The sequence below is a fragment of the Aotus nancymaae genome, unplaced genomic scaffold (assembly GCF_030222135.1).
Source record: "Aotus nancymaae isolate 86718 unplaced genomic scaffold, 86718_ANA_hifiasm-v0.15.2.pri h1tg000014l, whole genome shotgun sequence".
NCBI classification, from domain to species: domain Eukaryota; kingdom Metazoa; phylum Chordata; class Mammalia; order Primates; family Aotidae; genus Aotus; species Aotus nancymaae.
In genome coordinates, this window is record NW_026988425.1 from 10630128 (window position 1) to 10774306 (window position 144179).

Genomic DNA, 144179 nt, shown 5'->3' on the forward strand with positions numbered 1-144179 from the left:
TGCTTCTTGGTGATGGTAGGGGAGAGCTCAGGGCTTGTGGTCCACGGGCAGCAGCTGAATGAGTCAGGGGCACTGGATGCTCCTTTTGAGAACACCTCCAGCCTTGGATCATTCCAGTAACACTTGTAAACATTATGAAGGAATTTCTCAGTGAAAACATTCAAGAGGCTACACTTTGTGCTGGGGCCACGTGAGCCCAGACTGCGGTGGGCGGCCTGAGGGAGCCAGAGGCACACACACACCGCTGACCTCGCAGGGGGCCCTTGGAGGGCCCTTAGAAACCAGCACCTTCCTGCCCTTCCTGGCTCCGCCAACCCTTACCTGGGGCCTGGCTTCTCTCCACCTCCTCATTGCTCCTGAACACAATCTTGATCAGCATTGATCCAACCATCCCTTTCCGGAATCTTCTCTTTGTGCCAACTGCAAAACTCTGTACCTCTCTAGCACCCTTTGTCCCTGCTGGGACACTTGTTCTCGTGATCCCAGTCATGCCTCTCATTTACTGAGTGTTTGTATTAACCAGGAGGTTAGCGTGTGTAACTTCTTTTCATGCTCACAAAATTCTGAGTGCAGAGGCTCCATCGGGTAGGTGGAGACTGGGGTCCAGAGAGAGGAGTCTCTCGTTCCAGTAAGGCTGAGGTTTGAGCCTGGGCAGGGGTGACTCCTGAGCCTGGGCTTGCCCCAGTGCAGTGCCGTCCCCCCTCGTCCTTCCTCAAGCCTGCCATTCACCACCTGGCACTAGGTGCCCAAGGCTCTGTCTTTCCCGGCTCTACACAGCAGAGGACAGCTTGTCCCCCAGCTGTCGTCCCTAATCCAGGGGCAGCAGCTAAGCAGAGCTTCTCGATCCCCGTGGGGGTTTTAAGTCGGCATTTGTCCTCCTCGCAGGTCTCCTTTCTCCATGTTTTGTGCTTTCTGTTTAAGCTCACCCTTTCCTGGTCCTGACAGCTATCATCTAATCACCCCTGGATGCGCTGCTTCCCAGAGTTCAGCACCAGGTTCATAGTCGCTGGGGTCTCAGCTCCACACTGACCCTTCCAGGTCTTCTCAGTTCCTTCACTTTCCTCAAATGGCTCCTTGCCATCCTGACCAGCTCCCCTGAGTTTCTCTGACTGTCCGTCTCTCTTGCCTCTCTCATACTCCCGAGCTGCCCTCTCCATGGTATCTGTCCCTTCTGGGCTGGCGGGTGATAAGGTTTGTTTGATAATTGAGCCTTTATAGTGACACCGCCTGTGTTCAAGTCCCAAGTCTTCCAAGCCTCAGTTTCCTCATCTTGTAAACGGGTATGATGATATAGAGACCCACCTCCTGGGGTAGGTGGTGCACGTCCATGGCTCAGCACAGGAACGCACGCCTGGCACGGGAGCACCTGGTGTGAGTCAGCCATCCCCGTCCCCTGGGCTCGGCCCTGGGCTTGGTGATTCTGGGCACTGTGAGAAGCACTCTTGGTCCTCCCGCCCATGGCCGCGCTCTGGCCCTGATGCTGATCCCCATGCTTCACTGCAGGCAGCCTCTACCTCTTCCAAGCTCCCCTGGTCATGGCTAGAGAAAGTCCTAACACTGGATGCATCAATTGCACTACAGATCCACGCCCCTCTGTCTCAGCTCAGTCTGTCCAGGCTCAGCAATTTTTTGAATCATCTGTTAGTGGCCTCGAGCCTCCAGTATCCTGATCTTCTCAGAGCCCTACTCTGCAGAAAGTTTCTCACGGGTTTGCTGAGAAGGCTGACTGTGCATCTGCAGTGGGCACTCTCTGCTGTGCTCTTCCCAACCTCAGTGTGACTTTCCCGCGTCCACACTGACTTCTGTCCCTCTCACCTCCCCTCAAGGGTGACCTTCTTGCTCTGGCTTATGAACTCACCCTCCCCGCTGCCCTAGAACCTCTGGTGTCAATGAACATCGTGCAGCTTTCCTTTCTCATGCCTTCAATCACTCTGGGGCCACTCCCCACAAGCATGTTCAAGCCTGCCTTTAGCTCTGGCTAAAAACAACCTTTCTTCTTCAAACCTACCTTCCCCTGCCAGTGAGGGTCTTACCTAAGCTTCCTGTTCTAGGCAAACGTTTCCATTCCTAATTTTGTACAATCTGGCTTCCATCTCTCCACTTACCAGAGGCCCCTGCTTTAGGGCCTCAGGGTGACGGAATCCAGGCACCTGCCTGTCACTCCCTGTGTCCCATCTGCCAGAGCTCCCTGGCACTTGTGACCTTGCGTGTGCCGGCGTGCCTCTCCAACCCTCCCTCACCCAGCACCTCTGCACTCATACCTTTGGTGTGCTTCCCAAGGGCCAGGTCTCCACGGCCTCTCCGTCACTGACTCCTGGCCTCTATCAGCAGCTCCATGCAGATGGATCCCAGATGGCTCTCCAGCCCTGGCAGCCCTCCAAGCTTCAGTCTCACCTTATCAAAGCCCTGCACAGTAGCTCTGCTTGGAGGCCATGTGGGCACACTGGACTCTGCCCGCAGTAGTCTCTTGATTCCCACAGTAATTCCTCCTCCATTCGTGCTGGCTTTTCTTAACCCCTTCCCCAACTTCCTGGCCATCCAGCCTTGAAACCGAAGCATGCTCTTGCCCCCCTTGGCCCCCTTGCACTTCACATCAAACCACAGTCTGTGTTTTCTGTTATTTAGTCCCAAGACCATGGTGGGGTGAGGCGTGATGTGCTGTGGGGTTAGAATGACCTGGATTCAAGCCTCAGTTCTGCCATTTGCTAACAGTGTCTTTAAAGGACACATCTTTATTGAGATATATTTCCCATATCACACAGTTCGTCTAAAGTGTACCATTCAATGGCTTTTAAAAAGCATGTTCGTGGGTATGTGCAAGCATTCATACGGTTGATTTTAGAATCTTTCATCACCTCAACAAGAGACTCTGTGCCCTTTGGCCATCGCCTTTCTACCCCTCTGCCCGCCGCCAGCCCCAAGCAAGCAGCGTCTCTCTAGATTTCTCTGTTCTGGACATCTCCTACGAATGGCATCACACACGTGATCTTTGGTGACTGGCTTCTTTCACTTAGCATGATGTTTTCAAAGTCCATCCATGCTGTAGTGTGTATCAGTCCTTCATTCCTTCTCATGGCTGAACAGTACTCCACTGTGTGGCTACGCGTTTTGTTCGTCCGTTCTTCAGTGGATGGACTTCTGTGGTGTTTCCTCCTTTTGGCTATTATGAGTAACGCTGCTGTAGCATTTGTTTACAAGTTTTTGCATGGACATATTGCACTTTTCTTGGGTGTGTATACCTAGGAGTGGATTGCTGGGTCATACGACAACCCTAGGTTTAATTGTTTGAGGAACACCCGACTGTTTTCCCAAGTAGCTGCACCATTTTACACTCCCAACAGCATTGTACGAGTTCCAGTTTCTCTGCCTCCCTGTCAACACCCTTGTGTCACTGACTTTTTGGTTCTAGCCATCTTGGTGAAGTGGTATTTCATTGTGGCTTTGACCTGCAGCTCCCTGGTGACTAGAACAATTGAGCATCTTTTCTTGTGGTTACTGGCCATCTATCTTCCTTGCTAAAAGTGGCTTTGCACTGGACCCCGAACTTCAGTCGTTCCTCCTGTAAAGTGGTACAGCCACCATCCATGGAGCACAGTGGCAACACCGTGGCTCTCTGGGCCGAGGACACATGCGACTGCTAGTGGCCCCTCAGCCAGTGGACCCAGGGCAGACAGCCTCCGCAGCCGGAGACCCCGACCCTTCACGTCTCTGCTTCCAGTCTTTTTTCTGTACTTGCTGCAGCCAGGCTTGGGCTGCTGCATGGCCAGAGATGCTGAGTCATGAAACCTGCAGCAGGTGAAGGATCCTCCCCAGCAAGGTTTTTGCAGAAAAGCGATGTATTAAATGAACTGTTCTTCAAATGGTGTGAGCTGGGAGTGAGGTTTCTGGCTCTTCAGCGCATGGTTGATGTTCTTGGGTGAACGATGTTCCCCCAAAAGATATGTTGAAGTCCTAAATCCCAGTGCCTGTGAATGTGGTCTTATTTGGAAACAGAGTCTCTGCAGAGGTAACTGTGAAGACGAGTCATATTGGAATAGGTGGACGCTCATCTAATGGTTGGTGTCCCCAGAAAACGAGGGAGAGTCGGACACAAATACACAGACAGGGATGGCCATGTGACAGCACAGTCAGAGACCAGAGTGAGGCTGCTCACAAGCCAAGGAACGCCAAGGACGGCCACAGCTGCCAGGAGCTGGGAGAGGCCAGGAAGGATCCTCCCACTGAGCCTGCGGAGGGAGCGTGGCCGGCCGGGCCAATACGATTTCAAACCTCTCCAGAACTGCCAAAGAATATATTCTGGCTGTATGAAGCCACCCAGTTTGTGGCTTAATTTGTGACTTTGTGAAGGCAGCCGTGGAAAACTGGCACAGGACAATGACATTGATAATGATGTGGAGAGCCTGGGGGTGGTTCTGTTCCATGCTTGTTGGATACTTGGCATTTCTGGCCACCACCATGTATCAGAGAATGGACTCTCTGCTCAATGATAGAAAATGAGTTAAGGGCCTGGTTCCTGTCCTCAGCTTAGCATGGAAGACAGGAGGCAGGAATACAAGCAGCAGCTTCAGAGGCAGCACTAGGCCAGGCCAGGGTTGTTGGAGGTGTAGACTCCAGCCACGCCCAAGCTTGGCCTGTGAGTGTGGCCCCTGGTGCTCCCTCACGAATACGGCCCTGGGTGAGAAAACCTCGGGCCCCTCCCATTCAAATTCCAACTTGATTCTGGACTGCCAGGGTAACAGTTGTGATCATTTTCTCATCAGGGTTACAGCAGACCTGATTAAGGCAAACATCTTGTACATCAGAGGCTGTTCACTGTCACCCCTGGGCTTACTATTGATCATTCTCTCTTAAATCTGTTCCCAAAGGGCCTACCTGGCACAGGCCAGCTGCTGGGTCCAGGTAATGCGTTTTAATGTATGGTATTAAGCTTTTCCATTTTATGACATTTTAACTAGATAATTAGACTTGAGTAAGCAGGTGTCCAAGAGTTTGACTTTTGTGTCTGAAAATAAGTTTCAAAAATATCCATCATGTATGCGTGTTTGCATTTCTACTGAAACCATCTGACAACCCTGGTAAAATGTAAAAGGGAATCTCTGATCTATAAGAAAGAACAAAGCTGGAGAGAAATGCAGGAGCTTTATTAGAAACAATTAAAATTCTTCAAGTTAACAATTGATAAACTCATTTAGGCAAACAATCTGGATGTAATGATCTAAAGCCCACGGATGCATCCCAGATCCAGCTAACAGTACACAAAGAAATGCACCTCTGGAAAGAACAGCCCTCCCTTAGCACTAAGGACGCGTCTGGATTTCTGCAGCGGCAGGGGCAGGGGTCTGCAGGGGCTGACCTGGTGTTGCGGGAGTGTGGCATCCCCTCTGGGTGCTGGCTCCAAAAGGCAGGCGGAAGGTGCCTGCCGGGGTGTTCCACAGCAGCGCTGCCGACCAAGCCTGGGTCTCTAAAAGCCACCCTCAGTATATGCCAACTGATGAGGAAATAGGCGGCAACAGTGCCTTGAAGGGTATGCGCCGGCTTCCCTTAAGATGAGACAGGAAACCAAACGCTGCCTTTCAAGTGTGAGGCTGTACCATGCTCCCTCAAGGAGGAGGGGCCGCTGGGTCTGACCAGGTCTGTGAGGCCGTGCCATGCTCCCTCAAGGAGGAGGGGCCACTGGGTCTGACCAGGTCTGTGAGGCTGTGCCATGCTCCCTCAAGGAGGAGGGGCCGCTGGGTCTGACCAGGTCTGTGAGGCTGTGCCATGCTTCCTCACAGAGGAAGGGCCGCTAGGTCTGACCAGGTCTGCCTCTGCCCTCACCAGCTGGCAGATGTAAACTGGAGAATGGTACCAGAAAGGCTGCTGGTTGGCACGGCACACGGCTCACGGCACAGCTGCTGACCTGCAGCAGATCCGCTGAGGGTGAGCAGGACAGTCGGGCCCTCCACAAGCACTGGAGTTTTGTCTAAGTGAGCCCTCTTGCTTTTCGGAGATGCTACTGCTACCAGCCAGTGAGCAGACTAGGACACCTCTAGACAGGAAATTCATCTAAAAATCGGAGGACCACCTGACGTGCCCGAGTGACGACGGGCCCGGGCAGCTGTGCACACGGGCGGGAGGCATTTAGGGCAGTTAGACTCACCAGTGAATAGGTTTTTCTAGCACAAATGGAATGTGGTATTCCATGTCCCTAGGGAGACAAAGGCCAGGTTTTTTAACTGGTCTTTCCAAGCTTCCGACTCTCTGGCTCACGTGTTCCAGAATGAGCTGGAAGTCTATTCCTCGACCCTGGGCTGTGGGCACTTCCAGAACTCTGAAGCGGCTCAGGAGGTGATTCCGAAAGGCCAGCCTTGCTTCAACTCCTGGTTGAAGAGCCCGTCTGGACTGAGGCGATGCTGGGCCTGCCACGCTGAGACCTCATTCCAGAAGGCCTCCCTCGGAGCCACCTGCCTCCAGCCTCATTTTTTGGTATGCTGCCTCCTGGAATTGAGGGGCTATTTCTAAGACGTATGCTTTCGGCTTTTCTTGTGTGTGCCTCGTCAGCCTGCACAGGATCCCCCATCTCAAGGGAGGGAAATTTGGCATTATTCCCCGCCTCTAAGGGCCTGAGGGGCCACCCAAATGAATTCCCTCATTTCTTCCTCTCCCGTGGCTGTTGAGATTTTATCGTCCTAATGCTAAAAAGCATCCAATGACTGAGCTTTTCTCTTAACGTTAATCTGATCCTCTCAAATTTGTGCCTTCTTGTTTTGAAGATCACAGACAAGGCTGTCAGGTGACTGCTGAAATGGAACTAAAGCTACAGTTTTCCTCAGATCTTGGCAAGTTCTGCTAATGGCACCTCCGGGGGCACAATAATCCTCAAATGACATCCAACCAGACTCCCCGTAAACAAGGTTTGGGCTGGAGTCGTCTCTAGCTTCAAACATGGAAATATAAGGCAAAGGACAGGGCACCTCATTTTGCCTTAGATTTCCCAGCAGAGGGGGATTTGGGAGAAAGTGCTGGTTCTCGCTGTCGGGGAAATGCCAGGTGCAGCAGAGCTGGGGCCGCGGGAGAGGCTGGTGGGGTCCAGGCTCACTTGCGTGGCTGCTGGATGTGCTGGGTTCTCGGGGAAGAATGCTTGTCCATGGAGGCATGCGGCTTCTGGTGAGCCACCTGCGCGGCCGCTGGGGGGAAGTCTTTGTCACCCTGTCAGGATACACGGAAAGCACAGGCTGATCAACAGGAAGCACGGAGTTCGTGCGTGAGGAGGGCCCAGGCCAGTGTCCCTGCAGGAAGCAGGGGGTTCATGCATGAGGAGGGCCCAGGCCAGCGTCCTCGCAGGAAGCAGGGGGTTTGTGCGTGAGGAGGGCCCAGGCCAGCGTCCCCGCAGGAAGCACGAGGTTCATGGGTGAAGAAGCCCCAGGCCAGTGCCCACCAGAGTCCTTGCAGGATGGGTGGGGACTGTGAATGGGTAAAGGTAGAAGCCTGTCCCCTGTGGGTGGTGGGGGTCCTGGGCCATCAGAACCAAGGAATGGCAGTTGGCACTGAGGCCCACACCCCAGCAGGGCGGCAAGAATACTCACTGGCTCTGCCCCATGTCATGAGACACAGGAACACGCGCCTCTCTCAGAACTGACTTGGGTTCTGGGGGCTTTCTTCTGCTAGATCTGTACTTGAGACTATTTAAATTGGGGGAAGGACAGAGCTAAATCCAGGATCTTAAATTCGGATGTGCTGCCGCAGCTGTGAGCCAAGCCTGAGACACTGGCCGGGAAGGAAACGCACAGGGCGGCTGTGAGACACAGCCAGTTTCTGCCTGCCCAGTCTCAGGAGGGACCAGCTATTTTCCAGAGGGATCAATGGGCTTCTGTGCCAACGTGGGTGTGACCAGGGTGAGCCCCGCATGGGCAGGCTGGAGCCACACTTCTCTGGCTGGCAGGTTGGCTGGCTATGGTCACAGCTCCACCAGCAGTGGGCTGTCCCCAACACTGGCACTTTCTTCAGGCATCCTCTGTAAGTTCATCATCTCAGTGAACATCCTGAGAGAAGTGGCCCTGTGGACGGCAATACTGTGGGGGCTCACTGGCGGGAGGTCTGCACTCAAGTCACATCGTTGGGTCTCACCAGAGGGCAGCTCTGGAAAGGTAAAGGATGTGACCCAAGCCGTGAGTCCGGCCTGCGGTCTGCAAGAGCACCCTTCAGAGAAATATGGCAATGAAGAGAGCCACGGCCACAGATGAGAGAAGCAGTGCTGCTAGGTTACTCTAGGTAGAGTTTAACAAAAGCAGAAGGAACCCGGAGACCCCATGCTGCCATGCAAAGGCCTCAAGCTCACCCCAGACACCCCCAGACTTACCCGGGCAATGACCCCAGAGATGAACACAGTTGGTTTAGGGGGACTGGAAAACAAGAAGGGAAAAGGCAGATTTCACAAAACAGCCCACAAAAGGAGACACTGTGGAAGACAATGTGCATGTGGATGAGCCAGGCTGGCGGGCGTGGAGGCGGGATGGGGAGTGAACCTCTTCCTCTGTGTTATTTGTTGCGATGACCACACTACTGGGCTCGGGAGCTTCCTTCTCCTGAGGCTAGTTCAGCCCCAAGTACGAGAGAGAAAGAGACTACAGTCAACTGCAAGTGAATTGCCTACAAGCACTTTGTGTGTGTGTGTGTGCACGCGCGCGTGTGTTTTAAAAGACAGGGTCTCTGTTACCCGCTGGAGTGCAGTGGCATGATCTTATCTCACAGCAGCCTCTACCTCCTGGACTCAAGTGATCCTCCTGCCTCAGTCTCCCAAGTAGCTGGGACAACAGGCATGCATCACCACACCTGGCTAATTTTTTCATTTTTGTAGAGACAGGGTCTTGCTGTGTTGCTCAGGCTAGTCTCAAACTCTCGGCCCAAGCCATCCTTCCACCTTGGCCTCCCAAAGTGCTAGCATTACGGGCATGAGACACCGTGCCCAGCCTATTTTTGTTTTTGGTTAAATGAACACATTTTAACTATGGGCAAGCCCGACTGTTTTGATTTAATGAGATTGTGAAACAGGCGCCTCCCTGATGCAGGGCAGAAGTAGCTTTACATGGTGTGGACTTGGAGACACTCTCACTGCCTCCTCAACCCTGGGCTTCCCCTTCCGGCATCCTCACAGGGGAGATTCTGGACCCAACACAAACCTCCTGGCCCCATTAATCCCCGAGCATTACAAATATAAGGTTCTTGGGAAACCTGTCACCTCTTGACATGTTAACTCACACTGAGCTCATCCAAACTGGAGTATTGAGGAAATGCATATAGTACCAAAGCAATAGAGCTCAGTGTGAAAAAACAGGCTCAAATCTCTGGCAGGTCTACCACCTGCAAATACGAGCTGCTAACATGGGGCTCTCCCTCCAGGCTTTCCTTCTATACATAGATGTACGTGCTTGTCTATTAATTGTTTTCTTACAAAAATGGTCATCTGCCTTCTGAACTAAGAGTATGGTAAGCATTACTCCATGTTCTTATATACTCTTCTGTGTATTTATTTTTGATAGCTACATGTACCATAATTTAAAAACAACAGGACACGGTTTGAGGTGGTGGACAAGGTGTGTTTACTTCCAAAATGCCTCCACCAAGAGGTACGGACACTCAAGAGCAGGAGGTGAATACAAGTCAGCAGCGGGGACACTCACGGAGGTGGGTGGAAAGGAAGCATCTCCCTCTTGGCTCAGTTATGCTTAAGGCCAGGCCTGCTGGGCAGATGGGGTGGAATTTATCCCCTGGGCTCCCCAGCCTGCCTCTTCCCAGCTTGGTTTCTCCTCTGCTGCTGGTGGTCTTTTTAAGAAATCCACTTGTCTTAGCTTTGTTTTGCTGCAGGCAAAAGTCCCAGCATTCAGGAAGTTTGCTGACTATTTACTTTCCCAAAGAATTTACCAAAAACACCTGAAATTCCCCCAGGTAATTTCTGTCACTTCATGAGATTAAGAAACTTCAAGTTTTACTAAGCAGCACAGAGATGCACCATATGTTACCTTGGTTTTAGTTACTGTTTGTTGTGTGGCTAGTCAGGTTGGATTTTTTTCCCCTTCCTTTACGTATATGATTTAGCTATAAGATTAATAGCTGGCCAGAGACGAGTAAATTCAACTCAAGTTTAAGCCCCTGCCCCATGTGGTTTAACTGAATTCATTTGGATTCTTTTTTTTTTTTTTAACAAGATGGGGTTTCACCATGATGGCCAGGCTGGTCTTGAACTCCTGACCTCAGGGGATCCACCCACCTCGGCCTCCCAAAGTGCTAGGATTACAGGTGTTGAGCCACCGCACCTGGCTCATTTGGATTCTTAAAGCACATCCTGTTGTGATGCCTGATACCACCCACAGGTGAGAACCTCCAGGGATTCAGGGCCAAGGGGTTTGCCTCCAAAGCTCGGGAAGTGTGGTCTGAATTCTAACATTTTATAAAAGATTTGGAAAGTGTAAGGCCGGTTGCTTCACCGGGAGCTCGGACGCACACCCCCCCACTTTTTTCCGAAAGCTCGGACATGCTCAGGCATGTTCCCTTCTCCCTTTCTCGCACAGCCTGGCTTTCCCTTAAAGAAGCCGGTATGCAAGCAGGGTCTTGTGATTCTAGCCAATAGTAGCCAAGTTTTTCTAGTCAATAGCAGCTGAGTCTTTCTAGTCAATAGCAGCCGAGTAATTCTAACCAATAGCAGCCAAGGCCTGTGTGCAAACAAAGGGTTGTAACCTTACCCAATAGTAGTCCTGCTCTCCCATAACCAATCGAGCTCCTTCACTCCCTATAAAACCCCACGTCTGAGAGGAGTCCATGCGACTTCTCTGGTCCCTCCTGTCGGACCGCAGAACCTTGCCCGGGAACCTGAATAAATTCCTTCATATTGGATCTTCTTGTGTTGGCCTCAGTTTCTTCCTTTTAAACTCGGCAAGAACCCAAGAACAAACCTTACAGAAAGGAATACAGAAATGGTAGCACGAAGTTTCTTAAAGTCCTTTGGAATGTTCTTTTAAACATCCAGGAACAGCCTGAGGCAGGGATGGCCCACTCTGGTAACAAATCATATAGTATCATCCTCCGACAAAGCACAGTCGTCTTTCCGTATCAGGAGCACACAGTGGTTTCCATCGTAACCTATGTCGAGGCTCTGAAAGGCAGAAGTACAGGAGATCCCCCTACTCCAGAAGCCTGATAAGAATGTCACCCACAGAGAGTCAATCTAGTAAGAATAGATGCATAATGAAGGAATTTAGCTCCCCCACAGAAGTGAGCACTACAAGGTGGCTGAGGAAGCTTGAATAATTATATGCACATATAGATAAATATCCTCCCCACTACACACACACACACACACACACAAACACACACAAACACACACACAAACACACACACACACCTTGTTTTATGGCATCTGCTCTATTGCATTTCACAGGTACCGTGTTTCTTTAAGAATTGAAGGCTTGTGGCAACTGTCCATGAGCAAGTCTATAGATGCCCATCATTATTATTATACCTGTTACGGTGATGCGTGCTCACTGATCTTTGATGCAGCTACTGTAATTGTTTTGGGGCACCATGAGGCGTGCCCATATAAGATGGTAAACTTAATCAACAGTTGTTGTATGTGTTCTGACAGTTCTACTGACCAGCCATTCCCTGTCTCTCTCCTTCAGGGCTCCCTATTCCCTGAGGCACAACAATATTGAAATTAGGGCAATCAGCAACTCTACAATGGCCTATAAGTGTTTAAATGAAAGGAAGAGTTGCACATGTCTCACTTTTAATCAAAAGCTAGAAATGACTAAGTTTGATGAGGAAGACATGTCTCGGAAGCTCAGACAGGCTGGCCTCTTGCACCAAATAGCCAAGTTGTGAATGCAAAGGAAGAGTTCTTGGAAGAAATTAAAAATGCTACTCCAGTGAGCACTGGAGTGAGTGACAAGGAAGTAAAAGAGAATTATGGTTGATATGGAGAAACTCTGAGTGGTCTGACAGAAGACCAAACAAGCCACAACGTTCCCTTAAGCCAAAGTCTAATCAAGATCAAGGACCTAACTCTCTTTAGTTCTATGAAGGCTAAGAGAGGTAAGGAGGCTGCAGAAGAAAAGCTGGAAACTAGCAGAGGTTGGTTCATGAGGTTTAAGGAAAGAAGCCATCTCCAGAACATAGAAGTGCAAGGCGAAGCAGCAACTGCTGATGGAGAAGCTACAGCAAGTTCTCCAGAAGATCTAGCTAAGATCAAGATCTAGCTTAGTGGCTACACTAAGCAACAGATTTTCAATGTTGACAAAATAGCCTTTTACTGGAAAAAGATGTTGTCTAGGATTTTCACAGTTAGAGAGGAGAAGTCAATGACTGGTTTCAAAGCTTCCAAGGATAGGCTGACTCTTATTAGGGACTAATGCAGCTGATGACTTTAATTTGAAGCCAATGCTCATTTACCATTCCAAACATCCTAGGGCCCTTAGATTAGGTAACATCTATGCCATCTGTGCTCTATAAATGAAATGACAGAGCCTGGATGACTGTACATTAATTTACAGCAAGGTTTACTGATTATTTTAAGCCCACCGTTGAGACCTACTGCTCAGAAAAAGAAGACTGCTTTCAAAACATTACTGCTGACTTATAAGGCTCCTGGTCACCCAACACCAAGTATACAAGGAGATTAATGTTGTTTTCAGATCTGTTAAGACAACACTCATTCTGCAACCCATGGATCGAGGAGTAATTTCGACTTTCCAGTCTTACTATTTATGAAATAAGCAATTCCACTGGGTGGATTTGGGCGAAAACCTTCTGGAAAGAATTCACCATTACAGATACCACTAAGAACGTTCATGATTCATGGGAGGACGTCAATGTATCAATATTAACAGGAGTTTGGAAGAAGCTGATTCCAACCCTCATGGGTGATTTTGAAGGGGTTCAAGACTTCACTGGAGGAAGTAACTGCAGATGTGAAAGTAGCAAGAGAACTAGGATTAGAAGTGAAGCCTGAAGACAGAACTGAATGGCTGCAATCTCGTGATCAAATTCCTTAGGGATGAGGAGTTGATTCTCAAGGATGAGCAAAGAAAGTAGTTTCTTGAGCTGGAATCTACATCTGGTGAAGATGCTGTAAACACTGTTGAAATAACAACAAAGGATATAGAATATTACATAAACTTAGTTGATAAAGCAGTGGCAGGGTTTGAGATGATTGACTCCATTTTTGAAAGAAGTTCTACCATGGGTAAACTCTATCAAGAAGCATCATATACTGCAGAGAAATCGTTCCTGAAAGGAAGAGTTGATCTATGTGGCAAACTTCATTGTTGTCTTTTTTTTTTTTTGAGAGAGGGTCTCACTCTGTTGCCCAAGCTGGAGTGCAGTGGTATAATCTCTGCTCACTGCAAACTCCGCCTCTCAGGTTCAAGCAATTCTCATGTCTTAGCCTCCAGAGTAGCTGGGATTACAGGCACACACCATCACGCCTGGCTAATTTTTGTATTTTTAGTAGAGACGGGGTTTCGCCATGTTTGCCAGGCTGGTCTTGACCTCCTGGCCTCAAGTGATCCACCTGCCTCGACCTCCTGAAGTGCTGGGATTGCAGGCATGAGCCACCACACCCGGTCTGTTGTCTTATTTTAAGAAACTGCCACAGCCATTCCAATCTTCAGCAACCACCACCCCAATCCGCTGGTACCCATCAACACTGAGGCAAGACCATTCACCAGTAAAAAGATTAGAACTCACTGAAGGTTCAGATGATCATTAACATTTTTTAGCAATACAAAAATTTTAAATTAAGGTATGCACATTGGCTTTTTTTTAAGACATAATACTACTGTACACTTAATAGGCCAGAGTGGAGTGTAAACATAACTTTTATATGAATTGGGAAACCAAAAAGTTTATGGGACTCACTTTATCAGAATATTTGCTTTATTATGGTGGTCTGGAGCAGACCCTGTAATATCTCTGAGGTCTGCCTGTACATATTCATTATTGAAAAGCAGACAAGCAAAAAAAATTAAAATCACTTCTAATTCTGTATTACTGCATGTGTGTATTTACAAAGATTGATGCACGCAGAGAACTACCATCCCATCACAACTGCTGACTGGCCATGGAGGCTCTCAGGGCTAAAGGAGATCCCAGCAATGAGGGTGGTCTACGCTGTGAGTAGATCCCAGCAATGAGGGTCTATGCTGTGAGTAGGCTGCCCTTTGCAGAGGTGGAGTGGAACTCCAGGACACAGAGGTGCCGTCCAGCAGCAGGGCACCAGCCCGGAGAGGCCTGTGTTGGGTGCTCCTGACAGGCTCCTTAGTTGAGCCCAGTCCCACTCTGTAGCAGCTACCAGGCGAGGCTCTTGGGGACCTGGCTATCCAGAGTCTGTCTCCAGCACTGCTCCCTGTGTGCACTGAGGACCACTGTCTGGACCCCAGGGGCCTGCCACAATCCTGCCCTTCCTCTCTGCCCTCAGTGGTCCTCAGAGGTGATACTCACATGCCAGCTATCTCCATTGCCCCACGTCCTCCGGGTGTCTCCTGCACTGATCACGAGAGGGTGGGATTCTTTGCCTCGAGTATGTCCCAAGGGAAATGTGTGTGAACGGTGATGATATGAGGTCATGACAGCTCTGCTCTAGCCTGAATCCTGGAATACGTACAAGGAAGCAGAGGCCTAGAACCCAGCCTCAGACTCCCAGGGCATGCTGGTTCCTTTCCTAAACCCACATTTAGCACCTCACTCCCAAGCGGGCCGCTCAAGGACACTGTCCCATTGCAACTGCTGAATGACCGTGGAGACCCTGGGGGCTAAAGGAGACCCCAGCAGTAAGAACGACTCTCCCCCTAGTCCCAGCTCATTCCAGGAGTGTCCAGGGCCGTAGCTGCAGGCTGCAGATTCTCAGTCCACGGGAGGCATTCACAGATGGGGCTGTCCTTGTGAAACCCCTCATCTCACAGAGATCACTCCTTTCTGGGGAGTCATTACTGAATCTGCTGAGCTTTAGTGGCTTGCTGGATTCTTGTCATGAGGGCAGAGCATGTCAATGGAACGCATGCGGGGCTCAGCATAAGAAATGTGCCTCTGCCAACCTTGGGTGGTGGGGGGTAAGGTTAGGCCCCCGGGCATGGCGATGAGCCAGGTGCTGGTGTGCTCTGTGCTACATCCTATACAGAGCTGCTAGTCATTCTGCTGATGTGGTGCTGGTGACTTGGCTGAGTGACTGTGAGACTGAGGGCCTGGCGCTGCAGTCAAAGGGACTCAGGATGGAAAGGCTGTGAACTTGCCCCTGTGCACACCCTGAGGCTGACTCTGAGCTGAGGAGCAGGGGCAGGGAATGTGACTCAGTGGCGAGTTTAGGTCAGAGCAGTCTTTTAGGGCACAGCCAAAACAGTGTGCATTCTACCCGGTTACCTTAGGGAAGAGCAACATGAAGATCTTAGAGACTTCATCCTGTCCTGCTGCTCTCCAGCACCCCCATCTGTTTGGGACCGGTAAGAAATAAGGCCCTGAAGGAAATAGCCCTGTGTATCCAGCACTTACATAGGTGAGGTCCTTGCTTTAAGAGTGCACTTTTTACACAATATTCAAGAATTGTGTTGCGTGAGAAAGTCTTATTGAGCTGCAAGAGGCAACTTGGCGGGAAGCAACAGGACACCAGACAGAGGGTCTCCTTTAGCTCTGGTCAGCTCCAGGGAAACATTCTTCCTAAAGACAGAGTTGAAGCTCTCCCTCCCTTCTAACTTTGCTTTGAAACTCGAGCCAGTTCAGCAACTAATTACAAAAACATTATTCACCATTTTTAACTACACAGTTCAGTGGCATTAAGTATATTCATAATATTATGCTATCATCACCTTTATCTATTTCTAGATCTTTTTCATCATTCTTAACAGAAAGTCTGTCCCGGGTAAGCACTCGCTCCCATTCTCTCCTCCTCCCAGCCCCGGCCATCACCATTCCACCCTGTCTCCACGAGCTGAACTACCCCAGGGATCTCACATAAGTGGGATCGTACAGTACTTGTCTTTTTGTGTCTGGCTTATTCCTTCTAGCATAATATCGTCAAGGGTCATTTATGTTGCAGCATGTGTGAGAATTCCGTTTTGAGGCTGAATAATATTCCACTGTAAGGACAGACCACATTCTTATCCATTCATCTGCTAATGGACACCTGGACTGCTGTGAATAGTGCAGCTATAGATGCAGGGGAGTAAATATCTGCTCGAGTTTCTGCTTTCAGTGATTTTGAGTATAACTCAGAAGTGGAATTGCTGGGTTATATGGTAATTCTGTGTTTAACTTTTTGAGGAATCACCAACCTGTTTTCCACAGCGGCTGTACCATTTCAGATTTCCACCAGCAATGCACATGGGTTCCTATTTCTCCATATCCGTGCCAACACTTGTTTTCTGTTTTGTTTTATTTTGTTCTTTTGGATAAAGGCTCTAATCTAATGGGTGTGAAGAGGTATCTTACTGTCATTTAGATTTAGCAACTAATTTTAAGAGTAAGCTTTTCTGCTGCAAAATTATAAATATCACTCTGTATTGATCATTCATTAAAGGTCTTTATGAACCAAAAGTCCCCTCCAAAAGTTTTCCTCCTCTAAAACTGAAAGGCCGTAACTGGCTCTAAGGACATATGGCAGCTGCCCGTGAAAAGATGGCAAAAGGCAGGCCTCTTCCAAAATGTCTAACAGCGATATGTATTTTTTTCTTTTTTGAGATGGAGCCTTGTTCTGTATCCCAGGATGGAGTGCAGTGGCACAATCTCTGCTCACTGCAACCTCCGCCTCCCAGGCTCAAGCTATTCTCCTGCCTCAGCCTCCCAAGTCACGTGGGATTATAGGCATGCGCCACCATGCCCAGCTAATTTTTGTATTTTTAGTAGAGACGGAGTTTCGCCATGTTGGCCGGGCTGGTCTTGAACTCCTGACCTCAGGTGATCTGCCCGCCTCAGCCTCCCGAAGTGCTGGGATTACAGGCGTGAGCCATGCACCTGGCCCAGCGATATGTATTTTCATGTAACGTGCCCCTTGACAGCGTATGTTGTGTTGCAGGTTTTCATCAAGTTTGGCACAATCCTTTTTTCCAACTATAATTAAGAGTAACTTAAATTGGTAAAGAATTATTTGTTATATTTATTCAGTAAAAAAACTTACTAAACTCTTTGAGATATGGTAGCTTGAAGAAAATTTCACAAATGAGAAACCCCAGTCGAGTCTGGGTGCAAGGCTGTACATGCAAAAACACACCTGTTTGAAATTCCATTAGGCTTCCACGCAAAGTCTAACCTACATTTCTGAAGTCTATAAAGTATGATAGCTGCTTTGAGGATTTATTTAATCTGATGAAAATCATTCTGACAGATGCTGTTTTGAAGATACAACATTATTTTCTCTCAGGAAACACAGACAGTCAAAACTATCATCCCTGCCCTCCCCATATCCTCAGGCCTTTCCAGAAGTTAAAAACCACACTTATTTAAATTTAAAGGAACTGCGAGCCAGGGAGAATAGCCAGGATTAGAATTCAGGTAACACTTCCTATCCACTAGCGGTAACTGCAGCTTTTTCACACCCAGGCTAAGCAGTCACCAGACATTCGTGCTTGTGGGTCTCTACTGTCCATCTGGTAAGGACCATATCAGACTCTTAAAAGGATCCTTTGTCCTTAACAAAAGTTCACTATTATTTATTTCCTAAATTTTCTTTTTCTTTTTTTTTTGAGACGAAGTTGTGTTCTTCTTGCCCAGGCTGGAGTGCAATGGCACGATCTCTGCTCACTGCAACCTCTGCCTCCCGGGTTCAAGTGATTCTCCTGCCTCAGCCTCCCAAGTAGCTGGGATTACAGGCATGCACCACCATGCCTGGCTAATTTTATATTTTTAGTAGAGATGAGGTTTCTCCATGTTGGTCAGGCTGGTCTCAAACTCCCAACCTCAGCTGATCTGCCCGCCTTGGTCTCCTAGAGTGCTGGGATTACAAGCGTGAGCCACTGCACTGGGCCTAAATTTTCTTAATGAAGAAGATTTATACCTTACTGGCACTCCGTGGAAACTGCAGACAGGCAGGATAAAATGCCAGAAACACTCAGTGGGTGAGTGACCCTGTGGAATGCAGGTATCAACCAAGACTGAGTTTGATGGTCTCATTTTTAAGGGAAAGTGGAATGGGCTGAGAAGCTCAAATTCATAGTTTTAAAACTTCCCTAAACTCTAAAACAGCAATTATTTAACTCAATATATTCAAATTACTGCCATCCCAACATGTAATTAATATAAAACCTGAGAAGACTTAGCATTATTTTGTGTTCTAAGGCTTTACACCCTCCCTTATCATTGTGGGGCTCTGACAACGTGCTTTTTGCCCCAGACCTGAGGGGTGTAAAGCGAGGCACGCTGTGAGTTAGGGCTGGACAGGAGGTTCCCTCCCAGGCAGATGCTGCTGCAACCTACACCTTCATCCTTTCAGATGAGAGCTTGAGGGCCCTCAGTGGGGGCAGCCGGGGTGTCTCTCAGGTGGCCCAGATTCTGCCTCCCTGCACTTGGTCCAGCGCCCATCCCTAGTCTAATGCCTCTTCCATAGGAAGGCCCTTCAGTATTGGAAGAAGGCTACCGCAGGCCTCTGGGACATCCCTTTCCCAGGCTCAAAGCCATGATTTTAAATCCCTTCCCTCTCTCAGCTGTTCTCCTGACTGCATTCCAGCGTGGTTTTTATTTTGCCTAGAACCTTATGTTGACACCCTACATGTACCTACTCAGTCCCCACAGGGCACCGAAATTGCCACAATATTTTCTCCAGGTCAGCCAGGAAACGAATCCAGGCTCCCCAAAAGGATCGATTGCTAATAATCTTCAAACAGCATTGCTACTGATAGGCAACTTGTGGACAAACTAATTTGTATCTGTTGCCCTGCTCCAGCCTGGCTCGCCACAGCCAGTTATATGGGGTCTTTTCTCTTCTTCCCTTCACCCTGGGGGAGCTTCTGCACTCCTGGAAAAATGCAGTGCCCTTCTTCCCCCAGAATAGGATTCTGTGCAGCAGGGAAGGGTCCTATGTGCATCTGACTGGTCAGCCTCATCCTTCCCAAGCATCCTGGTAGAAATTAGGGTCAGCTTAAGTTACCACAAAGATGCATTCTGGGATGGGGAGAAACGTGTGTGAGTGCACGTGCGCACACACACACACACATGGTAGTCAGCAAGACTGGGAAGAATCTGGTCAAGTCCCTGATCCTACTGAAAGTAGTCAAAATGGCAGCAAAGGCATTACTGGAGAGTTATATGCAACAGAATCATTTTCATGTTAGTTTTGACCTGGGTTCATGGACATCTACTCAAGTTATCCTCCACAAATGCTGTCTCCCCTTCATGTAAATGTACTCTATCAGTGGGAAGCGTGTAGACATAGGGCAGGGGCACATGGCCTTTAATGAGCCATTGGTTCTCTATTTTCCCTAAAGGACAGAAATGATCTCAGGTGATGAAAGCTACTGTTTAGCAATCACCACTGTACACTATGGGCCAGGTGCTGAATTAGGTGCTTCCCTTAGAATTGCTGTATCTAACACTCTTGGTCCTGTGAGGCAGGAGCTGTCCATTTTACAGATTAGAATGGTAAATCAGAGAGACGGCTGGTCATTTGCCCGAGGGTTGCACAGTGATAAGTGCTGGGAACCAGACTTGGAACAAGGGCCAAATAGGGTGCGTAACTTTGGCCCCAAGCCCAGTCCTCTCATTTTAAAGGGCTTAGCAGCCTCAAGGTTTAGCCTGTCTCCTGTAAATGATTTAGAGACGCAGAGTTTTAAGGTAAGCACTCTAAATGTAACCTGAGAGTCCTTTATTCAACCAGACAGTACAATATATTCAAATCTACCTAAAGATTTACTTTCTGACTTGATAGTGGATTGTTTTTCCTGAAAAATGATCATTTATGTCTCTAGCATATAACTAGCATACAAAGCACTTCCACATAAATCATGAGCTCATCTGAGTTCCTTTGGCAGGTGATGTTCTATTTTATGGAGGAAGAAATGGTGCTTCAGAGAGGCTGGAACCTTGTTTGGGGTTCTGGGGGCGGAACCGAGGAGGAAGCTCTTGGGCTGTGCTCTTCAATTGGGTTGTCTGAGGTCTCCACCATCTCAGATGATTCTGTTCCTGGGTCTTGGGAACAAAATGCAGGGGAGGCTTCAAACCATCCATCAGATCCAGAGGCAGCTGACAGGCCCAGAGACAATTCAGAACTACAGACAGGAGGGAGCATGGCAAATGGACACCAGGAGTGTGGGCTCGGGTGTCGAATGGTCTGGGTTCAAATCCTGACTCTGCCAGGGACCAGCTGGTGAGCTGGTGTTTGACTTTTCTGAGGCTTAGTTTCCTCATCTGTAAAACTGGATAGCAACAGACCCTACCTCCTTAGGTGACTGTATGTATGTGTATACATACACACATGCGTGTGCGCACACACACACATACACACACAAAGCAGAAAGCAACAGATTCTAAACAGGGTTGAAATAGAGTTTCGGAATTTGGCTGCCTGCGGGCTCTGTGCTTTCCTGAGGAGGGAAAGAGGGAAAGAGGCAAAGAGACTGCTTTTCCAGGATAATGAACCTCAAATCAAACCCTCTGTCAGTGCAGGAGAAGAGGCCCCAGGACCTCCCCCACTGTGTGCTGGTGAAAGGTAGTCACAGTGTGTGCTCAGCACGTGTGTAACAGAGAGGACAGTGGGAGGACGGGGCACCCTCGATCAGCTTCTGCCCGCACAAAGTGAATGGGCCCGGGCGCTCTTCTCGGGCACTGATGAAGGGGGTGACTTAGGGCGCAGCTCAGCACACACGCTCATTGCCCAGGAAAAGTGGTCTCCTGTCCACTCTCCTCAGGAAAGCACGGAGCCTGCAGGGCAGCCTGGAAGCAAATTCCAAAGCTCTTGCTTTGACTCTGCTCAGAATCCGTAGCTTTGGGCTTCCAGATTTTATGGGAAATACACTCCCACCTGGGGTGACTTTTTAAACATTTCCTGGTAAGTCCATGGAAAACAAATCCTTTCCTGCCATTTGTAGTTCTTGAAATATCTTCTTGGCTTGGTCTTAATTTATTTGGGATATTAATTTTCTGGACACCAAAATAATAATTAGCATGGCTGGTGAGCAGAGGGAAGCGTCTCCCTCGACTGCACCCAGACATTTCTGGGTAATGTCATTCTTCAGAGTTTGACAGTCCAGGCTGTCTCCTCCTTCAGCCTGGCTTCAGCACTGAGAACATTCCCACAAGATGGCACTGGTGGTCCTCTCAGCCCGCGAAGGCTCCGGCCAGCTCAGCCACCGCCAGGAGAACTGGAAGCTGGCTGGCCACTGTGGCCGAGGGCTGCTGGCACCTGGGGATGAAGGTGCCCCTTTTCCCCAGGAGTGGCTAATTGCCACGTGAGTTTGATTAAAGATATATAAAACTCAGCTCCAGTGCTGTACATACAAATCTAAACCCAAGAGAAAATACCCTGGAACCTAATTCCTTCTAAATTCAGTATATGAAATTCATAATATTTTTCAAAAGGGCACAACCAGAGGTGCTTTTCTAGGGGAGAATGCTTGAGCTCGTGTTCATGGCGGTCTAACAGCACCTTCTTTGCAGTGAGATGGAATCATATGGCTGGGATCAGAGTCTTAAAATCCTGCAGTGAAGAGGCTGGGACAGCAATAACTGCTCTGCCTCCTCCTCAGACCTACTGCTTCCCAGGCACTGTGACTTCAGGACAAAACCTCACCCCAATCTGTTCTTCTGGGTCTGGGCCAGGTCTGGGTCTGTGTGGGAAGGATGCTCTTGTTTGAGGCTTCTGAAATATTCCTCTCCAGGTAGCATTTCACCCACAGATATTTGGTTAGTTGTTGATCCAGATGTCAAAACTTCACAGAGATATATTTTTCTTATATATATAGTATATATATAGAGATATATATAGAGAGAGATATATAGTTAGGAAAGGCTAAAACCCCAAGTTCTGAGTGTGTGGGGTGAACAGGGCTCATCAGTAGATGGCGTGTCCCACACATTCCACACGTAGAGTGGGAGCCACAGACTGGGGGACTGGTTGAAAGAGGCGGGAACCTTCATTTTCTCTGTAGACACGGCTCCAGAAAGCTCCTGTGCGCCCAGCACTCTTCCCATCCCAGACCATCTCAGCATCTGGCGTGTGGCTCTTCCCTTCCCTCTTCCTGCTCTTGCTTATTCTACCTCTTTCCCTGGATGCAAAGTAGGGGAAATAATGACAGGAAATGTTAATTACCCTTCTTATATCTTATGGATTTAATATGAAGTGTGGTCCTGGGCCACTGAGAGTCTCAAAATTCATCACAAATATAGAAGCGACCACATGTGAGGGGCACAGCCCAGGCAGTGCTTCCTGACATGGGCCAGGGAGTAGGGGGTGTGGGGGCCTCAGCCTGGTGCAGAAATCCCAGCCGTTCCTCTGCCATCTCTATAGGAGTCAGAGACGATTCACAACCACAGACAAAAGCAGTGTCACGGCACGTTTGAGGCTTGGGCTTAGGAAACAGATGGTTCTGGGGTGAAATCTCCGTTCAGATGAGCAGCCTCTCAAAGGCTCAGTGTCCATCTGTAAGATGGGAATGATTCCTCTTTTATGGAGTAGGGAGTTTAAATAAGATATTCACTGCTCTTGGAATACGCCTCCACTGACAAGCTCATGTTTAGTGGCGATAAGTAATGAATTAGTTTCCTATGGAAAGAGTCTAGACGTTGCTTTTTGTCTTCTAAAGCATAACATAAGACTTCTTTTCTCTCTCTCTCTCTCTCTCTCTCTCATTTCTTTCAAGACTGGGGACTTTCAGAGTTTCTCAGGGCTTCCTTGGAGAATGCCAGCGTGCCCACCTTGCGTTTCCTCACTCCTTTTTTCTGAGCACTGCATCACGCCATAGCGCAGGGTTTGAGGGCATGACCATGGGAAAAGGCTCCCCCAGCACCAAAGGGTGGGAATCCCTGTCCACTTCTGCTCCCAGCAGCCTGAACGATTCGAACAGTATAAAGCAGCAGAAAGGACTGCTTCCTTTACTTAATGAAATGTTTCACAGAATATAACTTTTAGGAAGAATGTAGGTTATCATTAAAGGCAAGGGACGCATTAAAAAAAAAAAGTGTGCGTGTTTTACTTCATGACAGTGTAGAAGACACTGGGGGCAAGCCTGCCTAGGCTTAGCTCCAAAGCTGTATCGTGGGGAGACCTTGGCTGTAGATGGGCCACCTGTGAAGATGCTAGATCAGGTGGTGGATACGGTCCTTTGCAGTATTCACAAGGGCTCCTGACACTGCCCTAGGGAAGTGCCTGCTCACAGTATTTTATTACAGGGTTAGCTCGTTACAACAGAGAGCTGTGTGGCCGTCCAGCCCGGCCTGAGGACAACTGGTATGATTATTAGTCTGCATAATGATCATTTATTTATTAAAAACTTTACCTGTTGCTTGATTTCAGTATGTAACATTTACCCTTAAAAAGATTCCATCTTTGATTCTGAACACGTCCATGCTTTAGAGTCATTCTTTGGAATTTCAATTATGGGGACGTGCTGGTGACTGCTTAATGCTGATTAGACAGGTGCTTTAAAAATCACTCTATTTATTGTCTATATTTTGAAATACAATCTTCAGGCTCAAGGGTCATGTATTAAAATGGTGTAATTTTTGGAAGGAGGGTGTCCATGGTTCAAAGTACAACATATGTATTTTAAATAGCATAAAACTATGATGGCTCTAAAGGAAAATGATCATGTAAGTAGAAAAAAATCCAATAAGACAACTGTTAGTGGAATTCCTATTAGAAAGAAGTATACACTAATCCAATACAGACACCAAAAAACTCATCTGGTCTGAGTCTACTTCCATCCCCAGAAACACAGGTGGCTGACCTTAAATGGGACCAGCTGTGTCTAGGATGTTTTTGTGTAGAACCCAGCAATAGAGCTAGAGAGACGCCAGAGTTTACTTGCACTGAGGATTCTTTCAGCCACGCATCTCTTAGTCATGGAGCTATGCATCTAGCAAGAATCAAACCATGGCCTGTGAGAATCATGCAGAGGGTGGGCTCAAGTCAGATACACTGCATGATGGACAAGCGCCTTCTGATTCCTCTGTGACTGGATTCCCCAGTAATTACGTCCTCAATCAACCTTTCCTACACATAGCAAGGGAGGGAGTTGGCAAGCTGAGAGCACAGCTACTCGCCAGCCAGCCAGCCAGGATGATGATGTAAGTGTCCTCAGGGGTCTCTGGATCTGCAAACTCACTGTTGCCTGATTGGGAATGCCAGCTCTGGGAACCCTCCTAAGGCCTCTCCTCAGATCATACCAAGCACTTGGGCTTTTTCCAGACTTAGCAGAAAAAAGAGAGCAGGGTCAAGTAGACAGAAAACTAAACCCACAACCAATTCTGCTTACTTTTCAAAATCAGCTAGTGAGTTAGGGTTAACTCATATTCAACCCAACAGCCCTACCTTCACCCACGTTTACAGCAAACACTGCAGAGTGTTAGAATAGCATGGGAGCACAGCAGGGTAGTTGTGGTATAGACTGGTATCAAAGTCCCCTGAAGTTTGGGTTTCGAGAAGTGCACTGTGAGCCACTAATTAAAGTCTTCACTCACTCCCTGATATTGACTATTCATGATGTCCTGATCTCTAGTGACTGGGTCTCTCCTGGGTAAATTAATATTCAGGACCCTAAGGTTTATTGTGTTTTATTTATTAGTTGGTTTCATTCATTTATTCACACACATACTATACATATATATGCAGAGTATCATTCTATCTCTATCTATCTAACTATCATCTGTCTACCTGTCAACAAAAGTTCTCTAAAAAAGGAATTTGGAGTAAAGAGACTATTCCAGTGAACAGTTTGCAAACCAGGGAGACACAGCCTCCAATCTAAAATGAAGGTATGTTCCAAAGAACAAAGGAAGGCTTGGGTTTTAAAGCAAAAATTCCCACCCAGGTTCCCAATTAGGTCTGTTTATTCAAATAAAAGAATGAAATTTGCTTAGTTCTGATTGGCTGATATAGCTGAACCCTGATTGATTGGTTCAGGTGAGCTCTAAAAGTCCCAAAGATAAAAAGGTACAGGTTTGCGGGGGAACTCAGAGTAACTGTATGATCCTAGTCAGCAAATGGCCACTTGGCTCTATTTAAAATCTGGACCCTGTGAGCCACTAAGGATCTATATTGGAAGACTGGCTCTTTCAGTTTCCCATTTATTCACATCTACCCACCTACCTACCTATCTACTTACCTACCTACCTACTTACCTACCTATCTGTGTGTCTCTGGTGTTTGTAAGTGCCAAGCATGCCTGCCAATAAGGAAGCATTTGTACAATCTCTAGAGCACCTCCTACCTTTTCCAGCCTGTCTAGTTGCTGGAGGGACATAGGAGCTTGTCTCCACTTCTCATCACTGTCACCTTCGTCCTCCTTTCTTCTAACAGGCACTTGTATTCACACACTGTATAGGATGCTGGGTTAGGGACTGAGGTGAAGACTGGTCCTAGAGGGACCTTTAAATATCAAGAGGACAACAGGCCACACCTGTGAGGTTTACCAGAAGCTAATGTGAAAGTGGGTCACCATGGTTTTCTGGAAACATGGGCTGTCTCTATTTTGATGTGGCCAGTTTCTGTGGCAACCACATGAGAACTAAGTATGTTCTTACTGACAGTAAGGACTTCCACAAGCTTTATCCTCCATCAGGGACGTGACTGCCCCCAGAGCTGTTCCTGAGGACAGGCAGGGAAGCACAAAATCTCTGTGAACTTGGCAAATAAGCCTTTCCAGAGAGGAATGAAAGGGCAGGAGCAGGACAGAGGGGAAATGCCCAGTGTGTGCTGCACTAGGCCCCAGACCCACGGCTCTCACTCCCACCTGCTTCTTCCAACAGTTCCCTGGGTTGTCCCCTGCCTTGAGGCAGCTTCTTTTGCTTTCCATGAGAACAGCCAGATAACATGCTTTACCACCAGCAAATCTCACCAGTGAAGCCATCCATGTGCCTTGTCATTCACAAAGTGAGGAGGCAGATGCTGGATGATGGACAGAGCAAGCTGTGACCTGGAGCGCTTCTCTGCGAGCTGAGATGCGCCTGGAGGGGTGGCCCATGGCCACGAGCAAGAACAGGGTAACTAGAATGGGGCCCTGGGTGGGTCCCTCTGCAGGCAGGACATGACATGCTTCTAGGGAGCATTAAGGGTCAGTGGAAACTTTCCGTTTAAGACATCAGAAGGGAATTTATTTGCAGTGTCTAACCCTTACTTTGAGGTGGTATGTATGAGTAGCCATCTACATGACAGCCTTCCTTCTTCCACATGGCTGGGCAGGTAGGTCCACCCATCTGACTTCTGAGGCCCACTGAAAAGTGACAGAAAGTGCAAGAACAACACAGGTGCATTTCAGGAGAACTGCCACCACCATCTCTAAGGACAGCTGCAAACCACCCTGCATTAATGAATTCTAATTCTAATTAATGAATCAGAATGCAAACTAAGGTTGGGGACAAAGGAGGAACTGGAGGCTCTTGATTCTCCTTTTCATACCTGTTAGGACCTGTAGGAGGTGGAGTCTTATTAGGGATGGGAGAAGGGGAGGACATTTTCAGTTGAGGCACTGGTTCTAATGGGGGGGGCTCTCACTGGCACTGTGGGGCCCCAGGGCCAGCGTGGATACCTGGGGCATGGTGGTCAGCATGCACGGATCTGTGCTCGCACCGTGCCTGGGCACTTCTATCAGGTAAATATTCACTGAGCAACCACTCGGTGCCTGCCTAGTGCTGGGTGCTGAAGACCCAGCAGCGACCACCCAGATGGGGCCAGCCCTGCTGGGGCATGAGGGTGCTGGGCTCTCTACAGGGTTATGGGACTCAAGGCTGGCCCTTAGTTAGCTTTGCAAACTAACCCAGGGCCCTTGTTTCTCTGGGTCACGTGCTATAGGTAAGATGGCCCTACTCTTTTACATTTTGTTATCTCAAACCAGAATACTGCCTGACCAGTACAAGTCTTTGTGTGGACAGGAGAGAATGTGTGAAACCAGAGCTATCCCAGAAAGTCTGGACAAGTGGTCCCTGCTCTGAATGGCCGGGTGTGAAATGCCTGTGCCTGTGCTGTCCCATGCATCTGAAGAGCAACCTGTCACCTTAGAAACCAGAGGGAAGAAGCCCACAGAGAGGTGAACACCCAGGAGGAAACCATAGCATCTGGCTGGGGCATGTGGGCACTTGGTCAAGACCTGAAGCAATAATTGGCTATGAGGGTTTATTTCCCAAGGAAACAAAGAATGCAGTGTTTAAAGTGAGACTCATCCACAAAGTACCCAGAGAAAAGTCATCTGCCTCTGTGCTGCTTGTTTCATAAAGGCAGGTGAAGATGGAATGGCAGCACTAACTCAGAACACTGATTTAAAACACTTCTTTTAAATCAGTGTCCTCAGCTGTATCACAGAGGACACAAGGCAAAGAAGAGTTCTTTTCAAGCTCAAGATGCAGTCTGCTGCTTTTCCTCAGCATTTACCTCAATAAGGAACCAATATGAATATTTTTAAACACAGCATCTTTATGGTTCAGTAACAGGGCTGAGAGCGAGCCCTAAAACGGTTTTCAAGGATGTAAGTACAAGCATACCATGCACTGCAGTTTCCAATAATGACTGCAATGTCAGATGACACTGTATTTGTCTTCTATCATTTTCTTAAAAAAAGAAAAAAGGTTGAGGGTGCAACCAATCCCCTGCCGTCTCCTCTCTGACCAGTAGAGGGAGAATGAACTTCATTCAGGGCAGCAAAGTAGGCCTCAAGTTATGCCCAGGATGGTGACCATGTTCCTGATTCCCTGGGACAGTCTGGGTTCAGGCATCTGTCCTGGTGTTATTACTAGGAGTGCCTTCTTTCACTTTTAAAGCCTGTCACACTAAATATGCTGTATGGTCACTCTAAGCTGAGACATGGAATTGTGGTATGATCCTCAACTTTTCTGGGGCTCTTGACTTTCATTTCTCATGGAAGAAATGCTCAGATTGCCTGTGCTTGGTTCAACCTTGATACTTGAGCCAGCTGATAAACAGCACCTTCAAGGCTGGCTCATGTTCTCTTTCCATCACTTTCCTGCCCCTCCCCAAGGGCAGGGCTTATACTTTCCTAGCTGTGTTCCCACAAGAACTTCCCATGTATCACAACACGGCTTCAAGCTTCTGCAAGCACGACTCCCCTTCAAGGCCAAGGACCATGGTGGAATTTGTTGTGTGCCCAGCGCCTGGCATATGGTCTGGTACACACACATACTCAACAAACACTGTGAGCACCAAATAACATCACCGATCAGCAACCCTCAGCTTAGCACAATTTGTGGTAGTGGCTAGGGAGTGAATTAACCAGGGTGCTTAGCTGGAACTGTTCGTTGCTCATTTCTTATGTAACTTTCATGCCTTGCTAGCCTCAAAGGCTTGCAAAAGAGTGATTAGAGATAGTGGATTTATTTTTTTTGTGACCCAACAGTCTGGCTGAGCTGGATCTGTCTGCCATGGAGTGGTATCTGGAGTCGCCAAGCAAACGGGCTCTTCCTCTAGCTTTTGCCAGACTGATCTGGAAGATTAGCTTTTCTCACTCTTTAGAGGGAGCTCGGGTTAATAGGTACTTCTTCAGATCTTTTCAAGTCAAACTTGAGAATGGTGATGGAACCATGAATTGAAGCTTAAATGATGAGCAGTTAGCTAGAGGTGGTAAGGAAATGAGGGATGGGGTGTGTCTTATCAAAGACCACATTCAAGAGCCTGAATTAACCAATTTAACAGAAAAAAACCTCTTCTACCTTCTTTATGGCAACTCCTAGCAGCTGCCAACAACAGCTGAATGGCTTTGCAGGATTCCTGCCTAAACCAGAGAAAGACTAAGGATCAAAGGTAGCTCATCTTGTAAAGAAAACATGTCTTTTTTATAAAGTGTGATGCCACTCATGACCAAAAAAACTCAAGCAAAAGGGACAGTAACATGCAAGGCGCTTTCTCAGGAGCCCTGGCGCAGACAGATGTGCAGCCTTACCCTGAGCACAGATGGCCTGGCATACCCTGCGTCCTCAGCTCGAGTCTCAAGTGCCTGAAGGATCTGGGTCTTAAGTTCTCAACTTTGGTCTCTTTACCTAACGCTACCCCACCACTTCTGGGTCTAGTCATCTGCAAGTGAGCATTGGGAAACAGCCTGTTTCTGTTGATTTCCCCTTATCCCCAAGCACCTAGCAGCAGGAACCAGCCTCAGGGCTCAGTGAGGAATGACTCACTGTGGACAGTAGGCCACACCTTACAAAGCAGGTGTGCTCCCAAAATAGGGAGCTTACTTGTTGGGACACAGAAAGATTTTTTTCCCTGTACAAACAATATGGATGATGCTTAGGTCCCTCAACTGGCTCAGAAGACACGTAATCCAAGCATAGGCTATGAAACGCTAGTGTGCTGGGCCATAGGGCTGAGAGCTGGGCCTGGCTGGCTGTGGGCTTCTCCAGAGCAGCTGCAGCCCTGAGCACAGGCCGGGGGTGTCACCGGCTCCCATATGAGCAGGTCTATTTGCTGCGCATCAGGTACTTTAAGCTTAGGAACAACTGTGCGGGATTCTATTTTAGTATTCTGGAAGCATCACTGAGGAAGTAGTCCAGTGAAGCTAGCTCTAAAAAAATTCTTTTCTCTAACAAAAGAAATATACCAAAGGACCCACAGGGATGAATAAATTATTAAACTATTAAGAAGTTGCTATAAATATGCAGTGTTAATTCAATAATTCATAACGAACTGGTACAACAAGATTTTTTAAGGCTCATAAAATACTGCTGGCTTTGGCGGCAGCTCGTGTCCTGGGGTGCATGCCAATTGCTTCTTTACACAGCAGCCGGGTGTGGGGGGCACAGGGAGCCTTCTCTCTGGCTGGCTGCCCAGGGACCCGGGGTAGAGGAGAGCACAGGGCCTATCTGTGGGGATGTACCTTTACGGCCTCTCCAGCCTGGCTGGGGACCAGACACTGGCTTGTCTCTATGGCTTCACAAAAAATGCAACAGCGGTAAGGAGGGGGAGAATTCACAGAACTGCGCCGTGGTGGAGAGGAGCGTCACGAGGGTTGGGCAACCTCTTGCCTGAACCCGGGAACAGGGTGTTCTGCCTGTCAAATACCAGGCCAGCCTGGTGACCTTCATTTCTACAGGTGCCTCTGTACCCCAGAGTTTCCTTTATAGTCACTTATCTCTTCTACCTGGAACCCTTGGGGCTATATAGGTTTCAGAATTCAGGATTTTTCAAGCTTTATAAAGGCAACATGTTATAAAAATCATACATGGTGAACAACTCCGTAGGGGCTTGGGCAGCACCCATATCCAAACCCATTAAGTTTTCTATAGCAAAATGTATGGATTTAGGGACTATAAATAACCTCACATCAGGTCACTTTTTGCCACATGAGTTTCAGCGTGAAAACATGAAGCCCTCTGCAGTTTTCCAAGGGCTCTGGAATGTTTATTTGCTTGTCCTGGCAACAGGGGCACTTTTCGCTCACAGCTTCCTATGCATCTCTGTGCTGCCGCCCAGTCTGCTGCCAAGAAAGGGAAATGGATTAGAAACAGACAAGACAGTAAAACTGTTGGGAGGTAAAAAGATTACTCCTGGATTACATGGAGCTGCCATGGTGAGCTCTATACATTTATCTGTATAGAGTAAAATTGGATTCATTCAATTAAGTGAAACCCTTGGCAAAGCAGAATAGAACAAATGCAATCAGGGAATTTTCCCCAAATTGTATCTTGGCCTTTTCTGGGTTAACAGAACTGAGCACCAACAACTGTCTTCCATTTGTGTGGCCTTTGACTAATTTCAGAGCCCACTGCCTGTGGTCCCTCAGTCCTTCCTGCGCAGTGTACGGGGCTGACAGCCCACAAGCCACACTGACCTCCTTTTCACACAGGTGAGGATGCAGCTTAGAGACAGACAGTGCCTGTGGTCACGGGACTGGGAGGAAGTGGAGCCAGGACAAGCATCTGGGTCCTCAAATTCTCTGGCAAGCTCTGGTCTTCCCACACGTTGCATGCGCAAACCTCAGAACTGTGGCCCAAAATACATTCTGCCTGGCTTTTGTCCTGCAATGCAATTTGAGTAACCTGTGGTCAAGTAAATTCTGGAAACACTACTTCCTGTATCCTCCTCTCAGAGACTGAAATGCTCCTTAATGTACTGGGGCTCTGAGCTGTCTTAAGGAAACCAGATTAACTTCATTTCACCCATTTCCTGAATGCGTTTGAATAAGGAAGCCTTTTGGGCAGAGCTTCCATTAGCATCAACCACTGTGGCCCACGCTACAGAGGGCCGTGAGACATGTACTAAAGGCAGAGTTTCAGCTGTGTTCCGTATTTTATGTAGAGGTGAAGGTGGCTTATACATTTTGGAAAGAGTTGTACCTCAAAGGCTAAAGAGCAACCACAGTGATTGAGCAGGAGGTCCTGGTCCAGGGGATCAATTTCTCCATCCTCTGTCTTTTTCTCCACCACTGGGCCACGTGTTGTTTGGCCACTGGAATGACAAGTCTGTGTAGCTGAAGCCTGGGCTCATTCCACTGCTGTCCGAGAACAAGGCTGTGCATTCGGCCCCAGCATTTCAGCTGCCTTGTCATTTGTGATAAAACAGAAGAAATTCCATGTAGGGCCATGTACCCTCACGGTATGCACTGTATGGGCAAAACCGGGCAGATAACAGGCATTTTTCATGAAGAAAGGAGAACTCAAGTTTGGTCTAAGATGCCCTCTGTCCTCCTGCCATTTTCCTTTCCTACTCAGTATAATCTTTGATGGGGAGAGGAGCAGATGGAGTCATACCTTTGAGTGCTGATTTTCTTTTCTTAGGATTTGATGTATCTATGTGTTGGGAAATTCCAGAAATTATGAAACCCTTGGTTAGGTCAGTGCGCTGGACCAAGTGTGTTTGGTGAGACATTAGTCCCAGGAGCTGTAAAAAAGTGCCATTCCTTTGGGGATGTACTGCCCCGAATCATGTGCGAGCCCTAGAAACACAGCATTTCTCAAACGTGCATCGTTTTAGGCAGATGAGAAAGAAGCCACAGTCACCTCCACCCTCTAGACGGCGAAGAGCTTAGCTCATGTCAGCGTTTGCATCCAACAGTACCACATGGAAAGCATTACACAACAACAGCAGGCAGAGGTGTCCTCATAAACACATTTTGCCTAAATATTCTATATTAACCAGAGCCATCCACTCACAGGGTGTTAGGATGACCTTTAGTTCCGGGTGCTTGACTATAAATGATGGAGATACACCGAGTACTAATGAACATGCTATTAATAATAGCTAGTATTTGTTTCTGACTCTGGGCCCAGAACTACTGTATGCACTGGAGACACATTAACTCATGTAATCTTCACAACAGTCAGCTTAGGTAAGTATCATTAATAATCACAATCTACAGATAAGGACACATGCACAGAGAGGCTGAACAGCCTGCCTAAGGCTACACAGCTAGTAAGAGGAGGAGCTAGGAACCAAACTCACAAACGTGACACCAAAGCCTGGGCTCCTAACTGCAGCTGATGTTTTCAAATCCAAGCCTCAAATGCATTAACGCCTTATGTGGCTTAGGTGCAATCTTGAGAATTTATTCAAATGTTACCTGGTTTGTAAGAAAATCAGAGACGGACTTGTTAAGACAAACTCACTTTACTAATCACTGATGAGGCAGTTGAGATATCTGGAAGAATTTCTTGTCTCTTGTTTATGAGACAAAAATGATGATGGGATTTGATAAGACCACACTTTTATTAACCTAGAAACGGTATTTAAATTTAATACATTACATTGTACCTAATGAAGAGGCCAATGTGTGCGCCTAAATCCTATGCTGTAGGTGGGTGCACTGGCCTGAAGAAAAGGGCTCGGCATTCCAGAAAAGCCCAGAAAACCCGATGCATACTCCGTGCTTCAGGTCCATCTTCATGAACAACGTGAGCCTCCTGTGTCCTCCCCTAATTAGGTAACCTGGTCACGTGCTTCCTCCTTTCTTGATCTGAATTCCCACAACTATAAGAGGGAAGGATGGTAGGCTAAGTTCAATACCCGCACGGAGAAGTCAGAGGGGACTGGCCTTAAAAAGAAGCTATAGGCCTGTCCCCAAGTCAGTTGGCCAGTTTGCAATGTCTGAGGTGGCTGGGGCTCAATGTCAAATGAATAATGGAAAATCAACTGGGCGTTTACATTTAAGCAAAGAGCTATGGAGTGGAAGGTCAAGGGGCTACAGGAGCACAGAGCAAGGGTTTAAACTGGTTTGGAGGGCCAGTGAGATTTCAGCTGATATCTGAAAAGTGTAGCTTAGTCAGCTGAGCAAGTGTTGAGAGGCAGACACGTGGGTGGGCCTGGGAATGGGAGAAATGCCCAGGGGTGGATCCTGCCTTTTCTCAACAGCAGCACAAACTTGAGTAATTTAAAGACTCATGTTCAAAACCCCTTAACAACATGGCTCCAGCACTGAGCTGAGGGCAGGAAAGCTGAGATGCATGGGTGATGTGGTGCATAAACTATGTGGTGCAAAGGCAGTGTGATGTACAGGTGGTGTGATGCACGGGTGCTGTGATGCATGGGTGGTGTGATCTGCAAGCAGTGTGGTGCATGGACAGTGTGATGCACAGGCGCTGTGATGCATGGGTGGTATGATCTGCGAGCAGTGTGGTGCATGGACAGTGTGATGCACAGGTGCTGTGATGCACGGGGCTGTGACACATGGGTGGTGGATTTGCAAGCAGTGTGGTACACAGTGTGGTGCACAGGTGCTATGGTGCAAGGGTGCTCTGATGGATGGGTGGCACTGGAGGAGCATCACCTCTGCTCATCATCCAGTTCTCTTTTAGATTAAATTCTCCATGGATCACATTAATTTGGTGCCTCATCCATGCCATCACTACCTCCAAGTGGCTCTAATTCTTATTTAGGCTTGAAATTCTTAAGAGTGGGATGCTACACTGAAGAGTTGAATCATCCTTTAATATTAAGTACAAAGGAATTCCATGGGCAATACCAACTCGAACATTGCTGCAACTCCAGGCAGATATACTAGCAAGTAGATTATAAAGGGCAGATGCTGTCAAAGCAGAGAAATAACTTGGGAGTATGTAAAGTCAAATGATCACTTTGAGGAGGAAACTTTTAAAACTAATTTATTAATTCTTCTCTACTCTGGAACTGCTTAAAAGGTTTTCTGTCAATGGCTTTACTACATTGTCAGCATGACCCACAATTAAAACCTGGATTATTTTACATTGTGATGCACTGGGCACAAGCGTACACACACACAGACACACACGCACACACAGACACACATATATACACACCCACATACAGACACACACATGCAGACAAACCCATACACACACACTCAGACACACACACATACACAAATACTGACACAAACATGCAAACACACATACATACACATACAGACACACGCAGAGATACACATATACACACAGACACACACGCAAACACACACATATGCAGACACACACATGCATGCACAAATGCGCATACACACATCACACACACACACACACACACACACACACACAGACACATAGCCCTAAACAATTCTGCCCTTGTATCCTGGGATGCACTAATGTTTCCTGCATGGTCCCATCTCATTGTTTAAAAATGTTGATCTCCATCCACTAAGCCGACTTCATGACCCACCAATGGGCTACAGCCTACAGTGTGAAAAGCACGGAGACTCTGAAACCACACTACTAATGATAACAGTTCCCCGTGCTTTCACTTTTCTCTGTTGTCGTAAGCAACGGGGGAAAGTCCTTGTGTGACTGTGCAGGTGGACTCCTACACTGCAGGCCCATATGGGAACGGGTATAAGGCTCTGGACACTGTGAAACGTTCTCAGCACCTCTAACCAGGGCACACGAGCACAGGAGTACAGCTGTGCCTGTTGTTGGGTGAGTGATTTTTCTGACAGAGTAAAACCTTATTTAGTTGGATTCACTAATTTGAAGTTCATGTTCATTGGGTAAAAGGTTATGGGCAAATAAACAAGATAGTAGGAAGAATATTAAAACCAAAAGACCCTAAATCTACAAATAACTGATGTTTATTACAAGTAATCCCCTATGTGCCTTCAGTCACGTCTCCTCTACGAGGAATTCACGTGGCACCTCTGGAGTAGACAAGCATGCGCTACGGCTTGATCATGAAAGTCACATCACCACATATTTTTTAAAATGCACATCTGCCATTCACTATACTTAACATAAATAGCTGAAGTTCTACTGCATGAGGTACGCATTATAAATGTTTAGGTTTGCTATTCAGGATATGTACATGCGTTCCTATAAAAACCCAGGCGAATTACTGGGGAAAGAAGATGAATAGGTCAGGTGCGGTGGCTCACACCTGTAATCCCAGCACTTTGGGAGGCCAAGGCAGGCAGATCACCTGAGGTCAGGAGTTCAAAACCAGCCTGGCCAACATGGTGAAATCCTGTCTCTACTAAAAATACAAAAAATTAGCTGAGTGTGGTGGTGGGTGCCTGTAATCCCAACTACTCGGGAGGCTGAGGCATGAGAATCTCTTGAACCCAGGAGGTGGAAGTTGCAGTGAGCCAAGATTGTGCCCTTGTACTCCAGCCTGGACAACAACAGCGAAACTCCATCTCGAAAACAAAGAAAGATGAATGAATGTCTGTGTGATGCTGCAGCCGTGGAGCTCATACAGCATGATCACCACGTGGTGTGGTGTGCCAGACCTGGATGCAGGACACTCCCAGAGGAGTGAGGTAGGTAAGGGAGCCCACTACATCAACCCCGCACTGGGGAGAGCTTGGAAAGGATTTTCAAGTCCAACCTCATTGCTCAGGTGTGTTCAAAACATTCCACCGCACTGCCCAAAAGGTGCCTCGTGGTCAGATGGGTTTGGCAAATGTCTGGTTAAACAGGCTGTGTGGCTTTCTCTGAGGCAGGGCCTCCCCACCAGGTCACAAGCTAAGGTACATAATGAAATTCCAGGAGAGAATCCTGGAGGCTGCTTGCCTCTGACCACATGGTGGGAAGCCACGAGCAGGCTTGGACTAGGCTGCACAGTGGTGCTCTCACTCTTCGCAAGGGCACTGAAAATGTGGGGAGTGGATCCGAGGCTGACATTTACCCACCTGTAACATGCCCTGGGGATACCCTCAAAGGGAAGAGTGGTGGGCAATGCTGCCCCAAATTTCTCAATGTTTCTCTTGTATTCTTTAGGGCAATGGGTCCAAGTGGGGTCCCAGGACCCGGGGCATCAGCATGGATTCACCCAGGACTGGTCAGAATGCACATTTCTATATACTACATAAGCCTTCCTCAAACATAGGAGCCCAGGGATCTGTGTGTTACTGGCCCCAGGTGCTGCTGGCGCTGCTTGAGGCTGACGGCCAGGCTCTGTCATGAGCGGGCAGTGCCCACATGAAGGGCTGCCTGGGAGGTTCCGTCACCTCCACCTTCAGAAACAAATCAGGGAAAAATCGCTTCCTCAGGAAACAACCCCTCCCCTTCCCTCAGCTCCAAAACAATCCAGCCCCAAAGCCTCAGGGAGAGGCATGCTGGGGCCCTTCTGAGGGCCTGCTCTTGGCCACCAGGCCACACAGAAGCCTTCACAGCCTCGATCACACCAAATCCCCTGGAAAGTCCTGTAAACGGGTATCACAGGCCCACCTCTGAGATGAGAAGTTGAGGCTCAGGGAGTGGCAGTGATCTGACCCAAGCCACAGAAGGGCCCTGGCAGAGGAAGGTTTACTCCTGTCCTCCCTGTGCTCCCCCACTGCACTGAGAGGCCTCCTGGGAAACGTGTTCACAGCTCCAACACAGATAAAACCATGAGGGGCCACAGAAGCCTTTCATGGTGCTTAGGGCCACAGAGGGCGCTGAGTGAGGTCAGGAGGCCCCTGGCATCGGGTCTGGAAGCATGGTGGGATGACGGGTGTGCCCTGGAGGGTACAGAGGAAGGGACAGGGGTCCACACTGATGGAGGGGCTGGTGGGAAGCACAGCGCCAGGGAGGGTGGCCGGAGAAGGTGCCCTGACTGTGGGACATGCCCTGGTTTCTACGGGCAACACAGCAAGCAGGCTGGGAGTGTCCTTCAGCCCTGCACCTGTGCCTGAGTTCCAGTCATCGGGCAACAGGGACACCATGGAGCGAGTGAGAAGCAGGTATGAAAGGGAGGGGCAAATGGAATTGTTTGGGGCAACTGAAGGTATCTTGGGCATCTGCATCAAGCTGCCCAGTTAGCAATAGCAAGCTGAGCCAGGGAAGTGGTGAGGGCTGAGGGTTGTCTGCAGACGCACAGTGTGAAAACCTGTGGCTGAAATGAATTTACCCTGGAGCGTGTTGTGTGAAGACAGAGGGGACAGAGAGAAAAGGCAGTGCAGCTAATAAATAACAACTGAGGGCTTTAATTAAACATCAGTGAATCTAAGACTTGAACTCTTGAAACATGTGAAGCTGTCAAACATGAAATAAATCTGGCCATGGGGTCCACACTTCCATGTTTTGAAATGAGGGCAGAGAAAAGGGTTTTGCTCTTCTGTACACGGCAAGGGGAAGGTGAGCGGAGCAGACCTTGGGATCAGCAGGGCCAAGAGCAGCACACGGCTCCCAGCTGGCAGCTGAAGTCTGCCCACCTGGGGTGGCCTGAGGCTTTTACCTTCATCAGAATTTCATTCAAACTTCGCCCTGATGCCAAGCGATCCAGGTCTGCATTCACCCTCTACGACGTCCAGCCTCGGAGAGGGTGGGACTGGAGACAGAGGTGGTCTCACTGGGGCGTAACTGCCCTGGTTTGAGGAAGGAGCAGTGTTTACAGGATTCTCCTAAGAACTGCCCCCAACACTGGTCCTCTGTGGACACACGTGCACCTGTCTCCTCCAGCGTTTACGCTCTGTGAGAGCCATGACTTCTATGCCCTCTTACTCTTTTGCCATTAAAAATCCTCTGAACTCTGACAGCGCTTCCTCTATTTCCTGGAGTTGGTACTTCTCACCACCCTGCCCTCCAACTGTCTGTCCCCATCTTCCTGATTAGACCTCGGCCACCTCACTCTGGGCAGGATGTCTGTTTACTCTTTCTCAAGAATTGCTGATTCGCTGGCTTTGTTAATCCCAAGTTTGGAACTCAAGACCAAGTTAGGTTTTCATTGAAAAAGGACAAGTGTGTCTAGCATTTGCAAGCACTGCATGGGCACACAGTAATATACTACATAATCCTTTCTCAAACACGGGACCAGGCAGGGCAGGAAGGACTTGAGGCAGGCAACCACTATGTGCCAAGCGAGAGGCTGTTCTGGCTGAACTTCACCCCTGCCCTTCCCAGTAACACACTCATATATTGAAGTCCTAACTCCCAGAAGCTCTGAGTGTAACTCTACTTGGGGACAGGGCCTTTAAAGAGGAGATTATGTTAAAAGAGGTCATCAGGGCGGACCCTCACCCAATACGACTGGTGTCCCTCTAAGTGGAGAGCAGAACACAGACAGGCAGAGGGAAGACCATTTGAGGACACAGGGAAAAGACGGCCATCTACAGGCCAACAAGAGGGGCCTCAGAAGAAGCCAACTCTGCTGACACCTCCATCTTGGACTTCCGGCCTTCAGAACTGTGAGACAGCAAACCCATGCTGCTTCATCCACCCAGTCTGTGGCACTTTGTTAAAGCAACCCCAGCAAACTAACAAGAGGCACACACAGCATGTGCAGAAAGAATTCAGATGGGGCAAGTTCCCAGGGACTGGGGTCATAAGGGAAGATGTTGAAAAAGCAGCTTCAGTTGGGCATGGAAGGACTGGTGTAATTCGGGGTTTGGGGGGATTGGGAGACCCCTCCACATAGGAAGGGCTGCAGAGGTGCGGAGGAAGACTGAGCACTGTGTATTCCGCTGAGTAGATTCTGGTCTCTCAGGTCCTGATTCATGGAAAAGATAGGCAGTGATGTCTGTGAGGAGGGCTGGATAGGGTGGGGGAGACTGGGCAGGGCCTTAAATGACAGGTTACAAAGAGCAGGATCCCAGAAGACCAACATGGCACAGGGGAGAGAGTTCTGGGCCAGGGCAAGGCAAGCCCTGTGGGTCTATAAATTAGCTTTGAAGTTGGAGGGAATGCCCTTAGCTTCTCAGGCTTCTGTTATTCAGTTGCAGAATGGCAATGTTGAAGTCTTTCAGTAGTTATCAACTTCTCCCCCTGGAGCAGTAGATCCCGTTTTAAAACATCAAATCTGAATGGAACCCCAAGATATCAAATATCTAGGTGGGGCTCCTCTTGAAGTTGGGGAGGGAGAAGTCAGAGGTGGACCCAAGGCATCTACTCATTAGTGCAGGCCTCCACATGACACATGCACCTGTGAGCTAGGCTGGAGGAAACCAACCAGCCAACCAACCAATTTGCCCTACAGCTTTTTTTTTTTTTTTTTGAGATGAAGTTTCGCTTAGCATGCCCTCTCAGGGTGAACTCAGAAGTAGCAGCAGTGCCTGTGACTTTTATGCCAATAGAAATCACAGATATTAATAGTTTTATATCACATCCCTGTCGTTGCAGATACCCAGAAATACTGTTGACATTCATGACTACTGCAGAGTGATGCCAGTGATCAGACCTATCAGGAGACCTTGTTATTAAATCTTAAAAAAATAATAATTTAAAGTAATATTTTGATAACTGTAGGTCATTCTTCTTATAGCAAGAAAACAGGTAATACAAATAAACAACAACAGTAAAAATACAAAGAAAATAATTAAAAAGGATTTGAAAATTGAGGAAGCACAGATATGCAGATGTACAGTGATATGATTTGGATCTGCGCCGCCACCAAATCTCACGTTGAACTGTAATCCCTAATGTTGGCGGTTGGGCCTGGTGGGAGGTGACTGGATCATGCGGGTGGATTTCTCATGAGCGGTTTAGCAACATCCCCGTTACTGTTCCCATGGCTGTGAGTCCTCGTGAGATCTGGTGGTTTAAAGCTGTGTAATTCCTCCCTGCTTGCTCTCTCTTGCTCCTGCTCTCACCTTGTGAGACGCCTGCTCCCTCTTTGCCTTCTGCCACGATTGGAAGCTCCCTGAGGCTTCCCCAGAAGCACAAGCTGCCAAGCTTCCTGTTCAGCCTGCAGCATCATGAGCCAATTCAATTACCTCTTTTCTTATAAATTACTCAGTCTCGGGTAACTCTCTAATATTTGCACTGCTATAGTATTAGGACTAATACATATGAATATACAGATATGCAGGCTATAAGGGTCTCCATGTATCCCAGAGTTGTGCCTCAAATGTGACTTTAACTTGCTTGTGCCCAAAGTGCAGGGAGTTATATGGACAGTTGCTGAGTTCCTATTTTTGGAGGAGAGGAGGAGGCCCTAAATGTAAACTGCTGGAGAGGTTAAAGACACAGTAGCCTGATATCTCTTCGGTTTGGTCCTTGGAAGGATGCTGCCGTAATTTGCACTAGGCAGTATTTGTGAATAGGAATGGCAGCCAGATTAAAGGGCCCAGGACAGCAAGGGGAGCAACTTCCCAGCCCATCAGGCTGATGGCCCACCCACCTCCAGGTGCCACTCACTCAGGCAGCCAGGTCTAAACAGCACCTGACCATACCTTGCACTACTCCATCTTGGGGACACAGAATAGAAGCCTGAGCTGCCTGTGGGTTCCCACAGCAACATCTTCTGACCTTGAGAAACGCAGGCAAACTGGCAGTGCCTTGTAGGTCAGTTACCAGGCAGTTCCTGAGGACCCAACAAAGGTACTTCTGAAGAAGCTGGTGGGTCATTTCTACGTATATAGCACCTCTCAATAGGAAAAGAAAAATGCGAAGAAGAATTAACACAATTTTTAGGAAGTGAGTGGGTTAACTAAGGTCTCAAGGAAAACAGAGGTGAGTTTTCTGATGCCATGGAGAGAACGGGCAGGCTGCTGTAGGCAGGAAGGCCGTCAGCCTTGTTTATCATCTGTGCCCCCTGGCCCTGGGAACTCAGCATAGAATTCCAACAAGGAGACAGCACTGAGGTATTTATCGCTTTCTTTGCATATCAGCTTGTCACATGTAACACTTAATTTGATGATCCCAAATTGGACCTGACAGGAAGCCTCCTGATGATACACCATGCCTGGATTTAGCAGAGATAAACACTGATGTTAATTTCCCCAGCAGAGGATGTGAGTATCAACCCAGGGCTGCTTTCATTGATTTCCATTTCACTCAACGTGGGCCCACCTCATATTGGCATTGCTCCCTTTAGCTGATAGCTGTGGCCAATTTTGTAAGTGTGGTGTCCTAGGGTTGCCTGCCAATCATTTCCCATTTCCAAAGTGATGAGAACGTGACAGGGGAAACAGAAATTGAGCCCGTCGGTAAAGAAACAGTAGGCAGAATGAGGCTGGATAAGCCCTGAAACTGTCAGTAAGAAGATAAAATGCGACTAAGAAAAATTGTGATTTACAATGAACTTTTCAGGAACACATCTATTGTGCAAAGTAAACTCCTTTGAAGTCTAGACATCTGTAGGTAGCAAGAAAAAAATAATACTTTTTCTCTGCCTCAACCCCTATACTAACTGTGATGATTAATATTGAGTGTCAACTTGATTGGACTGAAGGAAGCAATATTGATCCTGGTGTGTCCGTCTGTGAGGGTGTTGCCAAAGGAGATTAACATTTGAGTCAGTGTGCCGGGGAAGGCAGACCCACCCTTAATCGGGTGGGTACCATCTAATCAGCCGTCAGCAAATATAAAGCAGGTAGAAAAATGTGAAGCAACAGACTGCCCTAGCCTCCCAGTCTACATCTTTCTCCCGTGGTGGATGCTTCCTGCCCTCCAACATCGGACTCCAAGTTCTTCAGTTTTGAGACTTGGACTAGCTATCCTTGCTCCTCAAGCTGCAGACAGCCTACTGTGGGACCTTGTGATCCTATAAGTTAATACTTAATAAATTCCCCTTTATGTGTATATATCTATCCTATTAGTTCTGTCCCTCTAGGGAACCCTGAAGAATACAGATTTTGGTACCAGGAGTGGTTCTAGAGAACAGAATATTAAGGGTGGGGTTCTTTCACTGGTTTTGGGGTTTCTGGAGTTGGCTACTTAATATGATTAGACCCCAAAATGTTAAGGACTCTACTTCTAATAGTATGGAGAATACTGATAGTCCTAGGCAGAAACTGTTTAGAGAGTTTTGCAAAAATAAATCCATCCGACCCTCCTGATATACCACTTCTGAGAGGCAAGGAGTTTATTGACTTTATATATAATACCTTTGACAATATATGGAGAACCAAGGAACATAATGAAGCTGGTTGGTTGCTTCTAAGCTCGGAGGACAAAGTGATGAAAGAAAATTACGAACTCGGGGACTGTCTCCTGGCTTCAGAAGCAGATACTGAGCCTCAAATCTGCTAAGATTGCCCTGAGTGAGAGTCTCATCTCCCACAGAGAAAGAGCTGAAATTGTGGAAAAACAGACACGAGGTCTTATCATGTGAGTGGCCGACCTGCAATGAAAGGTGCAGGCACAGCCTCTTCAGATGTCTACTGTTAACGTGAGGACATTGATTGGGAAAGAATGGGACCCTGCAACTTGGAATGGGGACATGTGGGAGGGCCCTGATGAAGGTGGGGACACTGAGTTTGTAAACTTAGATAGGCATCCCCTCCTTGACCTATGCTCCCACTAGCCTTTCTACTTTTGTTTGAGAAGATAAACTCTGTGCTGCCTTAGGCAACAGTGATGGCCACCCCTGAGGCAGTTGCCAGGCAAGATAATATTGATTCTCCCCAGAAGCCACCCCAAACACCCCTGCTGGCTTCTAAACCTATAACTAGACTAACATCCCAGTGGGCCCCTAGAGGTGAGGTTGAGAGTGTGACCCATGAAGAGGTGCACTACACTAGAAAAAAACTGCTTCAGTTCTCTAATTTATATAAACAGAAAACTAGAGAACAGGCATGGGAATGGATATTAAGGGTATTGGATAAGAGTGGAAGGAATTGGATCAGGCTGAATTTATTGATTTGGGCCCACTAAGTAGGGACTCTACATTGAATGTTACAGCTCAGAGAGTTAAAAAAGGTTCTAATAGTTTATTTGATTGATTAGCTGAAATATGGACTAAAAGATGGCCCACTGTGAGTGAGCTGGAAATGCCTGATCTTCCTTGGTTTAATGTAGAGGAAGGGATCCAAAGGCTTAGGGAGCCTGGGATGGTGGAGTGGATTAATCACTTTAGACATACTCATCCCAGCTGGGAGCATCCAAAAGATATACCCTGATTAATGCCTTGTAAAATAGATTTGTGAAGGCAGCACCTGTATCTTTGAAGAGCCCTGTAATTGCTCTTCTCTGCAGGTCAGATCTAACAGTGGGACCCACAGTCACTCAACTACAAAATTTAAATACAATGGGAATAGATACCGAGGTGGCAGGGGCCGAGTGGCAGCACTCAACCATCAACGGCAAGGTGGACGCAGCTACCATAATGAACAGCCGAGGCAATGAGGCAGTCAGAATAGTCTGACTTGTGTAGAGCTATGGCACTGCCTAATTAATCACAGTGTTCCCAGAAGTGGAACTGATAGGAAGCTTACTGCACTCCTTAATTTATACAAGCAGAAAACTTCTAGATCAAAGGACAAAAAGACTAATTTGAATTATAGATAGAAAGAGAGAATCACAGCCCCTCAATCAATTTCCAGACTTGAGCCAGTTTACAGACCCAGAACCCCTTGAATGAAGAAGAGGCTGGGTCCTCTTGTGCTTCCACAAGAGGAATCTCACTATATAATCTCACTATATTACCAAAAATTTATGCAGCAAACCTTTCTCCCATCTTTCCCCAAGGAGATCTCTGGTCTTTTACCAGAGTAACTGTGCATTGGGGAAAGGGAAATGATCAGACATTTCGGGGACTACTGGACACTGGCTGTGAGCTGACGTTGATTCCAGGAGACCCAAAACGTCATTGTGGTCCTCCAGTTAAAGTAGGGGCTTATGGAGATCAGGTAATTAATGAAGTTTTAACTCAGGTCTGACTTACAGTGGGTCCCTGGACTCATCCTGGGGTTATTTCCCCAGTGCCAGAATGCATAATTGGCATAGACATACTTAGCAGCTGGCAGAACCCCCACATTGGTGCCCTGACTGGTAGGGTGAGGGCCATTATGGTAGGAAAGGCCAAATGGAAGCCATTAGAGCAGCCTCTAGAAAGGCTGCTATTTACTACTAGAAAAATAGTAAATCAAAAACAGTATCGCATCCTTGGAAGGATTGCAGAGATTAGTGCCACCATCAAGGACTTGAAAGACGCAGGGGTGGTGATTCCCACCACATCCCCATTCAACTCTCCTATCTGGTCTGTGTAGAAGACAGATGGATCTTAAAGAATGACAGTGGATTATTGTAAGCTCAACCAAGTGGTGACTCTAATTGAAGCTGTTGTACCAGATGTAGTTTCATTGCTTGAGCAAATTAACACATCTCCTGGTACCTGGTATGCAGCCATTGACTTGGCAAATGCCTTTTTTCTCCATTTCTGTCCATAAGGCCACCAGAAGCAATTTGCCTTTAGCTGGCAAGACCAGCAATATACCTTTACTATCCTACCTCAGGGGTATATCAACTCTCCAGCTTTGTGATACATCATTTGGAGAGACCTTGATCACCTTTTGCTTCCATAAAATACCACACTGGTCCATTACATTGATGACATTATGCTGATTGGATCCAGTGAGCAAGTAGCAAACACACTGGACTTACTGGTGAAACATTTGCGTGCCAGAGGATGGGAAATAAATCCAACTAAAATTCAGGGAACTTCTACCTCAGTAAAATTTCTAAGGGTCCAGTGGTGTGGGGCCTGTGGAGATATTCCTTCTAAGGTGAAGGATAAGTTGCTGCATTTGGCCCTTCTACAACCAAGAAAGAGGCACAATACCTAGTGGGTCTATTTGGATTTTAGAGACAACACATTTCTCATTTGGGTATGTTACTCCAGCCCATTTATTCAGTGACCCAAAAGGCTGCCAGTTTTGAGTGGGGTCCAGAACAGGAGAAGTCTCTGCAACAGTCCACGCTGCTATGCAAGCTGCTCTGACACTTGGGCCATATGACCCAGCAGATCCAATGGTGCCTGAGTTGTCAGTGGCAGACAGGGGTGCTGGTTAGAGCCTTCAGCAGGATCCTATAGGTGAATCACAGCATAGGCCTCTAGGAGTTTTGAGCCAGGCCCTGCCATCTTCTGCAGGTAACTACTCTCCTTTTGAGAGACAGCTTTTGGCCTGTTACTGGGCTTTGGTGGAAACTAGACTTTTGACTATGGGTCATCAAGTCACCATGTTACCTGAACTGTCAGCTCACCATGAGCTGGGTGCTTTCTGACCCATCTGGCCATAAAGTGGGTCATGCACAGCAGCATTCCATCATCAAATGGAAGTGGTAGGAATATGATTGGGTTTGAGCAGGTCCTGAAGGCACAAGTAAGTTACCTGACCTTCATAAACCCCTCTTCTGGGCATTTGAGCCACTTCTTCATGTAACTTACCCTCATAAGCTGCACTCCTGCTATCCTGCCTTCTCTCCCTGAGTCTGCACCAGTGGCCTCATGGGGAGTTCTCTATGATCAGTTGGCAGAGGTAGAGAAGGTGAGGGCCTGGTTCACAGATGGTTCTGCACGATATGCAGGCACCACCAAAAGTGGACAGCTACAGCCCTTTCTAGAACATCCCTGAAGGACAGTGGTGAAAGGAAATCTTCCCAGTAGGCAGAACTTCCAGCAGTCCACCTGGTTGTACACTTTGCATGGAAGGAGAAATGGCTGGATGTATGATTATATACTGATTCATGGGCTGTAGCCAGTGGTTTGGCTGGATGGTCAGGGACTTGGAAGAAACATGATCAGAAAATTGGTGACAAAGCAATTTGGGGAAGAGGTATGTGGATGGATCTCTCTGAGTGGTCAAAAACTGAAGATATTTGTATACCCTGTGAGTACTAACCAACAGGTGACCTCAGCAGAGGAGGATCTGAATAATCAGTTGAATAGGATGACCTGTTCTGTGGCCACTACTCAGCCTCTTTCCCCAGCCACCCCTGTCATGGCCCAATGGGCCAACGAACAAAGTGGCCATGGTGGCAGGGATGAAGGTTACGCATGGGCTCAGCAACATGGACTTCCACTCGCCAAGGCTGACATGGCTATGGCCACTGCTGAGTGCCCAATTTGCCAGCAGCAGAGACCAACACTGAGCCCTTGATATGGCACCATTCCTCGGGGTGATCAGCCAGCTACCTGGTGACAGGTTGATTATATTGAACCTCTTCCATCATGGAAAGGGCAGAGGTTTGTCCTCACTGGAATAGACACTTACTCCGAATATGGGTTTGCCTATCTAGTACACAATGCTTCTGCCAAGACTATCATACGCAGACCCACAGAATGCCTTATCCACTGTCATGATACTCTACACAGCATTGCCTCTGACCAAGGCACTCACTTTACAGCTAAAGGAGTGTGGCAGTGGGCTCATGCTCATGGAATTCCCTGGTCTTACCAAGTTCTGCATCATCCTGAAGCAGCTGGATTAATAAAACAGTGGAATGTCCTTTTGAAGCCACAACTACAACACCAACTAGGTGACAATACTTTGCAGGGCTGGGGCAGAGTTCTCCAGAGGGCTGCGTATGCTCCGAATCAGCGTACAAGGTATGATACTGTTACTCCCATAGCCAGGACTCATGGGTCCAGGAATCAAGAGGTAGAAGTGAAAGTGGCACCACACACCATTACCCCTAGTGATCCACTGGCAAAATTTTTGCTTCCTGTTCCCACAACATTATGTTCTGCTGGCCTAGAGGTCTTAGTTCCAGAGGGAGGAACGCTCCTACCAGGAGGCACAACACTGATCCCGTTAAACTGGAAGTTAAGACTGCCACCTGGACACTTCGCTCCTCCTACTTTTAAGTCAACAGGCCAAGAAGGGAGTTAACAGTGTTGGCTGGGGTGACTGTCACAGGCCATCAAGATAAAATCAGTCTACTACTCCGCAACAGGGGTAAGGAAGAGTATGCATGGAATATAGAAGATGCATTAGGGCATCTCTTAGTATTACCATGGCCTGTGCTTAAGGTCAATGGGAAACTACAACAGCCCAATTCAGGCAGGACTACCAATGGCCCAGATCCCTCAAGAATGAGAATCAAGGTTTGGTTCACTCCACCAGGGAAAAAACCACGACCTGCTGAGGTGCTTGTACTGAAGACAAAGGGAATACAGAATGGGTAGAAGAAGGTAGTCCTCAATACCAGCTAAGACCATGTGACCAGCTACAGAAATGGGGACTGTAATTGTCATGAGTATTTCCTCCTTCTTTTGTACTGAAGACAAAGGGAATACAGAATGGGTAGAAGAAGGTAGTCATCAATACCAGCTACGACCATGTGACCAGCTATAGAAATGGGGACTGTAATCGTCATGAGTATTTCCTCCTACTTTTGCTGAAAATATGTTTGTACACTTATAAACTTATACTAAGAAAATATCTTTATTTTATTTCCTTTTCCTTTATCATGTGATGTCAGATTTATTGACTTCATATCAGCATTTAAGAATTGTTAACCTAATGTAACAGTATTTGGGTTGGGGATCAGTGCATTTCTGGTTGTACAAAGAATAGTTATTCTATGTTAGACGTAATTATGACTTTATTATGGTCTTTATTTGAAGATTATATATGATCTCAGGAGATGTGTATGGGTTCAAGTTGACAAGGGGTGGACTTGTGGTGGTTAATACTGAGTGTCAACTTGATTGGATTGAAGGATGCAATATTGGTCCTGGGTGCATCTGTAAGGGAGATTAACATTTGAGTCAGTGGACTGGGGAAGGCAGACCCATCCTTAATCGGGTGGGCACCATCTAATCAGCCATCAGCAAATATAAAGCAGGCAGAAAAACGTGAAGCGAGAGACTGGCCTAGCCTCCCAGCCTACATCTTTCTCCGGTGCTGGATGCTTCCTGCCCTTGAACATCGGACTCCCAAGTTCTTCAGTTTTGAGACTTGGACCTGGCTCTTCTTGCTCCTCAAGCTTGCAGGCAGCCTACTGTGGGACTTTGTCATTCTGTAAGTTAATACTTAATAAACCTCTCTCTCTCTCTCCCCCCATATATATATATCCTATCAGTTATATATTATATATACACATAAATATACATACACACACTCATATATCCTATTAGTTCTGTCCCTCTAGAGAACCCTGACAAATATACTAACTCTGAACTTGTTCACAACTACAGGTGGTCAGAAACTGGCTGCTATACCCCACCCACCTGGACCCAGATGCCACAGGATTGTCACCTTGATGAAAGTTATCTGGGGTAAAATGACAACATCTAAGTAACAACATTTTACTCACCAACAGCAACGCCCTTCTCACATCCACCACCCAACGACTGACACTCATGCCAAATCTTTCTTGAAATTACTATTCCCCACCATCCTTTACAAACTGCACTTTGGAAGGAAGGAGCCCACAGAACCGAGTATCAATCACAGAAGCCGCATAGCAAAACATTCAGTGTTCGATGTACCGAAAAATCCTCTTTACACGTCTTTATGCTTCTGGCCACTGCAGCCGCAAAGTCCAGCCATTAGAAGGGACAGCTATCTTTCAGAGTTGTGTCCCTTGATGAAATGTCAATGTCAAAGAAATATAGACAGATATGCCTTATGTATTTGGCCATGCCTCGTCCCTCTTGCCATCACAGTCTCCTCTAAAAGTAAGCAATTAAAAAAGAAAGGCTAAATGTTTAGTCCCCGTAAAACAGTACTTACAATAACAAACTCACACTGATACAAGAGGGAAGATACTGCATTCATAGCCCATCAGGTCAAAAAAAAAATGGAAGCTAAGAGTGATAAAAACCATGGCAATTAATTCAACTCCCTATATATAGTCTAGCCTGTGAATATAATTTGATTTGCACAGGGCCACTCAGCTGGCTATTAGTGCAGCTGGTCAGCTCAGGTCTTCCAGGCTGGTCCTTGAGTTGCAGGGTGATGCCTTGTAAGAACAATTCAGTGGTTACAAAACCTTGGAAATAGTACTTAACTCCTTTAGGTCATCTGAGAAAAACTGCTCTTGTTAAGCTCATTTCACTGGGACATTGGAGGAAGAAATAACAGAGAAGGGATGGAGGCACATACAGAAACAATCATTAAGAAGACACAGGCAAGAAATAAAACAAAACAATTATTGAGCATAACAAAGAAAAGTAAAGAAAAAGACAGCATGCTACAGCCACTAATTAACACATAGCCCTCTCTGAGGAGAGATTCCATTGTAGGCTCCAGGCCAGATACTAAAGCAAAAGAATGTGTGAACCCAAGCTCCTACCTCATTAAAGATCTCTGGTCGGAGTTGGCCCTACATTTTATTACATGCCATTATCTTCACCCTCATTACAATGCTGAGTTGTGACACCTTCTATGTTGACAGAGCTCCTAAGGATACAGAAGGAGACTCGTACATCTTGCTCTGCATCTTAGGGGACTGTTTGTTATTCAAGTGTACTTGTCAGGTGTCTATCTGGAAGATTATTGAAGTGCCAAAATACAAATGGTATATTGTTTTGGTGCAGAAAAAAACATACAGCAAAAAAGTAAACCTGTGGGATGTGTTCAAGGCACCATACAGCAAAAACATTCCATTTCCTTGTGCTACCCTCAAAATGTTATACAATAATTTCTGGTTAAACTCTAAATTAAAACGGTTTAAAAGCACAGCACCTCTAATCCTGTTCAGGCCTGAAATGATTTATAAGTACCTATCCAGGAACTACTCTGCCAGCAAAGGAATGCAGATGGCTCAGTGAGAATTAATCAATCTCTGGAAGGTTCTTGAGGACTGATTTATATTTTCTTATTTTCTCCAGAGTCTAGCAAGTTTCCACCTCTGTAACAGGAACCCCATGAATATGGGACTGCTATTAATTCATGCTGTGCTTTTAGTTCTTTTCAAAGCTTACAGATATTCACATTTTTCTCTCATTTTCTTTTCTCTGTAAATGTCCCATAAGAGAAAAAGACATATGAACAAATCTTGTGCTACAGATGAGGAAACAGTCACCAAAGGTTCGTGATTTACCAGGGGCCACCCAGGAGCAATGGGCCAGCATCCCAGGGCCCATCAGCTTAGGGCTTTCCTAGACAAAATGCTTTACACGCCATTTCAGGTAGGCCAGGGGAGGCTGGCTCTTACGGACTATGTGTACCTAAATTGCTTGATTTAGCAGTCATACATGTGGTCCAACATTTTCAAAAAGAACCAGCACATGAACTAACAGACCAAAGGCTCAGCCTGGTTAGAGTCAAACTAAAGCTGCAGGGGACACATTCCTCCTTTCTGGTTCTGTGTCCCTAAGGGATGAGGGCTCCAGTGACTTGGAGCGCAGAGTGCTGGTGCTCCCCAGGGCCTTTCACCTGGGGACGCAGCCATCTGGACACAGTCAAGCTCTGAAAAACCCAAAAACCGCAAGCGGGTGTAGCTCCCTCCTCCCACCAGGAGGAGAAGGTGGGGGTTCTGCCTCTGTGTGCTGACCTGAGCTTCTTGCTCCCCCTCTCCCCTTCATGCTTCCCTCTGACCCAACACCCCATGGGCTTGGCCTCGCTAAGGCTGGGAAAGGGCTGCGTCTGTTTCAATCTCTGATCAAATTTGGTATCTCTGGCAAAGTGAAAACAAACCTTCCATTCTTCAGCAGTGTTTGTTTTGGGCCCATTGGACACCACCCTTCCCATTTCGGGCTTATTTTTTTTCCACTTATAGTCATCACGAATTTGGTAGAGGTGAGTCATGGTTTTTACCCTGGCTCCAGCTTCCTCTTGTTTATACTTTTCTAGTCTCATTTCCTTTCTTTGCAGCTGCCTTGGGAGCCTCCAATGGCTGGCCTCTGACGTGGTTATTCCGGGTCCCAAAGCCTCCAATCGCTGGCCTCTGACGTGGATATTCCAGGTCCCAAAGCCTCCAATCGCTGGCCTCTGACGTGGATATTCCAGGTCCCAAAGCCTCCAATCGCTGGCCTCTGACGTGGTTATTCCGGGTCCCAAAGCCTCCAATGGCTGGCCTCTGACGTGGTTATTCCGGGTCCCAAAGCCTCCAATGGCTGGCCTCTGACGTGGTTATTCCGGGTCCCAAAGCCTCCAATCACTGGCCTCTGACGTGGATATTCCAGGTCCCAAAGCCTCCAATCGCTGGCTTCTGACGTGGTTATTCCGGGTCCCAAAGTCTCTAATTGTTGGCCTCCGACATGGTTATTCCGGGTCCCAAGCTTGGGCTGTCTCCAGTCCTGAGGTGCGTGGGCTCCTGTATGCAGGGCCGGGGCTTTCTAAGTGGTTGGTGGTGTTCCTGGTTCTGAGGTTCTTGCCCCCAAGATCTGAAGACTCACCAGGGCAGCAGCTGACCTTCAGGTGGAGGCAGGGAGCCTCTGCAGAAGCTGGTACCCTGCAGAGCTGCTCTCACACTGCCATGGTGTCTTGTAAAGCCACAGAGCTTGAGTTGACAATTGGGGTAGGAAGAAAATCACTGAAATTCTTCCACCTTAAATGAGCTTGATGGAAACCAGCACCTAATAATACAACCCTAGTGCTGGAAAGATGTCTCTGAACATAAACATTTGATGTAGGATTTTAGGCGTTTTTCTCAATAATTTCCCCACAACTCTCTGGGAAAAATGACTAGTTAACAGAGCAGAAACGGTGGGCAGGAGACTGGGAGTGTTTGGAGTCATACACATTTGGATTTACATCTTATTGTTCAGTTACTTTGGGAATGACCTTAGCCATGTCATTAGTCTTTCTTAGTAGATTATCTTGGCCATAAAAGAGAGTCCCCTTACCTCGTAGGATGTGAAGACTAAATAAGACTAAGTATGCAAAGCACCTGGTGTAAAGGTAGCTGTGTTTGCTGTTACTTGGCTGTTAGACTTCCTGAATGCTGCTGAACTGCTTAAGTCATACCAGGGACAATCTTTTAAATGTCTTATTCCTCAAGGCCCAATTCAGATGAGCCATAATCATAAACTCAACAGGCCACATGACAGATGCTTTCAAAACAGATTCAAGTCCCATGGGAAAAAAAACGTTCAATTCTGCCTGTTGGACAGTTGTCATGTATACTCTCTTCTGCCCCCCTTCTGGAGTCCTTATAAATATGGTGGTCAGCTAGGAAGTTATCATTACCCACAGTGAAAGAAGAAACTGTTGATGAGCATTGTCTTCCTTTAACACAGTGTTGATACGTTTCTGGAACATGTGCAGGCTTCACATGTGTTGCAGAGACTGGGATGGTGCGTGCGTCTCTGGTAAATGCTGCTCACAGCGTGGTGGGGAACGGGCAGCACCTCTCACTCTGCTCATGAGAAATGCAGTCTCAGGCCCACCCCAGCCCTGCTGAGGCAGAAACTGCATTCTGACCAGATTCCCAGGTGATCCGCAAGCACATTAAAGTTCGGGAGGCTCTGTAGTCATGCAGAGGAGGCAGGCATGTGATGGTAAAGGTGCTGGCTCCAGTCCAGGAGGCTGGGCCAGGTTCTGATGGGTTCTCTTCAGCCCCTGCGACTGCAGCTTAGCTGAGAACAATGGCCAAGTCTTATCATGCTTACCCTCGTTACATACAAAACTGTGAAGGGCCTGAGGTTTTATCCCACTTGTCAGCTAACAAGTTAGCCTGCCACTGTGTGTGCATGTTTGTGAAACGATGTGTGTGTCTCTGTGTGTATGCATGCGTGTGTGTATTCACAACAGAAGGTGCAAGACCTCTGAGTCAGAGAGAGCAGCAAGAACGACATCTTAGCACTAGTTTGCTAAGTGCCAATCCCCATGGTGATGTGACATGGTGAGGGTCTTGTCACCTATGCATGTAGTGCAATCATCATAGAGGAGATACCCCAGAATTAGGGACCTCTGACCTTGTACAGGGCTGCTGGTGACCTTCTCTCTCCACTATTGAGTGGGAGAGACAGAGAGAGAGAGAGAGAGAGAGAGAAAGAGAGAGAGAGAGAGAGAGAGAGAGTGCGACACAGAGACTGAGACTTAGCTTCATCCTGGAATGTAAGCAACCATCTTAGGGGAGCAGAAGGGAGACTTCTGCAAGCTTTATTGTCATAAAATGTCTCCTTACATAAACATTATTAACTTGAATGTAAATGTCTTTGCTCAGAGGACCTGGACTGTGCAGAAACATGAGATGTCTGTGTGAACTGTCTCTCAACGTGCCCATGTGTCAGGAGAATGGGTTGCTGACACACGGCAGTTAATAGTACCTGGCCATTGCCCCAGGGTAGCCTGTAGTCCGAGAAGCACCCAAAATGAAACCAGAATGTCATGAGAGGGGAAGTCTCAGGTACCTGGGGGAACACACAGGGGGTCAGCACGCTCTGATGAAGGCAGGCCTGTCAGGAAAGAGTTCCTGGGCTGACTTCCAAGCTGAGACTTGATGTTTAGATTGGCTGGTTCTGAGTGCTAGGCAGGGAGCCCTGATAGTCGGCCATGAGAGGGTGGTAGGGATGGGGCCTGCTGCCTTGCTCCTAATGCTAAAGGGCTTGGCTTCATTATGAGGCTTTGGACGTGGGAGTCTGGGGAGAAGGAGAAATGCATGTTGATGGTTCTGACTGGGAAAACTCAGTATCCAAGTTATCAGAGCCTAGTAACAAGATGGAAAGGGGAGCAGAGTTTGAGGGAAGAAAATGGCATGCTGTTTAGAGGCAATTCACTGTGTTTCTGGAAATACAAATCGGGATAGCCAATCTATACAGTCATCCCTTGGCAGCCATGGGAGAGTGGTTCTAGGACCCCTGTGGATACCACAATCCCGCAGATGCTCACGTCCCTGATATAAAATAGTGTAGCATTTGCGTATAACCTGCACACATCCTCTCATATACTTTAAATCATCTCCGGTTACTTATAATTCCTAATATGATGTAAATGCTGTGTAAACAGTTGTTACCCTGTATTGTTTAGGGAAGAGTGCCAAGAAAAAAACAGTCTGTACATGTTCAGTACAGATGCAATAATCCATTTTTTTCCTGAATATTTTCAGTTCACAGTTGGTTGACTGCCGTGGGCTGAATGCTCGGATGCGGAACCCACAGATACAAAAGGCTGACTGTCTATGATTAATAGACAAAGAAAAGAACGTGAAGGCAGTTGTAACTTTTTTTTTTTGGATATCAGAAAGCGAAATTTTATTTTTTGTTTTTATTTACTAATAATATTTGTTTACAGATATTTATTTATTTTTGAGATGGAGTCTCACTCTGTCACCCAGGCTGGAGTGCAGTGGTGTGATCTTGGCTCAATGCAACCTCTGCCCCCGGGTTCAAGTGATTCTCCTGCCTCAACCTCCTGAGTAGCTGGGATTACAGGTGCCTGCCATCACGCCTGGTTCATTTTTATATTTTTAGTAGAGACAGAGTTTCACCATCTTGACCAGGCTGGTCTCGAACTCCTGACCTTGTGATCTACCCGCCTTGGCCTCCCAAAGTGCTGGGATTACAGGTGTAAGCCACCATGCCCGGCCTCAAATATTTATTCTTTTGAGAATTATTTGTTCATTTTCTTTTTAATCCATTGGGAATTTGATGTGTTTATTATCGATTTATATGAGCTTTCCAATCATTTTCAGTCTGTATTAGGTTTTTAGCTATCACTGCTACTTTTTAGAAGCCTTAAGTATGAAGTTACTTAAAATGCTGGGGGAAAGATTTAGACTGAGCCCAAAAGATAGGCCAAAAAGACAACAAAGAAGACCTCTGATGGACAGAGACTATGTTCTTTTGCCCTATTTTTCAGACCTTCAGGGAAATTAAATATAAACAGATATATGGAGAAGCTGATTCTGAGTTTAAGAAATTAAAGCAATAAATTTAGAATTTTACTGATTTGTTAATGTTCTTGAGAAAACTTGGCCTTCCAGTAAGTCAAGTAAATAGACATAACCAACAAACTCCTGGGTTCAAATTAATCACAAATTAGCAGAAACATGTCTTGCCTTTAGATACAACTTTTGATCATGACCACAGTACTAGACAGGGGCTGCGGCGCTAACCCATGAGGAAGGTCTGGAGAGATACCCCCATGTGGCACCCTTATGTCAAAGTGTGAGTGAATTGTGGGGAGAGAGGCGGAGGGGAAGAGGAGACAGGTGGAGGAAAAAAGTCAGGGGGAGAGGGCCAGCCAGCCCCATCCCCAGCATCAGCGACATCATTTTTTCTGCTTTTTTCAAAATGAATATTGATGCTCTTTCCCCAACCAGTATAGATTCGCCATATTTCCGCCTATTGAAATTCTTTTTTTTTTTTCTGAGACGGAGTTTCGCTCTTGTTACCCAGGCTGGAGTGCGATGGCGGGATCTCGGCTCACCGCAACTTCCACCTCTTGGTTTCAGGCAATTCTCCTGCCTCAGCCTCCTGAGTAGCTGGGATTACAGGCACGCGCCACCATGCCCAGCTCATTTTTCGTATTTTTAGTAGAGACGGGGTTTCACCATGTTGACCAGGATGGTCTCGATCTCTTGACCTCGTGATCCACCCGCCTCGGCCTCCCAAAGTGCTGGGATTACAGGCGTGAGCCACTGCGCCCGGCCCTTGAAATTCTATGTGCTCTTTTAGGTTCAAAAAGTATCAACTTTCTCATGTTAATTAAACAGCATGTTAACTGACAACATTCATGTTGTTAATTGTCCTAGTTTTCTTCTCAACTTAGAGGACGTATTTAACATTGCAGGATATCAACAACTCTTTTCCTATAAAGAGTGTAGGTTTCGAAAATGTCGAAACAATTCCCTTATGTCCAGTTTCTACTGAGGCCAAGTGTAGCTGAAAAGTTAACCTTAGCTACAGAGGTCATGCTGTGCTGTTCTGTAGGTAGGAACATTAGATAAATGCAATGAATTTGTGCTCTTAAAGTCAAACTTTATACCCAACCAACTTTGAAAATAGGCACCCGTATCAGAACATGCATATTTCTACTCCACCATCTTAGCCTCCCTGCCCTTCATTCCTACCTCCCACGATGCCACGCAGAAAGGTAAACAGCAATTACGTCTCTTAATTTAGATTGGCCAAAATTGCCCTAAATTCCATTATCATCACTATGAAACTACTATAAAGGAATGCTTAACGATGTCATTTATAATCTTTATTCCTGACTTACATAAATTCAAAGTGATCTAGTTAGTGGTTTTGTCAAATTCTTAGAATACCAAAGACATCCCCTTTTCTCCCGTGTTCTCTCTTGGGTATTCCTTCCTAGAATGCCAGGGCAACTACAGCCAACTACATTCTGACTAGCACAGCAAACACTCTTGATCATGCCTAGTTTGCAAAATCCTTAGCCTCAGGCTTGCCCATACAGCTTGAAGCCACGTCCATAGAGATGCTACTCTGGTTCCCCTTAGCAGAAAATTCATCTTTATGGTGACCCCAGGTTAACGGTGGAGCAGACGTGCTCGGACATCCCGGTGCTGCCGGAGCCTACCTGCACAGCTGTGTCCTGGGGCAGCCACTCTAGCATCTGTCTTCATTTCCTCTTTCCACATGCATTCTGCAGAGGGCCTGAGCTACCAATAACGGTGGTTACGAAATTCAATTAGGCTCTCCTCACCGGCAGCTTTCTCAGGAGATAAAGACCCCTTGCCGCCCCTTGCCTTCTGTGCTTTCTTTGCAGCCCTAAGTCTACTTGCCAGAGCACATGTTTAGCTGTCCGTGTGCTCATCGTCTGTTGTTCCCAGTGGTATTCCAGCCCTGTGAGAAGAGGGATTTTGTTTTGCTCACTAACGTGTCCCCGCTGTGTAGAGAATACCTGGCACAGGCGAGGCACTTACACAGACATCAGGGGAATAATGTGCAGGGAGTGGATGCTCGGATGTGCGTGCCAGGGAAAACAGCTAAGGGCTGCTGCTGGAAAAATTATTAGGACACAAACCCTGTCCTGTACAAATCTACTACAAGAGTGGGGGATGGTAAACTTCTAGTAATTTAACCTGTGGTCTCTGGTTAGTTCTGATGGAGCCTGTAGGGATAATCTTTAAAAAGATTTGGCCTTACTTATAAATCACTCAGTGTTTTTGTTCTAAAATGCAGCTGCTACTTATGTCTGTTTCTGGGTTCAAACACACACCCACTGCGGACCAGGTCTGGCCTTAAGATGGGGCTCTATGGAGAGCCCTGGAGGGGGGAATCTTTCTCTATAAAGAGCCCATGGGGGAAGAGAGGAATCTCTCCACGGCTTTGGCTGGTGCCAGTTGTACCTCAGAACCTGGACCTGGATTCTGACCTCTAGCCACCAGCCATATTGGCTTTGGATCCTGAGCCCTGTGCGAGGGCTCCTGAACCTCATTCCCCAGGCTCCAGGTCCTAACATATGGCTCAGCAGTGCTCCCTGCACTTCATTCCTTCTCTGTACAGACCTGGGCCACCTGCTCATCCCCACTGCTCCAGGAGACCTCCCTAGCCTGGCTTCTGCCCAGCCACACTGCCTGTGGTACTGGTCTTTGTACCTGACTTCCCAACCTCTATGGCATTGCAAACTGCACATCTAAGGCAATCTTAGCAATGTCTGACTTAGGGAGAGTCAAGTCATCCAATTCTGGCCAATGAGTTTGCTAGGGGACTTCTGGTGAAGCTTTACTTGCTCCTAAAAAGAGATGAGGCCGGGCGCGGTGGCTCAAGCCTGTAATCCCAGCACTTTGGGAGGCCGAGGCGGGTGGATCACGAGGTCAAGAGATCGAGACCATCCTGGTCAACATGGTGAAACCCCGTCTCTACTAATACAAAAAATCAGCTGGGCACGGTGGCGCGTGCCTGTAATCCCAGCTACTCAGGAGGCTGAGGCAGGAGAATTGCCTGAACCCAGGAGGCGGAGATTGCGGTGAGCCGAGATCGCGCCATTGCGCTCCAGCCTGGGTATCAAGAGCGAAACTCCGTCTCAAAAAAAAAAAAAAAAAAAAAAGAGATGAAAGAGATGCCTGTTTCTTTCTCTCAATGCCACTTGTCTGGGTATAAAGCATGGATACGCTATGGCCAAACTTCTGCCAGCCTGCGGAGGCAGTTACTCCAGGAGGAGGGCAGAGAGGTGGCCCTGGAAGAGCCCAAGGGACCCATCTCTCCTGTCATCAACCCCATCCTGGGACTTCTTCAAGGAGTCAATGTGTCCTTGCTGCCTGAGCTTGGCTACATGAGATGCCTCTCTCAACCCCTGAACGGTCCTGACGTCCCTGAGGAATTCAGTCATGGTCCTCCAGAAAGTCCTTTCACCACAGTGAGCTTCTACTTCCTCAGCGATGACCATGTGCCATGGTTCCCAATTTTCATGCAGAAGGACTTCCTTTTTATTGAGGTAACATTCATAGAACATAAAATCCACCATTTTAACTACGTGAAATTGTATAATTTAGTGGTTTTTAATACATTTGCTATGTTATACAACCAGCATCACCATCTAATTCCAGAACTTTCCTCATCCTCAAAAGCAACCAATACCCATTTAGCAGCCACTCACCATTCCCCCTTTTCTCCTCAGCCCCTGGCAATCAGTCATCTGCTGTCTGTCTCTATGCATTTGCTTATTCTGGTGATTTCATATAAATGGAGTTGTTGAATATGTGGCCTGGTGTCTTGTTTCTTTTACGCAGCACAACATTTTCAAAGTTCCTCCCTGACTGTACCATAAATCAGCCCTTCATTCCTTGTATGAATATACCACGTTGTGTCTCCATTCATCAGCTGATGAATGTCTGGGTTGTTTCAATTTTTTGGCTATTGGGAATAATGATGGGATGAACATTTACGTGCAAGTTTCTGTGTCAGCACTTGTTTCCAGTTCTCTTGAGTGTATACCTAGGAAGAGAATTGCCAGGTCCCATGGAAATGCTGTTCAGCTTTTTGAGTGTCCACCAAACTGCTTACCACAGCAGCAAGGGCCTTGTTATTTGTTTTAGAAATATTCTGATTATGGTCAAAAAACATACATTACAAAATTTACCATCTTAACCATTTTAAGTGTATAGTTTAGTAGTGTTAAGTATATTTACATTGTTGTGAAACAGATCTCCAGAACTTCTTCATCCTGCAAATCTGATACTTAGTACACATTAAACACTAATCCACATTCCCCTTTCCCCCAGTCCCTGGTAACCACCATTCTAACTTTGTGTATCTATGAGCCTGACTACTTTAGATGCCGCATATACAGAGAATCATGCAGCACTTATCCTTTGGTAGCTGGTTTCTTTCACTTGGCATAATGACCTCCAGGTTCCCCTATCCTGTGGCATTTGACAGGATATCCCCCTTTTTTAACGTTGAATGCTATTCCTGTGTGTGTGTGTGTGTGTGTGTGTGTGTGTGCGCGCGCACTATATTTTGTTTATCCATTCATCTGCTGATAGGCATGTGAGTTGCTTCCACCTCTTGGGCACTGTGAGCAGTGCTGCTGTGAACGTGAGAGCACAGACATCTCTTGGTGACCCTGCTGTTTTCAGTTCTCTTGGGTATACGTCCAGGAGAGGATGAGAGCTAATTTTTAACATAGAAAACTTTGTGGGGTGCTACCTGATATTTGTTTCACTTTTGGTATCTAGATCCTTCTGGATCTTTAGCAAAATCTGACATCTTACCTCCTCTCAAGGGCTCCACTCAGGAGCACCTGGATTAAGAGATCCTCGGGTTGTATCCAGCTCTAAATCTGCATTCTATGAGAATCTCTTGAGTAGAACACCACCCTCAATACTCTAGCCCATATTAATTCCACAGTAATGACTACAGTCCTGCCTTAGAGGATGTGCACAATCAAAAATCAAAAATCCAAGTAAACATCCTTCCTAGAGAGAACTGAAGGCCCAACAAAACACGTGAGGATAAAGAATTTTCTTCCCCAACATAGCTATTACCAATTCACCTTTTTCACTAACTGGCAAATAAGAAGTAATCAAGTTAATTAACTATTTTATTTTAGAGTATATCAAAGTCCAAGAAATTATTACTGATTCACCAAGTATTTTCTGAGTGCTATGCCTTCCGAGACAATTTTGAAGTCAACAGGGTTTATTTAGATAAAGAGGACTTAAGAACTTCAGGCTGAGTAATTTTAACCTAATAATAAGGGCTCTCACTTTGATGTGATTATCATTACATATTTCATTCTATAAAATCCAAGCACTGGAGAGCTGATTTAAATTCAGTTCATATGTTTATGTAATAAGAAAACACTCCTGATAAATAGTGCAACCTTTTGAGTCACACCATAAAAACAAAAGAGCTGTCCGTTCCAAGAGGCTGACTCCAGTGCAGACTCACAGAGCAGAGTCTGGAAGGCAGAATTGATGGCCCCATTTCCTTTCTTCCCTCCTTCCATCAGATACAAAGAGCTCTGCCAGTACAGATGGGAGTGTGACAATCTTAGAAGGAGGCTGGGACGTCTGGAGCGGGAGAGAGCAGGAAGGGGCCGTTTGGAAGCTCATAAATCACACCTGGTTTCCACATCCGTTATGCAGCCAGATGTTGTACAAACACTGTCTTAAAGCCTATTACCAGCTGCAACTGGTCCTAGAGGAAAACCTGGTCCCCTTCACTTTCTTTCTCATCCCCCAGTCTGAAGAGTTCGGCCAGGATCTCATGACATATGGGTACCCATATGCTCTGTCCCTCTGTGGCGAGGCTTTGATTCACTGCCTGCCAGCCTCAAGTCTTTCTCTGGTGCCCACCTCCAAGAGAGGAGGAATCAGGCTGGATTCACTAGGAATCCTGACAGTGCTATTACTCTGTGTTCCTAGGGCGATGGCAAAACTGCTTAAAATGCTCATAGTGTCATTTTTACTGCTCGTGCTAAAATACACATATCCACAGGCACTGGGCGAAATGCTTAATTTCCACTATACACAACAACAAAAGTGGTATTGGCCATGATGAATTAATCCATGATTAAGGCAGTCCCTTGTGCTTAAGAAGGCAATTATTTCATTGGGAAAATGAGTTAAACATGAAGACATATTCTATTAACATTTATTTTTTTATCTAAAGAAACAAAATGAATTAAGCTTTGCTGCTATTTATGATGTGTCCCCCAGGCAAACTGGCCCTCACCCGGCCTCCTGGTCCTGAGAGCTCCCGAGGAAGCAGGGGTTGGCCGCCCACAAGCCTCCGTGCCCTTCCCTTGCTTTCAGTGTCCTGAAACACACCCATGACTCCATCTGGTTAACGGGGTAATGAGTTCAATTCTCTAGTTTTATCCTCAATATATCCCCAAGTGCCTCAAACTGTGCTCAGATGTTGTATTTAGAGTGAATTTAAGCCAACTTTTACAAAATGGAAAAGTGGCTTTAGAAATTCCTGAAAAAATAACATCTGGAGGCTGAAGTTAATCCCAATACGAGCACAAGTGAACATAAGCCTGTCGCCATTGGTTTCCATGTTACAAATACCAACGACCTAATCACATCTGACAAGAAGCAGCTCTCCCCGACAAAACCTGAAATTGCCTGGAAGCCCATTAGAAATTTAGATTTACATCCTGAATCATTAACGAGAAATCCCATCTCAAGGGTATCTGGACCTTGAGATTAGCTAATGATAGTACAAAGTCACTAGAAATAGCACGACATTTAAAATATTGCTTATTTCATCTTTATCAAGTATCTTACCATCCATCTTGTCCACGTTTCATAACTGATGTAATGGTAGAATAGTACACATGTATACTTTTAAAATGAATACACATATATGCGAGATGCATGCAGAAAACATTTTTCTTAATTGATGGAGTGTGTGATCAAATTTGGGGCCACACCCCTGTATACAGCATGCCCCTGGTCAGGAAAGCGGGCTGCTGCAGTGCTCAGCCTGGGCAACAGTAAATGCTGAAACAGGGGAAGAGAGAATCATTTGCCATGTAAGCCTTCCAGTTGGTAAATTATCATGCTGTCATTGCTGTTGGGATGCCAGCAGAGCCAGGTACTGCCAGCTGATGCCTAGTGGCATGAGGTGCTGCTTGCTTGTGGTGGGTTGAATTTACATTTCCCCAAGAAACATATGTTGAGCTCCTAGGCTCCAGGACTTAAGGGCATGACCTTATCTGGAAACAGGGTTGCTGCAGATGTACTTAGTTAAGAAGAGGTCATACTGGAGAAGGGGAGGCCCCTAATCCAATAGGACTGGTGTCTGTAAAAAGGGAAGTTTGGTCACAGACAGGCATACAGGGAGAACATCATCCAAAGGTAGCAGAGTGAGGCTGCCACCAGCCAAGAACTACCAGAAGCTGAAAGAGAGGCCTGCCACAGACCTTCCCCAGCGCCTGCAGAGGGAATGTGTTCCTGCCGACACCTTGATCTCAAACTTCTGGCCTCCACAACTGTGAGACGATACATAATGGCAGACTTCGATGCTGTGATCGGGATAGGCTGCAGCCTCTGGAGAGGCAGATGCCAACCCTCCCTGGGCGGCCTCCCTTGCGCAGATGCCATCCTGCATGGCCTTCGTGCACAGTGGGTGCTGCCAGCTGACTCGGCTGCCATCACGGGGCTTGGAGGCTTGTGCTTGCTCTGCAACTTTCTGCTGCCCAAGTTGCCACAAGCAAAATGCTTCCTTTCACCACTGCCTTGCTGGCACATAAATTCTAACACTTAGGCAATGCCCCATTTTGCCTACAGACTTGGTCTCTGAGTCTCAGTCCTACAAACCTGACAGGAAGAGTTGCCTAACAGCATGGGAATCTTCCTGATTCTCCTTTCCAGGGCAGATTGGCTCTTTGTTACTATTTTATATGCTGCCATGAAATCGGGCTTGCTTTTTATTCTGAGTCTTGCTGTGCCTTCTGTACAGCCTCTCCCTGGAAGAGGCATCTGGGTCCACAGGCAGTGACAACCAGTCAGCCCCTCACAGGGGCATTCCATGTCACTCAGGACCCGGCCAGGCTGCGGCTCTGCCTTCAGTCAGGGCAGGGCTCTGTGGCCAACACACTCCAGCACCTGGGTCAGCTGCTGCTGCGAGGTGGTGGGCTCTGCCTGCCAGCATGGGGCACTCACAGTGTTGGAGCTGAGCCAGGTACGGTGGCTCATACCTGTAATCACAGTACTTTGGGAGGCCGAAGTAGGCAATCATCTGAGGTCAGGAGTTTGAGACCAGCCTGGCCAACATGGTGAAACCTCGTCTCTACTAAAAATACAAAAATTAGCTGGGCATGGTGGCATGTGGCCTATAATCCCAGCTATGAGACTGAGGCAGGAGAATCATTTGAACCCAGGAGGTGGAGGTTGCAGTGAGCTGAGATCATGTCACTGTACTCCAGCCTGGGCAACAGAGAGTCCCAGTCTCAAAAAAAAAAAATGGGTCTGAGAGCTGGACGAAGCTCAGCATCCCTGGTCTGCTGAAATCTCCATGCCCATCACAGAGCAAAGGGACATGCTCCTTTTAAAAGGCAGCTTGCAACTAGCCTGGATAGAAAAGGTGACACTGGAACTTAAGGGTGATGTTGACATTGGTTCACCAAACGGCTTAAAGTTCAAACATGCAGATCATGGCTCAAAGATAAAAATTCCCAGGCATACAGGCCTGAGATTTAAGCTGGCACATGGCTGGGCCATCTTTTAACTGAAGTTTAAAATTTTTTATTTATTATCTTAACAATGAACTTGACTGAGAAAACCATTAAAAATTGCCATAGATCACCATTTGGCATCTGTTACGGGTGGGCTGACTTGGCGTCTTCCAAAAAGGGCATGTTGAAATCCTAACTCTCAGTTCTTCAGAATGTGAGCTTATTTGGAAATGGGATCTTTATGGAGGTAATCAGTTATAATGAATTCATCAGGATGGGTCCTAATCCAATATGACCAGTGTCCTTATGAAAAGGGGAAATTTGGACACAAAGACATGCAGAGAGGAAAGACGACGTAAAGAGACACAGAAAGAAACTACGTAAAGGCAGAGGACTGGAGAGATGCATTTACTAGCCAGGGGATGCCAGAGATTGCCAGAAACCTCCAGAAGCTAGGGGAGCAGCGCAGAACAGATGCTTCCCACAGCTCCTAGAAGCAACCAGCCTGCCCATACCTTGCTTTCAACCTTCTGGCCTCCAGAACTGAGATGGCAAACTTGTTATTTTAAGCCGCCAGGTTGTGGTATTTTGTGAAGGCAGCCCTGGGAAATGAATACAGTATCTCTACAGTAGTCACTGCTTCAGGCAAGCATCATCAGTGAATGCTCAAAGTAGCAGGCGAAAGTTTTGATGGGAAACACAATATTCATAGAGTCTCAAAGTATTCCCCCATGAGATATGTATGAATTACAAAGGGTAAAATAGTAAATTGATAGTGGAGAAACTTGGTAGATGCCATCTTAACCAGGAGATGAAAACTGGCATCGCCAGCCATGGGATGGGGAGTGTCATGTGCCTCATCTGATGCACCAACAAGGACGAGATCTTGCTTCTGTGCGGTCCCTGACCTGAAAGCAGGACCCGAATCCAATTGTGGAGGCATATCAGAAAAACTGAACTGAGGGACATCCTATAAAATAAATGACCTATACCCTTTAAACATGTCAAGGTCATGAAAGATTTTAAAAAGCTGGATAACTGTTCTAGGTTAAAGATGACTAAAGAGATGTCACTAAACAAAGGTATTATTCTGGACTGAAATTTAGGGCAGCTGTGGGAAAACTGGTCAAGTCTGAAGAGTCTGTAGATTAGATAACAGTACAGTATCAATGTCAGTTTCCTGATATTGATAATTACACAGTACTTGCTTTTAGTAAACACACACTAAAGTATTCCAGAGTAAAAGGGCCCTTTAGAAGAAAGTTCATATAAATAGACAGATGTAGATTTAGATATATGTAAGGGTAAGAAATGGGAGAAGCAAGTGTGGTAAAATTTTACCATATGGGGAATATGGTGAGGGGTAGATGGGATTTTTAAGTACTTTTTTTTTTTTTGGCAACTTTTCTGTATGTCTGAAATTATTTCAAAATAAAAAGTTTTAAAAATCATCACAGATGTAATAACAGCTATCACTTAATATGTGCCTGAGATGGTTCAGGTGTTCTTATATATTGTCTAATTGACCAGTGAATTATAATCATGAGGCAAATATTATGATTCCCACTAGCACTCTAGGCCTTGCCCAGGACCAAGCAGTGGCCAACCTTGGTTGGAAAGGGATGGGAGAATTGAAAGGCTCTCACCCACAAGGCTCAGCATACACCCAGAGCCTGGTGAAGTCCAAGGGCAGAGCAGGAAAGTAAACACACCTTTGAGGCATTCATATCCTAAGCCACTACAAGTGGGAAAGTCATAATCCTACCTTCAATTATTTTGATGTTTGTCAAGTCTTGAATCTAACTAAAGCAATGACACAGCCCAGGCCCAGTTCAACTATAAATACTAAATTAACTACTACTACTACTACTACACACACACACACACACACACACACACACACACACACAAATGGGTTCAAACAGAAAAGGCATGCTGTTTTCTCGACTGATGTAAATATCATTTACTTCTGGTGTCATTTCTGTCTCTGTCATTCTTTTACACACTAGGTTTTACTTTAATTAAAAATTAAAAGATGCTTGAAGAAGTGATGTGACCCATTGTAAAGAAACAAACAGTTAACAGAATGAGGAATCAAGCCTGGATGCTGGACTCATCAGATGAAGATTTAAAATAACTGTGACAAATATGTGTGAAAAAACAGGAAATTTCAGCAGAGAAATGGAAGCTATATATTTTTAAAAGCCAAATGGAGGTGGAAATGAAAAACAGGATATCTTGTGCCCAAACACTGGGCACAAGAGAAAGGAGTCAGGTTCAAAAGAAATCATCTACACTGAAATAAAAGGGAAAAAAAGAGTCGGCAGCGGAGGGGAGAAAAACAGAGCATCCGAGGCCTGTGACCATATCAAATGGTTTAATATGGGTATAACTGGAGTCTCAAAATAAGAAGAGAAAATGAAGCAAAGAAATTTTTGAAAAGATAATGGCCAACAATTTTTCCAAGCTGATGACACCAAACCATAGATCAAAGACACTCAGTAAATCCCAAGTAAGATAAATACAAAGGAAATCAAACTTGGTGCATCACAAACACACTGTTGAGAAACAAAAATAAAGAGAAAATCTTGAAAGTAACCATAAGTAAACAGAAACATTACCATAACCAAACAGAAAAATGACAAGAATTACAGCTGACTTCCAACTTTACACAATGGAAGCCAGGAAAAAAATGGAATGTCATGTTTAACACATTGAAAGAAAAAACTTTTACCTAGAAATTCAATATATAGTGAAAACATCTTTCAAAAGTAAAAGCAAAACAAAGACATTTTCGGAAAGACAAAACCTAATTCATCTCCAGCAGACATTTACTATCACTCAGTAAGACAATAAAACAGATAGAAACCTAGTGGGGAGAAATAAAGGACACCAGACAGAATGAACATTAGATGTGCATAATGAACCTTTAAAAGATATTTCATATCTGTGTTTCTTTAAACATCTTTAAAAGGCTACTATTAAAATAATAACAATGTAAATGGAAGTTGTAGCCAGTGGTGTGTTGGAGCTGACGTACGCTGACATGGGAGAGGTGACTGTTCACATGTCTTCACAAGTCTGTTTAGTAATGTCATGTTGTTAGTTGAAAATTGGCTGTAGCTGTGTGCAGTGGTCCACGCCTATAATTCCAGCACTTTGGGAGGCTGAGGTGGGAGAATTGTTTGAGCCCAAGAGTTTGAGATCAGCCTGGGAAATGTGGTGAGACCTGTTCTCTACAAAAAAATTTTAAAAATTAGCTAAGCATGGTGGTACACACCTCTAGTCCTAGCTATTCAGGAGGCTGAAGTGGAAGAATTGCTTGAGCCCAGGAGGCTGAGGCTGCAGTGAGCTGGGATCACACCACTGCAATCCAGCCTGGGTGGCAGAGTGAGACCCTGTCCCAGAAAAAGCAGGGGGCTGTGGTAGGAGTATTCACACCACAAAAATAGCAAATGCTACAAATAGGGCTTTTTCTTTTGAGACAGAGTCTCACTCTGTCACCAGGCTCCAGTCTGGAGTCCAGTGTCACAATCTCGGCTCACTGCAAACTCCGCCTCCCGGGTTCAAGCAATTCTCCTGCCTCAGCCTCCCGAGTAGCTGGGACTACAGGCGTGTGACCACCACGCTCAGCTAATTTTTGTATTTTTAGTAGAGATGGGGTTTCACCATGTTGGCCAGGATGGTCTCGATCTCTTGACCTTGTGATCCACCCACCTCGGCCTCCCAAAGTGCTGGGATTACAGGATTGAGCCACCGCGCCCGGCGGCTTTTAAAATTTTTCTTGGAGGGCCAGGAGTTAAGTACTCACCAGCACATTATTTTTTGTAGTATTGGTAGAAGTATATTACAAAACACAAAGTGGGTAAAGTGGAAATTAGAAGTATACTGTTGTAAGTTAAGTTGTTTATGAAGTAGTAGAATAGTTTTTGAGGACAGACTAAGTTAAAACGAGGGTTGGCAAAGCTTTTCTATAAAGGGCAAGATAATAAGTTCAGTCCATCATTACTATTTACATATTCCATTTTTGTAAACTTGCCTACTTGCTAAAATTTATTTGTAACCCCCAAATCAACACACATGGCACCTTCACGGTCATTCACAGACACAGGCAGAGCAGCAAAGACTTTCTGCAGTATTTTTTTGTGTCAATCAACCTGCATTTTCCCAGCTGAGGCTGAAGGTGGCACTCTGCCTTGTTTCCATTTTCATACTGTACACAATGCCCTTCTCATGGCTTCCATGATAAAGACACTCTTTTCATTTTGTTTTGTAATTAATACATATATTGGGGAAGATACTTTGAGACTACACAAATATCCTGTTGACTAAGTAAATATCCTGTTTCTCCTCAAACTTTTACCCATGAATCCTGACACCCATCAGTGGATCCTGTCTGTAACAATCACTGTGCTGTTTGCCTCCTGGTGATATTCTAGTTCCCTCCTTTCTTATACATTAAGTAACTGGAGTTCTTCTATAAAAAAGAGCTATCCATTCTCCTGGTTTATTAATTTAATTGTTTATATCTGTATGGACTCACAGGTATTTATTTTACTGTATGGGTTAAAATCTAATACTATCACTTTATTGCAAATTATTCCAGCTAAGGCCATAAGGAGATCCTTTAGCTGCGCTTCTGTAACATTCTGCCCTGCCCTAAACATTTCTGGAGAACTTCCTTATGTTCTGGCACTATAATGTATTCCAGGCTCATCTAGGATTTGTCCTGGCCTGGAATCAACCACTTCTCCATGGAACCCTGGTTCCTCTGACTGGGGAATGGTGTTTAGACACCACAGTCTGGGCCCTGGGATGCTTATGGCTACATGGGTGTCAGTACTTTAGGTCTTCTCAGTGAACAAAGCTAGGAAATACAGGTATGACACTAACCCTCTCATCCATATTCATTTTTGTATGTCTGTATAGGTATGTTTGTATCTATCATCCATCCATCCATCTATTCAAAACCATATGTTCATACAGATACTTCCAGTTCCCATCCAACAGCACCAAGTTCATTTCAATCATCCCCCTTTCCTATCTGTAACCTCTTTCTCTGACAGTGAGGAATCTGGCTCTCGTGATCTACGACATATTTACCTATTTGTTGAATCCTAGTATTCACATAAGGCAATTTCAGAATTGCTAACCAATACCCTTTAAGAAGCCTGTTCACTAACTGAAGTAGACCATTTATGCACAGTTCTTTATTGTCTTTAGCCTTATAGTATTCTCTTAAAAATGCTGTTTTCCAGAGTTACTTAAGTAACTCCCTACTCCCTTCAATGTGGTTATATCAAGCAATTGCACTTCCCACTCCCTTCAATCTGTATGCCGTTTTGGATCCCTCTCACCTCTTGGTTGATGTGAATTGTTGGCTTACTAGTCAGGTATGTGAAGCATACCATGGTTCCAAGTCAGAACTATGCAAAAAGCCAAGCTCAGGGAAGAACTGTTCCCTCACCTTATTCCCCATTCCTGTTTCTTCCTTCTTTCTACCCCTTTCCTATCCACCACTCATCAGTGACCAAACCTGTTCTTTTCTGGTCTACCCCTCCTGTTACCCGTTCCTTTTTAATATCTTGAACCAAGCCCATTCACGGCAGAATGTCAGTAAATGTTTGTCATTAAACTGTTTTCTGTAGTGAACCCTGACTCCTGAGGTCCATTCTATGTCTACAGTCTCTCCTTTACATAATGAAACTGGCTACTTCATCTTATGACACTCAACAAAAGGCTTTAAAATCACCACTTTCCTTAACTGGGTTGGCTCTGAGATGGAATCAAGCAGCCACGCAGGAAAGTATTAGCTAATAATAATGAAGACTATTACTCTTTCTGGACATGAAGAGCCACCAGTAACTCAAACTCAGGTTGATGGAAATTCTTTGGCAGCATTTTCACATTTGGGCTATTTTTTTTTTAAACACAGCATCTCAAAGCAACCTGGCAGCATAAGAAATTATGTTTAAGTCTGTGGAAAACTACAAGATTAAAGGGAATAAGAGTTGCATAAACAATTGCAAGAAAAATAATTACTAGTAAAAGTTGCAGGGTTATTTTTCTTCCTGTCACACAATAACATCTTTAATCTTCCAGTTATCCCTTTTCTCTGAATCAGTACTTGATTTTCCAATTAATGGGGAAGGAAGCCACAAGAGATGAGTCAGTAAATTTAAAAACAGTCATAAATGTCTAGCAAGGAAAGGAAAGAGTTTTGCAAATGTACATCTATGGCTAAGGAAGAAACTGGCATTTGGTGTTAGGCACTCCCTTTTACAACTGAACAACATCGGGATCAACATAAAAAAATATAAAACTTTCAGATCGGGTGATGTGGATAGGAAAGTCACATGCCATAAGACATTTCCAAGAGGATAATTAAGTGTTTTATACATTCTGCGAGTAACCAGGCTTTTCTATACCTAAAGTAAAACCAGCCCAGTTCCCTGAGACCTTGTTGTAAAGTGATAATTAGACCATCTACCCATGGTGAGGCTGCAGATGGCTAGGATTATGGGTTGGATTATAGACAAGGTTACGGGCAACCCCAGAATCAACAAGTGTTTCACTTACCGAGAGATCAGGATTACAGTCTATGTGGATCCAGAGACTTCTGTAACATATCAGGGGCATGGGCTTCCAAATCAAGACAGGCCTAAGGCTGACTCCTGGCCAGGCCAATGACTACATATCATTGGGTTGAAAACCTCTGTTAACCTTGCTTTCTTCATCTCTATAATGGGCACAGTAATACCAACTTATAGGTGCAGTGGGCATTAAACCCAGTGTGAAGCACTTAGCAAGTGCCCAGCACAAAACAAGAGCTCAGTGGGTAAGTAAAGCCTCGTGGAAGAGAGTAAGGAATCCGGAAACTGCCACCAGCGCTGGAATGCTGGTGCTGTCACTTATCCACCGTGTGCCCTTGGAAAAGTCACTTCACCATCAGAGCTACTGAAGAGGGAGTAGTAATTCAGAATGGGAGTAACAGCCAATAATAACCAGCTCTGAGATGGGGATGATGACAAACTGAGTAGTAGTACAGATCAAATGAATTATTATGAACAGAGCAGGTAGAACAGGGCCAAGCTCATTGCCCTCTGTAAGAATGAGTGATGATTATTATTAACTATGATTATTCAGTCAGCCCACCAGAGAAATAAGGAGCGGGAGTGCATGGTGGTAAAAGTAAACTATTACACAGAGTACCAGGCCTGGTGCAGGGTGTTAGAAAGAGCTGTTTTGGAAACTTACATCAAGAGCTGAAGAGTGTACACAGGCTTACCCCGTTCTGTAAATGCTGTGTCAAGTTGTTTAACCCATAGCAGTAAACAGGCAAGCCAGAGTCAAGAGGACAAGTGCTAACACACTCATCCGGGATGTCTCATAGCAATTTGGCCTCGGGGAACAACAACAAAAGCCTTGCTCCTGTGCTTTGCAAACCATACCCTGCAGTCAGCCTGCTTCGAAATACCTGGTTCTCTAGAGATAGATAGAGAACAAATCTTTAAGGCAAATAAGACACTACCATCTACAGTGCTGGGGCGCTCAATCTTTCCTCTTCAACTGTTCATTTTCTGGCATATTTATTTAAATTGCTCATCTTCTATAAATGCTGCATTTCAACTCATGAAAAAAATCAATAGAAAGAACACTCATGGGCTGTTCTGTCCTTACTTCTAAACATGCTAATAAATTGCCATCTCTCATTGTACTGACACTGCGTTAGGTGGAGAAATGGCTATTGGTACCTTACTCCACTTAAACTCACCATGAAAAGCATGTTGTTTCATGAACTTTCCAGGACTTTTTTTTTTTAGCCAAGGCTTTCTCTCTTGTCCTTTTTCTTCCATAGGGAAACAGGTAGTTATGAAGAAGGGCAGTGACACCTCTGGTTTTTCCAGAGGGAAATGACTATAGGCCTACACACTCTTAACCTCAATTCCCAACTCCAGAATGTTAGGAAAGTGGAAGGTTTCCTTATAACTTTTACAGAAGCAAAACTTAACGTGAAGTGACACAAGCCCCTAAATTTAAAAAATGTATCTAATTCAGTTTGAACATCACATACAGATTTCAGTATGCTGCTTGAGATCATACTGAGGGTGCCATGTGGCATACACAAGGTTTTATTCTCCTCAAGGCAGTATTATCCTCCTAAACCCCGAAATTTCTCAATTCCAAAATAAGTCAGGCCCCAAGTCCTTTAGATATACAATTGTCAACTTATAGGAGAGTTACTGATGCTGTAATGTTCCAAACACAGCTTTGTGAATATAGCTTTGTGAATATAGTCAGTGAGAAAAATAATTCTAGCATTTTTGTTTGTTTGTTTTTGAGTCGGAGTCTCGCTCTGTCTCCCATGCTGGAGTGCAATGGTGTAATCTTGGCTCACTGCAACCTCTGCCTCCTGAGTTCAGGAGATTCTTCTGCCTTAGCCTACCGAATAGCTGGGAGGCGTGTGCCACCACACCCGGCTGATTTTGTATTTTTAGTATATACAGGGTCTCCCCATGTTCTCACACTCCTGACCTCAAGTGATCAACCCGCCTCAGCCTCCCAAAGTGCTGGGATTACAGGCGTGAGCCACAACGCCAGGCCAATTCTAGCATGTTCTTTAAACTGCCTTCTTTAAAAACCAGAACTGGGACTGAATCTTTACACTACCAATCTCATGATTTAAAATGGACAATAACCACTAATAATCACTCAGACACTTCACCTTTCCTTCCCTCAAGTGGCTGCTCTGTAACTTACAGTGTATGAGGTTTTGTAGACAATACCCAATGGGGAAGGCCACTTACCAGCAGACAAACGAGGTTACTAAGAACATGCACCACCCCCCGAGGTGGGCGCCTGCTCTTGGCAATGACTTTTTTTGGAAGTGCAGCCTGCTGAGCACTCCATGAGAACTGGGTTTAAATTTCTGCTCCATTACCTAGCAAGGTGCATGATATTATTGGCAGGCTGATATCCTCTGTGGGGTTCTGTTTCCTGTGTGCAAACTGGGGAGAATATCACCTATTATTCAGGACTGCTGGAATGAAATGAAGTAAAATCATGTACCGAATCCACAGGAATCAAGGTTAGCTTCTTTCCACAGCCTCTTTCCCTTTCCACACCCTCTCCTCCTCTGGCCAAGACATCATCTGGAGACAGGCTGTAAGTAGAGAGCTTAGTGCTTTCTTCTACGTGGACGAGCTTCTGCACGTGTGCTAGTAGTGCCTGTTTGCGTACTGCAAAGTTGAGGGAAATAGATTCCTATCAAGCTCCTTGAACCCAAATGGAAATCTGAACCTCCAAGGAAAACAGGTGTTGAGTAGGGCAAGGGGTCTGCAAGGAGACCCCTGTGCAGGCCCCAGGAGAACTGGGAGCAGAGGTATCATTTAAGGACACCCAGTCACTCATAAGGGTGTAGCCTTGTAATTCTAGATCTGGCTGACAATCCAAGGTAGGAAATGCTTTAACCTTTCTTAAATCAGAAGTTCTCACCCCGGCTACAGAGACAGCCAGGCCCACCCCTGAGGTTCAACTAGTGTGGCAGTTCTCACGGGTCTCCCTGTGATTTCAATATGGAAGCCTAAGTTGTGAACTACTGCCCAGAAACTGTTAGTATTTGCTTCTCTGGAATGACAACAGAAACCTGGAGTACAAAGACTTGTGGGTGCAAAAATCTGCCTACTTCGTCCACTCTGGTGGTCCAGCCTCGGGGAGAGGGTAGCTGGCAGCTGTGTCTACCATCAGAAAACCAAGGGGCCAGAAAAAAAATTACAGCTGGGCGCAGTGGCTCATGCCTATAATCCCAGCACTTTGGGAGGCCGAGCCGGGTGGACCATCTGAAGTTAGGAGTTCAAGACCAGCCTGGCCAACACGGTGAAACCTCTTCTCTACTAAAAATACAAAAATTAGCCAGGTGTGGTGGCATGTGCCTATAGTCCCAGCTACTCAGGAGGCTGAGGAGGGAGAATCACTTGAACCCAGGAGGCAGAGGTTGCAGTAAGCCAAGACTGTACCACTGCACTCCAGCCTGGGCAACAGAGTGAGATTCCGTCTCAAAAAAAGAAAAAAAGAAAGAAAGAAAACCAAGGGGCCACAGCCACAGGAGACTGCTCCTGCATCACACAGTGCCCTGGCTTCCAGGAAGGAGTCACGCTGGCTAACCCCAGGCACCTGGGCAGGTGGAGGTATCTCTAACTGTGCAGACAGACAGGGCACCAGCCCTGGGTGTGGGGTGGGGAGCAGGGTGGGCTCATTGGAACTGGTCAGGGAAGAGGATCTCTAGGGGCTCTATTTCTCCCCTGTCTGAGAACAGAGCCCCCTCCTCCCTGATTGTGAAGGGAAAAATACACAGAACGGGGCCCCACGTAGCCCAAGAGTTATCAGAATCACATTATAGAGAACAAATGTTAATGTTTAACCAAATGGAGTTTTTGGGAAACATGCTCAAGAGTCACCAGCATCATCCCACCTGGGGCTTTCCCATTCCTGGTCATCCTTGTCTTTCTCTTCTTTGGTGTCTCCAGTATGTGGGTGCTTCTGCACAATTCTCATTCCACCAGCTTTCACTGAAATGAAACAGAGAGAGTGGGATTAATGTGGAAATCGGGCTGCCTGTGGATCGGGGAGAGCTGGAAAGGTTCTGGTTGCCCAATGGCCACAAGTTAGTCTGGAGAATCTGGCAGTGACAATGATTAACTAGGGAAGGTCAGAGTTGTCAGGAGAAATTCAATATGATCCAGCACTCAACGCAATCTCTTACTACAGAGCCGCTCAGAAACTTTCCAAGGCTCTTGTTTTTTCTATTTGTTTACCTTTCAAGTATTCTGTAAAAGCAGCAGCATAACCAGGGCACAAACTATATAACCAAGAGAGTGACTGCTCTTTTCAGTTCTCCACACGGTCTTGACACAAGGGCTCACTTCAACCCTCTTCTGTGAAATTCACTTTCTCAAATATTGAAGATGCTTTTGATGGGGTGACATGGGGATGGGTGGCATGGGACAGCTCCTGTGCCTTCACGGAGCCTAGGCAAGTGGCAACAAAGACTTCTGCAGCTTTGCCCAAACTAACCTTACCACTGGCAGATATTAACTTAGTTTTAAAAAACAGCTTTATTGATATGTAATTCAGGTAGAATGTAATTCACTCACTTAAACTGTATAATTTGATGGTTTTGAGAGCATTCAGAATTGTACAACTATTGCCATAATCAATTTTAGGATATTTTTTATCACCCCAAACAGAAACCCCACACCCATGAACTGTCACCCTCCACACCACCCCTCCCAGCTGCTTGCAGCCAGTCACATGGACTTGCTTATTCTGGACATTTGATATAAGTGGAATTATAAAATATGTGGCCTTTGGTGACTGGCTCCTTGTCCTTAGCGTGTTTTCAAGGTTCCTCCATGTTGTAGCACATGTAAGTATCTCATTCCTCTTATTGCCAAATAATATTCTATTGCATGGATAATTCACATCGTATTTTTCCATTCATCAATTAGACATCTGCATTGTTCCCACTTTTTTGGCTACTAGGAACAATGCAGCTGTGGAGAACTTATACGTAAGTTTTTGTATGGACGTATGTTTTCATTTCCTCGAGTATATACTGAGAATTGGAACTGCTAGACCACATGGTAACTCTAAATTTGTCCTTCTGAAGAATCACCAAACTATCTTCCAAACCCTCTGCACTATTTCACATTCCCAGCAGCGTGTGGGTTCCCATCCTCCACATGTTCCCGACACTTGCTATTGTGTGTGTCTTTTCAATTATAGCCATCCCAGTGGGTGTGAAGCAGTTTCTTATTGCGGTTTGATTTGCAGTTTCCTCATGGCTAATATGTTAAAACTGTATTGTAAGGGGTCAGGTGATTTAGAATCTAACAAGATGCTAAGAAATACCAGGTTGGACAAAATTAAAAAGGTTTCCCTAAGAGAGACCTTCTTGGCCTTAGCGTGCCACCCTGCATGGGAAAGGCTTCCGAGAGGCATAGCGCATGCCAGCTCTCCCCAACCTATCTGACTGTAGAACTTTTTTTTTTGGAGGGGGTGGGGGCTATAATACCAGTTATCCTCCATCAGGACTACAGTGCTCCATGGAATAGAGTTTAGAAATGCTGGCTGGTTCTAAATCCAAAAAGCCAGCCTCGCGTGGTAGTCACCAGCATGTGTTTTGGGATCAGCATGTTCCTCCACGCCCTCAGCTATGTGGTCTCCAACTAGTTACTCATATTCTCAAAGATTCCCTGCTTCCTCTGCAGAAAGGGGATAGACCTCCGTAGACTGAGCTGTTAAGAGGAGAGAGGTGTTCCAGAGAGCGGAGTGCTGGCCAGAAAGCAGAGCTGTTTTCCTTGCAGTCATTGGTCCTTCAGGCTCCGGGTGCAGGCCTTATCCAGCTTCCCCCTTAGTGTCTCTGCCACAAGCCGGCTAACATCATGACACAGTCAACTTGCCACGCCATGTCCTCTGGCGTTGTAAATTTGGGTGGATCCTGCTGAGTCACAAAAGTCCAGGCCAAGTTTCTTTATGAGGCTGATGAATGGTAAGGAGAACGGGAGAGGCAGCCTGGGGCTGACATGCTTCAGGTTACTGGTCTTCAGCTTCCCTGGGAGACCTTGCCAGCAGTAGCCCCTGACTGGAGGAGATAGTGATGTTTGCACCCAGGACCAGCAATGCTTCTGCAGCTGGCTGTTAGAAAAGGGCAAAAGAGAGCAAGGAAAATGAAGGACTGTGTTTAAACGTTCTTCTGCTGACCTCAGTTTGCAACTAAAATCTCCCTGCTGCCCACACCGCTTCTCAACGGAGGGGATATTCTACTTGGGGAAGAGAGAAACAGAATCCTGTTCAGTAATCCTCTCAAAAATCTGCTCTATATCCCATCAATTCATTTCTAATCATTTTATTTTTCATTTGTAGAGCATATTTTTTTTGTCTCAAATTCACCAGGTCTGTATTTGATGGGGTCTTACTGTTTTCTTGTGCTTTCAATTCCTTTATATATTTAATCATTTTAGGTGTACTTGCCTTAGAGTTGTACATCCAACTATTTGATTTTCTGAAGTCCTCTGGAGTCTAATCCTGCTGTCTGTTTTTGTCTGTGGATTCTTGCTCTTGTCCTGGGAGATTGTGGATGAGGACTCTGTCTTCACTGGGCTTTACTGGTAAGGACCTTATGGGGCCTGTGATGCAGACAGCAACCCTCCGGGGAGATGTTGCACATGTTTTTGTCAGGCCTGGAGAATAGGTGCCTGAAAATCCTTTCCAAGGCAGATTTCTCAGAAGACAAATTGCCAGACATTGCAAATATGAACTGAATTCTTGTAAATGCAGGCCTTCGTTTACAAATTCTCAAGGAGACTTCTGTCCCCATGTTGTGCCCAGGCTGACACTGCCCGCTTCCTGGCCCTCCCAGGGCCACTGGGCAGGTTTCCCTCTTCCACCCTTTCCCCAGGGGCGTGGCCTCTGAGCATCCAGCCTTTGCCTCTCCCCACCTCCTCTGGGCCCACCTCTTGTGCTAAAGGTCTGAATTTCAGTTCCTTCTATGTTTTGGGTTTCCAGGAATTCCTTTCACTTCAAGGTCAGATTTTTTTTTTTTTAAAGCAAAAGGCAAAAGACAAAACAGAAAAGTCCCACCATTTGCAGGCAGTTTTTAAATCTAAGATTTCCAAGCCTATGTAGTTGGCCTCCCAGTCAGAAATGGGAGACTGAAAATACAATTATATAAACCTTAGGGTCATTTTCCACTCTCCTGAAACACAGGATCTGAGAGTTATGAATGTTTTTGGCCCTAGGAAGAGCCTAGAAGAACTGTCCCACTAAATGTTTTTCAAAAATTAATTTCCCTCCCCGCTCCATCCCACCTCTTTTCCATGCTCATCAGAAACTGATGAAAGATGCTATTAGGGACTGAACAGTGTCCCCCCGAAATTCACAGGTTGAAGTCCTAACCCACATACCCTTAAATTGTAACTGTATTTGGAGAGAGGGTCTTCAAATGATAATGAAGTTAAAATGAGGAAATTGGGGTAGGGCCCTAATATAAGAGAAATGGTGTCTTTCTAAGAGAAGGAGACAGCAGGGATGTGCACACAAAGACATGGCCTGCGAGGAAACAGCAAGAAAGCGCCGTCTGCAAGCCCAGGAGAGAGGCCTCAGGAGAAAGCGGAGCTGCAGCACCTTGATCTTGGACTTCAGCCTCCCAAACTGGGAGAAATAAATGTCTGTGGTTTAAGCCACCCAATCTGTGCTATTTTGTTAAGGCAGGCCAAACAAATAATACAGATGCCCATTTAAAAGTGATCTCTCAATCTTTTCAATTTGGCACACATAAAACTTTTAAACTATAGCTCACAGATGGGTTCATAAAGTAAAAGTAAAAATAGCTGTGCAACTAACTACAAAGAAAACAGATGATGAATGTCAAGGTGACATCTGAAGTGATCAAGTCTTCTGAAGCTCCTGCAGAGCTGCCTGTCCACTCTGCTGAATCCAGCACACAATGTCAGAGCTGGTCACCCAGCATTAGCACACGCATTTAATTTAGTTTCTAAAACAATTAGCTTCATTAATCCCTCTCAGTATGTCTGGTGATTAATATAGCAATAAAAAGTGGCAATAATAATAATAATAACTCAAGGCTGAGACAGATTCATTTTAACTTGCAATACTGACAAAAAGTATGACAGCGCGTATTTGTCGTGATTGTTGTATCACTGTCTCTAGAACTCTTCATCTGTAAAACTACAAAGGCAGAATTACTTTTGCAGAAATCTTTGCGGAATTACTTGCAAATCAGTATTTTTAGGAGAAACAAAGAAACCTTAGATTTTTGTTGTGGCGGTTGTTATTCAAATGAGAGCTTCAAATTTAAAGAATGTTTAGCTTCCTCTTAGCACACAGATGCTGGAGCCAGAATCTTGGGTTCAAATCCCAGCTCTGCCTGTGTGTGCGTGTGCTTGTGCATAAGTGTGTGTGCACCTGTGTGCATGTGTATGTGCGTGTATGTGTGTGGCTGTGTTTGGGCAAGTTGCTGAAGCTCTCTGTGCCTCAGGGTCTTCCTTCTGTGAAGAAAGAGTGACAACGTTCCCCTCTCTCAGGGCAGCTGAGGATTAATGAGTTAGCACACATCAAATGCCTCCAATGGGGCCTGGCACATGGGATGCGCTCAACTGTTAGCTAGTCTTATTAAATGGGTTTTTAATTTAGCATTTAGTACTTAGGCCTCTAGAGTCCAAATTGCTGGTGCTTTTCCAGCTCTTTACCGTAGTTCCTTCAAGACCACTGCCCTGTGGGTTGCTGGGGAATGAAGGCCATGCCCTGTAAAGCACCTGCCCACCGTGGCGCTGACCACTGCCAGGATCTTCATCATGACATCACCACCTAAGTAAGGAAGCTTCTGGAGAATCACAGATCCAACTTCTGCTCATCACCACCACTCTGTGCTGGGCACTGCTCTAACCATGTGGGGTCCACACATCTTCCCACTGTATAGCAGCCCCATGGAGTAGATCCTGAGGCAGGGAGAAGGGAAAGCCAGCAACCCCAAATCGCACTACTGGCGAGCGGCAGACTGGATTCCACCCTTAATCATAGTTAAGTCTTTCCTTGCTCGGACTCCTTCCAGGAAACAGAGCATTACGTATGGCTTTTGCGAATAACTCAAAGGAATGGCCTACAGATAGGGTCAGGTTATTACACTACCTAGATAAGGGAAGAAAGAGAGTTTGAAATGAAAAGCTCTCTACAGAGCAGCTGCCTGCCCAAACAGGAAAGGGAATGGAGGAAGCTTTACCTATGATCACATCTGGGAGGTAAGCAAACAGCAAGGAAGCAAGTGACTACCTACGACCCTAGCACAAGTATCCATCCTCAAGTGTCAGGATGCCTAGCTGTAAGATGGAGTCACTGGTGGCTTGCTGTCTGCTAGTGCTCGATAGCACACTAGAAAACGCTATTGCAGCAGGAAGAAAGGGGAAATACTGTTAAGAGTCCCATGAACTAGGGAGCAGTTTCCAGGGGAGCTTGGAAGGGCTGTGAATTCACACAAATGTCCCAAAAGTATTCACTGCAGGTACTGCCGCATGACTCCCAAGTCTATGCTACCTTCTCGCCTGAGAAGAGCTATTGAAATGTTATTGAAAAGGAAGCTCTTCTACCTAAAAGAAGAGACAAAAGGTTCTGAGGACCGTTCTGGTGGAAAGAACACACATAAAAAACCAAACCAAAATGGAAAACAACCAGTGCTGCAGGTCACGATTTAAACCAAAGGATCTCAGGTATAGCAGTGTAGGGGCAGGTAAGCAAAGGGGTTGGTGAGATTAGGTGGGTAGAACTTCCTGATATGAACAGGGCAAGGGACCACGGCCTATCTTAGTTAAGAGAAATGACTCCACCAGGAGAGGAGAATCACTGGCAAGTGGAGACTCACATCTATGGAAGCACATGCACCTGAACGTGGGAATCCTAAAAAGTGGAGAGGATAAAAGGTGAGAGGTGTCAAGAACGTGTGCAGAGGGTGGGTACCGACAGTCTGGCCCAACAGCAGACATGAGTTATGGAAGACCCCAATGAGAACCTTGCCCCAGACCGAGTGGAGCCCTCACAGGGGCTTTCAAGTGTGCACATATAAGGTGGAAGTAATGGTTTGTGCTAAAAAATGAGCCACAGCCCCAGGTACATTCCTGAATTTGCACTCTTGTTGGCTTCATCTCTAAAGAAGCTGACAAAGAAAGAAGGCAAACTGCTATTCTGTGCTCAGAATCACAGACTGTGAAGGTGAGAAGGCTCTTAAATTACACGGAGCAACCTCGTTAAAGAACAGAGTTCAGGCCGGGCGCGGTGGCTCAAGCCTGTAATCCCAGCACTTTGGGAGGCCGAGGCGGGTGGATCACGAGGTCGAGAGATCGAGACCATCCTGGTCAACATGGTGAAACCCCGTCTCTACTAAAAATACATAAAATTAGCTGGGCACGGTGGTGCGTGCCTGTAATCCCAGCTACTCAGGAGGCTGAGGCAGGAGAATTGCCTGAACCCAGGAGGCGGAGGTTGCGGTGAGCCGAGATCGCGCCATTGCACTCCAGCCTGGGTAATGAGCGAAACTCCGTCTCAAAAAAAAAAAAAAAAAGAACAGAGTTCAGAGACATAGTGGGACCCCCCCGGGCCATGGAGCTTTGACTCTGAGCTAGTAATGCCTGACTCCATCTTCCACAGCAGTGCGTGTTCCATCCATGACATGGTTTTGACTCAAAGGACAAACTGACTACTGACTGGGCCAGGAGGGCACCCTGCCAGATAGCTGACTGGGCCCCTTTCAAGCTGGGACGTACATGGAACAGCTACATGTATATCCTTGAGTGTAGGGAGGCTGATTTCAAAAAGTTCAGGGGAAAGTAGGATCTGCTGCCTGGAGGTACTTTGGAACAGCTGGCATTACTTGGTTGAGACAAGGACTAGCCATGTGTTCGCCAATCTCACTCCCAGCTTCCCTGTAGTTGGACTGGGTCCATCAAACTGGGTCCTGGCCAACAGTATGGGGAAAAGTGACTTTAGTGGGCAGCATCATGTCATCATGTCCCCCGACATAACTTGTGAGTGTGCTGGGCTACATGGCCAAGGGAAATGAAGTTTGTAGATGGAATTAAGGTTGCTAATCAGCTGACCTTAAGCTGAGGAAGAAAGAAAGGAAACTGCTATCCTGTGCTTAGGATCATAGATGGTAAAGATGAGAAGGAGATTATTCTGGATTATCCAGGTGGGCCCATGTAATCTCAAGGGTCTCTAAATGTGAAAGAGGGAGGCAGAAGAGTCAGGGGGCTGAGTGTACGGTGTGAGGATGTGACTGGTCATTGCCGCCTCTGAAGAAGCTTTCCTTGGCTTTTGGAGGAAGGGGCCATGAGCCAAGAAAAGTGGGCGTCCTCTAGAAGCTGGAAAAGATAATAAAACTGTGTTATTCAACAGGGTTCATGCCCCTGTGAGAATCTAACGTAGCTGCTGATCTGACAGGAGGTGGAGCTCCGGTGGTGATGCTTGCTCGCCTACCCACTGCTCGCCTGTTGCTGTGTGGCTCGGTTGGGGACCCCTGCTCTACGTTTTCTTTACATAGATACTCTTTTATTTTTGATTGATTTTTCTATCTAAATAACTTAGTTTGTTATAAACAAAAGCATTTTATTGAGATATAATTCTCATACTATAAAATTCACCCTTTCAAAGTATGTAATTCAGTGGTTTTTTTAGTATATTTGTGTAACCATCACCCACATCTGGTTCTAGAACATTATCATCCTCAAAAGAAACTCTGCAAGGAGCATTATTTTTACAACTTAGTTTTACATCTACGTAGATTGCCATTCTCTCGCCAAAAGTAACGTCAATCCTGATTTTATAGTAAGTACTTTACTTACAGTTTTATCCCCCAGATGTGCATTTCTGTACACCATAATCCCTGTGGTCTCCTCTTCCTCCATCCACCCTTTTGAGTCTGTCTTTCTAAATGCCCCTTTCTCTTCCTAACAGTTTATTTGTTGAAGAACCTACAGGATTTTCCACTTTGGAACTTTCTTGATTCTGTATTCATGCTATAATCAAGAAAAGTATTTTCAATATAGAAAAGCAATCAGGATTCTACTTTAAATATCCAAAATAAAACTTGTTTCTGTTAAAAAAAAAAACAATAAAACTGTGTTGTTTAAAACCACTGAGGTTATTGTGATTGGGTACAGCAGCCATAGGAAACTGATGTGATAATACACACCACTTGCCGGCCACATCATACAGACCCCAGCACGGTGACCTACACTCGTCCCCTCTGCAGCAGCCACACATTGAAAAGCTAGTGTCATGCACCAGCGGATGTTTGGGCCTCTGAATTGTTCCTTGTAACAAGACCACCCCCCCAGGAGAGAAATGAAACTTAATTAGTTCAGCCACTGAGAATTTACGTTGTTCTCTATAACTAATCTAATACTTTATACAAAAGTGACTATTCTCCATAGAAACAAAAAAGATTTCTGAAGCTGAGAAGTGGAAAGCAGTCATAAAACCAAGTAAGAATGCACAAGGCATGGGCCGAAATGAAAAGAACACTCACCAAAGACGTTAGAAGCCACAGATAACCAAAAATGGCTAGGGAAGGCTGGGTGCGGTGGCTCACGGCTGTAGTCCCAGCACTTTGGGAGGCCAAGGTGCGTGGATTGCTTGAGCCCAAGAGTTTGAGACCAGACTGGGCAACATGGCAAAATCTTGTGTCTACACAAAATATACAAATTAGCTGGATATGGTGGTGCACACCTGAGGTCCCAGCTACTCAGCACACTGAGGTGAGGATCCCTTGAGCCCAGAAGGCCAAGGTTGCAGTGAGCCAAGGTCATGCCACTGCACTCGAGCCTGAGTGAGACCCTGTCTGGAAAAAAAAGAAAAGGCTACAGAAAAGGTGAAATGCCACGACCGCCTTGACAGGAAGCTTCTGAAAAAAAATGTAGTAATTAAAGGGTCTTGTTTTTGTTGGCATGTTGGGAACAAGAGCAGACCTCTTATCTGGACCTTCAATCTTTGGTCCTGACTGGCTGACATTGGGACTATGCTTAGGAAATCTGTGACTGCATGGTTAATAGGTGACAAATTTGTCTTCCATTTCTAGCAATCGATTCTGAAAACCTTTCTGCAGGGAGAGAATTCAGGGAGAATTACATTCAACTTCTGACAGGCATCCTTAACTCATGTCTGACTGATCAGTTAGCATAAGAGAGAACTAAATTACTCTGAAGTTACTAAAAAAAGTAACATGGTTTATTTTCCATTTTACTTGAAACAAATACAATGGTGTTTATATTTCCGTTTGATTCACTTTGAGAGGGGATGTAGAGTCTGCTTTTCAAAGAAAACCTATGTAAGATTAGTAACATTCAAAGCTATCATGATCAGATTTGTGAGAGCTCTGCTGACACAGGGTTTTGGCTCCACTGGGAAATGGAGGGAAACGGGCCAGCAAAATGTATTTAACAAAGAGATTTTACCCATGTCACTGCCATAGACTCATAAAGACTTGCAGAAATGAGTAATAGCATGGATTATAATTAGGTCTTCCTTTCTGCTGTGAAATGCTATGACTGCTGTTAGATGAAACAGAAAGAATCTCACTAATTCTAACTTTGCTAATCTGCATTTGCAATAACTCATCAAACAGGCAGTCTCACCCCATTTCTCTGTAAATATTTTGCAGTCAAGAGCAGTGGTGAGGTCTCAAATCATTAAGACTGGATTACTTTTACAGAGGACTGCAGACGACAGCACATTTGCTGGAACATGATGCAGTGCCATTCATCACTCATAAATAACAATACTGGTATTTGCACAGCACCTTTCCCTTACACTCTTCAGAAGCCTTTACAAACTGCTTCATTAATCGCTCACCTTCAGAAGAGGCACCTGGCCAGTGATGGAATCCTCTGTCGGGCTGCTGAGGTTCCAATAGGCAACAGCCTTTCTGGCCACTCCCGCTGGGTCACTGGCTTATAGGTGTTGGCAACAGACACTACAAAGAGTTGAGTCAGAATATTTTTTTTTTTTGACCAAGTTCTCACTCTTCTTGCCCAGGCTGGATCACAGTGGCGTGATCCTGGCTCACTGCCACCTCTGCCTCCCAGGTTCAAGCGATTCTCCTGCCTTAGCCTCAGCCTCAGCCTCCCTAGTAGCTGGGATTACAGGCATGCACCACCATGCCCGACTAATTTTATACGGGTTTCATCATGTTGGCCAGGCTAGTCTCAAACTCCTGACCTCGGATGCTCCGCCTGCCTTGGCCTCCCTAAGTACTGGGATTATAGGTGTGAGCCACTGCGCCCAGCCCTGGGTCAGGTTTTTAAATGGTACTGTCCTCAGCATTTCAAAAGTAAGATGGCTGCTAATTTAATGAGTGAAACGTGTTAAGTGCTTAGAAGTGTGTCAGCACATTGTGACACTCAACAAACTTCATTAGTGTTTCCAGTAATTCTGCTGCCTGAAGCATGGAGAGGGCCACTTGCATCCCTGTGTACACTGGAGAGAGCTCAGAGCAGGGTAAGGTGTGGGCCCGCTATGCTATGGGGGACAGTGAGGAGTGAGATGAGGGGAAAATCAGGAGTGCTTATTATTTTGTGCCGCCCCCTGGGAATAAAGAGATCGAGAAGACCAAGCTCTGGAAGCAAGAAGATAGGCAGAGAGGCGAACACTGGTGCACGAAGGAAAACAAGGGGATTGCAGGAATGTACAGGAGGGGATATGGGCCAGACAGCAATAAAGAGAAGACACAAAAGAACATTAAGATAGTCACTGTAAGAGATTTTATTTCCGATTGACGATTTAGGCACAAGTCTGTCATCCAATTTAAGCACTTAATGAAAGCATTCTTGACATTTTTCAGGCAGTTATTTTGATTTATGAACTGTGCTCTTGGCTATCCTTGATGAATATACTTTACTGTAGTGGGCTGCCTTTTTTACTTTTTTTTTAAACTATCTACCCTGCAGAGCTGCCTACTCTGGCAATGCCAGACTAAACAAGCGGAGCTTCCAGCTGAAAAAGGTTCACACAAGGTCCTCTGTCACACCTAGGAGAGTGCATTTGAGGAGTGCTGCTGGCATTTGAGGGGTGCTGCTCTCGGGCCACTCTTCTAACTATGGCCTTGGAGATACATGACAGATGGTGACAGCCACCCCCAAGAGCTCACCCCATAAATCTAAAGGAGCTGCCCTGAAGTCACCAGAGGAGTTTACCTGTGGGATGAACAGCGCTGGTGCCCTGATGCTGCAGAGTGACAGGAGAGTCACTGAAGCAAAGGCAGTCCCACCCTGCAACTTGCCCCAGGCCCAAACCTCGAATTTCATAAAGGAGGAAAACTGAGCCCAGTGAAGTGTTAAGTGATTTCTTCAAACTTAGAACCCAAGCTCACTGCTACACTAGCACAAATAGGCTGCCTCGTCCCTCTTAAGGGGTAAATAAGCTACTTACTCTGTAATTCAAAGCCTAGCTATTTACTCTTCAATTCAAAGAAAAGCAGAGTCCAGCAAAAAATTTCTCCCAGGGAGTTAGTATGCATAGTTTATACCTCTGATCTTGAAAATCTCCATATGGGCACTTTGGGAGGCCAAGACGGGCAGATCACCTGAGGTCAGGAGTTCTAGACCAGCCTGGCCAACACTGCAAAACCCTGTCTCTACTAAAAATACAAAAACTAGCCAGGCGTGGTGGCAGGCACCTGTAAACCAAGGTACTCGAGAGGCTGAGGCAGGAGAATCGCTTGAACCAGGGAGGCGGCAGTTGCAGTGGGCCAAGATCACACCACTGCACTCCAGCCTAGGTGACAGAGCGAGACTCTGTTTCAAAACAAAACAAAAACCTCCATATGGGTATGTCTCTGTATGCAATTTAATTACTGTACTTTGGTTCCATATCATTCCAACAGATATGCTTTAATGCAGCGCCTGTCCTGGGGAGTGGAGGGCCAGGGCAGGCAGCTGCTGCAGCTCCTGGAGGCAGCCCTACCCCAGGTGGAAACCAAGGTGTTCCTCCCCACGGTGGACAGGGACCCGCTGTGGTAGAACGGAAGTCAGTTATTCTGAAAGGAAATCCCATTTAAAAAAAAGAAAGAAAGAAAGGGAAAAAAAAAATCTCCCTTTGAGATACTTTTTCCCCCTTAAAATCAATGCAACACAAATTCCCCCAAAGTCTATTTTCCATTACAGTGGAATGATTTTCTAAAACTCCATGCCTCTTAAGTCCTCTGGCATCAGACATTTTTGTTCCCTAGTCTGTTAGTTTCGTTGTTGAGAGCCTCCATCACCACTGAAAAACACTGCCTACTTACCGAACTGCAACATATTTAAAGAACGCTCCTATTCATCGTGCTGGGGCAGAGAATTCCCGCCCTATAGTGGAGGACAGCAGAGGAGAATAACGGGAAATATCTTTTTTTTTTTTTTTTTTTTTGAGATGGAGTCTTGCTTTGCTGCCCAGGGCGGAGTGCTTTGGCTCAATCTCGGCTCACTACAACCTTTGCCTCCCAGGTTCAAACCATTCTCCTGCTTTAGCCTCCGGAGTAGCTGGGATTACAGGCATCCGCCACCACGCCCAGCTAATTTTTGTACTTTTAGTAGAGAAGGGGTTTCGCCATGTTGCCAGGCTGGTCTTGAACTCCCGACCTCAGGTGATTCACCCTCCTTGGCCTCCCAAAGTGCTGGGATTACCGGCGTGAGCCCCTCCGCACCTGGCCGGCAATCTTTATTGTACAAGAAAATGGTACCAATGTGCCACCACAAGAAGCCATGTTTCTCAAAGGCTTCTGTTCCTAGAAGACTGTTTATTACACTAAGGCGTGCAGTTAAGACCCTAAAAGAACCCCACGCATCCACACATCGAGGTCACTTGGCTTGAGACTCAAGGCCTTTGATCTTCTCACCAGTACCCCTCCATATGGGCCGACTACCACTGGAAAGGAGAGTAGAAATGGAAACAGACCCGTCTGGACAGAGTCCAAAGTGCAAACAGGAACTGTGCCCAGAGACGGGAGGAGGTGGCACGAGCATGAAGGCTGTTTAGATCCCTATGTTCTAAGAAAGACGGCTCTTTCCTTGCTTTAACTGCCTTGGCTCAGAAGTTTAGGATTTGCTCAAAAAAAAAAGAAAAAGCACCTCTGGGGAAAAAAAAATTCGGGATGTGGAAGAAACTGGCGGTGAAAGTCATATTGAGTGATTAATGATAAAAATTATTTCCGGTCCTTGGTTCCTGAGTCGGTATGAAACACCGGCAGCCTCTAATTAATCATCATGATATTAACACCACTGACTTTTCATTGTTTCTGTATTTTCCTTCTGGACATCTGTACAACGTAAATAAATATTATCCGCCAAAAATTTTATACGTTGTGCAACTGGGCTCGCCCACGGCACCGGAGCCCGCGCGCTATCGCTCCGGTACGCGGCGGCCCGCGCGCCTCAGGAAGAAACGCTTCTCCGCCGCGGGCGAGCGGGGCCGAAGTTCCCGGCGGGCTCGTCCCGGACCTCGGCGCCCGAGCTCTCCGCGGCCCGCGCCCCTCGAGAGGGCATCGGGGCCGGGACCCCGTCTCAGCGCCCACCGGGGCCCTTCCCGCGGAGCCCCCGCCCGGCGCCCCCGGGTTCGAGCCCGCCCCCGGCACCCACGCGTCGAGAGAAAGGGGAAACGAGTCAGTACCGGCGGGCGGGTGTCCAGCTTTAGTCTCTAGTTTTCCTTCGGGAGGCGAAGACATGGCGCGACGGCGCGGTTCTGGCCAGACGGGAGTGCGCGAGTGAGCGCGGGTGTGAGCGCTGGGGAGCCGGCGGGAGAGCAACGCGCGCGCGTGAAGCGCCGGGGCCGCGCCAGCAGAGTGAGAGCCACCGCCGGGGAGGGGGCGCGGCCGCCGGGAGCCGACGTGGCGCGGCCAAGCCCACCCGCGGCGCGCGCGGCGACGTCACCGCGGGCCGCCCGCCCCTCTGGGCCTCGAGCCACACGTATGGAGCATGCGCAGCCGGCCGCGCCACGTAGGCTGCGGAGGCCGAGGGCAGAGGCGGGGGAGGAGGAGGGAGGGGGAGAGAAGGGAGGAGGGAGGGGGAGAGAGGAGGAAGGCGGGAGAGAAAGTGGGGAGGGAGGGGGAGAGAAGAGAGGAGGAGGGAGGGAGAGGGAAGGGGTGAAGGGGGAGGGAGGGCGAGGGAGCGGGAAAAGGGAGGGAAAGGGAGGCAGGGCTCAGCTGGCTGCGGGCCCGGAGTCGCGGGAGGTTACATAGGGTGCAGCGTGAGGATTGCTCCTGCAGTGAACGCGCTTAGCCAGGCCTGCGGCTACGCGGCCGCGGCGGCGGGGTGGCGGCGCCCACAGTGCGGGGCGGGCCCGAGGCGTCCGATGGGGAGGCGACGGTCCCCTGAGGCCCTCCGTCCCTGTCGCCGCAGCGCCTTAATGAAGCGCGGAGAGGAGAGATGGCAGCGACCGGGGCCGAGAGAACAGGAACTTGTTGAAAGACGTGCGAGGGGAGAGCCTGCTTTCGGAGTGCGGGGCAGTGCTGGGCAACAGCGAGGGTGGCTTCTGTGCCTTGCCCTCCGCCGTTATAAACCAAAAATAAAATTCTAAGCCCGCAGACGAGGGATGGGTCCTTCCCTCCGCCGGTGGCCTAAGTTATCCTGAAAAACTAGTTCAGGCCTTGATGGGAAGTGAAAGTCAAACGTGGCCTCACAGACATCCGCACAGAGACCCTAAGACTAATAGACCGACTCTTTTAAGTCTGATGAACATTTGCAGTGTATTCCCGGGCTTCATCTACGTGACAACACCTTGGTCTCCAAAACCCCTCAATGCAACGCGGACATCTCCTTCTGTTGAGTCCAGGTCTTTAGATGTAACTCTCAACCTACTGCCAATCAGAAAACCTTTAAATGTACCTATGGCCTGGACGCCCCCACTTCACGTTTTACCTCCCAAAGAGCTACCTACATCTTATGTATTGATTGATGTCTCATGCCTCCCTCAAATATATAAAACCAAGATGTACCCCGGCCAGCCAGACATGCCATCTCATCAGAACCTCCTGAGGCTGTGTCCTTAACCTTGGCAAAATAAACTTCCTAAATTGATTGAGACCGGCCTCTGATTGAGACCGGCCTCAGACACTTTTGGTTTTCGCCTTCTTCTTCCTGTTGCCATGGCTGATGTTTCACTCTTGTGTCTTGGATCGTGTTCTTCTCGCCTCCCTCAGTGCTTTGCAACTGCGGTTGACTTCCGCACTTGCTGGATTCGCATTCAGACAGGCCTCATCGCTTTAGCGAAGGAGACGCCACCCCTCCCTTGGCTGTACTTTTCCCTTTGACAACAAAACTGTTCAGGGAGGTTGGGCTCCTCATCCCTTATCACCCCCTCCAGTTTAGTTTGTCTGGTGTTCATCAAGCTCTGCTGCGCTGCCCTCAACTGTGGGACGTCCTTTTGTGAAAGTCACTTAGAACCTCTGTGCTGCCAGATCCAGCGGTCATTTTCCACTTTCATTCCCCTTGAGCTCTTAGCAGCACTTGATGCAGCTGGCGTCCCCCTCCTCCTTTGCTCCAAAGGTCCCACATCACTCACTGCCTGACCCTCCAGTTCTCTGGCCACCCTGGCTGGGCACGCTGTCAGCGTTGCGGTTCTCCCTCTTCGAGATTTATAATCATTTGAACATTCCAAGGCTCAGCTTTGGCCTTCTTCTCTATCCAGACTTCCCATAGAGAGTCACATGCAGCCCTATGTGGACAACTATCATGCAGATGCTTCCGGGTGCCAAATCTGCAAACCCATTTCTCTATTTCTGCCCCTCCACTAACTCCAGACTCATCACCGCCACCTTGGCTTACCTATTTATTGTCTAACTCAGCACTGCCCAACTCCGTGTGCATCAGGGCTCACGTGGAAATGCCGATACGATACGTTGTTCTTGCATTCCCCACTCCATATTTCAGCATTTCAGCATCACTGATAGGATAACTGTTGGCCAGGCAGCAGCCATGATATGCTTGTCATTGTCTTGCATTCACATCAAAACTTGCAAGTGGGTGCCAGCAGTTTAGAAGAGAGTCCTGAAATTGATACTGGGGTACTCTTTAAAGAGACACCACATCACTCACATTCTTGAAGGTTTAAGAATACCTAACCGATTAATTTCACAAGTAATTTCCTTTTTATGTATGTGCAAAAGTGCTATATAGTTAAAAACTCATGTCTTAAGCCTAAAGAACTACTTCTTGGAAGTATAAAATGAAAATTTTAAGTTGAAAGAACTCATTGTGGTATCATTTAATTGGCAACGTTTTTTACCCTTAGTGGTACCTAAACAAAGTTGCATGTTATGAACGACAGCATCTTAGACTCAATAACAAACGCTATTAGTAAGGAACCCTGGGATTTAAAAAAAAAAAAAAAGGCCTTCATAGTGACGGAATGTGTTCTCTTTCCGGGTCCACAAGGGGGCGCAGTTTTAAGGGCAAGAACTTCCCAGCGCCATGCCCCCCTCCCATCTCTCTCCATCGGGGAGATTAAAATGTTTAAATTTTCGTGGGTGTGGGAAGGTCAAAAGTCAATCACTCCATCGGAAGTTCTGAGGAACTCCTTTCATTGGTCTGGGGTCTTAGAGAAGGTGGGGGTTCCTCCCAGGTTAAAAGTGCCCTTCTTCCACACCCCTTTGGACTCTATGTTTGGATCCCCTTCCCCCACCACCGTAAGTTCTCTCTTCCTCTCCTTTTTTTCTCTTTCTCTACCTAAACAAAATCACTTTTTTGCAACACTGTTTGGGGTCCGTATTTACTTTGTGAGCGCACCTGGTCCCCTCTCTCATTCTTGAGAGAGCAGGAGGCCAAGAACCTTGGGGAAACGTCCTCTCAAGGAGGCTAAGGGTTCCCCTGAACCCCTGAACCCTAACAATAGGAAGGAGCAGAGCTCCAGAGGGGACCTGATGGCCCCTGGACTGCCTTGAGGCCTGACAGGACGTGTATCTTTGCCTGTGACCTGTTCTCCAGGGATGTACTGATTGGGAAACTCTGGTGTTGTTGCAGTAGGTAGCTAGCCGGCCTGAACAGGCAGGAGAGGACTCTCCCCTCCCCACCCCCACCAGGAGTGTTGTATGACCATCAGGTGATGGTCAGGACGTTGTTACACTGTTTCTCTAAAATAAAGTTGCAGTCAGCGCCAGAAAAAGGCAGTCTCCCAGTAGATAGAAAAAACCTCAAAGTAGTGATCAGCAGCTTCCTGATAAGATCTCTTTGCCACACTTAAGAGGCAACATGGCAGAGCTTAACTGGTATATGACCTAGGAACATTCTGGTAAGGGAAGATTGCCTCAAGTGAGCACGTATACAACTCCAGTAAACACACTGCTCCAAGTGCTGGCAAGTCACTGCACATGTGGACAGCCCACCCCAAGGGAAGAATCAGGGGACAAGGGACACAAAACGTATAAAACCCTAAGTCAGAGGTCAACCCGTGCATTGATTGCTAAAGTCACCTGCTTGGCCATCTCCCAAGTGTACTTTCCTTTTGCTCCTGATCTAAAGCTTTTTAATAAACTTTCACTCCTCCTTTAAGGCTTGCCTCGGTCTCTCTCTCTGCCTTACACCCCTCAGTTGAATTCTTTCTTCTGAAGAGGCAAGAACAGAGGTTGCTGCAGACCTGTACAGATACACCGCCACTAACATATTGTACTTGGGTGCTACGTGACTCAGACACAGTCTGCTCCTGACAGTGTGACAGCCAAGTCTAATTTCACATGTTTTTCAAAGAACTCCTGATTCTCCCAGCTACCCACAAAATAGCTTCCCCTCTAGCATAGAATCCAAGCTACTCATTACAGTGTGGAATAATCCATCTACTCAGTAGCATTCCTACTGAAGGAAATACTGTTAAGAAGGTAGTGAACTCTGCAGAAAAAACAAACGTATTTTTCAGCTTCCCTTGTAATTAGGGGTGGCCAGGTGACTCTGATCATAGAAATCTGCTGGGGGCATTTTGGGGGAAATTTGCATTCTTAATACGGGGACACCCCTTCCTCCTGGTGACTTCATCGTTGTACCACCTTGAATTCAGACAGAAGGCCAAGGGTAGAACAATCATGTCACAACTGTGAGGCAATCAGAGGCATGAAAATCACATGCTAAAGGTGACAGGGCAGAAAGGCCAAAAGCATGCGGTAATTTAAGGGTCCGTGGAGGCTCTTCAGAGCTGTGGACTCCTCCAGACTTTTTTGTTGTGTGGAAAACAAATTTCTATGAAATGAAGTACCTGTGGGTGGTGTCTTCATGGGCAGCCCACCCCTAGCACACATGGCCTACCAGACCCTGCATGATGGGGGCCCGGCCAGACAGTGAGCTCATCCCTCTTGGCTCTTCTGGCCACAATGGCCTTTCTGAGGTTCCTCTAGCAGGAGAAGCCAGTTCTTCCCCTTGGGCCTTTGCATTAGCCACTCCCACTGAGACAGCCAAGCATAGAGGGGTCCCCAGAGAAACTCTGGCTGCCTGCACGCTGGAAGAATGGGATGGAACTACGGAAGTTCCCGCCCTTTGCAGGGTAGAGGAGCCTGACCTCTCCCGTTCTGGGGTGGAAACTGGGATTCAATCTGTGAGGCGGGAAACTGGCTAGCAGGACTCTTGCTTTGCTGAGAATCTTTGTTTCCCCTTTTATTCCCTAATAAATTCCATTTTCCTCACCCTTCAAAGTGTCTGTGAGCCTAATCTTCCACGGTTAAGTGGCAAGGACCCTGTTTTTAACTGGACCGAGAAGGAAGTCTTACAACACGACTGCTGAGAACCGTCTGTTCCAGATCCTTGCATGGCTGACTTCTTCTCGTTCTGGAATTAGCTTTTCAGAGCGGCCTGCTTTGACCATCAAATCTGAAGAAGCTGGGCACTCAACTCACACCGCTTTGTTTTACTGTCTTTCCGTCCTCATCTGAAATTCCTCATTTATCTGTCTGCTGGCTTATCGTTTCCCTCCACTGATTAGAACGTCAGCTCCATGAAGGGAGAAACCCATTCCATCTTGCCCACTAGGTATTCCTGGCACCTAAAACCAAGGTGGGCACAAAAGAAGCATTCAACAGATATTTTCTCCCCTTAATTCTAGAACATAGGTACATTTAATTTCTCACAACTACTACCTAAATGAAGAGTAGCCAGTGATGACTAAACAGAGGATGAAAAATATATGTAGCATGTAGATAGCACATGGCCACTAATCTTTCTGACATTTGCTTTATCTTGTAAATACTTTGTGTGTACTCTTGTGTGCATGCGTGTCTGCATGCACGCATGGGAGTGTCCAGCCCCTCCGGGCCTAGATGCTGAGAATAAATGTCAGTCATTATCCACTGGAAGCTTTCTGTGTAGATATACATACTCAGTAGATAGGATCAGAATTGTTGGGTGAATAATCTTATTTGAATCTCACAATAACACTAGGAGTAAGGCAGGTTAACCCATTTACCAAGGAAAACAAAAACAGACAATGGAGGAGAGAAGGATTGTTGGACTTACGTGGAGTGCAACCCTGGTGGGTATGACCTGGGACCAAAGCTGGATTTTCTAAGCCCCAGTTCCATTCCCCCCACCAACTGTTGTCTGACTTCTAAAGAGAGTTTTGGGAACCATTTTCTTTTCTTAATAGGCTGTTGTCTCTCTCTCTCTTTCTTTTTTTTTTATATGGGGTCTCACTTTGTCACCCAGGCTGGAGTGCAGTGGCACAATCCCAGTTCACTGCAACCTCTGCCTCCCAGGCTCGAGTGATCTTCCCACCTCAGCCTCCCAAGTAGCTGGGACTACAGGCCCGTGCCACCACACCCAGCTAATTGTTTGTATTTCCGATAGAGATGGGGTTTTGCCATGTTACCCAGGCTGGTCTTGAACTCTTGAGCTCAGATGACCTGCCCATAAATAGGCTGTTTTCTAATCCCACATGGTGGTGAATTCACTTAACATGAATGCTGTAAGCACTGGAAAAAGTATCTGAAGAAGAAACAGAAAATGTAGATCTCTTCAACAGGTATGTGTCCGTGGCTGCATCACCAAACCTTTCTGAGCCTCAGTTTCCTTATCTGCCAGTCAGAGATGTGAACGCAAATGCCTCTCGCAGTAAGGCTGTGAGAATGCAGGGCTTTGACTAAACACGATCACGCTCGTACAGCACTCATCCCGTTTACTCCCCACAGGATCCTGAGACAGGGAGTTCTCTGCCCTTTTGGTGGAGAAATTGGATCTGAAGCTGGATTTTTTAAGCTTGGTACAAGGATTGGTAGCTAGTGTGAGGAGACCCAAGAGAACACAGCTCTTGCTATCTTATCGGTTGTACATTTAAAAGTGTTTTGTAAGCCATACTATACTAGAGAATGTACTGTTATTACTGCAAAGGGAATTTCTTTTTATCAGCATTCATGAAATACATGAATTGTCCCAGTGCATATTAAAATAATCCCACATATCAATCACTTCGATGAATGCTGCTTTCTTATTCCAGTCTGGTTTCTACTTTTTGTCTTCTTGTGCTGTTGTCTGATAGATGAGAATTTTTATATTCTTATTTACTACTTCTATGGCTAGAATATGCCCCCAAAAATTCATGTGTTGGAAACTGAATCCCCAGTGCTATGGTGTTGAGAAGTGGGACCTTTAATAAGCGACTGGCTCATGAGGGCTCTGTTCTCCTGAGTGGATTTATGCTGTTATCGCAGGAGTGGGCTCCTGATGCAAGGCTGAATTCAGCTCTCCTTCCTCTTCTTTCATGTGTTCTCTTGCCCTTCCACCTTCCACCTTCCACCATGGGATGACAAACCAACAAGGCCTTCACCAGATGTGGGGCCTTGACCTTTGGCCTCCTGGATGTTGCTTTGTAACATCCAGGATATTGCTTATTATACTATGTAGTGTAGACTTTAAATTAATTTTAATGTAATTTATTTGACATATGTACACATACAACACTTGAAGAGGATATGCATATCTCAAAGTCAAATAAAAATGGTAGAATATATTTTACACACACACGCTTGCACGCACACACACAGTCTCTCTCACACACACAAGTGAGGGATTTTTGGGATTTCAATGGGTCTCATCTTATTACTCAATGACACTTTCAGGCATTTTTCAAAAGTAATTCAACAGCTAATAAAGAGCATGGCGGTCAATTTTAGTCATGTATGAGGTTATACTTTAGTTAACAGTATTTGAAGAAAAAAATAACCAGTCTGAACCTTGGCAAAATAGTCCTCTTACCTTTATTTAAAAGTTAGAAAATAGAAACTCCAAAAAAAGATGAGAGTAATACAACCACGAATACTGATTTCCTAGGGAATTTCAAATGCTTTGTAAGTTATTTATGAAAAACGTGTTTTAGCAGAGAAATGGGGAGTGGTAAGGATAATTTTATGTGTAGCTCTTGCGCTCAGTTGTTATTTGACCTTGTGCAAGCTACTTACACATTCTGTAATTGTATTTCCATATTGGAGGCCATAACACCTATCTTACTTGAGGATTCAAATAGTTATTCAATATTGTGTCTTAGCATTTATCTTCTTGTATAAAATTTTTTACAAAGTTATATGAATTGCTCTAAGTATAAAAAATAAACATGACAAGACATCAAGAATAAAGAGGCTTTCAGCAAGATAAGATAATCTCAAGGGAGCTTGAAATTTGAATTGAAGAACAACTTTTTTTACCTTTCTTTAGAAAAGAAACTATACAGAATTTAGTGATACTAGGACATTGTTTTACCCTGTCATTCTTAAAAATACATGAAAACCTTTCAAAAGGCTCTTCAGGTGCAAGAATGTCACCTTAAGTGAGATGACAAATAGCAGAAGTGTGGTAAGGGGGGTCACCTCTGCCTTTTCAGGCCCATGAGGCTCTGCTCAGACTTTTTGTGTGGGATCAGCTGAGGAAGTACAATCTATAAATGACTGAACTTCTAAGTCTGGAGACCTAGGTTTGAGCCCCAGCCTGACCACACATTACATAAGTTACCTTATGGGAAATCTCCATCCTCTCAGAGTCCCGGCATCCTTCTCCTAAAAGGGGCACAACAGTGCGTCCCTCTGGAAGGCTTATAAGAAGTACCTGTGATGGTCTGTTGAGAATGCTTTGTAAACTTTAAAGAACTAAACACAGATCTCCTCAAAGCACATAACTTGTTAGCAATTTTAGAGAAACAGCAAAGTAAACATATATTGCAAAGCAGAACGTGATGAATATTCTAGAACAATCTAGATTCCCACTTGTTTGTAGATGACAATGGGCAGGTCTCGTGGACAGGGAGTGTGGACAACAGGCTTCCAGCTGACAGGCAGCAGGAGGTGGGCCTCCACAGGGAGGACTAGAGAAGACAAAAGGGACAGTGGCCCACAGTTTCCAAATCCCAATTCTTCCAGGCTGACTCGCAGTCAGGCATGTGGAAATGCAACGGAGGGTCTGGAGGTGCTGCCTTAAGACTGGCTGACAGAAGGCAGCTGCACTCCCAGCTTTGCTTCTGCAATCTGTTGCCATGGCCCTTCGTGTAGGTCCTGAAAAACTCCACTGTACACTGGGGAGAGAATGAGAGTGGGACACAGCAAAGAACATTTTAGTATGACCATAAACAGTTTCGACCTCCCGAACACCCCGAATGCATCTACAGAACTTCCAGGGGTCCCCAGACCACACATTGAAAACTGCTGTGCTAGTTCATTCCTTAGACACTTACTAATTTAAGATGAAGAATAAAAAAGGACTTGAACTACGAAGACAACCTCCACCCTGTAGGTAGTGGGGATGTCAGCTCTGCAATAGTCAGGGGCTGCAAGGCGAGTAAGTGTCACCCCTGCAGGGGCCGGGTCACTGGGCAGACTCTTGGCTCCCCTCTTCTAGGCAGACTCACGGGTGTGGGGCCCGCCCCTTCAGATGGGAGGAATGCATGGGCATTGCCCTCCCCAGGGCCAGCAGCAGCCCCCAGCGTCTGGGAACCACTCAGCCTTTGTGCTGTACCATTTGCCTCCTAAAGGTAGCTTTGGCAGTCTCAAAGTTTTGGTAGCATTGGTGACACCATTTTTCAGAAGGGCTGTTTTCACAGGTTTTGAAGTGAAGATTGGCAAAAGGTCTCAAAGTAAAGGCTGTTGGCCTGGGTTTTTTCCCTCCAAAGGAGCATGTCATATCTTCTCTCACTGGCCTTATGGATGTTTTGACTACGTTCAAGAAAGAATTACTTTTTATGAATATATTTTTTTAAAAAAATACAAAAATAGGCCGGGTGCAGTGTCTCACACCTGTAATCCCAGGACTTTGGGAGATGGAGGAGGGCGAATCACAAGGTCAGAAGATCAAGACCATCCTGGCCAACATAGTGAAACCACGTCTCTACTAAAATGCAAAAAATTAGCTGGGCGTGGTGGCATGTGCCAGTAACCCCAGCTACTCAGAAGGCTGAGGTAGGAGAAGGTTGCAGTGAGCCGAGATTGCGCCACTGCACTCCAGCTGGCGACAGAGCAAGACTCCGTCTCAAAATAATAATAATAATAATAATAATGATAATAATAATACACTTTGGAAAACCTATATAACAGATTAACGTCCAAAGGAAAAAGCAAGTCACCACTTCTCAACAATCACGCTAGCATGTAAATTTGACCACTTGTAACATTCTTTCTTATGTCCCTCCAGGCTTCCAGACAAAAATAGACAAGGGTTCTTTTTAACTATCTTATTTTATAAATTGTCCCTTAATTTGTGTTGAATGTTTTTCTCATAGTTAAAACCAGGAGTTACAGGTTTTTGGAAGAAAGACCATAGCGACTTTTTAAAAAAATCACATTATGTTAAGGGTACATGTTATTAACATGACTAATCATTGAAGAGGTCAACCTGATCACCTCCTGATAGAAAGGGTTTTTAAGTGTGGCCATTTTATTAGATTTAAGTGAATTTATTGGTGAGTTCAGCTCTATAATAGGACTCAATATGAACATGGGCTAAAGTTTTGGTATGATAACCTTAAAGTTTCCCAATAATTGCTAAGAGTCTGTATTAACAAGCCTATGCCCGGGCCTGAGCCTGGAAGATCCCTCTGGGCTCTTGCCATCTCAGCTTTATTTGCTCTCACTGTTCCGGGGTTAGAGACGGCAAGTAATTTCCTTAAGAAATTCAGAGCCTATTTTTTCTGCTGAAATTACTTGGTTTTCTTTTTAGACCATCTTTCTTCTCAGCAAGGGATTTCCTGTAATTGATTAATGACTCCATTCGGGGTGAAGTATCTGTGTGTGACTTTGCAGGCTGGAGAGGGTTGTAAATAATGACTTCTTTCGGATCCTCATCCTCAGTGTGTTTGCAGAAAAGCCAGTTCTGTTCTTGTTCAATTTTAGAAAAGGTCCGAGCTTGGGAAATACGATTGCTATTAATCCAGATAAGAACAAATCCCAAAGCCATCCTTCAGGCTTGGAGAGACCCTCTGGGGCACCATTCACAGGCTTTTCACTGACACAAATGAATAAACTGCCCTTGGCCCTGGAAAAAATAAAAGAAAATATACAATTTCAGTAGCTCGCTGGAGACTTACAACATGACTATTCATGGCCTTAACAAAGAACCACAGGGCATTTGGGTAAAGAAAAGCTACACTTAGCATTCCAGGCAAAGTTGTGGCAAAGGTACAGGTTGACATGACATCGCTCAGCACAAATATTGGGGAATAACATGCTGGGTCAGGCTTAGTTTGGGTTTGGCTATTTACTGTTCCTCTGACCCTTAAGAATGTTGTTATTCTCCTTTTCTTTTCCCTTCTCTTATTGTTTCAGAAAGAGAAAACAACTCTGAGTTCTTATTGGAATATTTACAGGATACTGGAAGGGCTCACAGAATTAAGGAGAGGACTCTGGCAGCCTCAGAAAGAAAGAAAACTAGGGAAAGGCTGGAAACACCAATAAATGATCTCTCTCCAGGATGCTGCAGGTGGATGATTCAATGTGATGGTTCATTTCATGTGTCAGCTTGGATGGGTTATAGGGCACAGGTATTTGGGTCAAACATTATCCTAGATGTGTCTGTGAAATCCTTTTAAAGATGAAATTGACATTGAAATCGGTGAACTTTGAGTAAAGTAGAGCACTTGTCATAATGTGGGTGAGCCTCGTCCAATCAGTGCCCTCTCTCTCTCTCTCTCTCTCTCTCACACACACACACACACACACACACACACACACACACACACACCCCACACCCTGTTGGTTCTGTTTCTCTGGAGCACCCTGACTGCCATGCTCAGCTATGACTTTTTTCTCTCCTGGATCTCCATTCCAGACCTGATGCAGAGAGCATGCAACGTTCTTGGGCCAGAACCTACTTTGATTCAGGTGCTGCGCTGTACGTGACCTTCCTGGGTGGAAGCGGAAGTGGAGACAACATTTACACCTTAGTGAGCTAACCAGGCAGCCCTGTCAGCTGACAAGCAGGATGGATGGTCTCACACCACATCACATTTGAGTATGCTCTGTTATCTATCATAAGTCACTGATCCTCCTGCCAGGTTTTTCTGAAATTTGATTTCGAGAGATGAGGACACTCCTATTATCCAGTGTTTTACCCCAGAGTCCATCTTTACCTGTTGGGAATGTAACCCCTTAACCTCATACCTTGTGTAACTTTAAGTCATAAAACACATTTAAGAGAATTGCATCTGTTCCTAAACCTTCCCCTTGTAGGGAACAGTGTTCATAAATTGTGCCTATTATTAAAGACTTAAGCTGCAAAATGACCTCGTACTAATTAAGTTCATCACCACAGATTAGATCTTACATAAATTATCTTGCTAATCAGAGTTTCAGACCTCAGTTCTAGTTTTTCTCCTTTCTAACTTGCAAACTGCACGTAAATAAAAAGCAGAGCCTCTAATGGCTTTTTCTTTATTATTGTGGCAAGAACACTTAATGTGACATCTACCCTCTTAACAAATCTTTAGGTGAGTAATACTGTATTGCTAACTACAGGCACGATGCTATGTAGCAGGACTCTAGAATGTATTCATCTCGCAAATCATAAGATATATCAAGAACTACGTCTTCCCCTCCCCCAGCCTTTGGCAAGCACCATGTCACTCTGTTTCTGTGAACTTGAGTATCTTGGCTTGCTCACGTAAGTGGAGTCATGCAGCATTTGGCTGAATAGTATTCCATTGTGCACATATGTCACGTTTTCTTTATTCATCTGTCGTGGACACTTAGGTTGCTTCCACTCTAATGAATTCATTACACAACCAGAAGTCTTGCTTTCCACCTCCTTCCCCCCCAACTCCCACCTACCTTGCTGGCCATTCTGATGCTAAAGTCTGCCTGCCCCATGGAGCCAGCTCTTTCCTTCAACAGCCCTACGCTCTCTGCTTTGTTTGATCTCTGTTCCCTGGTGTTTGTTTCCACTTCCAACTTTCACTTAGGTGTCTGGAGAGCTGAGTGGTCCTGGAGGATCCAAGCAGCAAAGTACAGGAGCTGAGAGACTGAAAGGAACTCTGTCATCATCAGCCCACGTGCGGTGGTCCTGGTAGACACACACTGACCCTGAGCCTCTCTCCTGGAGTCTCTTTTCTGTTCCTGCAGTCCCAGGGTTGTAGTGATGGAGAGGAGGGAGGCACAGTTGGCTACTGGGCTCTGAAAGTAAATCTAGAAATCTCAAGTCCAGGAAGGGATTTGTTGGTTTCATAGACTTGTATTCAACAAAATATTTTCAATCACCTTCCTTTTGCCAGGCACTTTTCTAGAAAGTGAACATAAAGTTTCAGCTCTCTCAGAGCTTATACTCTAGTCCAATGCAGGCTGACACAGTACATGGTGACAAATGACAGAGGTAGGTTTCTGGTATTCTCTTCTAAAACAGACTGAAACGTGGAATAATGCCTCAGTTTCTAAAGCTTTCTTGGAAAGCTTTCTTAGTCAGGTGCCATGGCGTTTGTACTTTATGTCATGTGCAGGCAAGATCTTTCAGGAAGAAATGTGGGGTAGGGAGAGGCTGGCTTGAATACACTTTATCCCTTTCAGTCACTCATGCCGGAGAGGCAGGGCAAGTCTTTTGAATATAGTCCTTCATTCTCTCTAGCAGGTGTCAGTAAACTGTAGCTAAAGGACAAATCCTGTCCGCCGCCGAGTTTTGTAAATAATGTTCTACTGGAACATAGCCACATCACTCACCTAAGTATTGTCTGTGGCTGCTTTTGTGCTACAAGAGCAGAACCGAGTAGTTGCAACAGAGGTGGCATGGGCTGTAAAGCAGAATATTAATATGACCCTTTAGAGAAAGTTTGCAGGCCCCTTCTCTCGAACAGGGGTTCTTAGTGTTGTCCCTGGAGCAGCTGCATCTGCAGCACTGAAAGGTTATAAAGAAGACCAAGTTCTTACCCTACCATAGATCTACTAAATCTGAAACCCTGGGCTGGGCCCCAGCGATCTGTGTTTTAATAAGCCCTCCTGGTGATTCTAATGCATGCTAAAGTCTGAGAACCACTGAACATCACATGATCTATAGTTTCTAGGGGACGATTGCCTACTGGGAAGTCAGAAGCCGGCAGCAGTTTTGAATTACTGATATCTCCTTATTGTTTCATGTGATTCCTTAGAAAGCGAGTGCTGTGTGTTGTGATGTATTGGGTGAGGCATTTCAAAGAAGCTGTCTGTAATGGCGCTAATGATTAAGAATTGTGCTTGCAGCAGAAAGGATCATTAACTGATTTTATAACACTTATGAGGACTAATATTTAGCTCATTGATTTATGAACGTGGCATCAATGTTCCTTTTTAAAGTTAAATCTCTTTAAATTAGCTTTTGATCACAGTTGAGGAGAAGACGTTGACTGATGGCGTTGTGTTCGTGTGCTGTGATTACAAACAGCTCCCGGTGTTTTCCCAGGTGGCCGTGAACGGGTCTGATTTATGGATTCTGCTGAAAGGCACTAGAAAAGCATGAATGTCGTGGTGTCCTTCCTGGCTGGGGTCAGTTGTGATGCTGCCACCAGAGGCTGCTGCCTCTTGCCCACTGTTACCCTCTTTTTCCTTAAAGGGGAAAAGACCTGCTTGCAGAGCACACCTAAAGTTGAGTTCCAGTTTTGGGACATCTGAGATGCGGTGTAAAGGAAGGAATGGAAGGGCAAGCCCTGGGAGCTGTCAGCCCGTGGCCTGAAACAAGATTTCTCTGCTTCTGTGAGTGGACTAGGAATGAGAAGACTCGGTCAGACTTCTTCAAACTTTCAAGTTGCCTGACTCTTGTTGTCTGGACGTTCAGACTTAAAACATCTTCATGGACAAGTGTCTTCCTCTACCTTAATTTCAGCTTTAGTAATTATTATTATGAGCTTCTTCTTTCATTTATATTGCCTGTGTCTCCTAAACAGATGGGATTTTCATGGGCAGCCCCATGATTTATTATTTTTTTTCTGCCATATCATCAACTCAAAGAAATGTACGATATCACTGTTCCAACTGATGAGGTAGAAATTCACCATTCGGATGACAAAGGGAAGATTTTACCACTCTCACCCCAGTGGTTTGACAACTTTTTCAATGATTATAGATGACAGGAGAAGTCACAGGTCCGGGGTCACGACTTTGTGATTGCCAATACGACATTTTAATATAATCTGCCCATATTTATGTTGAAGCATTTTGTACACATGGTACCTGAATGCTGTGTCAAAAATAACGTTCTAGCTGTGCTGTACCTTTATCACTAATTTTAATTTTATTCTCAACTAGAGTACATTTGAATATTCTTTACTACAGGCTTGGTAACAGCAGCCTGAGAGGCAGATCTGACCTGGTGCCTGTGGTGTGAAATTTTATTGGAGCACAGCCATGCCCATTCATTTACACATTATTCATGGCTGCTTTTTGGCTACAATGGCGGAGTTGAGTAGTGGTGACAGAAACATGGTCCCCAAAGGACAGTATATTGACTGTCTGGCCCTTTGCAGTAAGTTTGCCAACCCCTGCTCTGCTGTATCACTTCATGCACCAACACAGGCACAGGTCAGGGGTAGGCATAGACATTCGTAGGCACAAAGTCAGATCACAAATGCCTTCTTTCACATTTTAGGTCACTTGCAGGTATCAGCAAAGAAGTGGAAGCAAAGCGCTTTGTACTCAGAAAGTATTTCAGATAATGAATCACTTTATGACTTTCCATGATTTGTTTTTAACTCTTACTTTTTAAATTTGTTTTTAATTTTTATATATTTTTTGAGATGGAGTCTCACTCTGTCACCCAGGCTGAAGTGTAGTGGTGCAATCTCAGCTCACTGCAGCCTCCACCTCCCAGGTTCCAGCGATTCTCCTGTGTCAGCCTCCTGGGTAGCTGGGATTACAGGCACATGCCACCAGGCCTGGCTAATTTTTGTATTTTTGGTAGAGACGAGGTTTCACCATGTTGGCTAGGCTGGTCTCGAACTCCTGACCTCAGGTGATCCGCCTTCCTCAGCCTCCCAAAGTGCTGGGATTACAGCTGTAGCTGTGATGGGAAGTGGTCTCATATGTATGCACTGAATCATCTGGTATAACACAAAATGCCAGAAAATGCCCATGTTGGATTGTGGAGCTAGTTTCTAAATGAAACTATGGTATGCCACAGGTGCCAAAGTTTGGCCTTTGTGTAAAAACCCAAGCTGCAACCTATTTTCAGTCTGTAGAGCCACCCTCGTGCTCCAGCAGCTGTTAGTGCCGGTAGCAGACTGGCCCAGGGGCCGTGAGGAGCTGGGGGCTGAACCAGCGGCAGCTGTGCCAGCATTGGCCCAGCCGGGTTCCTGCTGGCTCCTGCTGCCCTTCAGGCCCTGCGTGGGTGGCCAGCTGAGTCAGGGAAGCTCTGTGGGATCGGCTAGAGTTGCAAGGACAGAGGGAGGCCGGACTTGGCTGTCAGTGTTCCTGCCTGAGTCTAGCGGCAGGCCAGTTTTGATAAAGACAAATCAATTCAACATATATTCATGACCTCTCTTCCTCTCTTCTCTCATTTACCTACATTGAATGTTGACATGACTATACTTTTTTTTTTTTTTGAGACAGAGTCTTACTCTGTCACCAGGCTGGAGTGCAGTGGCACAATCTCAGCTCACTGCAACCTCCGCCTCCCAGGTTCCAGCGATTCCTCTACCTCAGCCTCCTGAGTACCTGGGACTATAGGCATGTGCCACCAAGCCCAGCTAAGTTTTTGTATTTTAGTAGAGACGGGGTTTCACCATGCTGGCCAGGATGGTCTTGATCTTCTGACCTCGTGATCCACCCACCTTGGCCTCCCAAAGTGCTGGGATTACAGGTGTGAGCCACCGTGCCCGGCCAGACGTGATTATACTTTCTAAACATGGGAAAATGCTTAGAACAACGCAACACCGACATGCGGAGACACACCTGCACGCGCCTTCCCTTCTCATGCCTTGCTCCACATAGACAGCACACAGAGCTAGGAAAGGCTTCTAGGTATGCCCATCCAGCAGCACTGAACCAGCTCTTCCCTTGCTGTTCCTAACTCAGTAAGAGTCTCTGCTGACTGGGAGCAGGAATCCAGTTTTGAAAGATTCTACTTTAGTACTGAGTTGCCCTTAGAATCACCCAGACCAGCTCCACCGTCGCAAGAGGCACCACGTGTTTGGCGAGTGGGACCTGTGCTAGTTTGCTGGGGCTGCCATAACACAGCAGCACAGACCAGGTAGCTTAAGCAGCAGAAATGGATTGTCCCACAGTCCTGGAGGTTGGAAGTCCCAGATCAGGGCCTTGGCAGGAGTGCTTCCTTCTGCGGTGTGTTCCAGACCTCTCTTCTTGGCTTGTAGATGGCCATCTTCTTCTTGTGTCTATTCATAGTCTTGTCCCTAGATGCATATCTGTGTCCAAATTCCCTTTCTAAATGAACACATCAGTCATATTGGATGGCGCTCCCTCTTCAATGACCAATTTTACGTTTGATTACCTCCATTTCAAACGGAGCAAGCCATGAGAAAGGAAGGTGTGTGCAGGTGTGTCTCCCATTTCCAGATCAGCTGGGAGTCAGGACTACAACGTATATGTTTTTGAGGAGGGGGCTACAATTCAACCCATATGACAGGCCTTCTTCACCTAACAAAACCTTCACCTACGAGGGTGGGGCTACAGTCCAGGTCAGGATTATTCCAGAAGCCCTGCTTTTCACCACTGTGCATTTCAACTGTCAGAGCAGGTCACTCGTTTCACGAGTCCCCTTCGCATTACATTTCCTTCCCTGTAGTATTGGTCTAACTTTTTTGTCCTTTTTAAGATGGTGACTACATTCCTTCCTCACGACAGATGCTTGTAGAAGGTTCCCAGGCTCTTTGAAAACTTCATTTTTCCAGAGAACACATCCCTGTCCTGTCCTCAGGAGACATCTCCCGAGTCCCCTGACCACGGTGTGCCCCTCTTCTGGAAGCCCTCCAGTTGACTGATGAGACTCTTAGGGTGTTGTCCTCAGTGCAGGCGGGGACTGGGTTTGAACACCACCCTGCTGCAGATGTACTGGAATAGTTCACGCTAGTAAACAAAACTCCCGCAGCTTGTGTGCATGGTGTCCTATGAAACCAGGTCACACACGGTTTCTTGCTTCTTCCACAGAAGTAGATCAGAATATAGGCTAATGAAACACAGTGTGCTGGAACTCTATGTACAGTTGGTTTCAGCTTGAAGAACACATTCCGACTATTAAGAGCAAGGCAAAGTTATCAGCTGAGATGAGTAAATCCTGGAGTTCCAAAAAGAGTGAAGGCCCTGCCGTTGGGACCTTCCGGAGCTGTCAGCTTTCCGGGGTGTGTCGACACCAAAGTGCTCCTTATTTAGTTTCTTACGGCAAACGTGTGCACCCGCCCAGTCGGTGGCAGGGTCTTGGTGTCGGTGCGTGTGCTTTGCTCCTCCCTTCAGTGACTTTGCCGGTCTCTAGTGTATCTGAAATCTGAAGCCAGGAAGGACTTCTCTCTTCTGCATTTTGCTGCCTTACTGTAGTTTTTGTAGCTGTTCTTTCCATTATTTTAGAATTGAAGAGATGATTGTTTTCTCAGATCCTTGGTTTTACACTTGGCCTGCTAAACTTTTGAGGAGATTGACATCCACCAAAAAGATGCATGGCCAGAATGGCCTGGTCAGTCTTTGCATCTGTAATGGGAAAAGTGCCGGGCTACAGAACTCTCCTTCCCTTCATCACAAATAGGGATGGAGTTCTGGTTTCAGGCACTGCTCTAGGTCCTGGAGCCCCTGGAGTTTAACATGACAGACAAGGTTCCTGCACTCAGGGACATTCTAATGATGAGTCAACAGGTGACAGACAAATCAATCAATCAATCAATGAAGTACATTCATGTTATGATAGCTGCAATGATAGAAATAAAACAGGATGAGGGATGTGTGTACGCTTGCATGTGTGCATGTGTGTGTGTGTGCATGCCTCCTTCCTGCTAGACTTCTAGTGCTAAACACTCCATCTTCTGCTTTATGTTTCATGAGCAGTGGCTGTTCCCTGACACACCTTGACATCAGTACCAGGTTACCAGCATCATCTCCTTTCATTTGCAAGGTGAGATTTTGCAAAGTAGATTTCGAATTTACCCCAATTGTGCATTAAAAGTATTAAATACACAATCAACCAACTTAAAATTACAAGCACTTTTTGCCAGTGTTCTTCCTGAACCATGCATGATTCTGGACATCTAATATGAAATGACCCCCTTGCCACCATCTCTGTTTTGTGAGAGTCAACGGGAGCAAAGCAGAGCCCTGGAGGAGTTGTGGAGTTGAGCAAGATGGCCTTGGTTTCTCTTTCTTTGCTCTTTCACCTCCTCACTAACGCCCTTTCCCCCACTTCAGCTCTCTTTATCTTGGCTCTTCTTACTTATGAAAATGAGAAAAGAGCTGCTATCATTTATTATGGTTAGAAAGAAAATCAGGATTGGAGTGCCAGGCCGAGGACCCTCTATCAAGGAATAAAGATGGTACGTTTTTCTGGAGCCTCAACAGTTTGCATCCTTGGGAACCTTGAAGTTGGCCAATCTTCTCGCAAGTCAGAGAGCCCAGCACAGCATTGCACAAGGAAAAAGGATCGTCAAGGACAGCCCCGGCCCTACCTGCTTCAGTGAGGCATGGAGGTAGCCAGGTTTGAGGTATATAACAAAGCAAATATGGTCACAGTAGAATAGTCCTTCCATGGGTGACACAAGGCCCTCAAGCCCCGGAAAGGAGAAAAGGCTCTAAGCAGGTCCCTTGTTTTTCCCAAGGCTTTAAAAGACACAGATGATAGCTACGGTGAATGCTCCAGAGTCTTCCAGAATCCCTGTACTAAGCTAAAACTCAGGTGAAAATTCTCACAGGCTGTGTTGTTTGGTTGTTTTATTTTTCATTTTATTTTATTCATTTATTTAATTAACTAATTTATTTATTGAGACAGTCTCCCTCTCTTGCCCAGTCTAAAGTGCAGTGGCTCGATCTTGGTTCACTGCAACCTCTGCCTCCTGGGTTCAAGTGATTCTCCTGCCTCAGCCTCCTGAATAGCTGGAATTACAGGTGTGTGCCACCATGCCTGGCTAATTTTTGTATTTCTAGTAAAGATGTTTGTTTTATTTTTAACATTTTAGGCTATTTACCCTATAGTGGAGTGGAAGACCTCTTTAAATGATATTTCAAACATCAAACTAAACTGCCTATTTCCTGGGCAGTGGGGTGGGGTGGGGATGCTGCTCTGAGCTTGGCACCCTGAGTACCTCTGCTCATCTTCTGGAATGAGCCCCTGCTGGGTTTTCCCCCATCCACTCTGAGGCAGAGGCACACAGCCTAGGAACCCATCATTCTTGCTCCTTCGGATGCTCAGCCAAAGCCAAAAGCAGGAAGCAGGAAGTGGGAAGCCAGAAGCAGGAAGCGGGAAGTGGGAAACAGGAAGCAGCTTTTTGTGCTGCTTCAAGAGTCCTTCCTCTAAGGCCCAGGGCCTGGAGGCAGGTCGAGGGCCCAGGGAACTTTCCTCTGGCCATGGCCCTTAAGATGTGGGATACAGAGAATCCTTCCTTTGGGTTTCAACTGTAGAGAATATTTGTGGAAACTGTTGATCAGGATGTTGATTTCTAGTATTAAAGAAATAACAATGTGAGAAAAGAACAAGTATCGGGGAGCCATTGTAGAAATAATGATAATAAATGAAATGCTATGATTGAATAACACTTAGGCACATTTTTAAAAGTCAACTTAACTTTGAGACAAGTTTTCTTCCATTATGGAAATTATAAATGTCCCTTCTTTTTTAGACCATAGTAGCATGGTCTAAAAAACAACTAGACAGACATAAGCTTGTAATCAACATAGAGTGGACACCCCACAGTGATATTTTATCTAATATGATACTTGTATGCCTTCCTATATGTAGTTGATATGTCCTAGGAAAATTGAGTGCACATAAAAACTTCCAAAGTCATATAGTATTTTAAATGTCCTTTAAGATCTGTCTCTAATGTACGCAGTTTCAAAGAAGAGATACTGAACTCAAGGGGGTGAAAATTCGAAGGAGAGGGTGTGTGCAGCAAATGGTACTCTTATATACATCTTTTATACATCATTTCATGTATCAAGAAAAATACACAAACGAAACACAAATAGATGTACAGTATGTCTTCAATATTAAAATTTCACTGGGGGAGTGATTAGGGCACAAATGTCTAAAAAACCTTGTTATTGGGGAGGGAGGGAATGAGGAAGGAATATTGAGAAATACTGCTCCAAATGGATACTTTTGTGAAGCTCTTCTATTTTAAAGTATCACCTTCTAATTAATTTTTAAAACAGAAATCTGGATTTTTACATCTTGAGCTTGCTTAACATAAGACAGATCTACAAAAAGTCCATTACTGCCAGAAGGCAATATTCATCCATCTTAGCCATGTCGTGGAGGCCCCCAGGAGAGTCTTCCAGCAGGAAATTTGTGCCATGCTATTATAAAATAATAAGGTGCTTATTGTCTACAGCTTGTGGAAGCAGTCTCATTATTATTTTATGACCAGATCTCTTTGGTAATAATAGTACTGATAATTACAAGACCACAATCCATCAAATCAAGACTCCACTGATTGTAAGATGCATCATTAAAATTTGACACAATGACGCATTAAAATTTGACACAGATGCCATAGGCAGTCAGATGCACTGAATAAATGTTAAAATGTGAAAAAAATACATCTTAGGATTGATGAATACAGAAATAACGGCTGAACATCACAGCCTTCTCTATGTGCCAAGCAAGACCTAATTTATCTAATCAAGCACTTTGAACAGTGATGTGTATTACACGTGGTGAATATCTATTATTAACTCCAGTTTACAAAGGAGGACAGCTGAGATTCAGAGAGGTTTACTAACTTGCTGAAGATTGCACAGCTCCAAAATTGTAGAAGAAGGACTCAACTTGAAGGCCTCAGGATCCTCATGTCTCAGCTTTCTGGTGAACACAAGGTTATATCTTTCTCTACCCCTGTTCTATCCATTTCCCCTGCCACCCAGAAAATAAACTCCACGCCAGTGCTTTTAAGGTACAAATTCCTAGAAAGTGTATAAAATGAAATGCTTATATCTTTTAAATTGATGAGGGAGAATTATTTTTTTTTAAAGAGTTGTTATATAAATAATGCTTTTGATAATGGGGCACCCTCCTGACATGGTGAAAAGATAAATAATCTTGAGCCAGGAAAGCTTGGGTTTGATTCTTTTTCAATTTTGTACATAATAATTATACACATTTATGGGATACAGAGAAATATTTCAATACATGTATACAGTGTATAAGGATCAAATCAGGGTAATTTGCTTATCCATCATCTCAAACATTTATCATTTCTTTGTATCATGAACTTTCAAAATCCTTTCTTCTACCTATTTGAAAATATACAATAAATTTTTGTTAACTATAGTCACCTTACAGCAATATAGAACACTAGAACTTACTCTGTCTAGCTGTGATTTTGTACCCATTAACCACACCCTCCCTATCTCCCACTCCCCATTACCCTACCCAACCTCTGATACTTGCAATTCTACTCTCCACTTCCATGAACCTACATTTTTTATTAACTCCCAGGTATCAGTGAGAACGTGTGGTATATACTTTCCTGTGCCAGACATTTCATTTAACATTATGCTCTCCAAGCTCATCCATTTACCATGAATTACAAGATTTTATTCTTTTTAAATGGCTGGATAATATTCCATTGTGTAGATATGCACATTTTCTTTTTCTTTTTTAATTATACTTTAAGTTATACATGTGCCATGGTGTTTTGCTACGTCCATCACCCCATCATCTACATTAAGTATTTCTCCTAATGCTATTCCACTCTTAACCCCCACCCCCCAAGAGGCCCTGGTGTGTGATGGTCCCCTTCCTATGTCCATGTGTTCTCATTGTTCAACTCCCACTTATGAGTGAGAACATGCAGTGTTTGGTTTTCTGTTCTTGTGTTAGTTTGCTGAGAATGACGGTTTCCAGCTTCATCCATGTCCCTGTGAAGGACATCAACTCATCCTTTTTTTTATGGCTGCATAGTATTCCATGGATACAAATTTTCTTTATCCATTTGTCTGTTGATGGACACTTAGGTAGATTCCATGTCTTTGCTATTGAAAATAGTGCTGCAGTAAACATGAGGATGCAGTTATCCCTTTGATATACTAATTTCCGTGTGTGTGTGTGTGTGTGTGTGTGTGTGTGTGTGTGTGTGTTTAAGACCTGATCTCCACTCTGTCACCCAGGCTGGAGTGCAGTGGCATGAACATGACTCACTGTCGCCTCGACCTCCTAGGCTAAAGCAATTTTTTTCCTTTAGGATAAATACCCAGTAGTAAGATTGCTAGATTATATGGTAGTTCTATTCTTGGTTTTTGGATATTTCCACACTGAAGAAAAGAAGGAAGAATCAAATAGACACAATAAAAAATAATAAAGGGGATATCACTACTGATCCCACAGAAATACAAACTGCCATGAGAGGATACTGTAAACACCTTTACACAAATAAACTAGAAAATCTAGAAGAAAGAAATAAATTCCTGGACACATACACCCTCCCAAGACTAAACAAGGAAGAAGTCAAATCCCTGAATAGACCAATAACAAGTTCTGAAATTGAGGCAGTAATTAATAGCCTACCAACCAGAAAAAGCCCAGGACCAGATGGATTCACAGCTGAATTATACCAGAGGTACAAAGAGGAGCTGGCACCATTCCTTCTGAAACTATTCCAAACAGTAGAAAAAAAGGGAATCCTCCCTAACTCATTTTATGAGGCCAACATCATCCATTGGAAAACAGAAAAAGAAAATTTCAGGCCAATATCCTTGATGAACATAGATGGGAAATTCCTCAATAAAATACTGTCAAACTGAATCCAGCAGCACATCAAAAAGCTTATCCACCACCAACAAGTTGGGCTTCATCCCTGGGATACAAAGTTGGTTCAACATAAGCAAATCAATAAATATAATCCATCACATAAACAGAACCAATGACAAAAACCACATGATTATCTCAATAGATGTAGAAAAGGCTTTTGATCAAATTCAACATCCCTTTATGCTAAAAACTCTCAACACTCTAGGTATTAATGGAACATATCCCAAAATAGTAAGAGCTATTTATGACAAACCCATAGCCAATATCATACTGAATGGGCAAAAGCTGGAAGAATTCCCTTTGAAAACTGGCACAAGACGAGATGCCCTCTCTCAGCCCTCCTATTCAACATAGCATTGGAAGTTCTGCCCAGGGCAATTAGGCAGGAGAAAGAAATAAAGGGTATTCAAATAGGAAGAGAGGAAGTCAAATGATCTCTGTTTGCAGATGAGATGATTGCATATTTAGAAAATCCCATTGTCTCAGCCAAAAACTCCTTAACCTGACAAGAAACTTCAGCAAAGTCTCAGGATACAAAAACAATGTGCAAAAATCACAAGCCTTTCTATACACCAACAATAGACAGGCAGAGAGCCAAATCATGAGTGAACTGCCATTCACAATTGCTACAAAGAGAGTAAAATACCTAGGAATACAACTTACACCTTGAAGAGGTGAAGGGCCTCTTTAAGGTGATCTACAAACCACTACTCAAGGCAAAAAGAGAAGATACAAACAAATGGAAAAACATTCAATGCTAATGGATTGGAAGAATCAATATCAAGAAAATGGCCGTACTGCCCAAAGTAATTTATAGATTCAAAGCCATTCTTGTCAAGCTATCATAGACTTTCATCATAGAATTAGAAAAAAGAATTTTAAATTTCATATTGAACCAAACAAGAGCCTGCATAGCCAAGACAATCCTAAGCAAAAAGAACAAAGCTGGAGGCATCGCATTACCTGACTTCAAACTATACTACAAGGCTACAGTAACCAAAACAGCATGATATTGGTACCAAAACAGATATATAGACCAATGGAACAGAATAGAGACCTCAGAAATAACAACACATATCTACAACCATCTGATCTTCAACAAACCTGACAAAACAAGCAATGGGGAAAGGATTTCCTATTTAATAAATGGTGCTGAGAAAACTGGCTAGCCATCTGCAGAAAGCAGAAACTGGACTCCTTTTTTACACATTATACAAAAATTAACAAATGATGGATTAAAGACTTAAACGTAAAACCCCAAACCATAAAAACCCTAGAAGAAAACCTAGGCAATACCATTCAGAACTTAGGCATGAGCAAAGACTTCCTGACTGAAACACCAAAAGCAATGCAACAAAAGCCAAAATTGACAAATGGGATTTAATCAAACTAAAAAGCTTCTGTACAGCAAAAGAAACTCTCATCAGAGTGAACAGGCAATCTATAGAATGGGAGAAAAATTTTGCAACCCACCCATCTGGCAAAGGTCTAATATCCAGAATGTACAAGGAACTTAAACTAATTTACAAGAGAAAAACAACTCCATCAAAAAGAGGGTGAAGGATATGAACAGACACTTCTCAGAAGAAAAGCTTTATGTGGCCAACAAACATATTTTTTAAAAAAGTTCATCATCGCTGGTCATTAGAGAAATGCAAATCAAAACCACAAGAGATATCATCTCACGCCAGTTAGAATGGTGATTATTAAAAAGTGAGGAAACAACAGATGCTGGTGAGGCTGTGGAGAAATAGGAACACTTTTACACTGTTGGGAGTGTAAATTAGTTCACCCATAGTGGAACACAGTGTGGTGATTCCTCAAGGATCCAGAAATAGAAATACCATTTGACCCAGCAATCCCATTACTGGATATATACCCAAAGGATTATAAATCATTATACTATAAAGATACATGCACACTCATGTTTATTGCAGCACTATTTACAATAGCAAAGACTTGGAACCAACCCAAATGGCCATCAATGATAGACTGGAAGAAGAAAATGTGGCACATATACATCATGGAATACTGTGCAGCCATAAAAAACTGAGTTCAAGTGCTTTGCAGAGACATGAATGAAGCTGGAAACCATCATTCTCTGTATGATCTAACATGGGAACAGAAAACCAAACATTGAATGTTCTCACCCATAAGTAGGAGTTGAACAGTGAGAAAACATGGACATAGGGAGGGGAATATCACACACCAGGGCCTTTTGTGTGTTGAGGGGCAAGGGGAGGGAGAGCATTAGGACAAATTCCTAATGCATGTGGGGCTTAAAACCTACATGATGGGTTGATGGGTGCAGCAAACCACCATGGCACATGTATACCTATGTAACAAACCTGCACATTTTGCACATGTATCCCAGAACTTAAAAAAAAATCTGTTTTTTAGGATTCTCTCTTTTTCTAATGATAGTTCAACTACAATGTGCTTTGGAAAGGACTTTTTTGGATTGAATCAATCTGGGAATTTTTGAGTGTCCCATATTTGTGTGTCTATGTTTCTTGAAAGACTTGGGAAGTTTTTAGCTATTATTTCATTAAATAAGTTTTCTATGCCTTTTCCCATCTCTTTTATTTTTCTAGAACTGTGAAAATTCAAATATTTGTTTGCTTTATGGTGTCTCATATGTCACATAGGCTTTCTTCATTCTCTTTTTTCTCTCTTTTTGTCTGACTGAGTTATTTCAAGTTCAAAAATTCTTTCTTCTGTATGATCTAGCATATTGTTAAAGCCTCCATTATATTTTTTGTTTTGTTCACTGAATTCTTCAGTTCTAGGATTTCTTTTCAGTTCTTTTTTTAATGATATCTATTTCCTTGTAAATTTCTTCAGCATGCACTTGGGCTCCTTCTGTTCTAAGGGTAGCCTTCCTTGTGTGCTGTTGTGTGTTTGTGATTTCTTGAAAAACCACAAATTTTTCAGGTTTTTTTTTTTTTTTGTATTTTCTATGTGTTCTCTTATCTTGCTGAGTTCCTTTAAGTTTATTATTTTGAATTCCTTTTCCAGATATTTTATAACTTCTTTTTCTTTAGGTTTATTATTGGAAAATTGTGTTATTTTTTGAGGTGTTACATTTTCTTGCTTTTTAATGTTCCTTATGTCCTTAATAATATCTGTGAATCTGGTGTAACAGTCACTTCTTCCAGTTTTATAGAATGGCTTTTCTAGGGAAGTACATTTTCCTGTAGATGTATATATGGGGTTGTTAAGGGTATTATGGCTTTGATTCTGTGTGAACACATAGTGTAGTCTCCGTATAATTTCTTTGGTTGTAATCAGCGTCAGTCATGCCATAGGCTACGGTTGTTAGTGGAGACTGTGATGAAGCTTTGCTGAGTGGGGATAAGGACAACAGGCACGCCAGTCCTTGGGCCCTGAATGTCACCCAGGTGCCAGAAGTGCGGTGGGGAGCCCATGCGAGCTAGTCCTCAAGCCCCCAGGTGGTGCTTACAGGTGCTGGCAGTGGCATTATTGGGCTGGGCAGGACTGTCCTCAGGCTCCTAGGGAGTGCTCATGGCACCAGTGATGGCAATAGTGGTGGCAGGTTGGCTCTTGTGCCCCTGGGAAGTGTGCATGGGGACTAGAGGTGATGGTGACAGGCTGGGTAGTCCAGTCCCTGGACCCTTGGGTGGTGTGTTTGGGTGGGTGCCACCAGCAGCAGAAGTAACAGGCTGGGCAGGCCTGTCCTTGGGCTTCTGGGAAGTGCCTATGGGTGCCAGTGTCAGCTGGCATAGCAGGCTATTCCTCAGATTCCTGGACAGTGTATATAGGTGCCAGCTGTGGCAATAGCAGTGGGCAGTGGTGGGCTGAATCAGGCACCTGGATGATGTGTCTGGATCCCAGTGGCAGCAGGCTGGGTGGTCCATTCCTCAGGTCCCTGGATGGCATGCAGGTTTGCAGCAGCCCCATTACTGGAGGGGTGAGGTACTGTTGGCAGCAGTAGCCCTGGGCAGATGGCTCCCAGGCTCTGGGGAGCATGCACTTGGGCTCCCTCTGTTCTGAGGGTAGCCTTCCTAGTGTGCTGCACTGCCTGTTCTCTGCATGGGCATAGGACACTGCATGGGCTAGAGTGCGGAGGATATAGCCAAACCACTGGGTCCAGATGGTGTTGTGATGCTAAAGACCTCTGGATGGACACGGGGCCAGTTCAGTGGGGGTCCATGGATGTGGAGATGCAGGGGATATTGGGCTCCAGGGCAGTGTGTAGGCTGGTGGAGGCTAGGCTCTCAAAGTGGTGCCATGCTGTAGCAGCCTGGGTCTTAGCGGGTGGGAAGGACCCAACATTTCCTCTCCAGGACAATGCAGCCATGCATACTCCAGGCAGCTTCCTGTATTAGGCTTAGGGCCTGTGAAGGCCAAGGGGATCTCTGGTGGCCAGTATTGCAGGAGTCTGTGGTGGGAATGTGGACTGCTAGGAATCTCTTGCCTATATTTTCCCCACAATGGGGAGTTTCTTCTGGCTTTGTGCCAATCTCAGGCAGGCCAGCTGGTTTGCTTTCCCCTGCTCCATGCCTCAGAGTCCCTGCCACTTCCCTGCTGAATTCCAGTATATTATCTTAGATGCACTATTTGACGTGTGGTTATCTATTTGCTGTTTTGGTCCTTCTCTGTGGAGGAGGTAAGTGCTGGGTGCCTCTTTTCCTGCTCCAAGAATTTCTTATCTTCTTTGAACTTGTATGCTATTTTCATGGCAAAAGGCAGAAGAGCCTTGTTTTTGATTCTCTCTTCCACTGACCAGCTGTGAGAATGTGAGTAGAAGTTTACCTTTGTGAATCCTGGTTTCCTCCCTCGGGAGCTTGCAGGTGGAGGTGTGTGAAACTTGACCAGATGACATGTAAAGTAACCAGCTGTTCGCTGCCCTTTTCCTATTTATTTGCTTGTTTTTCAATTTGTTTGTTTCTGAGACTTTGGATATTACACTTACTTAAAGTGATCCCACCCAGACTCATCAACTCCTTTCCTCTTATAAGCTGGAGTTTAATGTTTATCTAGAGTTGGAAAGAAGTTGATGCTTCATAAATCCAGGCTCTGATCATCTTATAGCTTCATTAATATATTCCTGAAGGATGAGATGTGAAATCTACACTTCTGATAGGTTTACAGCTTTCTGCTTGGGGGTTAGTGTCAAGGGGAGGTGTTCTATTTTTGTCTCTTTTTTCCCCCTTTATTTCTGATTGCTGTTCTGTAAAGGATCATGGCTGTCCAGAGCATATTTCACTCATTTGGCTGTGATAGTTCCTGAATGGTATAGAGATAACCAATTGTATAGTTCATATTGAAACTGAAAATTTTGCCTCCCTCCAGAATATTATAATCTTAACTTATTGTTTGAGGCTCCATTGCTTTTGAATAAACACAGAATGTGTTCTCTCTTCCCATATTCGAGTGGGCAGTTTTTTAAATGGACTGTAACAGGAGCTTTCTCTGTTTGCATTGGGAGCCGTCTCAAGTTTACATCCAGAAAACATAAAAATTTGAGCTGCCAACAAATGGGTGGAAGCAGAGGAATGAAAGAAGTTGTTTGATGAGGATTTTGCAGGATGCCACAAGGCTATTGCTTGCAGAAGGACTTCGCGATTTCTCAGGAAGGGGGAGTTTGCTTCTGCCCACTCCTGTCAGTCATTTCTGAGGATTCAGGTGACCATTAATCCCTCTTGCAAAACTGTCCCACACATGTGAGGCGGCATATCCTTCCACACTGGCCTCACTTTGGGTGCATTTCTAGTAAATTCTCTTTTCCCCCTAATTCAGTGTGATATAAAGCTTTCAAAGTTATTATAAACAAAACCAAAACAAAACAACTGAAAATCTCATCAGAGTAGATGTCTTCCAGAGCTTATACAGTAATATTTATCATTTTGCAATTTCTGGACAGAAAAAGATTCTACATTTGTTAACTAGACACTGTGTCATAAATCAAAAGGAAGTGTTTTCTTCCTAAGATCTCTCCACTGTTTTGGTTGACTGGAGCACATGTTGTCAATTGAATAACTAGATTTTGGCCAGTAGATGAGATGGTGTGTCAGTTCTGTTTCTTGTTGGTGTTTGGTATCACAGTGGTCTTTTGATCTGGAAAACCATTCCTTCATTTTACCCAAATTGTGATTCCTTAGTACCTAAGCCAGCTGTATTGTTTACAAGAGCTGACTGCTAGTGTCTCTTACCAACACTGCTTTCAGTGACATCGTTTTGGTAGCCTGAAATCATCCATGAGTGGAGTGCTTACACCCAGAAATTGGCAAACGTATCCCCAACCCCCAGAGAGCTGATTGCTAAATATTTACAGACCTCCAGTGCCCGTAGCTGTCAATTCTCAATGCCTCAAATTCTAGAAGACAGGGCACAAGTATTGGACAGAAAGTCACCATCCAGGAAACTGATCTGGGTCTTCACCAGCAGATAAGTAAGTTGGACATTCCTGTCACTGCCTCTGCCATCGTGCAGCTGGAAGTAGCTCTGCCTGAGAGTGTGTATACCTGTGTGTGTATTTATGTATGTGGAAGGCCTGTGTGTGTGTGCTGTGTTTATGTGTGCATTCATGCATGTGACTGTGCATGCATGTATGCATGTGTACACCTATGTGTGTGCAGGCGTGTACCTATAGATATGTGTGTGTGTACACCGACATGTGTGTACCTATAGATGTGCATGTGTATGCATGTGTGTACCTATAGATGTGCATGTGCACGCCTACATGTGTGCATGTGTATACCTATATATGTGCATACGTAATAGCTTCTTTAAACAAGAACCCACTGAGGCAGGCCCCTCATATTCCCATTTCACTCTTGGGAAGACTGAGTTCTGAATAGGTGAAGTAACTTGCCCCAAATCTTACACCCAGCAAGTGGCAGAAGCAGAATTGGAAGCCAGAATTCCGGGTTCCCAGCCAAATCTCGAATCTGCTGCTCAAGGGCCAGAGGAAATGTTTCCATTTATTTGCTAGTTTCTGTAATCGCTAACGTGAATCTGTCTTCAATACGTTTTGCGTCTTAACTCTAACCACAGAACTCCAACCTTCCCAGGCTAAGCTGAGGATCTCGGCGTGGAGCCTGCTCCTGCTGTGGGGCCTCTAACTCTTGCTCCACTCCATGCCCTGACTTGGCTGCACCCAGGAGATGGCTCCCTGTGCAGACTCAGCAGGTAAAAGCTGGAGGAGCCATCCATCTCTTAACACAGCCCCTTGCTTTACCCTGGGGGAATCGAAAGCTGAGAGAGCTGGAGATTCAGCTCAACCAGCCCGGCTCAGGCCCATCTCGTGTTCGTCTGTCCACCTGAGTGTACACACTGGGCTCTGCTGAGGGTGCACTCTGGAGAGTGCAGGGGAGCCCCTAGACGGGGGACAGCCACTGAGAGGAGCTGCAGCAAGCACAGAAGTGTGTCTTAGAACCGTTCCAGGGCCTGGTGGAACGTAGAAGTTCTTATTTAATCATGGAGAAAACCACTCTGTAGTAGACAAGGGCTCTCACACAAGCAGATTCACGGAGAGACGTTCGTCTCTCTCCCACTTGTTTACTGTTGCTGGTGTTAGATCAAGTCTGGCCTTTAGCGTCCCGTTAAAAATGCCCATTTGTGATTAGACATTTACAAAAACATTCAGAAGGATATATTTCAGATACTATTTTTTATTGTACTTAAAGTTCTGGGTTACATGTGCAGAACATGCAGGTTTATCGCATAGGTTTACATGTGCCATGGTAAGACATTACATTTTTTCTGACGGTTTGTTTTAGCTTTGACTAGAAGTCTTAAAATACTCTGCAGCTCTGAGGGGCGTGGTTACAGCTAATGATGTTCCTTTTGTGTAACACGAATTATGAAGGAATTTTTTTTTAACTTCTGGGCAAGAGGTGTTCTTAAAATACATCTCAGATGAAAATAAAATCCATTCGCTCCATCAAAGTTCTCAAAAGTATGCTGAGTAAAACTCAATAACAAATCAGAGACTATTCCTTAGCTCTAGGTGTTGTGAGGATTATCCCTGACAGCGTGTGGAAAGTCTTCTCTGGCTGGTGAACGTGCACTACGTCTGAACACAGTGGGCATCAGGAGGTGGGATTGACCTCCCTCCCCTGCGTGTGGGCCAGCCTTATGACCTGTACTGTCTCCAACAGTGTAGCAGATGTGACCCTGTGGCCAGTGTGAGCCAGGGCCTACAGAGTCACAGCAAACTTCTGCTCACACTTGTGCACCTCTGCCTTGCCCTGAAAACTGCCCTGGGCTAGACTGTTGCAGGAGGAAAGACTGTGCAGTCCAGCCGGGCTGTCCCAGCCACTGGCATCCGAGACCAGCCTGTGCCCAGCCATCCTGCCAGTGGACAGCAGACACATGAGTGAGCCAAGGTGAGAAACCTGAGCCTAGCCCAAGTCAGCAGAACCTCCCCAGTGAACTCAGAAATTCACAACTACTGACACATAGTTGTGTTTTTTTTTTTTTCAGAGTCTCATTCTGTCGCCCAGGCTGGAGTGCAGTGGCATGATCTCAGCTCATTGCAACCACTGCCTCCCAGGTTCAAGCAATTCTCCTGCTTCAGCCTCCCGAGTAGCTGGCATTACAGGTGCTCGCCACCACACTCGGCTAACTTTTGTATTTTTAGTAGAGACGGGATTTCACCATGTTGGCCAGGCTGGTCTTGAACTCCTGACCTCCTCAGGTGATCCACCCGCCTCGGCCTCCCAAAGTGCTGGGCTAACAGGTGTGGGCCACTGCACCTGGCCGGCTGGTTTTAAGGCACTAAATTTGGCAGGTATTTTGTTGCTCGTTGATAACTAATTGAAACACCTGGAGCACAATAAACATTGGGTAAACGTAGCTAGTATCTTTCGTTTTTTTATTCAGCTCCCCACGTAAGTACCGGTTTCTCCATGGTGAGCCTCCACCCTTCTCTGCGTGACTGTCTTTGCTAGTCCCTGCTGGCCTCTGCTGTCCGTGTTAGGCACAGGCATCACTCAGCTTCGTAGGCACTGAACATCCTCTGCATCCTGCTTTTCATTCCTGACACACAGTTCAAGAAAAAACAAACCCAAAGTGATTTTTCCAAATAGAAGAAAGCACAGAATATATAAATTCCTGGAACCACATTAAATTCACACAACAAATGCAAGGTGAGAGGCTCCTTGATTCCAGCCACTGCTGTTTGATGTCAGTTTGACTTCCTTCTATTTCTTTTTTTCTTTCTTTTTTTTTTTTTTTTTTTTTGAGTTGGAGTCTTGCTCTGTCACCAGGCTGGAGTGCAGTGGCGTGATCTCGGCTTACTGCAACCTCCACCTCCAGGGTTCAAGCGATTCCCCTGCCTCAGCCTCCCAAGTACCTGGGACTACAGGTGTGTGCTACCTTGCCTGGCTAAATTTTTGTATTTTAGTAGAGACAGGGTTTCACCATGTTGGCCAGGATGGGCTCGATCTCTTGATCTCACGATCTGTCCACTTTGGCCTCCCAAAGTGCTGGTATTACAGGCATGAGCCACAGCGCCTGGCTCCTTCTATTTCTTTTAAGCAGGGACATGAACATGAATCCTCACCCTCACAGTTGTCCCAGGCAAGCTCCAAAGTACCGAAAACAAAGGGAAGGCTGGTTAAGTGTGTGTGGAGTGGAATTGGACTAGATGGGGAGAAACTCTGGTTAACTCCGGACTTGATTTCTACTTGGGCCAGCTATCTGCCATCTGACCTTGGCCAAACCAGCCTTCGTCTTTAACTGTGCTGCTGCTTCTGTAAAATACAAATAATTACGTCTGCTCTACTTATCTCATCCATTGTTGCAAGGAGTAAATTAGACGGCATGTGTGAAAATGCTTTGCAAACTATTGAGAACTATGTAATGCAATGAAGGCATTGTTATGATTGCTACCATTTCAATTTCACTGGGGGAGACTGGATCGAAGAAGAATGGCAGACAGCCCAGGCTGTGGGGCAGTGAGGCTGCCTTGCTTCTTTATCAGTAGAAAAAGCATTCTGATTCATCTCAGAAAAGAATCCTGGAAAACACAAATAAAATAGTCTGGAGAAAGCTGGTGAGCCCACAGTTGGAGTTTAGAAACCCACACTGGGGTTTAGAAACGTGAGCATCGGGATGCTGAAAACGTTGAAGGCAAAGCAAGAGCAATGCAGTCACTATAGAAGACAGGGCTCAACTTGGGAAGAATTCAGTGCGGAACACATGGGCGTGGCTACCAGGAAATCGTACTTGTTTATTGCCTCTTCTTGTCCAGGTTCTTGGTCTCCTGCCCTCTCAAGAATGAGAGAGGGGACCATGGTGCAGTGTGCAATAAATGCTGGACTGAAAAGTGTTTGTAGAAAGTGATTTATTTAAAGAGAGAGAGAAACAGGAGAAGGAGAGAGAAAGAAACAGCTAACTCTCACACTGAGTGAGAGAATCCAGAAAGATGGAATCCAGGAGAGGAAAGCAGCTTCCACACTGAGTGGAAGGGACTAGAGAGAGATGGAGTTTAGGAGGGGAAGACAGGGTTCCATGAGAGAGTGTGGAAGGGGACTCCAGAGGGGAAATCCAGGAGAGAGAAAGATGGTTTCCATGAAGGGAGTGTTCATGGAACACTCATGAACCCAAACATGGAGTCTGAAGGGGTGTGGAAGAAAGGGACCTTTAACCTGGGAGGAACCCCCACCTTCTCTAAGACCCCAGGCCAATGAAAAGAGTTCCTTGAACTTCTGCTGGAATGATTGACTCCTAGTTTCTTCCCGCGCCTGCGAAATTCAAGCATAAACCATTAAATTTCCCGGATGGAGAGAGATGGGAGGGGTACATCACGGTAGGAAGTTCTTGCCCTCAAAACTACGCCCCCTTACCCAGAAAGAGAGCACCTTCCCTCAGTAACACCATAACCCTTTGTAAAAGCCTCGTGCTGGGATCAGACCTGCCCCGTGTTCTGTTCAGGCGTGCGCTCAGTTGCCTTCCTATTTGACTTGTTTGCCTTTTAGTGTGTCATCTCAGAGGCGCAGACAAGAAGCACCTTTTCACAAGCAGGAGTAGAATGAACATGACGGGCCAGATTGGAAAATAGGATAAAAAACAGGCCAAAAAAGGAAAACTATGTCCATAGAAAATAAGAAACAGGAAACATGTCCCAAATCATGTCTACCCTAGGACGACCTGCAGGAGGTTGAAACCCTGGGTGGGAGAAGTCCTGAGTAGAAGAGAGAATGCTGCTCCCCGACACTGAAGCTATATTGGAAAATACATTCTGAGTCTACTTAGGATAGAACCCTGGTTGAATATTCTGAAATGTGTTCTTAAAGACATTTGATCCCTGGAGACAACTCAACAGAAGCCTCATCTTGGAAAGCTGGTTGGACAGAGGGGTTTTGTGAGGTCTTTTTCCTCTGGAATCTGAGGTGCCTTGTGGAACTTGAGCAGCCGTGTTCAGCAGAGAGCAGACCTCCAAGAGTGTACATATACCCTTAAAAACCATTTGCTCTGCAAACATGCAGAAGTCAATACATTGCAAGCGTCGTTTTGCCCAGATCTGCTGCAAAATGATCAAAGGCAAAGTGGTTTGCGTACTCTCCCCATCACTGACGGCTCTTCAGGCATCAGTGGGGCAAGGAGCCCATATGGAGCCAAAATATACCAATGACAATACAAAATGTTGCCTTTCCCTCCAGACTCTCACAAAATCAGAAAAAAAAGAAAACAAAAACGCTTTTTCTTCCATTTCTGCAAGAGAAAAATGAGAGCTAAAACTGTTAGTCATGTGAAATCTAGTAGGAAAATGTGTTTTTTCCCCCATGAGTCTTAAAGCAGTAATAATTTCTTCCATTTCTTTTCCTTTCTTTTTCCTCCCCTCTGCCCCATTAGACAGGTTTGCTGACAACGACTTGAGTAGGTTCTATAACGAGCCCAGACATCCCCAGACGTGGTGCACATTGAGATGGATCGAGAAGTGCAGCCAGATAGAAATCCAGTCAGAATAAGAGGCGTCGGAGCCCCTCTGGAATCCGTGTTGCTGCCAGTGGTCTGTGGGGAAGGTGGGTGGAGTCATGTCACCTGGAGCCTGCCTGACAGTGTTGCCAGTTCTTCTGCTTCACTTCTGGGGCTGCCCCCGTGTCCCTGATGTCAAAGCCATGAAGGGACTTCTGGGAGGAGGGAGGTCAAGCTGAAGAGCCTGAGACAGGGGTGACATCAGGACCTGCTGCGCTGCTGGAATTTGGCAGATGCCTCCAGCCCATGAAGAAGCCATGGACACCAATAGGTCTCCCCACCCCTGAGCCCTCACGCTCTGATGCCAAGGGCCTTAAGTTTAGTTCCCCAGAAGCAGAACTGGAGCCAGGGAAGACTACTCAAGGGATTCACAAAGGCAGAACTCTCAGGAGGAGGAGGGATCAGGAAGGGACACTGTGGAAGACGGGGGGTGAGGTGGGGACGTGGTCTCTGTTGAAGACCAGCCTCTGCTGGATCCCATGGCGGCTCTGCGGCAGGAATCCTGCCACACCTGCCACACTGTGGGTCCCTTTTGAGGTGAGGACACTAGTCTTTTGCATCTCTATGTTTTGTCTTTGAACACTAGCCATAGTGATGGTATGGGGTGACTGACAAGGTACCTCCATGCTGGCCTGCACTTCCTTTCACTGAAAGTCACTAAGATGCCTCACGTCGCTTTGCGGGGTTGGACCTGGCAGATGAGCAGTGAACGTGGCAGGAGGATGCTTCAGTACAGAGCCAGATAGTAGATGTCCTGGCTTTTCAGGCCACCTGAGATGGTTAGGCTTTGTGTCCTCCTCAAATCTCATCTTGAATTGTAATCGCCACAATTCCCATGTGTTCAGGAAGAGGCCAGGTGGAGGTAATTGATTCATGAGGATGGTTTCCCCCATACTGTTCTCGTGATAGTGAGTTCTCACGAGAGCTGATGGTTTCATAAGGGGCTCTTCCTGCTTCACTCGGCATTCTCCTTCCTGCCACCTTGTGGAGAAGCTGCCTTGCTTCCCCTTTGCCTTCCACCATGATTGTAAGTTTCCTGAGGCCTCCCCAGCCATGCAGAACTGTGAGTCAATTAAACTTTTTTTCTTTATAAATTGCCCAGTATCGGGCAGTTCTTACAGCAGTATGAGAATGGACTAAGACACCACCTGTGGTCTCTGTCGCATATTCTTTTTTGTTTTGTTTCACCACTTTTTAAAAATAGAAACTCCATTGTTGGCCTGAGAGCCACACAGAAATCAAATCAATCCCTGATTGACTAAATGCATTAATTTGTAATGGATTGCAAAGTGATGATGACATCTAACTCTTACGCTTCGTTCACTAACTGAATTATTTCTATGAAGAAAATGTTTCCCCAGTCACCTATTTAATACCCTCAGGGACAGTTCATTTAGGAAAGGCAGGAAAAATGCTTGGATTTTTCTTTTTATTTACTCTATTAACCCATTCCAGGCTGCTATAACAAAACACCTGAGACTGGGGGATTGATTAAGAACAGACAATCATTTCTCACAGTTTTGGAGGCTGGAAGCCCAAGATCAAGGCACCTGCAGTTTTAATGTTTGATGAGGGCCTGTTTTCTGCTTCCAAGGTAGAGCCTTGTTGCCAGAGGTGACTGTTACTGTATCCTCATGTGGCAGGAGAGATGGAAGGGCAAAAGGCCTGGCTAGTTTCCCAGAGCCCTTTCAGAAGGGCTCTAATCCCATTTATGAGGGCAGAGCCCTCAAGATCTAATCACCTCCCAAAGGCCAGCCTCTTAATACTGTTATCACACTGTGTCTTAAGTTCCAATGTATGCATTTTTAATCATAGCATGTACTGATTTTAATAATAATGAGTTTGTTTCCAGACATTTTCCAAAGATAATCAAGATTTTTTTTCTTTTAGTATAATCATGAACATAGGAATGTAATCATATTTGATATGTTCAGGATCAAATTTGCCATCTTTGGCCAGGTTGGCCCCTGAATATTTTTCAACAGTTTTATTGTGATATGTAATTCACATACAATACAAACACCCATTTAAAGGACACAATTCAATGGTTTTTAGTATATTCACAGAGTTGTGCAATCATCACCACAATTAATTTTAGAATATTTTTGTCATCCCTGAAAGAAACTCTGTACCCACCAGCAGTCACTCCCCATTTCCCTCCACCCTACTTCCCTCCCTGTACCTCACCCCCAGACCTAGGCAACTACTAATCTGCTTTCTAGCTCTACAGAGGAACCTGTTTTGGATAATTAATATACATGGAATAATATAATATGTGGTCTTTTGTGACTGGCCGATTTCACTTAGTAAAATGTTTTCAAGGGTCCTCTACATTGTAGCATGTATCAATATTTCATTTCTTCTAATTGCCAAATAATATTTCATTCTGTGAATATACCATTTTTTTATTTATCCATCCATTGGTTGATGGACATTTGGTTGTTCCCACTTGGCTCCTGTGTCTTTTTGATAGCTCCCTAGTAGTCTTTGACAGCTTCCTTGCTTTCTAGCATAGTACAAAGTTCCAGACTCTTCTTATAGATCTGGAGAGCTCATTCTCCAAGGAGCACATATTTGTTTCAATGGGAAATGCAATGTCAAGACAAAACCTGGGTGCTAGGGATGTTTATTGCTACCGGCTGGTCATTGATTCTAGGACTTGCAACAGACAGAGCCAAACATTTTTTTGGTTGTTTGCTTGTTTGTTTATTTGTTGTTTGAGATACATTTTATCTGGTGCATGTCCTGAAGCTTCCAGTTCAAACTTAAGACTGTCAGGTTTTTACTTAGGTTCATCAATCTTACAGTTGTATTTTTTTCTATGCCAAAATTTTAGGTTCTCAGGGACACCAAAGTAATGACTCCTTTGCATTATCCCATACGACACACACACACAAGTTTCATGTCACAATATCAACACTTGTGGAAGCACTATATTTACTGAAAACAGTTTAAAAATTGTTCTCAGTTATTTTCGCCTTACAGATTCGTCGCTGGAGCGGTACAGTTGGAAATGTGCTTTAACGGCAGCTGGAGTAGTTCCTCTTTGTGGTTACGCTATTAACTGGATGCCACTTAAGTTCATTTAGTTCACTTTATTTTTGATTTTTAGAGATTGTTTTTTTAGAAATCGATTTTGTTTTCCAATTCTAATTTTGTTTTCTAAAGTTAAAACTACAAGTTAAGATTTATTCAAAGAAGTCCAGTTTCTACTCCTGTTCTATCTTACTCCCTTTTCTTTTGATAAGGCAATTACTAAAAAAATTATCTCCTTTTATTTTAAATTTTAAGCAAATTCTCTATATAGGTTCATATCCCTCTTCTGTCTTAGACTACTGTATTAACTATTTTCCATCTTGCTTTTGTCATTTGGTCATAAATCTTGGAGATCACAACATAATGGAAATCTTTCCTAGCCTTTTTTAACAACTGCATAGTACCTAATACTTTGTAGTTGCACCCCAGTTAATTCACCTCATACCTGACAGGCATTTGGATTGTTCCAAGGTTTCTGCAGTCTCACAAATAGTGCTGCAATGAATCACCTATACATTTCAGATTTTTGCCAGTGTATCATTGGATAAGAGCATAGAAGTGGGATAGCCAAGCTAAAGGAACGTACATTGTGAAATTTGGGGTTCTCTAAGGCATGAATTCCATTAGGGGCTGCAAAACGGTGACAGATATTTAAATTTTATCATTCTTTATTTATTAGCTGGGACAGTTCTATAAAAAGAAAGTTCCCCTTGCCACCTCTTTAACTACACTGAGGAACAGTCCATTTGGGAAGGGCAGAACAAATGATTAATTCATTCTTTTTACTTACTGACTTTCACAATAATGAATTGGTTCTCAGGCAACCTCCAGAGGTGATCAATGAAGGTTTTTTTTTGCCTGTATGTATCATTATAAACATATAAATTCAATCATATTTGATGTGTTTAAATCCAGTGGTATCTTAGTATAATATTAATTAACCTTTTGAGCGTCATTTAATTTGTCTAAGAGTTCGTCACATTATTTTTTTCATAAACTATCTGTTCACAATTCTAGACTAATGTTGGTCAAGCTGTGAGCCTTTTTTTCTTCGTTTAGAATCTCTTTTATATTGTGTATTGACTTCTGATACATGTAGTTTTCCTTAGTTTATCATTTCCCTTTTCTACTTTGCTTGCATTTTTTTAATAAAAAAGACTTTTCAAAAATCAAATGTTATATTTATTGCTTCAGATTCCAAGTCATAATTAGGCAAGTTTTCTTCATTCCTGGGATAAAGAGGAATTCAGCCACATTTTCTTATAGTACCTATGATTTGATTTTGTTTTTTTTATATATTTAAATATATACCATTTGAAATTTATCCTGGCATACAGCACGAGTAAAGATTCCATTTTATTTTCTTCCATATGGTGATCCAGTTATCCTAACACCACCTGTGAAAGAGTCCATCTTTTCCCTACTGACTTAAGAGTTGACTTTATTATACATTACATTTTTTTAATAATGTAAGTCTGTTTCTGGATTTTATATTCTGAATCATGTCTACCTATTTTCAGCACCAATATAAAGCTTTTGAAATGATGGTGGCTTCATAGGATGTTTTAATATCTGAGAGGTCTTTCCACCACCCTCCCTGCCATTTCCCTCCTTTCTTAAGGTGCTATGACTGCTTGTATGTTCATCCAAATAAATTCTATATAATAAGCCTGTCTGGTCAAGGTAAGAAACCTGGGAATTTCCAACTTTGTATTACATTAAATTTATATATCAGCTTAGTGAGTGCTTATATATATATATTATGCTGGATCTTCCTATCCAAGGACATGGAGTATCTTTCCATTTGTTCAAGTCTACTTTTGTGCCCCTCTCATGAGTGTTTTATGGTTTTCTTCATGTAGGTTTTGGGCAGTTCTTTGTAAGATTTATACTTAGGTATTTCTTTCTCATTTTTGCTACCACAAATGTGATCTTCTCGTCTATCTTCTTACTGGTTTTTGTTTACAATATGTAATGAGTATTTTTCTTTGTTAATGCTTTTTTTTTTTTTTTTTTCTGAGATGGAGTCTTGTTCTGTTGCCCAGACTGGAGTGCAATGGCGTGATCTTGGCTCACTGCAAACTCCGTCTCCTGGGTTCAAGCTATTCTTCTGCCTTAGCCTCCTGAGTAGCTTGGATTACAGGCACATGCCACCATGCCCAGCTAATTTTTGTATTTTTAGTAGAGACGGGGTTTCACTATGTTGATCAGGCTGGTCTCAAACTCCTGACCTCATGATCTACCTGCCTTGTCTTCCCAAAGTGCTGGGATTACAGGTGTGAGTCACCATGCCTGGTCCTTTTCTTTGTTAATTCTAAAAATTGCTCCCTCACTAAATTCTCTCAGTGTTATAGTATATTTTCTTTTGATTCTTTTGAATTTTTCAGACATGTAATCATAAAGTGAAAATTTTTTATATTAAAAACTCCAAGGGAATGTTGGAAATATGACTCTCTGAGAAAGTATCTCTTATGAACCATGGGAATGAATGGGAATGAATGGGAATGAAGTCAAAGTAGTTGCCACAGCTTGTTGGCAACATGCCAGGAAAAAAATATATGCAAGGAAAGAAAATATAGCTTTTTAAGTATTCGAATTGCAATCTCAAAGGCATAAGGTTGGAGACAACATTGCAAAAATATATAATGATTGTCTCTGTCTCGCTCCCCTTTCTCTGACGGCCCTGCCTTCTGTATGTCCTTTACATCATTGTTTATATCTTGCCACGGCATCCGGGAATGTTCTTCCCTCACCAATCCTACATCTTTCTACCTTCTTAGCTGCTTCTTTTAGCTCCTCCTTGCTCTTTTGCCTGTATCTCCTATTTCTTTTATTCTTCTATTTTTTGTCATATATGTTTGTTTATTTTCCATTGGTAAGGATATTGGAGTATTATTAGTATTAAGCAAAAAAAAAAAGGTCAAATCCAGAAAATGTCTTGAAATATCATTACTATAAAATATTACACTATATGTGTTTTTAATATTGTTCCTAGAAAAACTTATTTTGTGTAATACACATAGTACACGGTACAGCTTATCCTAAAGATTGTAGATAATAAGAATAATGGTGAAAATCTGCATTTAATTGGCAATTCCTAAGTGCCAGATACAATGCTGGACATGGCACTAAAAACTCATCTATTCATTCTATAAATGTTGATTGAGTTCCAGGCACTATTCAGTCTGCTATGAACAAAATAGATGAAATCTCTACCTTCATTGAACTTACATTCTAGGAAGAAGACATAAAATAATGAAATATTATGAATCAATAAAATATGATCAATGCTAGCTCTACTTTCCAAGGAGGCAGAGGTTGAAGCAAGGATTTGGGAGGTGCAAGGCTGGATTTGTACAATATAGAAAGAAGAAGAGAGAGATAAGAGATGTGAAGCTAGGAGGCTGAGGCAGGAGAATCACTTGAACCTGGGAGGCGGAGGTTGCAGTGAGCTGAGATGGCATCACTGCACTCCAGCCTGGACAACAGAGCAAGACTCCATCTAAAAAAAAAAAAGAGAGATGTGAAGCCATGTGATGAATATTGAGTTGGCTGCAGCATCAAGAGCTGCCAAGAAGTACAGCAGGTTGCATCTTCTTTGGCCTGTCAGAGTTCTAGGGAAGGATGGCAAGGAGAAACTGCATCTCAGCATATTCACAAAAGGCAGGAGTTTATCAACCTGGTTCCCTCTCATCTTCTCTTTTGCATTGAGGAAAGGCTACCTTACGCAGAAGTAACTTCCTCACATTTCCAGATCATACCTTTTGGACCCCTGGTGGTCTACTGGAAAGCCGCACCTGACCCAAGTCTTCTGGTGAATGGGTGACCCAGCAGAAGTAGGGTGCTGACCAAGAGAAAGAGAGAAGGTGAAGTCAAGGTGAACAGAATGTGCTGGCTTGTGCCCTAATATGGCTGACAGTCCTCAGGAGGGAGAGACACGACAGATGGAGTCAGAGAGGTAAGTGGGGGTTGGGGAGTGGAGAGCTCCTGTGAAACCTTCTAAATTCTTGCAAAGACATTCCTTTTTACTTTGCATGAACTGGAAGCCATTGAAGGGAGGTGTTGGAGCACAGGAGTGACACGATCTGACTCATGCTTTTGTAGAACCATGACAACCCTGGAAAGTTAGTAATGCAGGCTTATGAATTGAAATAATCTCCTGATGATCACAGAGAGGTGGTGGAGTCAGGATTTGAACCCAGGTCCTCTTACTCTAAAGTCCTTGCTCTATCTAGAAGGGGCATTTCCTTTCTAATACATTGGCTGCAAACTTTTTATTCATTTATAAATTTGTATATTGATTTTATGCTTCCTTTTTGGGCCTGTACATTTCTGCTTGATGGAGAGTTGAGTGGTGTTAGGTCTGTATTCCTTCATTCATTCCAAGAATATGCATTCATTCCCTGCTGTGTGCATGGCATCATAAATAGTGCTACAACGAATAAAAAGGTGGACAAGGTCCCTTCTCTCAAGAAATATATAGACTAGTTGTAAAGAGAAGACAGAATTTGTATTTAAATAATTTAAGTCTGACGATTTTCCATTTTGGGGGGGAGGTTCTTGCTTATTTCATAGAATTCCCTAAAAGAAAATTGCTATTTCTTTTTAAAGAACAGCCCTGAGAACTGGCAGCAGACAAAATATAGAATTCCCTTTACGATTTTGTAGATATTGACTTCCAGCTTGACTGTTCATTTAGCACATTAAAAGATGACTCCCTCCCTCCCCAACCCTAAGCCTCACAAACCCAACCTGTGATCAGAAAATCCAGCTGTGCACTTTCTATTTCTCGCTTCATTGCCAGGAATAGAGATTCAGCAATCTCTACCTAATCGACAATGTTGTCAGTGACACCTGAGGCAAAGTAAAAACCAGCTCAGCAGTTCTGCAGCAGCCGAGCCACTGTGGCATTGCCTTAGTCAAAGCAAGGATTCCTCAGCCGCCCCTCCTCCCTCCCACGTCTCACTGAGGGGCAGCTTCTGCTGCAGTGGGCAAGAATATTCAGCATCCGAATCTGCTCCTCTCATTTTGATGAGGAGCTGTGACAAGGCTAAATGGCACATCTTGATCCAAAGACTGTTTTGTTTGCCTTCAGCCACGATTTCAATTAGTTTCAGGATTTGAGTCGCACAGTCGTGCCCTTGGTTTTCTTGCAGAAGACCCAGGCAAGCAACACATGGTAGGACAGCAGCCCCGTATGTGATTCAGGACACGTGGAATTGAGATCGCCTCTGGCACAATCTGCCCGTGGACTGCACACTCTGCAAGGAGTGCACCATGAAGACCTCTAAGTCCCTGTACCCCACACGAGCTTCGTTTTGGTCTTGCAGAATCCCCAAGGGGAGTCCAACAGAGTCATACCTGGCCTTTGCAGCTCTGAAAACTCCCACATGAGAAAGCCCATTCGTATTTTGCTTGAGTTTGCCTCCGCTTTCTGTGTGAACATGCAAACTCTCTCTGGCTCTACACATTAGAAGAAACCCGCCAACCACCCTTACCAGAAATACACAGCTTTCATCTTAGCTAGTTTGCTCTCAGCTAATTCATCCTTTCGAGCCTCTTTGATTTTTTGTCTTCATATGCATTCATTTTGTGTTTTTTTTTGGTAGGAACACTGGTGTATAATTAGGGCTAAGCAGTGGTTTTGTATAGCTACTCTTAACATTCTGTATCCTGGACTTATTATCCTGTGCTTATGACTCTTATCCATGGCTTCTTCTTACATGGCTGTGCAGGTCACTTATTCATTCATTAATTTAATTAATATGCTTATTAAGAGCTTATTACATGCCAGGTGCTATGAAACCCAGCATCCACCCTGCCTCTCTCGGGAGGCTGATGGCTCTGGGGTGTATATATGTGTCTATTTGAGTATCTTTCCTATTTGAATATAGACACTCAAATAGGAATAGTATCTATTCCTATTTGAGTATCACAGGAATAGGCACATATATAAACCTATAATGCCTATTTGAGTATCTATTCCTATTTGAGTAAGTTTTCTGTGATAACTTTACAAAAAAGGAAGACTTTCAGAGAACTATAATTTTTTTCTTATTTTTACTGATCAAGTTTATATACTTAAAAAATTCTCCAAAATTCAGTATTAGAAGTTATTACAAATTCTTCATTTATTTGTATGGAAAAATCTACTTAGCAATGGTGAACTTTTTTTTAATCCCAAAGTACCAAAAAAGAGAGAAATTAGTTAAAGAGAGATGACTTTTAATTTTTTTTTTTTAAAAATAAGCTGTTTGGACAAGTTCCTCTGAGCTACAAAATCATTAATGTTAGTGATATCCATTTTGAAATAAAACTGAGGCTGTCTACCTAGAATGAAATATGCCTGAAGCATGCAGAACTTAGCCTGTCAAATAGTTTTGCACTGATTATGAGAAAAGCATCATTCTTTTTCATGTGTAGCAAATGGATATACTTATGCATCTGCAAACTCACATACAAGCATAAACATTTAGTTTTCAATTCTCATATCATTTCACTTTATTTGTCATTAAAAATGTATTTTTACTGTCAATTCCCATTTAAATTAGATTGTGCATGTGCGTATATACAAATGAAGGTGAGATAGTATATTGTGGTAGTAGAGGGATACTGAGGCTTGGGATGAAAAGTTTAATGGGAATCTAGCTTACCACATTTCTTCTGATGAAAATAGTCCCATTTCCAAGCCACCATGCACTTTCGGATTCCTTTCTTTTCTGTGTGTGGCTCAGCAGCAGGGTAGTGATGACAGAAGTAAGAGCAGAGCAGAACTAAACGCAGGGAGCGTTAACAATGCAGGCACACTTATTCTTTGTGTCTCTGTGTCACATTTTGGTAATTCTTCTAGTATTTCCAGCTTTTTATTACTATAGTACCTGTTACAGTGATCTGTCATCATTGACTTTTGATGTTATTGTTGTAATTGTGTTGGGTCACCGTAAACCATACCCATACGACAGTTAATCAGTAACTCTTGTGTGTTCTGACTGCTCCACTGACCAGCCGTTCCCCATCTCTCTCCCTTTCCTTGAGCCTTCCTATTCCCTAAGACACAAAAATATTAAAATTGGGCCAATTAATAACTCTACAACGGCCTATAAGTGTTCAAACGAAAGGAAGAGTTGCATGCCTGTCACTTTCAATCAAAAGCCAGAAATGATTAAGCTGAGTGAGGAAGGCATGTCAGAAACTCAGACTGTAGCAGGAGCCGCCGCAAGAAACAGAGCTCTCGAACACTGAATGGGAAGGAAGAGGCTTATTGTTACGGCCAGGAGGTGGGCGATGATTTGTCTAAACCCAGCTTGTCTAACAAGGAAGGTTTTGCCTTTATATAGACTTACACTCTAGATATTACACATGAAAGAATCTTAGGTTTACAGCCTTAGAAATCACCAGCGAAAGGGTTTTGGATTTACAGCTTTGGGAATCACATGTGAAAAGGTTTCTGGGTTTACAGCTTTGGGAATCACATGTGAAAGGGTTTTGGATTTACAGCTTTGGGAATCACATGTGAAAAGGTTTCTGGGTTTACAGCTTTAGGAATCACATGTGAAAGGGTTTTGGGTTTACAGCTTTAGGAATCACATCTGAAAATGTTCTGGTCTCCGGATGGAGGTTTGATCTTGTTTAAGTAAAAACAGTGTCTTCCAGAGAGTTTCCTTAATACCAATCCTGCTATTTACAAGAAGGTGATTCAGGAGGCACCAGTTGGCCAGCCTTTTCTTCTACTGAAATGCAGTATGGAAGTCGAAGGGGAGTTGATCCCAGATGCCTAGGTCTCCTTCCTCACCACAGGCTGAAAACTGGGCCTCTTGCACGAAATAGCCAAGTTGTGAATGCAAAGGAAGAGTTCTTGGAGGAAATTAAAAGTGCTGCTCCAGTGAGCACATGAATGTCAAGAAAATGAAACAGTCCTCCTTATTGCTGATACGGAGAAAGTTTGAGCGGTCTGGGTAGAAGATCCAAGCAGCCACAATGTTCCCTTAAGCCAAAGTCTAACCCAGAACAAGGCCCTAACTCTCTTCAGTTCTATGAAGGCTGAGATAGAGGAGGAAGCCGCAGAACAAAAGTTGAAAGGTGGCAGAGATTGGCTTACGAGGTTTAAGGAAAGAAACCATCTCCAGAACATAAACATGTAAGATGAAACAGGAAGTGCTAATGGAAAAGCTGCAGCAAGTTATCCAGAAGATCTAGCTGAGACAATTGGTGAAGGTGGTTGCACTAAACAATGGATTTTCAATGTAGATGGAATAGCCTTCTATTGGAGGAAGATGCCCTCTTGGACTTTTACAGCTGGAGAAGTCAATGCCTGGTTTCAAAGCTTCAAAGAACGGGTTGACTTCATTGTTAGGGGCTAATGCAGCTGGTAACTTTGGGTTGAAGCCAATGTTTATTTACCATTTGGAATGTTGCAGGGCCCTTAAGAATTATGCTAAACCTATTCTGCCTGTGCTTCATGAATGGAACAACAAAGCTTGGACGACAGCACATCTGTTTACAGCATGGTTTACTGAATATTTTATGCCCACTCTTGAGACTTACTTCTCAGAAACAAAGATTTCTTTCAAAATATTACTGCAGATTTACAATGCACCTGGTCACCCAAGAGATCTGATGGAGATGAAGAAGATTAATGTTGTTTTCATGCCTGTGAAGACAATATTCATTCTCCAGCCCATGGATCAAGGAGTAACTTTGCCTTTTGAGTATTATTATTTAAGAAATACATTTCATAAAATTATAGGTGCTATGAACAGTGATTCTACTGATGGATCTGGGCAAAGTAATTGAAAACCTTCTGGAAAGGTTTCACCTTCTAGATGCCATTAGGAACATTTGTGATTTATGGGAGGTGGTCCAAATATCAACATTAGTAGGAGTTTGGAGGAAGTTGATTCCAACCCTCAGGGATGACTTGGAGGGGTTCAAGACTGCAGTGGAGGAAGAAGCTGCAGATATGGTGGAAACAGCAAGAGAACTAGAATTAGAAGTGGAGCCTGAAGATGGGATTGAATTGCTGCAATCTCCTGATAAAATTTGAATGGATGTGGAGCTGCTTCGTATGGATTAGCAAAGAAAGTGTTCTCTTGAGATGGATGCTACTTCTGGTGAAGATGCCTCTGGTACTGTTGAAATGACAACAAAGTATTTAGACTATTAAACACACTTAGTTGATAAAGCAGGAATTTGAGACAATTGACTCCAATTTTGAAAGTTCTATTGTGGGTAAACTGCATGCTACAGGAAAGTCTTTCATGAAAACTTTCATGCAGAAAACTTTATTGTTGTCTTATTTTCAGAAATTGCCACCACCACCTGAACCTTCAGAAGCCATCACCTTGATCAGTCAGCAGCCATCAACATTGAGGTAAAGCCCTCTACCAGCAAAACAATTTTGATTTGCTGAAGGCTCAAATGATCACTAGCACTTTTAGCAATAAAGTGTTTTTAAATTAAGGTATGTGCATTTTTAAAAGACATAATACTATTTACACGTAATAGACTACAGTGCAGTGTAATTATAACTTTGATATTTGCTGGGAAACAAAATCTTTTCATGTAACTGGGTTTATTGCAATCTTCACTTTATTGTCGTGGTCTGAAATTGAACCCACAATATCTCTGAGGGATGTCTGTAGCATAATTCACTTTCTACCACATCTGAAATCAGAATGTATCTTACAATTGACAGGACGTGTCTTCAGTGGACTGGAAAGTAAAAATCTTAATGCTGGTTGATTGGTTAACTGTGATGATGCCTGTTTCAGCTTGGAATCTCCACCATCTCTAGTACATTGCCTTACACACACATAGTAGATTCTCAAATATTTGTCACTGAAGGCAAATATTGATGAAATAAAGATGAATAATACTGGATTATTAGCAACTTTAGAGAATAGTGTTAGCCAATTTAATTAGTTAGAATCGGGGGCTGTTGGTCTAGGTTAGGTTAATAGTCTCATTTTAACACTTTGAATACATTTCTGTGTTATCAACTTATGGCCTCTGCTTTGGTCAGTGAATTAAATATACCCATTAAAATGTTTCCCAGTTCCCTTAAATCTGAAAGTCTTGGAGATATTACTTTTGGGCTTTCAGAGCATTCCCAGGTGTGATGATTCCTGAGAAGTCAGCTGATTTCTAGGATCAACTGACAGGGAGAAGATCCCTGGGAGTCTACCCAGGATGGAGATGACTCCTAGGGGTGTTCAGTTAGCCTTCCAAAAAAAGAAAAACCTCACCTTTTGAGTGCCTCTCATGTGCACTGGGATACAGTGGTGAGCACAACAGGCGAGGTCTCTGTTCTGGTGGAAGTGTAGTCCTAGAATGTTGGCATAATATATGCAAACACACCAGTGCAGTGCTCACCATTCAGCAGGTGTGCCATGGGTGTTAGTTTCTTTGTACCAGATAGAGTTTCCAAGCTGAAAATAACAGGGAAACCAGCTTCTCCCCATCGACACTCTCAGCTGGCTCCTTAATCCCATGGTGCTGTTTTCTTGTGGCAAGACTTTTGCTTTGGTACTCTGGAAAAAGTCATGTGCCTGCTCCTTATGAGAGCCTGGCAGGAAGAAGCTGCAGCAGACATCTGTACACATTAGAGTCTAAGAAAGTGTTCCCAATCCTTTAAGAAAACCATTACTTGGCTCACTGCAAGCTAATTGCATTTATTCAGTCATTGTGAAAATGGATGCAGATGGGATAAGCTAAGAAATACCCCACCGTTAAATCACAAAATAGAGCCACTTGTTCAGGAGACGCCATGGCCTGAGATGAGGTTTTCCTCCCAGAAGTGGGAAATTGCTTGGTAAATTTCTCTTTTCTGCTTAAGTAACTCTTTTAATTAATTTTTACTGACCTACTCTTCCTTTAACAAAAAGGGTGGGAGCATACAAAGAATTGGGCTTTGCTGGCAGTACCTTCCAGAGTAAAACAGTGGAGATAAGGGAGATGGATTTGTTCTTTCCATTTGAAACAGAGCTTTGGTGTGTTAGGATCAGCAGCTTCCTTAGTTGGCCACAATGGACACAATGTTGGTTTATTATCTTATTATTTCTGCATTGGTATGATAAGAGCTTACTTTTGAAACAAATGCTATGATGCAATAGCAATCACATTTTATTGGAAAGAAGTACACAACATTAAGATAAAAATACTTGATATATCTCTATTTAAAGGAGATAGGTTAAAACATGTATATAAGATTCATAGCCTGACCTTAAAATGTTAGCCACCTTGTTCGCCTCGTGGAGTCTCTGTCATGAAAAGATTGCAAAAGCACTTCAGCTAAACCCTTGTTCAAAGTTTGCCCATCTATAAAAATCTGTATCATAATTTAAAACTGTCGGTAGTGTTGTACTGTTGACCAAATGAGACACACAGCACTGAAGTTTCTGGACTCGATCATTATTTATGCTTTTCAGAGTTTTAATGATTCAGTAAAGGGTGGGGAGAGTCTCTCCAAATTACAGCAGGTCTAACAATTCTCCCTCTTCCTGGGTAGCAAAGCCCATCTGTTTTTAAGCTGCGAGGGAGCTGCTGACACTTTATTAAGCTGTTGTTTTGCTTACACTGCAGTTATCTAAAGTGACACTTCCCTTCCACTCCTGCTTTTCAAAGTGCAGCAGCCATGGGATACGCAAACATGAGTGGCTGCCCCTCCGGTTGATTGTTACACAGGTCAGTATTTTTGCTTTAAAGCATCACAGCACGTGGCTGTGTTTATCGGATATTTACTTTTTCTACCTCTCTTTTCTCTTTTCTTCCTTTCATTCCTGACATAAGAGTGGATACACGGAATATTCTGTTTCTAGCAAGAGGAAGTCTTGTTTGCTGTTTATTCAAACACTTTTCCTGATCATAACCTGCAGAATCCTTAGACATATTCATCATTGCAGGTCTCAAAATGATACATAACAATGGACTTCTAGACTCAGTGACTTACCTCCTTAGTGAAGAAACCTCTTCCTGAAATTTTAGCTTCGTTTCCTTTTTTCTGACTTTGTGGTTTTCCTATAAATGAATTTACCTTGATCTGGTCTGTGAACCTGTGCCTCTCTTCTGCAAAGATGCCTTGGTGACCCATGTGAAGCCAAAATCATCCTTCGGTACGGTATGTCAGAATTACATTGCAAAAATTAATTTTAGCCTGTAATAATGCATTCTCCACTAGCTAGCTCCTGCGTTTCAGAAAGGCACAGTCCCCCAGATGGGTGGGCATCAAGGATGATACACTTTGCAGGCTCAGGCACCAATGGCAAGAAGATTCTTCTCACATCCTGGTTCCCAGAACTCTGCGCACACATCCTATCCTCCCAGGCCTCTCTTTCAGAAGGAAGGGGGTTAACAGACAAGAGAGAGGTCAGGGAATGAGAGGAGGCAATCCTTCCCTCCACACTTCCTCTTTTGACCTAGCCCCACAGACTTTCTGAAATGATCCCAGCCAGGTTACCCACAGGACAAGTCTTAGCAAGAGCTAAAAGGTACTCTTGTGCCTCCCCTGTCATACATCACGTGTCTGCTCTTAGCTTTGGCTGAAACTCCATTCATCAGGATAAGTGTAGACTTCAAGGGTTGCCAAATAAATACAATGTGACAGAGCAGGTTGGTATAAAAGGCTTTCCACTGAAGTACACATGATGGAATCAGATTCTATCCCGTTTTATTAAAATAAAGAAACTGTCGAGACAAAAAGAGGGGAAAAGAAAAGCTAGAGATTCCAGAGATCTTGGTTAAACCTAAGGATGTAACTATTTTCTCTTCATCAAGTTTGATTTAATGAAGGTCAAGGCAAAAAGCGACCTTAAATGTCAGCAAGTTCAATCCCATCATTTCACAAGTGAGGACAGTGTGCCCCTGTCTCAGGTTAGTACCTTTTATAGAACATTAGGACAGTGAGGTTAGTACCTTGCTAAGGATCATCAAGGTGGTCAATTGCAGAGGTGGGTCTAGGACCAGGTCTCCTGATTTGCAGTCCTGTGTTTTTTTTTGGCAACATGTTACCAATGTCTCCAAAGGTGAAATGAAAACCATGGGTTATCTTACCTGCCCAAGTTCTTCACAGAGGGTACCTAAAGGGGCATCAGAGTGGGAAGGGTAATGAATTGGGAAGCCTAAAAAAGAATTGCAGAGCAAACCCATCAGCCACTCCCTAAGTACCTCTTCCTATAAATCCTCTCCATGGTCCTGCATCTACAACTCAGCTGGGGCTTAATATGGCTATATTTGATAACTTTAAAGTTCTCAATGCTTTAATACCTGTCTAAATTTGATAACTTTGAACCTCTGAATGCTTTAATATCTGCTTAAATTTGATTAATTTGGGACTATCTGTTCTAGTTGGATTTTTTAAAAATTCTGATTTGGTCTGAACCATTGTGTTCTGCTTTGTCTTCCCCATCCTTCTTTTTTTTCTCTTAGGTTGTTCTGTTTTCAAACTCAGAAACCATGCAGAAACCCACAGATCTTTGCCCCACAGGATAGAAGATCCCCTTGTGAGCTCTTGCCACCAGGGTCTTGGGTCTGATACACAGAGCTGTGTGGAGTCTTAGCAGAGCAGTCACTTGGGCTCACACAGAGACCCAACAGTTTTACAGAGTCTAGCCCCAGGGATCCTGGCAAGGCAGGAGTTCCATCTGTACATTCCCCTAAGAAGAGGGCTGAATCCAGGGAGCCAAGCAGCATTATTCTGCAGGCCCTACTTCTATGGCACCTCACAAGTTAAAATCTACTGGCTTGAAATTCCAGCCTGTCAGTGCAGCAGGCTGGAGACTGCCTGAGAGGCACGAGTTCCAGGGGGAAGAGTTTTTGTGGTTAGGTCAGCTCAGCCATTCTAGCCTGCTGGCTCTGGGGAGTCCAGGTGGTCCTGATGAGGAGGAATCCCCCACAGTGCAGCACAGAAGTTGTGCCAGATTGTGGCCAGACTGCTGCTTTAAGTGGGACCCCAATCCATCCCTCCTCACTGGGTGCAGCCTCCCTGTGGGAATGCCAGCAAGTCCAGCCAGGATTATATGAACAGAACTCTGATATCTCTTTGAGATGGAGTTCCTGGGGGGAGGGGTGGTGGATGTCTGTGCAATTCAGTCGACTTAGGCTTTCCAGCCTGCTTGCTGTTGAGAGTCCAGGCAGTCTAAACAAGAAAGGGTTCCCCACAATCCAGCACACCTGCTCTACCAATAATCAGACTGCTGCTTTAAGCAGGTTCCCAATCCCATCTCTCCTGACCGAGTGAAATCTCCAAATAGGAGTCTCCAGTCACCTCCTACAGAAGCATCTAAGCCTGCAACAGGTCAGTCCCCCGTCCCCCCATGATGGAGCTCCAAGAGAAAGGAATAGACTGCTATCTTTACTGCTTGCCAGTCTTCACTGTTGATACCTCTAGGTAAGGGACAAACAGGCAACTAGGGTCTGGAGCAATCCCCCAGCAAACCACAGTAGCCCTACAGAAGAGTGACAAAAAGAAAAACCAACAGAAAACAACAACAACATAAAAAATGACCCCACAAAAACCCCATTCAAAGGGTAGCAACCTCAAAAATCAAAGGTAGATAAGCTCACAAAGATAAGAAAGAATCAACACAAAAATGCTGAAAACTCAAAAAGCTAGAGTCGCTCTTCTTCAAATGACTGGAACACCTCTCCAGCAAGGGCACAGAACTGGGCTGAGGCTGAGATGGCTGAATTGACAGGATTAGGCTTCAGAAGGTGGATAATAGCGAACTTCACTGTACTAAAGGAGCATGTTGTAACCTAATGCAAAGCAGTTAAGAATCATGACACGAGCTGAAAACCAGAATAGCCAGTTTAGAGAGGAAGATAACTGACCTGATGGAGCTGAAAAACACAACACGAGAAATTCGCAATGCAATTACAAGTACCAATAGCAGAATAGACCAAGTGGGGAAAGGATCTCAGAGCTTGAAGACTATATTTCTGAAATAGATAAGCAGACAAGAATAGAGAACAAAGAATGAAAAGGAATGAACAAAACCTCCAAGAAATATGGAACTATGTAAAAAGACTGAACTTATGATTGATTGGGGTACCTGAAAAAGATGGGGAGAATGGACCAAGTTGGAAAACATACTTCAGGATATCATCTAGGAGAACTCCTCCAACCTAGCAAGACAGAAAAACACTCAAATTCAGGAAATACAGACAACCCCAGTAAGATACTTCACAAGAAGATCAACCCCAAGACACATAATCATCAGATTCTCCAAGGTCAAAATGAAAGAAAAATGTTAAAGGCAGCCAGAGAGAAAGAACAGGTCACCTTACAAAGGGAAACCCATTAGACTAACAGTGAACCTCTCAGTGGAAACCCTACAAACTAGAAAATATTGGGGGCTGACATTCAACATTCTTAAAATAATTTCCAAGCCAGAATTCCTATCTGGCCACACTAAGCTTCATAAGTGAAGGAGAAATAAGATTCTTTTCAGACAAGCAAATGTTGAGGAAATTCATCACCAGAGCTCCTGAAGGAAGAAGTAAATATGGAAAGAAAATACTGTTACTGGCCACTACAAAAACACATTGATGTACACAGACAAGGGACACTATGAAGCAACCACATAAACAAGTCTGCAAAACAACCAGCTAGCATCATGATGATAGGACCAAATTCACACATAAAATTACTAACCTTAAATGTACATGGGCTAAATGCCCCAATTAAAAGACACAGAATGACAAGCTACATAGAGTCAAGACCCATAGGTATGCTGTCTTCAAGAGACCCATCTCATGTGCAAAGACACACATAGACTCAAAGTAAAGAGATAAAGGAAAACTTACCAACCAAATGGAAAACAGAAAAAAGCAGGGATCACAATCCTTGTTTCTGAAAAAACAGACTTTAAACCAACAAAGATTTAAAAAAGACAAAGAAGGGCATTACATAATGGTAAAAGGTTCAATTCAATGAGAAAAGCTAACTATCCTAAATATATATGCACCCAATACAGAAGCACTCAGATTCATAAAGCAAAATCTTAGAGACCTACAAAGAGATATAGACTCACACACAATAATAGTGGGAGACTTTGGAGAGAGATCCAAGATGGCTGATCACTAGCAGCTCGGGCACGTAGCTCCCAGTGAAAGCGCAGAGAACGATAGGATGCCACACTTTCAGACGAATATTTGTAGCTCACGGACCAGGAGATTCCCAGCAGAGGAGCTCCACGGGTCGCCAGAGCGACTCTTGTGGCTGGCGCGGCGGTTTTGCTGGCGCCTTAAAGCGGCAGTTCTTGGTGCAGAGTCCAGAGATTCCTGGGCAGAAAGGCACCATCAACCTTAACACCACTGTCTTGGCCGGCGCAGTGGATTGCTCAGATTTCGGCGCTGGGAATCAAAAAGTTGGACATCCGCTCAGAGACCTAGTTAGAAAGTTGGTAATTACAAAGACGACAGATGGATAAATATATAATCAAGGGAAGAAAGCAGCCTAAAAAGGCAGAGAATACTCAAAATCAGAATGCCTCTCCCTCTACAGGGGATCACAATTCCTCATCAGTAACGGAACAAGGCTTAATAGATTACGAGTGTGTTCCAATAACAGAAGCAGGTTTCAAAATGTGGGTGATGAGAAACTTCTGTGAATTAAAAGAACTTGTTCTAACCCAATGCAAAGAAACTAAGAACCTTAAAAAAAGGTTTGACGAAATGCTAACGAGAATGGACAATTTAGAGAGGAATATAAGTGAATTGATGGAGCTGAAAAGCACAACACGAGAACTTCGCGAAGCATGCACAAGCTTAAACAGTCGAATTGATCAAGCAGAAGAAAGGATATCAGAAGTCGAGGACCAGCTCAGTGAAATGAAACGAGAAGACAAGATTGGAGAAAAAAGGATAAAAAGGAATGAGCAAAGTCTCCAGGAAATATGGGACTATGTGAAAAGACCTAATCTACGTTTGATAGGTGTACCTGAATGTGATGAAGAGAATGAATCCAAGTTGGAAAATACTCTTCAGGATATCATTCAGGAAAACTTTCCCAACCTAGCAAGGCAAGGTAATATTCAACTCCAGGTAATACAGAGAACACCACAAAGATATTCTTCAAGAAGACCAACCCCAAGGCACATAATTGCCAGATTTATTAGGGTTGAAATGAAGGAGAAAATACTAAGGGCAGCCAGAGAGAAAGGTCAGGTTACCCACAAAGGGAAATCTATCAGACTCACAGCAGATCTCTCAGCAGAAACCCTACAAGCCAGAAAAGAGTGGGGACCAATATTTAACATCCTTAAAGAAAAGAACTTTCAACCCAGAATTTCCTATCCAGCCAAACTAAGCTTTATGAGCAAAGGAAAAATTAAATCTTTTGCAAACAAACAAGTACTTAGAGAGTTCACCACCACCAGGCCTGCTTTACAAGAGCTTCTGAAAGAAGCACTATACATATAAAGGAACAACCAATATCAGCCTTTCCAAAAATATATCAAAAAGCAAAGAACATTAATACAATGAAAAATTTACATCAACTAATGGGCAAAACAGCCAGCTAGCATCAAACGCCAGTATTAAACTTATATATATTTCAATTGGATAAAAAGCCAAAACCCATCGGTATGCTGCATCCTGACCCATCTTACATGCAACAATACACAAAGACTCAAAGAGAAGGAGGAAGATTTACCAACCAGAGAGT

At 45.1% G+C, this 144179-nt stretch overlaps 1 protein-coding gene across 1 annotated transcript; it reads right to left on the minus strand.

The window, feature by feature from the left end:
* Nucleotides 1-6974: 6974 nt before the first annotated feature.
* DAP (death associated protein) lies at nt 6975-87981 on the minus strand. Its single transcript, XM_064375866.1, has 4 exons — nt 87846-87981; nt 74107-74203; nt 8339-8381; nt 6975-7188 (listed from the first exon to the last, which is right to left on the minus strand). The coding sequence occupies exons 1-4, from the start codon at nt 87898-87900 to the stop codon at nt 7075-7077; spliced, it is 309 nt and encodes a 102-aa protein (XP_064231936.1). The 5' UTR covers nt 87901-87981; the 3' UTR covers nt 6975-7074.
* Nucleotides 87982-144179: the final 56198 nt, after the last annotated feature.

Coding starts and splice junctions, on each gene's coding strand:
- DAP (XM_064375866.1), bottom strand. CDS start 87,900: ATGTCTTCGCCTCCCGAAGGAAAACTAGAGACTAAAGCTGGACACCCG. Junction 74,204..87,845: donor AGCTGGACACCCGCCCGCCG/GTACTGACTCGT, acceptor GTTTCATTTCAG/TGAAAGCTGGTGGAATGAGA. Junction 8,382..74,106: donor CAGGAATGGGAAAGCCCCAG/GTGGGATGATGC, acceptor CTTGTTTTCCAG/TCCCCCTAAACCAACTGTGT.